Source organism: Prionailurus viverrinus, chromosome B3 (assembly GCF_022837055.1).
Source record: "Prionailurus viverrinus isolate Anna chromosome B3, UM_Priviv_1.0, whole genome shotgun sequence".
In the NCBI taxonomy this organism is placed as follows: Eukaryota; Metazoa; Chordata; class Mammalia; order Carnivora; family Felidae; genus Prionailurus; species Prionailurus viverrinus.
Window position 1 is genome coordinate 115,499,222 of NC_062566.1, and position 126,449 is coordinate 115,625,670.

The following is a 126,449-nucleotide window of genomic DNA, read 5'->3' on the forward strand; positions in this document are numbered from 1 at the left end:
GCCGAGGGAGTGACAGCTACATCTACTTTGGGTCCTAAGCACCATTCGTATCCTGATACACATTCCGATCTCTGTAAGGCCCACAGGTGCGGCCCTTCTTGTAGTGCCTAGTGGAGTTTCTGAGTTTCCATGGGGCCCAACTGTGTATCTGAGATTCTTGTTTCCGTACATGTCCTTAGAGTATATATCCAGGTTTCAGTTAGGGTGCTTTCAGTGCAAACAATAAGGAGATGCATCTTGAATAACAGGAATTTCAAAGGTAGTGCAGCTCTATGCACAGTACAATCAGATCTGAAGCTCTACATCCCTCAATTCCCAACTTTGCCTTCTGTTGGCTTTGTCATCAAAGCCCCCAGTTGGCTGTAAACAGCAATCACTTAATAAAAATCCTTTGCTTCAGTATGATTGTACCAACTTTGGGCAGATGCCAACCCTTGGGTGGCCAAAGAAATATCACGTGCTGATTAGATGCCTACAGAACCTCCCAGTAAATGCCAATGGGATGATCTAATCACAATGGACTTAAACTAATTGGGACCTACTCTTAGGGCTGGAGATGGTTGGCTTTTCTGAGTGACATGAGATACATAATGGGAGACGTGAACACCTGAACAACATTGGAATCTTATTAAGAAGAACGAAGGAAATGGATGTTCTGCAGGCAAACAGTAGTATTCACGACACCTAATTCTCAAACACTTGACTGAGGTGGGATTACACAACTTGAAGCTACGTTTTAGAGTATAGGACAAGTGTCTTAATAATTTTTTCTAATTTGTCCTCAGTTAACCCACTTTAATATTTCTCCATTCGCCTTTAATTTTTCCACATTAAAATATACAATAGATGCATTTGAAGGTATAGGTTTATGTTATATATTTAAATATATATGCCTTCAAATTATGAAATGTAATATAACATAAAATATGGCCTATATGGAGCATATTTAAGGCAAAAGATTCCTAAGATGGAACCCCTTTGCACCCCATCCCAATTTAAGAAAAAGAACATTACCCATAACTTTGAACCTTCCTTGTAATCCTGCCTGATGACATTCACTTCTCCCAACTCCCCCACCTCTGAGGTAACGGGATTTTGTGTTTGTATTTGTCATCCTCTTGATTTTCACTATAGTTTTACCCATAATACCTTGGCAATATGTTTGTAAGGTGTATGTTTGTGAGCTGCCTATAAACGAAATCATTTGTCGTTTTTTTTTAACGTGGTAAAATACACAAAATTACCACTTTAACCATTTGTAAGTATACAGTATGGCGACATGAAGTGCATCCGTGTTGTGCAACCATCACCGTCAACCAACTCCAGAATTGTTTTTCATTTTCCCAAACTGAAACTCTGTCCCCATCAAACAACTCCCCATTCTCCTCTTCCCCCAGCCCCTATCAATCATGATTCTATCTTTTGGGTCCATGAATTTTAGTACTCTAGGTACCTTATTTAAGTGGAATCATACAGTATTTGTACTTTTGTGACTGGCTTATTTCACTTGGCCTAATGTTCAAGATTCATCTATGTTGTAACGTGTCAAAAATTTCCTTATTTTAAGGTTGAATAATGTTCCCCTGTATGTATAAACCACACTTGTTTATCCATTCATCTGTCAGTGGACACTTGGGTTGCTCCCACATTTGGTTATCATGAATAATGCTGCTATGAACATGGGAATTCAAGTATCTCTTCACATCTCTGCCTTAGTTCTTTTGGGTATATTCCTATTATGTATAGTCTTTTTTTTTTCTGAATTAAGTTTGTGAGATTCATCCATGTTAATACATTTAGCTGTCCTTCATTCGCCTTAATTGCTGCATGAAATTTGTGTGAATATTAAACATTTTGTTTATCCATTCTCCTCTAGATAGTCTCCTCTAGATTTTGAGTTTCCAATTTTTGCTATTACAAACAGGGCTGCGTTTTTTTTTTTACATGCCTTCTTGTACATATGTATAAGAGTATCTCTAGTCCAAGATATATACTTAGAAGTGAAGTTGTGTCATAAGGCATTATGTGTCTTCAGTTCTGTTAGATACTGTTAAATTACTCTTTAAGTTCACATTTGTATTCCCATCAACAGTGTATGAGAGTTTCTGTTGCTCCACAGCCTTATTAGAACTTGGTGTCATCAGTGTGGCAGATACTGCCAGTTGTCCCCAGTATTCACTCTTTCATCTTCCCTTAATAATATATCTAATGAGTTTTATCTGGTTTCCAAACCTTCCTGAGGCTAAGCAGAGCCAACCAACTAAGTTATAGCCAACAGGATGTAACTGAAAGTGATATGTATCACTTCTGGGTCATGACCTTAAAAGGCATGCTCCTTAAATGTCTGCTTCCCTAATCCATCTACTTGCCTATTAGCTAGATGCAGATTTTTTTTTTTTCAACGTTTTATTTTTTTGGGACAGAGAGAGACAGAGCATGAACAGGGGAGGGGCAGAGAGAGAGGGAGACACAGAATCGGAAACAGGCTCCAGGCTCTGAGCCATCAGCCCAGAGCCCGATGCGGGGCTCGAACTCACGGACCGCGAGATCGTGACCTGGCTGAAGTCGGACGCTTAACCGACTGCGCCACCCAGGCGCCCCTAGATGCAGATTTGATAGCAGGAGCCAGAGCAGCCACTTTGAACCTAGAGGCGGAAGCTTTATGTTGAAGACTGCAACTTTGGGCTGCTTACCTCTGAACTGTTGTATAAATGAAAAATAAACTTTTATTTTGTTTAAGCCACTATATCTCAGTGTCTCGTTACAGCAGCTTAGTCTGCATCCTAATTAATACATGAGTTATTCAGTTTTAAAGTCATTCGCAATTTTACCCTTGCTCAAAGTGCCTGTATTTGTTCTTAAGATCTTCTTGGTGATGTTCTTTTTGCATTTGATCTATACTGCCTAACTCCTTTTTATGCTCCTGTCTTTAAGAATATTTGCCTGACAACAGAGGTCCAGGGTAGTGAATGCTTGTTGTTTTTGCTTGCCCACATCCACTCCTCCTTCCTAACAGCACCCAAACTTTTTTGTTTTGCTCTGTTTTTGGAGTGTTACATTTTCCCCAATTGAGTGCAGCTATGATGAGATCAAAGTACCCAGCCTTTTCACTATAGAAGATGAGGGGGGCACTGGAGGCTCTTTCTTCCAGATCTTTCCTCTTGCCATCCCACATATCTGAAAAGGCACTGAATGGCTAAAAGTGTAAAAAAAAAAAAAAAAAGAGTTGAAATTTGTTTCTTATAGAATTCAGAGCTTTGATGGTAGAATAGCTCCTGCCTTGGTTTCTTCCTACTCCTAGATCTAGTTAAATGACCTTTTGGTCTATTTTGTGACTTCCACAGTATCTTTTCAATACATTTTTTTAAGTTGCAGCTGTTGCTATGGATAACATCCAAAGAACTGTAATGGACACAACCATCCTCAAGGTCCGGGCTCGCCTAAACTGTGATCCATTGGGAATGGTTGAAAGGACTGTCTACATGGCAATTGGGATTCCATAGGAACACCTATGGGTTTCTTTAGGATAAAATGAGAACATGACTCCATGGTAATAGGGAGGGGAAGAAACACTAACGTTGCCTAGGTTACGCATGACCAGGTTACTCTAAGTCTAGACACCATCCAAAATCCTTATGAAATGCCTGCCGAAGGATGCATAGGTCCAACAGTAGATGATCTGCCTCTAGATCTTGTTGTTTAGAACAGGACATGCTGCACGAGCTAGCAGAGATTTTTATTCCTCAAAATGGCATGTAAGCCATCAGCCAATCAGAATATGACCTCAAACCACTAACCAACCAAGTGCTACCTCCCAGCCCTCACTCAAGTCCCCCTAGCAACAGCAAGAATGAAACATAAAAGAGAGAAGTATAGCTGGGTTATAAAACTACTCCAGAGAAGACTCATACAAGTTGACTATGACAGCATTGACAGTTAAGAGCTAACCCCCTCTGGAATCTCCTACACAAAACCTTCTATGTGATTTGTGCTTTAATTCATCCCTTAGTTCATTTTGAATAAGAGCGCTCTCTCTCTCTCTCTCTCTCTCTCTCTCTCTCTCTCTCTCTCAGAGAGCACAGGGATGGGGGGAGAAAAAGAGAGAGAGAGAGAATCCCAAGCAGGCTCCACACTGTCAGCACAGAGCCTGACATGGGGCTTGAACTCATGAACCCTGAGATCATGACCTGAACCAAAGTCGAGTCGGATTCTTAACCAACTGAGCCACCCAGATGCCCCAGAGCACTTTATATTTTTATTGTTATTTGCTTTTTTCATGCTAGATTAGTAAAAATTTATCTCTGAAAAATTGGCCTGGGGTTGGTCACATAATGTGAAATCAGTGTTATTAAAGTGTCACCAGGAGAGCATTACACAATGAAGCTTCTTTTACTGGTATAGATAGGGGTTCTGTATCATAAAGGCGGCTGTGATTTTTGAAAATCGTGCAGGCTTAGAAGGTTTGAGTAGCCAACTATATCTTCGTTCCCTGAGAGTAAGAATCTAGGGCATAGGATTTCTATCGCATCTCAAACAATGCCCAATTGGATCTTTATCTTGAAACAATGAGGAGAAAGAATGTGGAATGGGCTGTTTAAACAAAGGTGCTGTCTCCCGAGTAGGTGCTGAAAGACGAATGGTGGTTGAGAGATGGGATGGTGGTCACGACAGCTAGAACCTACTATCCCTGAAACCTTTCCACTTCCCTCCACCTAATCTCATCTTTCTCAGCTTTCTGCTAATATCACTTTTCTCCTTCCCACCTTTTTTTAAAAAAACCTTTTTTTAATGTTTATTTCTGAGAGAGAGACAGAGCACAGGCAGGGGAGGGCGGAGAGAGAGAGGGAGACACAGAATCTGAAGCAGGCTCCAGGCTCTGAGCTGTCAGGACAGAGCCCAACGCGAGGCTCAAACCCACGCACCGTGAGATCATGACCTGAGCCAGAGCCGGACGCTTAACTGACTGAGCCACCCAGGCACCTCTTTAACTTAAAAAAAAAAAAAAAAAAAGAAAAAAAGTGAAGTACATCATACAAACAAGAAAGCACGAAGGATAAACACACAGCTAAATAAGTTTTAACAAAGCAAATATCTGTGTAATTACTATTTGGCTCAAGAAATAGAACATTGTTAGCACTTCAGAAACCCTACTTGTACCCCCTTCCAGTCACTACCCTTTTCCTTCTCCCCAAAGGCAACCACTGGTGTCACTTTTAACATTACAATTTCATTTTGCCTATTTTTGAACTATATGTAAAGCCAATTATACGGTAAATATTCTCTTGAACTTCCATCTTTCAGGGTTTTCTTAGGTACATTCATTGAATTATACAAACAGGAAAGTGCATAAATCCTAAGTGGCACAGCTTGATGAACCTTTCACAAACTAAACATACCCATGTAACCAGCACCCAGATCAAGACACCAAACGTTACCAGAAGACGTCTTCACACCCCCCTTCAGTCACTATCTCTTCACCCCAAGGGTCTATCCTGAATTCTAACACTACATATCAATTTTGTATATTTTTCAATTTATATATGTGAACGCATACAGGACATATTCTTTTTTGCCTAGCTTCTTTTGTTCAACATTATGTTTGTGAGATTCACCTGAGTTGTCGCATGTGGTTATACTTCGTTCATTCTCACTGTTCTGTATTCCGTTGTATAAATATACCACAATTCCATTATCCATTCTCATCTAGGTGGACATTTGGGTTGCTTTCCAGTTTTCAGGCATTACAAGGAGTGCTGCTGTGAACATGCCTTCTGTATAATATCTACATGCATTATTACGGCATTATATGCCTAGTAGTGGGATTCCTGGGTCATATATGTGTCTGTTCAGCTCTAGTAGATGCTGCCAAATAGTATTTCAGAATGGTCATCCTAGTTTACACGTGCGCCGTCAGTGTCTGAGAATTCTATCTGTTCCACTTTTTGGCTTGCAGCTGCATAACTCCAATCTCTGCCTTCAGCATCACGTGGGCATATCTGTGTCTTCACATGGCCATCTTCTCATAAGGACACTAGTCATATTGGATTGACCCTACTATAGGATGATCTCATTTTAACTAATTACATCTTCAACGACTTTATTTCCAAGTAAAGTCACATTCCCAAGTCACATTTTTGGTGGGGAGAGGGTGGTACGCAATTCAGTCCATAGCAGATGTGATGGTCGTGGGCATCTGTTGTTGATCCTAGTGGGAAAACTCGCAGCGTTTCACACTTAAGCATGATGTTTGTCGTAGTGTTTAAAAATAAGTGCTCTTGGGGCACCTGGGTGGCTCAGTCCATTTGGCGTCTGGATTTGGCTCAGGTCATGATCGCACGGTTCGTGGGTTCGAGCCCTGCAGCTCTCTGCTGTCAGTGTGGAGCCTGCTTGGGTTCCTCTGTCTCTCTCTCTCTCTCTCTCTCTCTCTCTCTGCCTCTCGTACCACCCCCTCCCACCCCGCTCTCTCAAAAATAAATAAACATTAGAAAAAATACTCTTGAGGCACTGCTGAGGTCCAGCCCCAGCAGGTCCAGGGGTTCCCGAAGGATGAACGGCGTCAGCGAAACTAACAAGTGGACACAGACAACAGCAATGTGTTAGACTGGCCACTTTATTGTGGCAAATGTGGCATTATATTTGTTAGCAATTTCCCTGTAGCGTGCGTCATCTATGTTTCTCGGCTTTACCTAATTCTAAAAATGTTCCTTTGTGTAATCACCCATTAAGGAACCTCATGGTTATTTCTTTGTAACGTTCCCTCCTGCCTTTTGCTTATTGATTAATTTCTTCATATTATTTTCATTATGTATCTATGTTTGTCTATAAAGCATTTGCCCTGCTATTTTCATGAAAGGTCATCTATCTCTCAACACCTCAAGTGGAACGTTTACAGGGATATGACTTCTTTTTTTTTTTTAATGTTTTTATTTATTTTTGAGACAGAGAGAGACAGAGCATGAACGGGGGAAGGTCAGAGAGAGAGGGAGACAGAGAATCCGAAGCAGGCTCCAGGCTCTGAGCTGTCAGCACAGAGCCCGACGTGGGGCTCGAACTCACAGACCACGAGATCATGACCTGAGCCGAAGTCAGACGCTTAACCGACTGAGCCACCCAGGCGCCCTGGGATATGACTTCTTAATTGTTCCTTTGAACCATTTGCAGTACAAGGAACAAAGGTATGTGCTTTGGTCTGGGGTGCCGGGAGGGAGCCAAGAGGGCCCTGGGAACCCATGCCTTATGCGTTCCCAGAGAGACAATATATACCTAGGAACTAATGAACCATTCTGTACCTTAACCCACCAGGTCCAATCATCATCTGGAATGCCTCCTGGGGGCCACGTGGGCGTAGGGGTTGGAGTAACTTGTATCCATAGATACATTCCTTTGTTCCCAGAGTGGGGATTTTGAACCATTTGTCCCCTCCTTGGCTGGGAAATGTATGGGGCTATCCTTCCTTTAGGTAGAGGAATCTTTATAGGGGGTGGCAAGGGCTGGATGTAGGGGCACATAATTTCCCTGCGGGATCTTATTTCTTTCCCCAATGATTCTTTTCCCAGGGGGCCTGTTGTGGGCAATTCCCCAACTGACAAATCCCCAGGTACTTTCATTGGTAGGGTGGCTGCCCCGACCAATGCTAAGGCCACATTACATAAAAGCAGGAGTACAAGAAGCTTCACTTTCAGTGGGCCGCCATGCAGTCCCAATCCGTCCACTGCCCAGGCCCTGCCATCAGGCTGGTTGGATAGCTTGGCTTTCGGCAAGGCGCATGAGTGGCTCAGTTGGTTAAGCATCAGATCCTTGATTTCAGTTCAGGTCATGATCTCATGGTTTGTGAGATCAAGCCCCATGTTGGGCTCTGTGCTGACAGCTCAGAGCCTGCTTGGGATTCTCTCCCTCTCTCTCTCTCTGCCCCTCCCTCCCCCGCCCTGTGTGTGTGTGTGTGTGTGTGTGTGTGTGAGCATGTGCACTCGCGCTATCTCTGTCTCTCTCAAAATAAATAAACTTTAAAAATAAGTAAATACTCAGGGTTGCCTGGGTGGCTCAGGCAGTTGGGCATCCGACTTCGGCTCAGGTCATGATCTCGCGATTTGTGGGTTCGAGCCCCACGTCAGGCTCTATGCTGACAGCTCAGACCCTGGAGCCTGTTTTGGATTCTGTGTCTCCCCCTCTCTCTACCCCTCCCATTCTCATGCTCTGTCTGTTTCTCTAGGATAAATAAACGTTAAAAATTTTTTTTAAATAAGTAAATATTCTTCATAAGATTTGGGTGTTCCCTTTTATTTCTGGTTTGCTAAGCTTTTTAAAAATCATGAATGGCGGGGCACCTGAGTGGCTCAGTCAGTTGAGCGTCCGACTTCAGCTCAGGTCATGATCTCACAGTTCGTGGGTTCAAGCACTGCATCGGGCTCTGTGCTGACAGCTTAGAGCCTGAAGCCTGCTTTGAATTCTGTGTCTCCCTCTCTCTCTGTTCCTCCCCCGTGCATGCTTTCTCTCTCTCCTTCAAAAACAGATAAAAACATTTAAAAAAATTAAAAAAAAATCATGAATGGATGTTGAATTTTATCATATTCTTTTTCTTCATCTAATGCAATGATCATCTGATATTCTCCTTTAGGCTATTACTATGATAAATAACTTGTATTTTTATATTTTTCAAAAGAGAATTTCAATAGCAAATATTAAAATTGCAGGTAAGTGGGGTTTATGAGTTGGCTAATGTTCTGTTTCTTTCTTTCTTTCTTTCTTTTCTTCTTCTCTTTTTGAGAGATGAAGGGGCACAAGGGCAGGCATCTGACCTGGCCCTAATGTTCTGTTTCTTGATCTGGGTGCTAGTTACACAGTGTGATTGGTTTGTGAAAATTCACTAACCTGTACACTTATGATGTTTAATTTCATGTATATATGTTATACTTCAAAAAGGAAAAAGAGAATGAAAAGCTCTCCCCTCTGAAAGATCTTTGGATGCCCCACTTTCTACTCACATCCACCTCCTAAGAGAGGTGAAGATCTGGGTTTGCTAAGATGGAAGAAAGGTCAAATCTTTAAGTGGTGCACGACTGACACACTGACACACTTAGCATTCTCAGAGTTAGGTTCTTCTTTTCTTTCCAGAATTCAGGGTGTATCAGCCCAGTTTTTCAGTAATTCACTCAAGCCAAAGTTGAGTATTTTGCTGACAGATTGGATTATTTTCTAGGTCACCCTCTCTAGACAATCTTTGCATCTGGTTTTTGCTATCTTTGCTTTAGCTGAGATTCCCCAACGTGAATTTTTATGTGTTGAGTTATTCTAAGGAATTCTATTTCTCACCTTTTACAATAACTGCAGATGTTACCTTTCATGTAAGTGTGCACCATATATTGGTGTAGTCTTACGTTCTGTCTTCAGAATGTTTCTATTCTTCACAGATTCGTTCCTAATTGGAATTTTTGTTAGAACTGAACTGAATCTATTCATTGAATTTGAGAGGAACTGACATCTCTACAATTTCTCCTCTTTTCATTCAGGATCATGGTAAGCCTCTCCATTATTTCAAGTCTAACTTATCCCCGTCGGATATGATCCTGTATGGTTCTGTAGTTTTCTTCATATAAATTCTACATATTTCTTATGAGAGTTATTGCTACTTGTTTCATGGCATTTTTGTTGTTGTTGAGATTGTTGCTATTGTGAATGGAACCTTTTTTTTTTCCATTCAAAAATGAACCCGTGGAGCGATACGATCTCTACCACCCCTTTCGGCTGTGAGACTCTATGGTTCCTCGATTCTATGAGAACATTCTACTCGCGCCTACATTATCCGAGCCCGAAGGAAGATGGCAACCGAGAGTCTCCAAGCAAAGGGTCGCTCTATCTCGCCTTTGTTCTCCTCTCGGTGGCTACTGCGCAGGCGTAGTCGCCCCAGTGCCGTCCCCGCCTTCCCGGTCGCGGGCCCAGCTCGGTAGCGCCGGCGCACTGGCGCGCTCCGTTTACACGCTCCGGGGCCTGTAGGCACCGCGAGTTCCGGCTGTCGCCGTCGCCGCCGCAGCTCCTGGAGGTCGGTTGCGACGAGTAACGGCGCCGGGACGAGCCCTGCGCCGCCTTCTCCGATATGTACCCGAATTGGGGCCGGTATGGCGGGAGCAGCCACTATCCGCCGCCGCCGGTCCCGCCGCCGCCACCGCCGGTGGCGCTTCCTGAGGCCTCGCCGGGGCCCGGGTATTCGAGCTCGACGACTCCCGCGGCCCCCTCCTCCTCGGGCTTCATGAGCTTCCGCGAGCAGCACCTGGCGCAGCTCCAGCAGCTGCAGCAGATGCACCAGAAGCAAATGCAGTGCGTGCTCCAGCCCCATCACCTTCCTCCGCCCCCCCTGCCGCCCCCGCCGGTGATGCCGGGGGGCGGCTACGGGGACTGGCAGCCACCGCCGCCACCGATGCCCCCGCCACCTGGGCCGGCCCTCAGCTATCAGAAGCAGCAGCAGTACAAACACCAGATGCTCCACCACCAACGAGACGGGTCTCCTGGTTTGGTTCCCATGGAGCTGGATTCCCCCCCCGAATCTCCCCCTGTACCGCCGGGGTCATATATGCCCCCGTCTCAATCTTACATGCCCCCACCTCAGCCACCACCCTCGTACTATCCCCCGGCCTCGTCTCAGCCCTACCTGCCTCCCGCTCAGCCGTCCCCTTCTCAGTCCCCACCTTCCCAATCCTACCTGGCGCCCACCCCCTCTTATTCTTCCTCTTCCTCCTCCTCGCAATCCTATTTGAGCCATTCCCAGTCCTATTTACCCCCTTCTCAGGCATCTCCTTCCCGCCCCTCCCAGGGCCATGCTAAATCCCAACTATTAGCTCCACCTCCACCGTCCGCCCCTTCTGGGAATAAGACAACTGTCCAGCAAGAGCCTTTGGAGAGTGGGGCCAAGAACAAGAGTGCTGAACAGCAGCAAGCTGCCCCTGAGCCAGATCCCTCAACAATGACTCCACAGGTAAGAAAGCATCTGCCTGAACTGCATCTTTCACCTAGAGGGCCCTAAGTGAGCAGGCCTCAGTGCTTTAACCAGTGCTTAGGCTAATTCCAGCACAATGAGTAGCTAATTTACACTCCAAAGGATTCCTTGAGAGTCAGAAGTCTGACATCCCAGCTTTTCAAGTAGCTAAATGTGGATTATTAAAAGAACGGTTCTTGAAGATGTTCCTAAACACCATGGAGTAGTGAGGTGGGTTAAGAGTTACTTCTCAGATGTATTCTTTGGTTTCCTCTGACTGACCTCCTAGATTTTGTTGCTCTCGCAAAGCGCTTTGTTTTAAAATTGTATTTTAAACTCAAATTTCCATCTGAGAGGCAGCATAAAAAAAGAAGCTTCCCAAAGGGCTGATACCTGAAGTGCATATGAAATTTATGGCCAGTTAGCTTCTTTAAAAAGTTATTTAGGGGGCCACCGATAGCTCTCAGCTACGTGAATTACAAGGTGTTAGCAAATGAAGAATGAAGTCATGTTCTAACAGAAGCATCCTAATTATGCTTATAGATACATATGCAATCCATAGGAAGTCTCTTCACCTTTTACCCTTTTGGGAGTATCTTGGTTATTTGAGGAATGGACCCATACATCCTTTCTCACATCACTTAAAGTTGTAAGATGTAGCCAGTTTGCTGCATTGCACTGTTACCATTCACTCCAGAGTAACTGCTGTGGAATGTGGCCAAGGTGGAAAAAAGTTAGTGATATCTCTTCCTTTATGAGAGAGCTGTTCCTCTAAACTTCTTTAAGTGATTCTTCCTACAGAGCAAAGATATCTAGGATAGCAGTAATAAATGAGTTCCTCCCTTAAGAAAAAAGACAGAACTAAAGTAAATATAGATAGACAACTTGTAGATAAGAGTAGATAACTTGTTATGATAACTTGTTATAGATAAGAGTAGATAGCTTGTTTTGATTTCTTGAAATAGACACTTTTAGCAATTACTAATCCACCTTAGATTCCCTAATGAAAAAGGAGTTTTTTAATCTACAAGCTGAGATTTACATATAAAAGATTACCAAAAAATAGGGATATGGTACTCTAATTTTGTGGTGGTTTGGCATTAGAAATTAAGAACATAAGTAAGTTGTTTTAAGTTAGCAAGATGTTGTGTTTGGCACATCATCAGGAGAAAACTCTTGTAATGCTGGAGTAAAATAGAAGAAGGGATTCTGTTGGCTTATACCAAATTAGTACCATCCCACCAGGTTATTTCCCTCAGATTCCTCTATAATAGAGACAACATTTCTGTCCCCCGTTCCCAACCCATTCTGAAATTACCAGTGCTTTTGTTGTCAAACACTCTCAGAGGTAGTCCAAGCCAAAGTACGACGTCTGTATCCTCCTGTTTACTAGACAAACGAATTGTTTTTGGAGGGAAAGGAGGAGGAATCAGACCAGTCCTTAATACAAATACCATGAACACTGGTTTCCTGGTTTTGCTTTTCTGCCTTTGTACCCTTGTTTGTATTGAACTTCTTTCAATGCTTTCAGTATTCATTGCCTCCGGTTTTTTGTGGAGATCCGGGGAAAAAAAGTGGAAGATGACTTGAGAAGTGTGGGGGTCAGACCAAGAAGGACCTTGTAAGCTTGTTTAGGCTTCCTTCCCTCTGTCTAGAATTCATCCCAACTTCCTCAACCCTCTCTCCCTGCTTATATAGTTGTATTGCTTTAAAGGTACATCTCAAATGTCAGGTCTCTTTGAAGCCATCCCTGAGCTCACCCACCTGGTTTGGTTCTGTTTTTCAGATTGTAAGTCCCTTGCAGACAGGGACTATCTCACCATCTTTTAATCTTCTGTAGCACCTAGGACAGTGCTACAAAGTTATCATGTTCTAGACTTAGGATAGTTTGATTTATTAGATTATAAAGGTTTTCTTCATGCCAGTGCCAATCTCTTACAATGAACCCTTCTGCACATGTATTATTCTTTGCTTCATACTTTACTTTTGGAATATGTCATTGGAAATTTTTATGGTGAAAGATTATAAACATACACAAAAGTAGAGACAATGGCATGGTTCCCCCTATATACCCATCGTTCAGATTCACCAACTATCAAGATTTTATCATGTTTACTTCATCTATACTTTTTTATTATTATTGCTGCTGAAATATTTTAAAACAAATCTTAAATCTCATGTTGTTTCATCCCTACATTCTAAGTCATCTTTCATAAAAAAAATGGACCTTTTCTTAGGTAAATACATCATAACACCTACTAAAAGTAGCAACAGTTTCTTTGTATCATCTAATACCTGACCCATTTAGATTTCCCCTATTATCTCATCATACTAATGGAATTTAAAATAATTCTCTGATATCATCCATGTTAAAATTCCCCAGTGGACTCAGTCATGTTTTATTGGTTTGTTCAAATCAGGATCCAATATAGACACTGTGAAGCAGGATAATTCTTTGTTGTGGAGGACAGTCTGTGTGTTGTAGGATGTGTAAGCAGCTTCTCTGGCCTCTAACTACTAGATGTCGGTAGCAGCCCCCAGTGGGAAACAGAAATGTTTCCAGACATTACTAAATATCCCTTGGGGGTTAACATCACCCTCAGTTGAGAACTCCTGATCTAGACCAGTCTCTTCTATTCTCTTTTTCTATCCCATGCCATTGAATTTGAGAAATCTATCTCAGTGGTCCTGTAGAATGTCCTGCATTCTGGATTTGTCTGCTGTCTCATAGTTTTCCAATCATTTGAGTTGTTGCATTCTCTTTCACAGTTCTGGTAAACTCTGAAAACTTAGGTTTAAGTTCACCTTTCTTTTCGCAAGTGTGCTTCATAACCAGAGTGGTCCTGTGTGCTTCATTTGCATCCCATCAAGAGACACACAATGCCTGGTTGTCCCACTATTAGTGGTGCCAAGATTGATCGGGAGGAACAGTCTGGTCCCTCCATTGTAAACCTTCCCATCAGTTTTGCCTCTAATGTTTCATCCATTATAGTCTCTGCCTGAGTAAATTATTTCTCCATTAAAGATTATAACGTAATTTTTTTTTCTGTCATTTCTTCATTTTCTATATGGAATTCTGTAAAGAAAAGCTTTCATAAATTAGGACTATTTAATTAGAAATACGGTTGGTATAGGAAAGACAGGATAAGTGCTTGATATGCTTCCATTTAATTTCTAGTTTTCAACGTGTATTTATTTTTGGGACAGAGAGAGACAGAGCATGAACGGGGGAGGGGCAGAGAGAGAGGGAGACACAGAATCGGAAACAGGCTCCAGGCTCTGAGCCATCAGCCCAGAGCCTGACGCGGGGCTCGAACTCACGGACCGCGAGATCGTGACCTGGTTGAAGTCGGACGCTTAACCGACTGCGCCACCCAGGCGCCCTAATTTCTAGTTTTCAGAGTAAAGCATTGATGATTTAATGGAATGTATCTTTTTTGAAGCATTAACTTTTCTGTATGTTTAAAGGACTGGCTAGGTAAAGTGCATACTAGCCTTTATTTCATAAATTGTGACTTTATCCTTTTATTCTCAAAACTTATTTAGGTAAAGCTGTTGACTTTGATTAGAATTTTTAGTCATTTATTTAAAATTCAGCTATTTATTGAGTAGCAACTATGTGCCAAGTACCTTCCTTAGTTTAGTACCAGAGATGAAATGGTGAAGAAAATTTACATAGCACCTGCCCTCATTGACTTGTTCCAATGGGAAGAACAAGCCATTTAATAGGTAATTCTGAGCAGCACAAGGTGCTGTGGAATTGTAAAATATGCCTAAAATATCACTAGACTGTTTGATGAGGAGTGGGAAAAGGTGAGGGTTTTTTTGCTTTTTTGTTTTAAGCTCACCATTGTATTTACAGTGCCCTGCTCAGGGTCTAGCACATAGTAGGTGAAGAACAAATATTTTTGTAAATGATTGGATATAGCTGAGAGCTGTAACTGAGTTGAAGAAGTTTCCCTTTGTAAGTGATATTTAAGTGAAACCTGAAGAATGAGTGGGAATTATCCAGATAGCATTTAAAGTAAGGCTTACTGAAAGCTCAGGGTGTGAATGGTAGACACAAACCAGATCAGGGTGGGCCTATGAGGACTTTTGGGAAGTAGGACGACATTGAAGGATTTTATATAGTCAAATGTGACAGATTGGCATTTTTGAAAACTCACTGTGCTTACAGTGTGGAGAGTGGAATTGAAAAGATCAAGGGTGATTTAGAGAGAGCACTTAGAATAATCCAGGCAAGAGATAATAGTGGCTTGGACTTGGATGGTAAATAGTGGAGATAGAGACAAGTGGAAAGACTGGAGAAGTATTTGTATACTAGAATCTAATTGGAGATTGAGTAGTAGTGGAAAGGGAGGTGGCAAGGATGATTCCTGAGTTTCTGGAATAGACTGCTAGGTACATGGTAGTCCCATTTACTAATAAAATAGGAAAACCTGGAAGAGGGGGAAGAGCAGGTCTGGGGAGGAGGGGAAAACATGAGTTTGGTTTTAAACCTACTAAGTTTGAGGTCCTTGAGACACATGATTCCAAATGGAGATGTCCAATTGGAAGTTAGATACAGGTCTAGAGTCTAGAATCGAGACCTTGGAGACATGATAGACTTGTGAGTCATCAGCATAAAAATGGTATTTGGGGCACAGAAATAGCATCATTCAGACATGTCCTCAGTGACTCCAAAAGAAGGGTGTTTTTAGCTCTATTGTAGAAAGGAATGAAACCTGTCTGGACTTCCTAATGAAGCCAAAGCCAAACTAGTGGTCAGTTCTTCTGATTGTTCCATCGTATCAGACAACTCCATCTCACATGGGATGTTAGTTCCTCCTGAGGTCTCCTGAGGAGTGTGTGTAGAGTAAGGATAGAGTTTAAAGGATATTGAGCCTAGCCCCGCAGAGTCTCAGTATCTAGGGGAACCAACAGAAGAAAGACCAAGTGGATAGATGGAAAGTCAGGACAGTGCAGTCCCACGGAAGTGCGAAGAAGACTGTTTCTAGGAGGAGGGAGTGGTCAGCTGTGTCACTACCACTGAGAGGTCAAGCAAGATAAAGACCGTGAGTTATCTTTTGCATTTACTGACATGTAGATTATTGTTGACCTTGGCAGGAGCAGTTTCATAGTGACTGAAGCCATATTGCATTGATTTGAGGAGTGATGGAAGGTGAGGAAATGGGGATGGTGAGTATAGACAACTCTTTCAAGAAGTTTGACTGAAGGAGAGAGAGAGAGAGAATGAGGGCAGGAGCTGGAGGAAGAGGTGAAGTAAAGGAGCATTATTTTTTAATTTTTAATTTTTTAGATGGGACTAAGATTCCTGGAGTAGAACGTGCACTTCAAGAATACTGAAAATAAACACTTTAAATAAATCTAAAAGATGGAAAACCAATTCATTATTTTACCAGATTTCTCCCCACCCCTTGCTTTAGGATGTAAGACATAGGACATTTAGTGTTACAGACATTTATAATAACCTGGATAGGAAAGGCAACCTTCTAAAATTAATCTCTGCAACATCTCTCTCTCTCTCTTTCTCTCCCCCTTTCTCTCTCCCTCTCTGTGTCTCTCCTTCCCCTCCCCACCTCACACACTCTCTTGCTTTATACTTCCCTGCTTGGAAAATCATTTAGCACATAGTTCATTACTGTACCAGCAAGTGGTCAGTAAGTGTTGAATAAATTCGCATCTTTTTTGGTAATGATATTTGTGACAAATAGTTCTTACATCCTTTTTAATTGTCTTTGTTCAGTCTCTTCTTGAATGTGACATGTGCAATGATTTTCCTCTACCTATAAACTAACATCCCATGTGAGATGGAGTTGTCTGATACGATGGAACAACCAGAAGAACTGACCACTAGTTTGGCTTTGGCTTCATTAGGAAGTCCAGACAGGTTTTATTCCTTTCTACAATAGAGCTAAAAACACCCTTCTTTTGGAGTCACTGAGGACATGTCTGAATGATGCTCATTTGTAGAGCTTTAAAAATGTGCCAAAGCCTAGTCCTAAGATTGAATTAGATCTGGCTTCTGCTTATTGTGTTCATATGAAGTAGAAATTGAAATTGACCTACAATGCATGCTATCAGTACATCAACAACTACTCAAGGTCCAACAAGGTTCTTTTCTTTTTTTTTTTTTTTTAGGTTTATTTATATTGAGAGAGACCGTGAGTGGGGTAGGAGCAGTGAGAGAGAGAGAGAGAGAGAGAGAGAGAGAGAGAGAGAGAGAGAGAGAGAGAATCCCAAGCAGGTTCCAAACTGACAGCACAGAGCCCAGAGTGGGGCTTGATCTTGCAAACTGAGATCATAACCAGAGCCAAAATCAGGAGTCAGATGCTTAAGTGACTGAACCACCAAGGTGCCCCTCCAACAAGCTTCTTCACCCTAGACTAGGTCTAGGAAACATTGATAATAAGATGGGTATAAATTGATTTAGAATCTAGGTCTTGTACAGTCTGTAGCTGTTGGCTTCTAGTTGATGTAAGGTGGTTTGCGTCTTTGTATCTTTTAGCGATGCTTTCAAAGCAACTAAAAACTAAAGGAAACTTTTAACTTCTGCTTGAAAGAGACTGAGTTTATTAATATTTTTAAGCTGAAAGATAAGACTGTTGCTGTTTTCATCAAATAGTGGAAGAAAGTTGAAAATGTTTTAATGGTACATTATTGTCACCTGCATGGTCAGTGTCCTGTTTTTTTGTTTTGTTTTTATGTTTAATAGGAAGAGTAATTATATCCCTGGAGCTGATGATTATGTGCATGGTAATTAAAAACAGAAAGGCCCAATCATGACCCAGACTGCAAGATATAGTTAGTGAGATGGAATTTATTCTTCCCAATGGTTTGAAGCAAGGTTCAGGTCATAGAAAGGAGTGGCCTAGAAGATCAATGGTTATTGATCTTCATTTGATCAATAACCATTTATTGACATTCTCCTGTGCTCCAGCAGTATGTGTAAGCACCAGATAGGATATAAGAAAAACATGAGGCAACTCTCTCCCAAGAAAATTCTATTCTGTGAGTGAAAAAACAGATAACAAAACATTATGTTTAGTGAGAGAAGAGTATATATTTTGTGCATCTTGTTTGCATGTGGGAAATTAAAGAGGATGTACAATAAAATATTAACAATGTAGGAAATCCTGGTTATCCAAAGGTGATGAATTCCCCTGAATCTAAGGAAAATGAATCCATTTAACACAGGAACCAAAAGTTTATTGTAAAAAGTAAAAAATTTGACTTGGAACACAATCTTAAAAAACAAAGCCCAAAATCATAAGAAATAGCTGAGTCTTTTTTTTTTTTTTATTGTTTATTTATTTTGAGAGAGAGGGAGAGAGAAAGTGTGAGCAGGGGAGGGGCAGAGAAAGGGAGAGAGAGAATCCCAAGCAGGCTCCACTCTCAGTGTGGAGCCTGATGCAGGGCTCAATCTCACGAACTGAAATCAAGAGTCAGACACCCAAATGACTGAGCCACCCAGGCGCCCTAGGAATAGCTGGGTCTTAGAATGAACAAAGACTGGTGTTGATTTGGTTTCTGTACTATAATTTTTGTTGCAAAGTCGTATGGCAGTATTATATATCATCTTGTATTTTGGTTTTGGATATGTTGAAAAAAATGTAGGGGTTTATCAATTTTCCCAGGAGCTGTTTTCAACCTTTAATATTCATGTCCTTCGCTTTTGCAGTTCTTATTCTAAAAAATGTTTTGGTTGTAATTGACAGGACTTAGGCTAGATCCTCAACTATCAGTAATGAGTTCCTAAGTTCTCCAACATGACTTTCGTAAAATCCTGCACCTTTATAATTATAGTAGAAATGCATGCTGTTGTTAATTATGGAACTATAAAGGGTATTACATTAGTGAATATTTTAGTGTTATGACAACTTTTTTCCTTATGCAACCTTGTAACCATAGGGAGTTATATAATGAATACTGGGAAAATGAAGATCCTGTAGTTATGTCTGCGTGGTGAGATTCTTTATTGATTTGAATTCATCAGTTACTGCTTATTTGTACAGTTGATTCTCCTTATTTGTGTTGCCAAGAACACTGGCAAAAAAGTGACCAGGAACATTGAATTAATGAATACTAAACCACTGCTCCCAGGGGAAATACAGGGTTAGGTTCCTATGAGCTTTTGGTCTCATGTTCACCCACCAGTTAATACATAACCTTGTTTCATATGTGTTCCTGTTTAATGGCACCTTATTTAATGTATATTGTTGATTAACATTGAACTCACAGCCAATAGCACTGTAACACATGGGTGTGAATGACGTTAGTATCTACAACAGATTTTCTGTATTAAACACATCAGTCACAGCTTTCTTGCACTTAGGAACACTAGACAGCACACCACACTATACTTGGGGCCATTTTAAACAGCAAAATCACCAACAAAAAGCACAGAAATCTGAAAAATGTGGTCCTCAATAGACCATGAAAAGGACACTTATTTACAGTATGAGAGCCAAACAAAAAGGCAGAGCATGGCCTTGTTCTGTCACAGCAGGAAATGTGCAAGGCAGGCAACTCAGATTTTTCACTGCTCTGCCACGCATGTCCACAAATGACAGCCAAAGATTCCTGAGTATTGATTTTGGAGTTAGAAATAAATTTTAGCAAGTGGGCAAATTTGCAAATATGGAAGCCATGAATAATGAGGATCAGGTGTATTTTCTAATTATTTCTGCATTAAACTTGTTTTTGTTGTAACTTTTTAAAAGTGGAAGCATAAAACAAGCTTCCAGAAAATTGAATTATTGGAAGTATAATTTGGAAGACAAAGCTGAGACTTTTAAAATAAATAGCATTCTAAAACACAGTATATTCTCATTTATGTGTATATAACTGGGATATAACAGGTGTTTAAAAGACAGAAGAGCACTGGAGAGAGAGAAGGCAGAGAAGAGACAGAACTACTTGGTTATATTCATTAACTACAAGACTCCTTGATAAATCCCCACCAAGTAATGGCAGATTAAAAACAAGCAGCTGTGAATATTGAAAGCATTTATCAAAAAGACTGCTCTCACTTCCAAAAGCGTGTGTGTTGAGAGAGTAGAGAAGTATGTTGAATTAATATATTTGCTTAACTTAAATGTGTAAATCTAGAGGAGGAATGGAAAGATCTCGTGTACTTATGTGCCTTTCTCAGTCCAGCTTTGCCTTTTCTTACATATAGACCTGTGAACACAGATACCAACGCAGGTCTCTGTCAACACCGAGTTTCAGATATGTAGGATTGTTAATTACAATTCTTAAAAATGGCTTCTGTTGTAGGAACAGCAGCAGTATTGGTATCGACAGCACCTGCTTAGTTTGCAGCAGAGGACGAAAGTACATTTGCCAGGACACAAAAAAGGTCCTGTCCTAGCAAAGGATGCCCCCGAGCCAGTTAAAGAAGAAGTTACAGTACCTGCCACCAGTCAAGTACCAGAACCCCCTTCATCTGAGGAGCCCCCGTTACCACCTCCTAATGAGGAGGTACCACCTCCTCTCCCACCTGAGGAACCCCAGGTAACCATAAAATTAATTACTTGGTGTTTACTAAATTATTCAGCTTTTTTTCCTGATTCATTTATATATACCTTTGTCAAAACGGATATATGTTTTTATGTATTTTTTTTTTAAGTACATGTAGAATTCTGTTACGTAATAATCAGATGAATGCCTGATCAAATTTAGAAAAGGCATTTTTTTCATGGTTTCAGTGAATAAAGAATTAGACACTCTTCTGAACTGAGAGTCTCTAAGGACTAACGGGCTACCAGGGTGTTTTCATACTGGCAGCACAGGGCAGTGTTTAAGAGCTTCAGCTTCTGTTGTCAGACTGCCCAGCCTGTAGTCGAGGCACTGCCACTTGCTGGTGGTGACTCTGCACAAGTTAGTTAACTGTTCTGTGCTGTAATTTCCTCATCTGCAAAATGGGTGGTAGCTATCTTAAAGAGCTGTTGAAGCATGAAATGTGATAATCCTTGTCACTTAACATATTAACTGACACATGGAAAGTTTCACTTTGATCCAAAGGTACTTTTCTCCCAGAGGCCATGTGGAAACTTTATTGAGCCATAATGAGTACGTTGTCGTCTATTGGTGAAAAGTGGCTAACGTGAAAAAGGTTTCTCCTAGAGGGCAAAGGACATAGCTGTAAATTTGCTTTTTGGGGGAAATGATCGCCCTACTTAGGGACAGCGGGATGGATTATTATTCCAATGAAGACTGTGGAATTTATAAACTCCTTTGTATTAGTATTTGTAACCCGTAGTCTAAATAGAGCCAGGTCTTTTATCTAAACATAAAATAGTTTTTCTCAGTCAGCCAGGGTTGTAGGGGTTCTGGACTTTATAGTATACTACTTTGTAAAATATTCAGGTTTCTTGTTAGTTTTGTTGCTGATTTGTTACTTACATAAGAATATATTCTCTCTTAACTGTAGTCTGAAGACCCGGAAGAAGATGCCCGGTTGAAACAGTTGCAGGCCGCGGCAGCACACTGGCAGCAGCACCAACAACATCGAGTGGGCTTCCAGTATCAGGGAATAATGCAGAAGCACACTCAGTTACAGCAGATCCTGCAACAGTACCAGCAGATTATACAGCAGCCGCCGCACATGCAGGCAAGTGCTTCCTCCGCTGACACGTGGGAAGTTGCCCCAAGTCATTTAAAGGAGTTGTTATTCCTGAGAGAGATTTAAGTATGAAGAAGGAAGGATGTTAAATACTGACAAATAGATGTTTCCTAGGAGGGCCCAGGTAGTTAGCTATCTGTCACATCACCAGGGATTTGGGAAGTATGGTTTTATGGAAATGCTCTTGGGGTGGGGCAGGTATAGTGGAGTCTCCTGGTCATGTCAGCCGAGGTGGATGTTAGAGCACTGTTGCTGAGGATCTTAAGAGCCAGAGATTCTTACCAGGTAGCTTCAGGTTGCCTACAAATCACTACAGTGACAGACAAGCCAAAATCCATCAGAAAGATCAAAGCCACCACCATAAAAACCTAAGGAAATACACCATAAAAGATACTTGTTTTTCTTGTATCTTGAAGATACAAACTTGTGTCTGTGTGTCTATAATAATGGATCATTTCTCAAGTTCTTAAAATGATCCACGGTAATATTAAAAACCTGAAAAGTAATTATTGCTGAGATAGGTATTTGCTTTGGTATTTAGTTGGTTTCTCCATCTCGGTGATAACTTACAGAAACGAGTCAAAGGAAGAAAGATCATCACTGAAGAGATGTAACAAGCTTATCCTTAGTGTCCCAAAGTCTCTAGGGTTTTGATTTCCTAAGACTTCAAATGCCCTGGATTCATTAATATTTTAACTTTTGATGAATTCTCCTCTATGAATGTCTTGAATAATTGTTACCCCTTTATTCGTAGACCATGTCTGTAGACGTGCAGCTGCGGCATTATGAGATGCAGCAGCAACAGTTTCAACATCTCTACCAAGAGTGGGAGCGGGAGTTTCAGCTGTGGGAGGAGCAGCTCCATTCTTATCCTCATAAAGATCAGCTTCAGGAGTATGAGAAGCAGTGGAAAACATGGCAGGGACATATGAAAGCGACTCAGACCTATCTCCAGGAGAAAGTCAATTCATTTCAGAACATGAAGAACCAGTATATGGGGAACATGTCAATGCCACCTCCTTTTGTTCCATATTCTCAGATGCCTCCACCTCTACCAACAATGCCCCCTCCGGTATTGCCTCCATCATTGCCACCACCAGTGATGCCCCCTGCCCTGCCTGCTTCAGTGCCCCCGCCTGGCATGCCCCCACCTGTGATGCCACCTTCTCTCCCAACCTCCGTGCCCCCACCTGTGATGCCTCCATCTCTCTCTTCTGCAGGGCCCCCACCGGTTCTTCCCCCACCTTCCCTCTCTTCTGCAGGGCCCCCACCGGTTCTTCCCCCACCATCTCTCTCCTCAGCGGCACCTCCGCCTGTCCTGCCCCTCCCACCATTGTCTTTAGCCACACCTCCTCCAGGATTACCTCCCCCTGGGGTTCCACAAGGGATACCTCCTCAGTTAGCAACGGCCCCAGTTCCACCCGCCTCCAGTTCTCAGAGTTCACAGGTTCCAGAGAAACCTAGACCAGCACTGCTTCCCACTCCTGTGTCTTTTGGTTCAGCCCCACCCTCAACCTACCATCCTCCACTGCAATCAGCTATTAGCCCATCAGAACAAGTGAATTCTAAAGCCCCTCTGAGCAAGTCTACTCTGCCATATAGTTCGTTCTCATCTGAGCAAGGACTTGGGGAGTCTTCAGCTGCTCCATCTCAGCCAATCACTGCAGTCAAGGACATGCCAGTGAGGTCAGGTGGACTGCTTCCAGATCCTCCTAGAAGCAGTTACTTGGAAGGCCCAAGAGGCCCAAGGTAGGTCTGCCTTTGTTTGGATGATTGGTTGGTTTGGCTTGGCTTTTTTGTTGATTTAGGCTGGGTAGGCCTTGGTATAAAAAGCTTTTTTTATATGATTTTTATATTCTCTCTGTACTTTTATATATATTCCTGGTTTACAATTAATAATGTTAGTGTTGTTCACTTACTCGATGTGACATAATAAAATCTAGAAATAGTAACATGCCCCATTTCTTTGATGTCACTGCTTTTATTCTATATGTAAAGATTATAATTAGGGTGAACGTCATGTTTCAGAGTAATGCTTACCAATTTTTTATTGACCTTTTAGCTATAAAAGTAATATTTATTAAATTTATTTATCTTTTTTTTTTAATTTGACAAATAACTGAATTGATAACTTCTCTTTGCTAGATAATATGCTAGCTGTTGGAGATAAAAACGAATAAGCCAATATTCTAGTGAAATAAAGCAACAAAATTTAGTGTAAGGGTAAATAGGACTTTTATCCATTTGCTCAGCAAATATAGATTCCTGCTCTGTGCTTATGGCAGTGAATATAATAGAACAGACAAATCCCTGCCCCCATGGAGCTTATTTCCTGTATATTTCACTTATCTGGGAGATATTTTCCTTTTGTCTGAACCACATTTTTATTTAGAAAAGCACACAGAAAAATTAACTAGTAGTTTCTGAGTTTCTTCTTTGCTTTTTAAAAAGTGTTAAATTCATTTTTTCAAGTTTATAGAAGTGTATTCTTCTACCCAAGTTGACCTAAATGTTAATTTTCCTATAGAAAAACATTTTCAATCGTATTTTTTCCAATTGAAAATTGTGATAGAAATACATATTCCTTATACTAAATCTGGATAGTGCAGAAAAATATTTTAAAAAGTAAGTCCCCTAATTTCACCATTTAGAAACAATAATTTAAAAACATATACATCAGAAAAATTTGATCGTGCTGAGTATGTTGTCTTGTAAACGTGCTCTTTCCACTTAGTAGGTTGATTAATTTTTCACCTCAGGGTCAATGTATCTACATTATCATTTTTAATTTAAACTTAATTTCAGCCTTTGGAAACAAAATATATCATTTGTTCCCCAAATTTGGAACTCTGAAAACAACATGGTGCAAAACTCCATCCAAAGTCAAAGCTATTTAGAGGCGAGGCAACTCCACCGTATAAGGTGTTGACAGTTTTCTAGACAGTTTATTTCTTGCATTAAACCTAAATGTGTTGCTGTAACTACTACCTGTTCTAGATCTGCCACTTTGGTGCAACACATAATTAACACGAGTTCCTCTGGGTACCAGAAGCCTTGCCAGAGGCTTTACATATGTTATCTCATGGAATCTTCTCAGCAGCCTGTGAACTAGGCAGGTTCATACCCTACATTTACCCTTTACAGACTGGGACTGAGCAGTTTGAGTAATTTGTTCAATATCACGTAACTGGGAAAGTAGAGCCTGAGTCCACACCCAGTGGGAGCAGAGTCCGGAGAGTCCCCAAAGTGAAAGCACTATTAGTTAAGCATGTGTTTCGTGCCATGATTCAGTGATATTCATACTGTCAGTGATTACAAGTGCATTTTGTAGTCTTGATTTATTTGGAATGTGTAACTTTTTAATTTGTATTCTTACTTATCTCTTGGATTAAGCATTGCCTTTTAGATCTGGTGACTAATTTGCTATCAGAAAAGTACATTCTTAACACCTTGTGAAACAGATTTCCTGCTCTCTTTTTTTCTCTCATATTAATATTTTCTGCCTTGCCTACCAAATCTTGTTGTAAATTTAGCACCTATTTTAAGTTTTTTCTTGCCTTAAGCTACCTTAATAATTTCAGTGCTAGGAGGATCTTAGCAACTATCTAGTGCAGTATCTCCTCTGTAGCAACTCGTATATGTGCTGCATATGGTGCTGTCATCCTGGGTCTTGCACCTATTATTATTACTTCTTATCACCTGATTTATTCTTCTCCGTGATCTCATGAAGTAAACATAGACAGGAAGCTGAGATTTGGAGAGGTTATAAATGAATTGCCTCAGATGACGTAGCTAGTAAGTGGTTGAGATAGAATTAGAATCCAAGGCCTTCTGATCCACATTTAAGTTCATTTTACTTCCTGTGACAAGTGGTTGATGGCCTCTGATTAAACACTGGCACTGTGATCAGGCATGCCGCTATATAAGGTGTTGACAGGTTTGGGGGAAGTTTATTTATATTGAGTGAACCTGAATGTGTTGCTGTCACTTCTGCCTGTTGATTCGATCTGCCTTTGTGATGCAACACATAATGAATTACCCTGTCCCCCTACTATAGTGTGTCCCTACAGTTATTTAAACGCCACGCTCTTGTCTCCCCGATCCTGCCTTACCTGCTCTTCTCTGCCGTCACATAAACTCAGATTCTTCTTTTCTTTTCACACTAACATTGGTTCTAGCCTCCTCCTGCTACGTTGTTCATTGTCTTGTGAAGGGCCTTTGGTCAGTCTCCTTCAGAACAAACACTTCAGACGCAGGGAGCCGTAGAACCCATTACCAACTTTGCTATGAAGAACATAAATGGATAACTAAACAAATCGCTTTTGTTGGTCCTCACTCTCACAGCGTTGGCTTATGTTGAGCTTAATTAACACCCATTTGGCTTCCCTGGTCTTTTTCACATTAGCTGTTATTAAACCAGGTCTCTCTCATCCTGAACTTGTGCAGTTTTTGTTTTGTTTTGTTTTGCTTTTCTCTTTTTCTAAGACTTGGTTTTTACACGTCATCTGGTTAGGTTTGGGCCAACATTCTGGCCTGCTGAAATCTTAAGAAACATTGATTACATTGCTTTTAGATGTATGTTCCGCTCCAGCTTTTTCGCCTGCAGCTTAGATAAGGATGGCTTTTTTTGTTGTTGTTTTTGAATTGGATCCTGCTCACATCTACCCTGTTTTTAAAACCTTCCCCCAGTCTAGCTTATGTCATTTCCATTTCTATTATTCTTCTGCTTTTGCTCTCTGGGCTCATATTGAGTGTAGTTTGTGACTATTTCCCAAGCGTAGTTCTTTTTTCTCTTGTGTAACTAAGTAAAAAAAACATATATCAGTGGAAACTGGTGAATGAAAGAGAATGAGGTAGAAATAATCCACACTATTAAGGAAACTTGTGAATTTTTCTTACTAGTTGAATCCAGAGTTTGCTATAAACACATAACTGATGCGGTAAGCCACTCTGTTTTGCCTTGTTTTTTTTTTAACACAGCTGGGTAGAAAAACAAGAATGCAGAACACAGATAACTGATTTACCAATAACACACTATTGAAATAACACACGATTAAGGGGTGCCTGGGTGGCTCAGTCAGTTAAGTGTCTGGCTCTCGCTTTCAACTCAGGTCATGATCTCACGGTTTCATGGGTTCGAGTCCCGCATCGGGCTCTGTGCTGGGAATACGGACCCTGCTTGGGATTCATTCTCTCTCTGTCTCTCTCTGTCTCTCTCTCTCTCTCTCCCCCCCTCCCCCCCGTCTCTCTGTCTCTCTCTGCCCCTTCCCCACTCACACTGTCTCTGTCTCATAAATAAATACACTTAAGAGAAGTTTTAAATAACACACTGTTAAGATTGAGTTTTTGCAAAATCCAGATTTAGGCTGCTGTTTAAAAAAACTGAAGGTTTCCAAAAGGCAAGTGATAGACCTGCATCATGTGTAAATATCATACTACATTGTTGAGCATCTGGAGCAGCTATTTTGAAATTGTGTGTATGTGTGTGTATTGTTGGATTCATCAGGTCTTCTAGAAGACTGCCCTGCTCCAAGAATCTATTAGGTCAGTGGATGTTGGTTTCCTAGAACCTTTTATTTTTCAATCGTAAAACTTATTTATTGAAGAGTAACATGCAGAGATGTGCACAATCCTGGGTGTGCAGCTTAGTGAATTTTGACAAAGGAAACACACTCATGTTACAGTACTGAGATCAAAAAATAAAAATTACTGGTGTCTGAAAAGTCCTCCTCATGCCCCTTCTGATTTTCCCTTGCCCCAAAGATAATCACTATACTGATTTTTTATGCCATAGATTAGTTTTGCCTATTTTTGAAGTTTGTATAAACGGAATCATACTGTATATACTCGGTGGAGTCTAGCATCTTTCACTCGACATTATGTTATTGTGAGGTTTATCCATGTTTGTGTAGCTGTAGTTTGTTCATTCCCATTGCTTTGCAGTATTTTGTTGTATGAATTTACCACAGTCTATCTGTTTTCATAGTGATAGTCATTTAAGTTTTTTGGTTATTGTGAAGAATGCTACTTTGTGTCTTTTGGTGTTGTATGTGTCCCTTTAGGTGCGTGTGTGTGTGTGTGTGTGTGTGTGTGTGTGTGTGTGTGTATTTAATTTTGTTTAGAAATGTACAAAGGATTGGAATTACTTGATCATGGGGTATGTGCGGTCCTGCTTTGGTAGATGTTGTCAAACAGTTTTCCAAAGTGATTGTATCCATTTATATTCTCACCAGCAGGTTTTTTGTGTTTCAGTTTTTTGGGGTTTTTTGTTTGTTTGTTTTTTGCATCCTCATCAACACTTGGTATTATTAAAATTTTAAATTACAGTAATCTTGGTGGATGTCTAGTGGTATTGTACTATGGCTTTAATTTGTATTTCCCTGATGACAAATGAGGTTAACTTCTTTTTCCATTTGATTATTGTTAACTTGGATTTCTTCTTTTACGAGATGCTTATTGAAATCTTTTCCCCATTTTTCTATCGGGTTACGATTTTTTCTTACTGATTTGTAGGAGTTCCTTACGTACACGAGATAGCATCCTGTGTCTAGATTGTCTTGACTGTTTTCTCATTGTGCAGTCCTTTTTCTTTCTTATCTTCAGTTTGCCAAAAAAAGTATCACTTAGATCCAGTGGGCCATTTTTATTTTTGAAATTTTAAAGTAATTTTACAAATAATGTGCAGAAGTAACAAAGGGATAGTGAAAAACTGCTTATTCAAAATTTTAATAAAAATTTTAGAAGAGCAAAACCCTGCATCAGGTAAATTTTGGCACAAAACATAAACATAAAAGATGAAATAATCCTGTCACTTATTTTTCTGGCAAAGCAGAATGGTCCAGGTTCTTGGCACAAAATATTATGTGGTGACATCCTTGCAGTTTAATAACTAAGTAGATGATAGTACTACATTTCCTTTCTGTCCTTAGAAATATATTGTTCATTCACCGAATCTTGAATTTGAGAATATTCATCTAGGATACTGTCATCTGAGGACTTACAGTTGGAGATTTTACTTACATGATCAATGTCACATCTTTATTAGAGCTTAGAGTCCTTCTGTCTCTGTGTTTATTTTTTGATTTGGACACAGCTTTCTCTCTTCCTTTTCTCTGCTGTTATAGTCAGGAAATGAAAAATTTTTAATTCTCAATTGTACTCAGCGAAGCCTAAAAGTAGGCTGTAATATTTTGGGCAATACAAAGCGGGGTGAGGTGACAGCTTATTTCACTTTTGCCTCATCTTTAGGCAAGTCCATCATTCCTTCATTGTCTTTGTATTTTAATCTTCTTTAGCATAGATGGGGATAATTGATAAGTAATGATGAGTAATGATTTTGAGGGTAAGGAAATTGCAGAATGCTTTAAGATTCAGAGAAAAAGTCACTTAGGATCCCATAATGTGTCTTAGATTTATGAAAGGTTCTAATGGACCCATATAGTAATTGCAAGATAATGTAAGTTTCATTCTGTTTTTTAAGGAGTAAATTTTCTTTGTTCTTGGGGAGGCCTATGAGAGAAAAGTCACAAAGTTTCAATCCTTATGATGGAGCTGTTTATTTTTTATTTTTTAAAAGTTTTTATTTAAATTCTAGTTAGTTAACATGCAGTATAATATTAGTTTCAGGTGTACAATGTGGTGATTCAACACTTTCATACACCACCCAGTGCTCATCACAAGTGCACTCCTTAATCCCCATCACCTATTTAACCCATTCCGCACCCGCCTACCCTCTGGTAACCATCAGCTCGTTCTGTGTATTTGAGTCTGTTTCTTGGTTTGTCTTTCTTTTTTTCTTTTTGCTCGTCTGTTTTGTTTCTTAAGTTCCACATATGAGTGAAATCATATGGTATTTGTCTTTCTCGGGCTGACTTATTTTGCTTAGCATGGTACTCTGTAGCTCCATCCACTTCGTTGCAAATGGCAAGATTTCATTCTTTTAATAGTTGAGTGATATTCTGTTATATGGACACACACACACACTACAACTTCTTTATCCATCTATTGATGGACCTTTGGACATTTGGGCTCTCTCCATAGTTTGGCTATTATTGATAATGCTGCTATAAATATGGGGGTGCATGTACCCCTTTGAATACGTTTCAGTATTTTTGTATTCTTTGGGTAAATACCTAGTAGTGCAATTGCTGTATCACAAAGTAGTTCCATTTTTAACTTTTTGAGGACCTGCCATACACTTTTCCACAGTGGTTGCACCAGTTTGCATTCCCACCAGTAGTGTAAGAGGGTTGCCCTTTCTCTGCATCCTCACCAACACCTGTTGTTTCTTGTGTTGTTGAGTTTAGCCTCTCTGACAGGTATGAGTATAATAGAACTATTAAAAAAAAACCCAAACAGTTCTTGGGGCACCTGGGTGGCCCAGTTGGTTAAGCATCTGACTCTTGATTTTGGCTCAGGTCATGATTTCATGATTCGTGGGTTTGAGCCCAGCACTGGGCTCTGCACTGACAGTGCAGAGGCTGCTTGGGATTATCTGTCTTTTCCTCGCTCTCTGCCTTCCCCCCCACCTTGTGTACACGTGCGTGTGATCTCTCAAAACAAACGAAACCTTAAAAAAAAAAACAAAACAGTTCTAAAACTAGGATCTGAACCCAGAGGGAACCCCAAGGGTTAATGGTGTCCTTTTTTTTTTTTTTTTTTTTTTTTTTTTTTGGTGAGAGAGTGTGCACATGCAAGGTGTGTGTGTGTGCACATGCATGTGTGTGTGCACATGCAAGGTGGATGGGGGAGCAGAGTGAGAGAGAATCTTAAACAGGCTCCATGCCCAGCACCCAGCAAGGAGCCCAATGCAATGCAGGGCTCCAACTCATGACCCTGAGATCATAATTTCAGTCAGAATCAAGAGTCAGATGCTTAACGGCTTAACCAGCTGAGCACCCAGATGCCCCTGGTGTCTTTTTTATTTTTTATTTTTTTAATGTTTATTTAATTTTGAGAGACAGAGAGAGAGAGCAGGGAGAGGCAGAGAGAGAGGGAAACACAGAATCCAAAGCAGAGCTTCAGCATCCGAATCTGAGCTGTCAGCACAGAGCCCAACATGGGGCTTGAATGCATAAACTGTGCTTTCATGACCTGAGCTGAAGTCAGACGCTTAACCGAGACACCCAGCCGCCCGTGGTGTCTTTTGATTAATAGAAATAATTGATTTTAACTTAGCAATCCAATTTATCGATCCGTTTTTCTTTTATGGTTAGTACTTTTTTGTGTCCTGTTTAAGAAATCTTTGTTTACCCCAAGGCCATAAATATATTATCCTATTTTATCTTCTGTCTCGTTTTACCCTTTATTTTTAAATCAACAATCCATATAGAATTGATTTATTTGTTAATGAGGTATGAGGTAAGGATCATGGTTTATTATTTTTCATATGGCTATCTAGTTGACCCCAGCCCATCTTTTCCTTACTACTTCGTGCTATCTTCTTCATCGTGAGTCAAATGGCCACATGTATGGATTTGTTTCTAGACTCTATCATTGTACCAGTGTCATACTGTTTTAATTACTGTAGCTTTAGGGGTGCCTGGGTGGCTGTCAGTTAGGTGTCTGACTCTTGATTTTGGCTTACAGTTCATGGGATCGAGCCCTGCATCAGGCTCTGGGCTGACAGCAGGGAGCCTGCTTGGGATTCTCTCTCCTCGTCTCCCTCTGCCCCTCCCCCACTCGTGCTCCCTCTCTCTCAAAATAAACACTTTTAAAAGATTTTTAAAAAAATTACTGTAGCTTTGTAATAAATCTTGATACCTCTTAGTGTAAGCCCTCCAGTTCTGTGTTTCTAGATCAGAGGTTGGCAAACTTTTTCTGTGAATGGCCAGATGGTAAGTATTTTTAGGCTTTGCAGGCCATGTTTGGTCTCTATCACTTATTTTTCTTTCTTCCTTTTGTTTTTCACATTTAAAAATGTAAAAGATCACTCTTAACTGGATTTGGCCCTGGGGCCATGGTCTACTGACCCCTGATCTAGATTGTCTTGATTATTCTTGGTCCTCTCTGTTTCCCATGTAATGCTTAGAATCAGCTTGTCAGTTTTCAGAAACCTGCTGGAATTTTGATGAGCGTTGCATGGAATCTGTTGACCATTTTGTGGAAGAATTGACATCTTTGTAATATCTAGGCTCCTGATTGGTCATACATACTTTTTGATTGGTTTTCGGATTATAATTGTGGACCTCTTCTATTCTGTAGCTGTCTTATTTGGATTAGCAAGGGACTGTAAACAATACAATTTTACTCTGTGCTTCCATTTGCCATGGTTGTTCCTATTTATAGCAATTACTTTTTGGAGGGAGAGTTTTGACTTTAGGGTTTTAGTTATACATATTAGAAAATACTTAGAAAAATCATCTCGCATGAAAACTAAGAGGGCAGGAATTTGACTCCAGAATTTAATATTTTGTAATTCCCATGGTCAGCTGATTTGAGTATGTTTATGTAAATATTGTGATAATAAGACATTTGTATTTCTGTGCATACCTCTTAAGTTTTTATATCCACTTGGGGTCTATTTTTTATGTTAAATCGTGAAATTTTTATACATACCTCTAATGTTTTCATACCTAGCTTTAGGGTTTTTGTTTTTTAGAAGTTTATGAAATACCTAACTGTATACAAATTTTCTAAATATTTAAACACCAGATATTTGTTTTACTTTTCATCTAACCAATGGGCAATACATGTGTTTTTCTGTGATTGTATTTAGTGAATATATGCTATGTTTGTACTTTATTTCAAATGTTTTTATATGTTAAAAAGGTCATAGCATTTCATTGTATTAATGTAAACATGGCTAATTTTTGTGCATATTTTAAAATTGAGTATCTCTTAATATATTTATTCCAAAGGCTTTAAAATTCTTTTATGAATACAAAAGGTTTTGATAGTCTAACATTTTGTTACATCCTTGAACTTTGAAAATTTGAAAGTGCAGTATTGATAAATAATTGCCATTTATATGTAGTGTTGAAAGTATATTTCAGTTGGTTTTTTTCTGACCCCCCAAATAAAAATAAAATGATGACCCTTGGCTGTTGATCAGCAATTTAATCTGAAAGCAAAGTACCCTATCCTGTCATGGAAATTGCATATTATATGTGCAGGCATGAGGCTTGCAGTAGTGAGTTAATTACCTTTTACAACCTTGTCACCATGTTCTCTTTTCCTTATCTGTACGTCGTTTAGTGCCTCTTGCTTCCTTTATCTTTCCCTCTGGCCATTCTGTATATGTGCTCTTCTCTTTGTTCAGAGTTCCTTTCCTGCCAGTTTTTGCTTTACTAATTCCTAGTGCAGGGAGCACTTCAGTAATTATGTGTTGAAATCCTTTGGTGAGTCAGACAAAGGGGATACCTCTGTAAACAAGGCCCTCCATCGTGTTCCATTTTATCAAGTTATGTTCTAAGTTTTAAGTAAATCAAATTGTTGGTTTACCTGTCTCACTCTTCCCTTGGACTATGAACTCCTTAAGTATCCATTTATTTCCAGCACTAACATAGTGCCTGACAGATGTTCAGTAACTGTTACTTATGCTGGAATGTCTCAGTTATGGATGAAATTCTCAAGGCACTCACAAATTGGTTAGGAAGGCAGTTTGTTTATATTCAAAATTTGATTATAATATTAGGTAACGAGTTGACAAGGGTTCTTACTGACTCTACCTTTTGGAGAATAGTCTCCTCTTAGCACTTCCATGAACTGATCATTGCTGAATTGAATCCAAAGCAGATGGTTTTACACAACTTTAATGATCTAAGGTGTTTTTCCAGGCACTTTGAATTAATAAATGGCACTTCAAGAAATGGAACGAAACCCTCACAAGCCCTGAAACGGTATCATATATAGCTACATAAGTAAATAAGTGGTCTCCCTCTTTAGTATTGTGGTGTGTCCTCTGATAAGTCTCTAGTCAGCTCCTGTCCCTGTGCCCAACAGTAGCTGTGCCAAGCCTTCACTGCTGTGCAGAGACCATCTGCACTGTTGTCTCCACAAACATTTTTCTTTCGCTTTGTATCTTTAATTTAGATTCCTGCCTCCCAGAGGAAATCGAGACTTTCAGGCCCAGTGAAACTCACTTCCCACCCTTGTGTTTACCTTACCTTATTGTCCTCATCTTTCTTCTTCTAGTCTCAGAAGAAGCTCTTGTTTCTCCCAGTTAGGGCTAATCTCTCTGTGTCACTTAAATTCATTTTACATTTTTATCAAAGTGGTACATACATAGTTTTCAGAAATCAAGAAAAACAGCCAGCCACTGCCCCAAGCCACCCTAGATGTGTTTTCTAATGACATCTTTTCGTTCTTTAGCTGTTTCTTTTGGTAGTTACCTTCCTGTCACTAAAAAATATGCTGCTACTTTCTTGAACTTCCACATTTTAAACGTTATATATTTACTCCCAGTTCTAACAGAGATTTGCTTCTTCCACTACTCTAACCCCGTATGTCTAATACGTGTCACTGTTTTTAGATAAGTAAACAATGTCCACTGTAGAGATAAGCAGTGTGTTATAATTATACTTCCTTTAGTGTAATGACTTTTCTAGAATTTCCAATTGTCTTCTTGAAAAATCTTTAAAATAATTCTCCAACCCTAGTCCCAAAAGCACCATCTCTTTTTCTCTTGAGGTGATCTCTCTCCCATATTTATGCATCTTCTTGCTTTTCACCTGGCTGGGTTGGCTGCTTGGTTGCTTTCAAGATCTGCCATATGGCTGTTACTCCAGCATTTCCCTTGATTACCCTCCTGGATTGGATTCACTGTTTACTGAATGTCATGGCTTCCTGTTTGTGGTTTAGTGCCTCTTTTTCCCAGAGTGCATGCTCAAGTAACTCAGTAAGAAATTGTGGTTTGGAGGCAAATTGTCTGAGTCTTGTGTGTCTGAAATGTTTTTATTCTAACCTCACACTTGATTATAATTTGGGTATAGACTTTAAAGTCAAGCATTTAAAATTTTTTAATTTATTTAAACTAAAAACAAAATTAGTTCACCCATTTCTCCTATGCCCACCCCTGCCTCTGGCAACCACCAATCTGTTCTTTGTATCTATGAGTTTGGCTTTTATCTGTCTGTCTGTCTATCTATCTATCTATCTATTTATTTATTTTTAGATTCCATCTATAAGAGAAATCAGTATTTGACTTATTTCACTTAGCATAGTACCCTTGAGGTTTATCCGTATTGTCATAAGTGGCAAGATTTCATTCTTTTTTGTGGCTGAATAATATTCGTGTGTTTGTGTGTCAGTGTTACACGTACATACATTCTTCCATTGATGGACCCTTAGGTTGTTTCCATATTTTGGCTATTGTAACTCATGTGCAGTGAACATGGGATGCATATATCTCTTCAAGTTAGTTTTCTTGTTTTCTTCAGGTAAATATCCAGAAGTGTAATTGATGGATCATCTGAGGGTTCTACTTTTAATTTTTTGAGGAGCCTTCATACTGCTTTCCATGTGGCTGCACCTGTTTACATTCCCCTCAACAATATACAAGGTTTCTTTTTTCCATATCCTTGCCAACACTTACTATTTCTAACCTTTTGAAAACAGCCATTCTCACAGGTGTGGGGTGATATTGTGGTTTTGATTTGTATTTCTTGGCTGATGAGTGATGATGAGTCTCTTTCCATGTGTCTCTTGACCATTTGTACATTGTCTTTGGGAAAATGTCTATTCAGGTCCTCTGCCCATTTTAAAATCCGATTATTTGTATTTTTGCTAGAGTTATAGGAGTTCTTTGTATATTTTGATCAGTAGCCCCTTATCAGTTATAAGATTTGCAAGTATTTTCTCCCATTCGGTAGGTTGCCTTTTCGTTTTGTTGATGGTTTTCTTTGCTGTGCAGAAGCTTTATAGTTTGATGTCATCCCACCTGTTTATTTTATTTTATTTTATTTTATTTTATTTTATTTTATTTTATTTTCAATGTTTATTTATTTTTGGGACAGAGAGAGACAGAGCATGAACGGGGGAGGGGCAGAGAGAGAGGGAGACACAGAATCGGAAACAGGCTCCAGGCTCTGAGCCATCAGCCCAGAGCCCGACGCGGGGCTCGAACTCCCGGACCGCGAGATCGTGACCTGGCTGAAGTCGGACGCTTAACCGACTGCGCCACCCAGGCGCCCCCCACCTGTTTATTTTTGCTTTTATTCTCCTTGCTTTTGATATCAGATTCAAAAAACCATTGCCAAGGCCTGTGTCAAGGAGCTTACACCTATGGTGTTTTTCTAGGTTTTGTCCTAGGAGTTTCATGGTTTCAGGCCTTATGTTCAAGTCTTTAGTCCATTTCGAGTTAATTTTTGTGTACAGTGTGAGATAACGCTGTAGTTGCATTCTTTTCTACATGACTCTTCACTTTTCCGAGTATCATTTATTGAGAAAACTGTCCTTTCTCCATTTTATATTCTTGGCTCCTTTTCATAAATTAATTGACCATATACACATGGGTTTATTTGGGGGCGCTCTGTTCTGTTCCGTTGATCTGTGTGTCTGTTTGTATGCCAGTACCATACTGTTTAATACCATTTATGTACTGTATAGTAAAGTTGAACATAATTATTCCTCAAAAGTTTAGGATCACCATTCTATTTTCTTCTGCCAGTCAATATAGGTGCTATACTGTTCTGATTCTCTTCCTTTTTAGATGATGTCTCCCTATTGCTAGAAACTTTATTCCCCCCTGGTATTCTAAAATTTCATAGTGGTTTTTTTGTTTGTTTAGTTTTAATAGTTATACTTATTATTTACTAAGCTAGACCTTTTCTGTCTGAAAATTAGAGTCTTTTAACTCTTAAATCTTTCTATTTCTTCATTAATTTTATTTTTCTTGTTTTCTGTTTTTCTGGAACTCCTCATTAGTAGGTTTTTGGACCTGCAGGATTGATTATATTTGTCTCTTTTTCATTTGATTGTACTTTCTGAGATACTTCTAATCTTTTTATTGCATTTCATTTGGAGAATTTTTAAATTTTTGTGGCGTTTTCTTGGTTCTGATCAAGTTTTATTCTTGATTTATATTTACAGTATCTCATTATGAATCTTTCTGAGGATACTACTTGAGCGTTTTTTAAAAGTTATCTTCTGTTTTTTGCATTATCTCTGTTTTTTTCTCCAGATTTATGACCCATTTACCTTTGGTCTCTTCCTTCCATTTTGGAGACATTCCTCAAGTTTCTAGTGATCCTTGGTTGTCCATTTATATTTAAGAGCGGGGGACACTGACAAGCTAATTGGAAGCTCTGTGTGCATATGAGGCGCTCATCAACTGTTGATGCGCCCAGTCAGCAGATTCAGGCCTTGCTTATGTGGTAGGGCAGAGAACTGCCAATGTTAGAGGACCCTCGGATTCAAGAATATAGGGACATTCATCCCAGAGAAAGTCTAGTTGATGGTTCTGAATATAGATTTTAATTTACACATTTTTAGCCCCAAGTCTTACCCCTGTCCTTCCCCAGCACCTCTGGTATCTGAGAACTCTGACTCGCCCTGGGTTTCTGTGGGCAGACCAGCCCCGTTTTGATTGTATCTCCTTCTACCAGCATTCTAAACTCCAGCTTCTTCTTGCATATGTTACCACTCATGTTTGCCCTTTGTCTTCCAGAATTTAAAAACCATTTGCTGGCAGTCCCCTTTCTGTTTGTAGTCAATTTATGTATATTGACATTCCTTGTGATGACTCTGTGTGGTGTCAACTTGGCTAGCCTATAGTACCTTTCATAGAGTTCCCCTATGTGTTTCTGATTAGGGTGGGACACAAAGATTTTTTCATCTGATGTGAAATATTTATCCCTGAACAACTAAAAAAAAAAAAAAAAAGATTCTTACCTGTTTCCCAGAAAAGGATATATAGTCCCTTTCATCTTTTTGTCTTTGGGAAAATCTTCATTCTTCTCCTAGCTGGTTCACATTCTCTCTTTGATACTCTGTAATTGAAATTCTGAGATATAGGGGCACCTGGGTGGCTCAGTTGGTTAAGCATCCACCTTTGGCTCAAGTCATGATCTTGCAGTTTGTGAGTTCGAGCCCCTCATCAGGCTCTGTACTGACAGCTTGGAGCCTGGAGCCTGCTTCACACTGTGTCTCCCTCTCTCTCTCTCTGCCCCTCCCCTGTTTGTGCGCCGCACCTCTCTCTCTCTCTCTCTCTCTCAAAAATAAACATTAAAAAAATTAAATTCTGAGATATAAAATTAACTATTATTAATACATCTAATGTCAGAGGATGACAAAGAACGATCAACCAAGGACATTTAACTAATACATGTGTATGTATTTAAACACATAGTATCAAATTAAGGAAGAAATACTTGTAACTATTACAGTCCTGCTTTCTGCAACTGGTCATGTAACCATAGTTGGTATTTATAACTATATTCTTCCACTACACCTTTCATAGTCCCTTTGTTCTCAACATGCATTTCAGTTGGTCCTCGTTTTTTGCCTAGTGGAGTGACCCAAACCTTCATTCTTGAAAGGTCTGGGCTCTTGGCAGTCCTGCCTAGATTGAGTTATTGTAGTTTTCTGTTGACTTTGATCACAGGGCATGAAAGCGCTAAGAGGTGTTCTAGAGGTTCTCCATTCCAGACATCTTCCTCCGTACCCTCATTGTGTACTAGTGACCCAATTTCCCCTTGCAACTCAGGACCAATCACTACCAGCCAATGTAGTTACTTCTTTCTTGGCCTGTTTATTCAGAACCCAAGTAGCCAGGTGGCAGTCTCAAGTTGAATTTAATGGAGTTACTGTGGTGTTTCCTGATGGAAGCATTCTTCCTTTGAAACTAAGACTTCTAGACCAGCAGAAAGCCTAATGTCAACAGGGATAGGAAATAAATATTCTCCTGAAACTGAATTAGCATTCTTCATTGATTTCCCAAACAAATGAAAGAAAAACTCTCTGTTTCTCATTAAAAACATGAAAGGCATCATCATCCATTTAGTCACCTAAGCCAGGAAACTTGGAATTGTCCTAAATTTTTCCCTTTCTATTATCATTTTAATTTCACTGGTTAGAAAGTCCTATCCATTTTACCTTTCTTCACATCTTTCACTTTTATCTCCTCTACATCCTCATATCAGTCACTGCCTTAGAACAGGCTTCACTTTAACTTACTCAAATTGTAGAAACAACCTATGGTAAACTTCTCCTACCTATCTGCTACTTTTCTGCTAGAGGAATCTTTTAAAAATCAGACCATCTATAGTGGCTCTAAGTCTTATTAGGTAATGCCTAACTTCTTACCCAGCTGAATTAATTCATTGGTGGTAACAGAGATCTGAAGTCCTACGCTTTAATAAGTTAAAGGCTTATTCTCTTTTAGCACTTATGTGATGACTCTACAGTGTCAAGAATCCAAGTTCCTTCTGATTTGTTACTTCTCATCCCCTAGTATATTGCCCTTATCTACATGGTCCAGGATGCTTCACCACCATGTCAGAGCTAGCATGAAAAGGAGATGGTGAAGAGGAGGATGTGCCCTTCCCTTTGAGGCTATAACCCGGAAGAAGCTGTTGGTCATTTTCACTCTCAGCCCAGCCAGAACATGTCTACAAGTTTTAGCTACAGGAGAGTTTGGGAAAGAGAATCTTTAGTCTCGCCAGCTTTGTGTCCAGCTAAGAATGAAGAAGCTCAGATACTTTAGGAAAAGGGGGAATGCATATTAGAGGAGCACCAGTAGTCCCTGCCACACAGAGTGTACAAGGTCTTCTGGAGCTCGATTCTTGCCTACTCTTTACCTTATCTCTTTGTTCCCTACCTTTCTACTCCTTTCCCAGCTTTCCTACTCTCTTTGCTTGAGCCATGTTTGCACTTCCAGACTGCTTTGCTGGTGTGTGTTTCTCTGCCTTTCCTCATAATGCTTCCTTAACCTTAGATGTCCTTGCCACCCATTTCCCTTATCTCCAATACACTCTGTTAGCCTGGCCTCAGAGAATTTGTCTTTCAAGACTTAATTTAAGCATCATCTATTATATAAAGCCTCTATTGGACAGCACCCCCTCCCCCCTTACCCTGGTAGAATTGACCATCCGCTCCTCTGTTGCCCTTGTTGTATGCAGATAGACTTCTGTCATTGCACCTTTGGGCATTTATTTATACTTAGATTCTCTTTCTCCTTGATTGTAAACCCTTTGAGGCACAGATGACATTTTATTTGTATATCCCCTAGGTGTAGTATAGCTAGACAGACAAGGAATGTAAATATTTTCTGAATGGGCGAGTGGGTCCGTAGCAAATTGTCAGGGCACTGTCCAGACTTTAAAATATCAGGGCACATTCTTAAGATATAGCTGGCTACTGGCTTTTTGAATTTTTGTCCAGTAGTCCAGGTGATAATGTTAGCTCCAACAATATTTATAATCATCCTATATTATCTTGTTAGTTGTTTCCTACTTAGATTTTAGTTATATTTTAATTCTGAAAGTACTCTCAGAGTTAGCCGTGGCACTTTTTCCCCCATTTAAGATGAGTGGGCTTTTCTGTCTACTAAGTCACAATACTTATGATTGCTTTTTAACAATTTAGTGTATCAGTGACTTGCTGCAGGAGTTGTTTTGGAGTGGATGATAATAATACTGACATGATTTCCAAAGCCTGTCCTAAGACCTTCTGAGCACTGCCACTTTAGCATACCGATTCTAAGATAGATACCTCAGGATTTATTTAATGACTGAAAGAGTCATTTTTGTAAACAGATTCTAAGGCAAGATTGCCTTAAATATTCTTACATGGAGAATATTTTTTTTTTTCTGCTTTACTGTCTTGAGTAATATCTTTTGTTTTACTTGTAGATTTGATGGTCCTCGAAGATTTGAGGATTTAGGGTCAAGGTGTGAAGGACCGAGACCCAAAGGGCCTCGTTTTGAAGGAAATCGCCCCGATGGGCCAAGACCCAGATATGAAGGTCACCCAACAGAGGGCACTAAAAGCAAATGGGGAATGATTCCCCGGGGGCCAGCATCTCAGTTTTATATTACCCCCAATACATCCCTCAGTCCTCGACAGAGTGGACCACAGTGGAAAGGCCCCAAGCCAGCTTTTGGACAGCAACATCAGCAGCAACCTAAGTCACAAGCAGAACCTCTTTCAGGAAACAAAGAACCATTAGCAGACACCAATAGTAACCAGCAGAAGAATTTTAAAATGCAGTCAGCTACATTTTCCATTGCTGCAGATATAAAGGATGCCAAGGCGGCTCAGTCAAATGAGAATCTAAGCGACTCTCAACAAGAGCCACCTAAAAGCGAAGTCTCGGAAGGGCCCATAGAGCCTTCTAATTGGGACCAGAATTCTCAAAGTATGGAGACTCAAATGGACAAAGCCCAAGCTGTTACTCAGCCTGTACCCCTTGCAAATAAACCTGTACCTACTCAATCTACTTTTCCCTCAAAACCAGGGGGGATGGAGGGAGGAGCAGCAGTGACAACATCATCATCATTAACTGCAGATAATGATTTTAAGCCTTTGGGTATTGGTCTGCCCCATTCAGAAAACAACCAAGATAAAGGGCTGCCTCGGCCAGATAACAGAGATAATAGGTTAGAAGGCAATCGAGGCAGCAGCTCATCTTACAGAGGTCCTGGGCAAAGCAGAATGGAAGACACACGGGATAAAGGACTAGTAAATAGAGGTCGAGGTCAGGCAATCAGCCGTGGCCCAGGGTTGGTCAAGCAAGAAGACTTTCGTGATAAGATGATGGGTAGACGAGAAGACAGTCGAGAGAAGATGAGCAGAGGAGAAGGCAGCCGGGACAGAGGGTTGGTGAGGCCAGGAGGCAGTCGGGAGAAAATGCCAGGTGGTCTGCAAGGCAGCCAGGACCGGGGTAGAGCTGGCAGCCGAGAAAGGGGACTACCTCGGAGGGCTGGCAGTCAGGAGAGAGGACCTCCTCGAAGGGCTGGGAGTAGGGAAAGAGTACCACCACGAAGAGCTGGGAGTAGGGAGAGGGGACCACCTCGAGGGCCTGGCAGTAGGGAAAGGGGACTGGGAAGACCAGATTTTGGTCGTGACAGAGGTCCATTTAGACCAGAACCAGGAGATGGTGGGGAAAAAATGTATCCATATCACCGAGATGAGCCTCCTAGAGCTCCATGGAATCATGGAGAAGAGAGAGGGCACGAAGAGTTCCCATTAGATGGTAGAAATGCTCCAATGGAACGAGAAAGACTTGATGATTGGGATAGAGAGAGATACTGGAGAGAATGCGAACGTGACTATCAAGATGATACACTAGACCCATATAACAGAGAGGACAGGTTCTCAGCACCACCATCTCGATCTCATGATGGAGATAGACGAGGCCCTTGGTGGGATGATTGGGAGAGAGATCAGGATATGGATGAGGACTACAACAGGGAAATGGACAGGGACTTGGACAGGGATGTGGATCGGATTGGAAGACCCATGGATATGTATGATAGAAATTTGGATAATGAGTGGGACAGAGATTATGGGAGACCACTGGATGAACAAGAATCACAGTTTCGTGAACGGGATATTCCATCTCTTCCACCTTTACCACCCCTCCCACCTCTTCCACCTTTGGATAGATATCGGGATGATAGATGGAGAGAAGAAAGAAATCGAGACCATGGGTATGATCGAGATTTTCGTGATAGGGGTGAGTTGAGGATCCGAGAGTATCCAGAAAGAGGAGATACATGGCGGGAAAAGCGAGATTATATCCCTGACAGAATGGACTGGGAAAGAGAACGGTTGTCAGACAGATGGTACCCATCTGATGTGGATAGACATTCCCCCATGGCGGAACATATGCCCTCCTCACATCATTCTTCTGAAATGATGGGGTCGGATACAAACTTAGACTCTGACCAAGGCCTTGGAGGGGTAATGGTTCTCAGTCAGAGGCAGCACGAAATCATTTTGAAAGCTGCACAAGAACTGAAAATGCTTCGGTAAGTTGACTACTTAAGATTTTCTTTTAGTCAAAACCGCATTCAGACTGCTCTTTTTTAAAGTGATGCGATGTATGTGAATGGAATCGTTTTGCTTCAAGTTCTTGTAAATTTTAATTTATATTTCTGGCCATTCAGTGCTGCTTTAGGGTTAGGAAATGTATTTTGGAACTGTGTTAATTGTAAGCTTATGTCCTGAAATGTGAAAGTTTGGTAGCCATTCTTGGCTTTTATAGATGTGTTGCTGACATATCATGCCTGTACATGTTTCAGTGTCAAACTTCAACTCTCCAGTGCTCTGGATTTCACAGAGCTCATATGTAACATCCTTTTTTTTCCCCAGGAGGCATTTTGTTCTTTGGTATTAGATCTTATAGACTTCATATTCACGTATCTTTGATAAAACTTTGGAAAGTGCTGTAAGGTTTTTCCTCTGTTGAAGCTCAGAATGGTTTACCTGAAAGCGTCCTCAGATTTGGCTAACTGCTGATACTTTCTTTCTGGGGTGTTTTATCTTTTCCTTATAACTAAAAGCAGATATCTCTACTTGAGGATGTTACTTATTTCTACATAATCAAATATTTTCTTTGTGAAATGGAGAATAAAATTTGGATGTCTTGATTTAAAATCACCTCTGTATAAGTATCTATCTAATGCTTCCCAGGGAGTAACAATTAAAAAAAAAAAAAAAAAGAAGAAGAAGAAGAAGAAGAAACATTGCATGCTTACTGTGTGCCAGGAACTGTACTGAATACTGAATACTTTGTGTATGTTCATTCAATCCCTAAACCAACTATGTCCTGAGATAAGAATTTAGCAGTCATTGATAGATTGTAAGCTTTTTGAGTAAGTTCTTAGGAATGAGCAATGTTTTGAGAAAATAAATTAATGGTTAGGTTTTGACATATTCCAGTGTATTGTGTTTCCTTCATTTTGCAATTCTGGTCTATGTTTGTGGATTGTACCGATTGAAATCATAACTGAAGCTTTATGACTAGAAAAGTACAACGAGGAAAAATCCCTGTAGGTAAAGATGAAAGATCCGGTGCCTCGGGCAGCACAACAGATTTCTGTCTGTAGAAGATACGCTCTGAGAGATTTTACTTTTCCAGATTACTCGTGAAGAAGATGTGGAAAGCATGATAGAGGACGTTTAGTTACCACACCATTCACTGTTAAATTACAGACGCCTTTAACTTAACACCCACCATGTGCTGGGCACTGTGCTAATAATTTAGCCTACATTGTCTCAGTCTTCCTGTCTCAGATCCTTTTATCTCAAAGGCCTGCAATGATAAGTAGACATACCCTACTTCACAGATGACACTAAAGCTCAGAGAGGTTAAGTCCACTTGGCTAATCAGTGGCAAACCCAGAATTTGAACCCAGTCTGTCCAGCTCTAAAATCTGTTTTGTTTATGGAGAACACCAAGCTGGTTAGTGTTCCCAAACTGCCAAGTTTTCTTTCCTTTTCTTTTTAAAATTTCCTTTTCATCCGCTATTACTTGGTATAGAAAACCTTTTGATAAAAGGTGCTTCTTCTTCATCATCCTTTTTTTAAGCTCTTTCTAGGCAACATAAGCATAACTACAATATATGAAGTGATGGATAAGAATTATCATAGTTGAACACAAGTAAGCTATGTTGTATTGGTGTGAAGTCATAATACGATTTACATGAGGTAGAAAATAAACTTTTTTGACCCTTAGTTTGTGTCCATTTGGGGCACTACATCCAGTGTAGGAAGAAAATTGTAAAAAGTCTAAAGAGGTTGGAGTAGATGTACACCTGTTTATGGTGGGCATTGTAAGGAAAACTCAAAAAAAAAAAAAAAAAAAAAGGAAGGAAGGAATTGGACCAGAGAATTCAAGAAAAGCATGAAGAGTTCCATGAATCCTTTTTAGGAATATGAAGTGTTGTTTTTAAAGGTATAGACTGACATTAGCTCTCACTGGGCCATAAACTAAAGTACCCACAAGAACCAGACAGGTAACTATAATGAGTGAAAGTGGGACAGGGTGACTCTACCGAGTGTGGTGAGGACTGTAGCAACCTGCTTCATCTAAAGTGGACGGCCATCACTCCAGTCAGCTGATTGTTGGCATGTGGGGACATAGACCCATTGTTACCAAATCTCTTTACAATTGGAATTTATATGTGAAATATTTTGCTTCGTAAATAACAGCAGCTAATTCAGATTTTAAAAACTGATGGGAAAGCCAATTAAAAAAAAACAAACAAGAAACTTTGTAGGCCGTATTTGGCCACCAGTTTGCAACCTCTCATCTAGCGAGAGAGTATTGAACAAGGAAAATAGTGAGAGAACTTTTTGTTCAATGAAAGAAAAAGGTGACCAGTAGATGCTATTTTAGAATAGACTAATGAGGCAGGTTGTGGCACCTGTCCTTGAATAGGTTTAGTAATTTATAGTCATTTCTAGGTTGTAGAAGACTAGTCAGTTAGCTACATAAAGGCAAGAGAGTGTTACCCTGGAGATGCCCTGGGGGCACCATAGAGGGTTTTGGAACAGGGTTCTTAAGATCTCTTTGTCTTTGATATCAGTTGTAGTCACTGGGTCTGGAGTAAACATGCCTTAATGTACAATGGCAATTTTATTTGTTCACAGGGAACAGAAAGAACAGCTTCAGAAGATGAAAGACTTTGGGTCTGAGCCACAGATGCCTGACCATCTGCCACCCCAGGACTCGAGGTTGCAGAATGCATCTTCAAGGCCTGGAATGTACCCGGTATGGAAAAACGTGTGCTCGGGAAATGAAATGATTCCTACTTTGTATGTTTGTATGTTGTTTGATTTTTTCCCATTGTAATAGGTATAAATTTCCTCTATAAAAAATGTAAATTTGCGGTGCCTGGGTGGCTCAGTCAGTTAAGTGTCCGACTTCAGCTTGGGTCAGGATTTCATGGTCAGTGAGTTCGAGCCGCATGTCGGGCTCTGTGCTGACAGCTCAGAGCCTGGAGCCTGCTTTGGATTCTGTGTCTCCCTCTCTGCCGCCCCACCCCCACCCCCCGCCCCACTCATACTCTGTCTCTCTCTGTCGCTCAAAAATGAATAAACGTTGGGGCGCCTGGGTGGCACAGTCGGTTAAGCATCCGACTTTAGCCAGGTCACGATCTCGCGCTCCTTGAGTTCGAGCCCCGCGTCAGGCTCTGGGCTGATGGCTCGGAGCCTGGAGCCTGTTTCCGATTCTGTGTCTCCCTCTCTCTCTGCCCCTCCCCCGTTCATGCTCTGTCTCTCTCTGTCCCAAAAATAAATAAACGTTGAAAAAAAAAATTAAAAAAAAAAAAAGAATAAACGTTAAAAAAATTTTTTTTAATGTAAATTTGGGGAAAGTAAAAAGCTAATGGTAATTGGCCTTTGAAAATCTTTTAAATGTGGTCAAAAGTGTGACAGCCACTTTTTCCCCCTAGGTTTTGATAAATACACCAAGCACACCTGAGCTACATGGCTTCATGTTCACACAAGTGTAGAATTTTCCTAATAGTCTCTTTTGTTGAAATGGTCCTGTTTTTCATCTCGGCAGTGCAGAGGCCCCTTATGAGCCCACCTCCTGTGAGCCTCAGAGTCTCCCCACTGCCTTGGGCTACTGGTTCCTCAGCTAGGGAAGGGATCAAACATCATGCTCTAGTTCAGGCAGTAAAGTTCTGTGAAAGGTTTGTGTGATCAGGTTCTCCCTTTGTTTTGCGTTCATTGTTGTTGTTGTTTGTTATTTTACCTTTAAGCCAGTGATGACCTTTAAAAATGTTGTCATGCAAATAACTTTATAACAACACAATGAGAGGGAAAACCCAAATCATTTCATGAAATTAACTCTTCACTTTTTTTTCAACGTTTTTTTTTTTTTTTTTTTTTTTTTTATTTTTGGGACAGAGAGAGACAGAGCATGAACGGGGGAGGGGCAGAGAGAGAGGGAGACACAGAATCGGAAACAGGCTCCAGGCTCCGAGCCATCCGCCCAGAGCCTGACGCGGGGCTCGAACTCGCGGACCGCGAGATTGTGACCTGGCTGAAGTCGGACGCTTAACCGACTGTGCCACCCAGGCGCCCCAACTCTTCACTTTTCAGTGTGCCCTTTCATCATAACACATAGTCTAACATGAAACAGATTACATAGTTGTCACCAATGACCACCATGATGTTGCCTCCCCATATCATATCTCCTGACTTGTGTGTGCATCTGTCTGCCTCCAGCGTTTCTCTCTGGATGTGTCTCCTGTCAAACTCAGCATATTCAAAATGGACCTCAGTATCATTTTCCATTAACCTTGTTCTTTCTCCTCACCATCACCTACTCACCCAAACTGGAAACCTGAAAGTCAGCCTTAACTGTTTACTGTGTCCTGCCCTTCCGTATCCAGTCATTCTTTTGATTGATTTTACTACCTTTTTAATATTGTTCAAATATACTGTCCTCCACTTCCCCACAACCTCAGTTTTGTCCTTCATCAGTTCTTGCCTAGATTATTTCAGAAACATCCCAGTTCATCTCTCCATCTCATTCTCCTCTGATCCATTCTCCATTCTGCTAGAGTGATTATTTTATTGTATTTTTGAATCAAATTTTGAGGTATAGTTTACATATCTTAACTCACTTTAAGCCCACTCATTTTAAGCCTACAGTTTGAGTTTTGACAAATATAAAGAACAAAATTTCTATCACCCCAAAAAGTTCTCTAGTGATGGGACTTCTGGCCAAAGTGGACACTTAATTTTTTTTTTTTTAACATTTATTATTGAGAGACAGAGAGACAGAGCGTGAACATGGGAGGGGCAGAGAGAGGGAGAGACACAGAATCTGAAGCAGGCTCCAGGCTCTGAGCTGTCAGCACAGAGCCCCACGTGGGGCTCGAACTCACAAACCATGAGATCATGACCTGAGCCGAAGTCAGATGCTTAACCGACTGAGCCACCCAGGCACCCCAAAATGGACATTTAAAAACATAAATCTCACCATGTTGCATGCACCTTCGCTTTAGAATGCTGTATTCCCCGCTGCTTACGTGATAAAATCTAAAGTCTTTTGCATGACCCTTTATGTTTCTCCTGAGCTGGCTTGACCTCTGCTTACCATTACTTGCTCTTCTCCTCCCTTCCACTCTGCCTTCCTTCCACGTGGAGCTTCTTACAACTGTGCAAGTGTGCCAGACTCTTAACTTCCCCATGCCTTTGCACGTACATGTTGTTCTCTAAACCTAGAGTTTCTTTTCTTTCTCTTATCCTCTTCTCCAACTAGTTAATTCTTGTTCGTTTTTTAGAAGTCAGCTTTGTATCTTCTCTTCCCCTTGGGTAAGATGGTTGCCTTCACATGTACCCCTGTAACATCTTGTACAAGCTTCTGTCATAGCCATTATCCTATTGTATTTTGTCTGTTACCTTGTCTGTCTTTCCTTCTAAACAGAGCTCCTAATAATAGGAACTGTGTCTTTTATCTTTGTATCTCTTAGCAAATAGTTGAAACTCTAGATTATAGTTCCACATTTCTGCCTTATTCACTTAACAAATCAAAAACATTTTTCATATTCCTACATACTTTATTACTTTTGATGCATAATTTATTTAAAACTATTCCACTTCCGTTGGACATTTGCTTCTAATCCTTCAGTCTTATTATTAATATAACTTCAGTGAATGTATCAAGTTCTTACTCTAGGTAACTTATTTTAAAAAAAAAAATTTCATGTTTATTTTTGAGAGAGACAGAGCGTGAGCTAGGGAGGGGCAGAGAGAGAGAGAGAGAGAGAGAGGGAGACAGAATCTGAAGCAGGCTCTGGGCTCTGAACTGTCAACACAGAGTCTGACGCAGGGCTCAAACTTACGACCTATGAGATTATGACCTGAGCCAAAGTCAGATACTTAACCAACTGAGCCACCCCGGGTCCCATAGATAACTTCTTAAATTTTAAGATCCCCAAAATCCCAAAGTAGGATATTTCAGTTACAGAATAAGGACATTTTTAATGATTCCTGGAATATAGCTAATGGCTCTCTAAAATAGTTGTATAAAGGGGCTCCTGGATGGCTCAGTCTGTTAATCATCCAACTTTGGCTCAGGTCATGATCTTGTGGTTTGTGAGTTCGAGCCTCACGTTGGGCTCTGAGCTATCAGCACAGAGCCTGGATCCTGCTTCAGATTCTATGTGCCCCTTTCTCTCTGCCCCTCTCCTATTCACACTGTTTCTCTCTCTCTCTCTCTCTCTCTCTCTCTCTCTCTCTCTCTCTCTCAAACATAAACATAAAAAACATTTTTTTAAGGGGCGCCTGGGTGGCGCAGTCGGTTAAGCGTCCGACTTCAGCCAGGTCACGATCTCGCGGTCCGTGAGTTCGAGCCCCGCGTCGGGCTCTGGGCTGATGGCTCGGAGCCTGGAGCCTGTTTCCGATTCTGTGTCTCCCTCTCTCTCTGCCCCTCCCCCGTTCATGCTCTGTCTCTCTCTGTCCCAAAAATAAATAAAAAACGTTGAAAAAAAAAAATTAAAAAAAAAAACAAAACATTTTTTTAAAATAGTTGTATAAAATGTATGCTAGAGCCTTGCAAGCACCAGCTACTTGATATTTTTGGTCGATTTAGTAGCTTTAATAAAATGTTTTAATATGCATTTTTGATAGTGAACACGAGTATTTTTCCATATTATATTTCTTCTTGTAAAAATTCTATTTTTGTCCTTTATCCATTTGTCTGTTTGACTTGTAAGGTTTTTTTTTTCTTACCAATTTATATTACTCTTTTTCTTTTAAGTTTATTTATTTGGAGAGAGAGGGAGAGAGCACTCACATGAATGGGGGAGGGGCAGAGAAAAAGGAGAGAAAGGACCCAAGCAGGCTCTGTGCTATCAGCACAATGCTGGGCTCGACCCCAGGACTGTCAGAGCATGACCTGAGCCGAAATCAAGAGTCAGATGTCCAACGAACTGAGCCACCCAGGCGCCCCATTCTTAATATACTGTAGATAGTAATTCTCATGTAAATACTGTAGGGATTTTTTTTTTTTTTTTTTTTTTTTTTTAACAAATGTATCTATTGCTTTCACTGTGTAGTGTAAAGAAAACACTTTTATTTATAGACATAATCTGAAGAGTTCTTAAGATATTTGGAACAGGTCTGGATAGCTGTACTCCAGACACCATAGTTTTTGTCCTATATTAGCAATTTTTTAGAGTGCTACAATCAAATGTTTCCCTTAGGTAGCAACCATTTGTCTTTTACTGTGGGTTGTAGTGACCTCTAGTTAAACAGTGTTCCTTACATAATGGCCAAATCCCTTTTGTTACCCAAAGTTTGTTCTTAAAGTACAGCCCATACATGAGTAAATAGGTAAGTAACGTATGTTGTTGGGTCTCTAAGGTCTAAAATAGCTGTCAATGAAAAACAAACCAGAAACAACGAACTAAGAGAAAAGGATAATGAGTGTTCGAATCAGGCTTGCAGAGATTAAAATAAAATTTGACAGTTGGGTTTCAGCATTGAGTAGATAGGACCTATCTGTCAAGAGATTCTACTGTCTCCTTAATACACATTTCTGTTGACATTCGGTGATTGATTTGGGAAGACAAATGCAAACATTGCACACGACAGTGGCACTTCCTCTTGGAGAGGTTACTAAATGTCCCATTCAGTTTCTTTGTTTTGTTGTTTCCTGGTGCTGATGTTGTGTGTTGGTACTAGTCTTGCCACAGACTGCTGTTGTCAACCAGACAACAGAATTACTCATGGAGGTTTTGGTTTTTAATTAATGCCAGGATCTCCCCCTACAGAAATTCAGTAGATGTAGGGTGGGCCTGGGACATTTATATCTCAAGTGGCTAGCACCCTACTTTTTAAGTAAGGAGAAAAAAGAGAGGGTGATACATTGGTGGGAGGGTGATAATGTTGAGGACAATTTTTTTAAGTGGGTATTTTATTTATTTGTACTTAAACCTATAAACCAACCAGCCAAACTGATACTATTACCATGATACATTAAAATACAAAACATCTCTCTACAAATAACTAGAATAACGAAGAAATTAGGAGTTGTAGTAAAATAACACAGGGGGCAGAGGAAACCAATGAAGCACATTATAGCTTGACCCTTCATCATAACATTTGAGGTTACTAATAAGTAAAGCCTCACAAACTCAGAAAATACAAGTAATCCTTCATCATTTGTCTTTGTATTTTTACTTCCTATTCTTGAAGTTGGATTCTAGAACCTAAAGATATCCAAATTAGTGTTATATCTAGTTACTTGTAGCCAGAAGCATCTTTTATCATGCTGTCCATAGCAGCCAATGCTACTGAAACCTCTTCGATTAGATTCCAATCGTACCTTCTCAGTTGAAACAATAAGCATAATGGGATACAATATCAAGGCAGAGATACAGGACCCTAAAAGACAAATCGTAAGCGAAGTAATACAGCCACTGCCCAAACTGAGATTGAATAATATTCTCATCATGTCACACATCTTCAGGCTGTGTGTTCACAGAGTACTTTGGGAATATTCCTATTACTTGCTGGGTACTAAGATGCTTAGCACTTTAATAAAGTGCTAAATATTAAGTAACATTAATTAATATTTAATTAATTAATTAACTAATATCAAAAAATATTTATTAAAGCATTTTACACTATGGCTTTCCCCAGCAGTTTCTAAGATGGACTCCAAGTCACTGACAGAATTTTGCTGGAACTGGATCTGGGATTGCAGGGATTCCTCTCCACAGTTGTGGAGCTGACTATTCCAGGCTTGGGGGCACCAGGTCTAACTGTTCCAGAAATGGTTGCTCCAAGACTGACTGTTCCAGGTCTGGTTACTCCATATTGGAAGGTTTCCAGAAGTGGTCGTCAGGTATCCCCAGTGATAGGAAGAGAAGCCTGGGTATTCTGTAGTTGCTGAGCCATTCTGAGTCATACTGTTGCTGTTCTTTGGCCAGTTCTGCCACCTCTTACATTTCATTCTCTGGTTCTGGGACCAGGATTTAACCTGCTTATAGCTAAGGTTCGGAATGTTGGAAAGTTCTTGCATCTGCTGGAGACTGAGGTATTTCTGTCTCTGGGATCTGTCATTGAGTACATATAGCTGGGTCTGAGAGAACACGGTTCTGATCTTCTGTTTCTTGCCCTGGGCCATATCTTCCTTCATCACTGTGCTCTCCTCTACAAAATTGGGTAGTGATTTTACTCTGGGACTGGTGGAAGAAACGAAGCTGTCCTGAATAAGCAGACCATGGAGGAAGGAAGAGGAGAGACGGTCTCCGTGTAGGGTATCTCAGCAGATGACACGCAAGGATGCATAATTTTCTTCAGGCCCATAAATCTCAAGCATTGGAGAAGAGTCCCTAGAATTGGGTGCTTCAGGGCAAGGAGGGCACTGGGCCTGAACTGGATCCACATTCATGTTGCTGAACTGAAGGTAGAAGGAAAAAAAAAAAAGAGAGCAAGATTATAAGAAAGGCCCAGTTTACATATTGAGGTGGAAGAACTTAGAGAAATATGAATATCTCCAGATGTAAGAGTGTCAGAAGGATGGGAATGAAGTGGGTCACCACCGCAATGGCAGGAGCCAGCCAGTCCAATCTAGCGAAAGGTCGAGGACAATTTTTGATAACCTAATTGAGGTATAATCTACATACCATATAATTTGCCCATTTTAGGTGATTTTTAGTAAACGTACTGAGCTGTGCTACCATCATCTATTTCCCTAATGACTAATGATGTTGAGTGTCTTCTCAAGTGCTTATTGGCCGTTTGTGTATCTTCTTTGGAGAAATCTCCAAATTTTTTGCTGATTTTTTTTCTATTATTTGTCTTACTATTAAATTATACTAATTTTTCAAATTTTAAATACAGTTCCTTTATTAGATACATGATTTGCATATTTCTCTCCAATGGTGTATTTTGTTTTATTTATTATTATTTTTTTTTAATTTTTTTTTAACATTTATTTGTTTTTGAGACAGAAACAGAGCATGAACGGGGGAGAGTCAGGGAGGGGGAGACACAGAATCTGAAACAGGCTCCAGGATCTGAGCTGTCAGCACAGAGCCCGACGTGGGGCTCGAACTCACGGACCGCGAGATCATGACCTGAGCTGAAGTCGGATGCTTAACCGACTGAGCCACCCAGGCGCCCCTGATTATTATTTTTTTAAGTTTATTTATTTTGAGAGAGCTAGAAGGTGCACTAGTGGGAGAGGGGCAGAGAGAGAGGGAGAGAATCCCAAACAGGCTCAGTACTATCAGCACAGAACCCAATGTAGGGCTCGAACTCCCAAACTGCAAGATCACACCCTGAGCCAAAGTCGGACACTTAACTGACTGAGCTACCCAGGCACCCCTCCAATGGTGTATTTTAAGACACAAAAAGGTTTTAAAAAGAAAAAGAACTTTTTCTTGTATGGACGGAAAATCGGGTTTTAATTTCTACCGACGTCTGAGAACATGATGGTATGCTCCTCCACTAAACCATTTACCCTATTCTCCAGCCTCCAGGGGCCTATAGACCACCCCCTCCTATGGGTAAACCACCAGGAACAATTGTAAGACCCTCTGCTCCACCAGCAAGACCATCTGTTCCTGTGACCAGGCCGCCTATCCCAATACCACCACCACCACCGCCTCCTCCTCCACCTCCACCTCCTCCGCCAGTAATAAAGCCACAGACTTCAGCTGTGGAACAGGAGCGCTGGGATGAAGATTCTTTCTATGGCCTCTGGGATACAAATGATGAACAAGGACTGAATTCAGAATTTAAACCAGAACCTGGAACAATCCCATCTGCTCCAGTGTTACCACCCCCACATGTTCACCCTCCCATCCCCCCTCCTGGCCCAATGCCTATGGGTCTGCCACCGATGTCCAAACCACCCCCAGTGCAGCAGACTGTTGATTATGGCCATGGCCGAGGTGAGTAATGGTGGCAGCTTTGTATTTGGGATTCTCAGGAAATCGTGAGCTTCAGCTTTGTCTTCTTTAGGCTTCATTCTTACAGTGTTTTATCCCTGATTTGGTTCACCAGATATGTCCACTAATAAAGTTGAACAGATACCCTATGGAGAAAGAATAACTTTGCGCCCAGATCCACTACCTGAAAGATCAACTTTTGAGACAGGTAGGAGTCCCAGAGAGATCAGTATTTTTAAACCTTTTAGGACCTAATTATCATGTGATTTTGATAAGGTTATCTGGGCCTCCCTTTAATATAGCTGAAAGATTCATAAGTTGAATTTAGGACGATAATTTATACTAGCTCTAAAGTTAGATTTGCACCTTTCTGCTTTTATTTCAGAAAAGGGATATAGCTCTTACTTTGTACTAATTGTTTTTGTAGAACATGCAGGCCAACGTGATCGTTATGATAGAGACAGAGACCGTGAGCCTTATTTTGATCGTCAAAGTAATGTCATGGCAGATCATCGAGATTTCAAAAGGGATCGAGAGACACACAGAGACCGAGAAAGGGATCGTGGTGTTATTGACTATGACCGGGATCGATTTGATAGAGAACGCCGACCTCGAGATGATAGGTACGTGTTATGAAAAATACCTTTTTGCCAGGTGTACAAATTACCATAGACTTAAGTTCAGCAAAAGTCATTGTATCTAAGGGAAATTTGGTAAATGATGTATACTTCTCATACATGTGTGTGTAATTTGGAGAAGGAAAAGCAGTTCCAGACCAATCTGCAGGAAACGAGATGCTTGAGTTTTATGAGCTTGAATTCCAGAGAATTAAATGGGAGATGGAGATAGCCTGTAAGGAAAGGAAATAGTATTGTCAATAAAGGTACAGTCATTACTTCATTAGTAGGTCAACAACGTATTTTTGCAGTTCATGAGCCCTTTAGACGTCTGTGTGCAAGGCAGATCTAAATGGAAAAGTGGGGCACCTGGGTGGCTCAGTCGGTTAAGCATCTTGACTTCAGCCCAGGTCATGTCGTGAGATCATGGCTGAGCACAGAGCCTGCTTATGATTCTGTCTCTCCCTCTCTCTCTGCCCCTCCCCCCTCAAAAAAATAAAATAAAATAAAAGGAAAAGCAAAATAAAAATAAAAATATTGACTATGTGTAGTAGCTACCCATGGAGAAAATTGGGCAGATAGTGTATTGCATTGTAATACAGAGACCTCCTTTTTTTTTTTTTTTTTTTTTTTTTAATTTTCTAAAGTACTTCCTGTTACACCTCTAGGACTCAGTCATATCGAGACAAAAAAGACCATTCCTCATCTAGAAGAGGGGGATTTGATAGGCCATCCTATGACCGGAAGTCTGACCGACCAGCCTACGAAGGACCATCCATGTTTGGAGGTAGAACAAGTGCCTTATTAACTATGAGGATGTTGAGAATACAGACCACTGGAGATGTTTCCCCCTATAGCTGTGGATTTAAACTTTTAGAATAAAATGAATGCACTGATTTATCAGAGATGGGAGCATTATCATCAAAAATAGCAATGTAATTAATGAAAGAAAACATAAATTGTTCTTTGGTATTATTAAAGAAGTTTTGGAAAATAGAAACAAAATCAGTTATAATCCCACCTCCTACCATACCACAACAACTATAATTTTGTATGTTTCTTCTCATTCTCTTTTCACGTATGTATTAATGAAGTTGTAATCAAAGTGTAAATAGAATTTCTTTATCATGTTTATTCTCAGTGATACGTAACATTTTTCTGTATGTAAACCTATTATAATAATGGTTCTATGATATACCATTGAGTGGATAAAGTAGAAGACTCTTACTATTGGACATTTAGGTTGCTTTTTGTTTTTCACTGTTATACACCTAAACCAAAAATGCATACCTATTTGTAAGAACAAGCTTTCCTAAGCTAGTAACTCTTGTTCTTAAAACTGTAAAACCAGAAGTTATAGACAGACCGTAAGTCATACTTGGGACTATCGGCAAAGTATGTATTATTCTCCTATGTCCTGTTGCTTAACTTTTTCCCTAAATTTAATACAAACAAAGATGAAGTCAGTATTTTTCAGAACATTCTATTTGCCCAAAATCATATACCTAAATCTTTTCATTTTCTTGATTTCAAGAAATGTAAATTTACATTACTTTAAACTTTCTCTGATTAAGGTTTAGAAGTGGCCTCCAAATCATCATGAATTTTATTACCTTAGGATGACTGAAGAGAGTTAAAATTTTAAATAATTACCATATAAATAGTAATTTTGTTCAATTGCTGAAATCCTAGGAGAACGCAGAACTTATCCAGAGGAGCGAATGCCCCTGCCAGCTCCTTCACTAAGCCACCAGCCACCTCCAGCCCCACGGGTTGAGAAGAAACCCGAATCTAAGAACGTAGATGATATTTTGAAACCACCTGGCCGAGAGAGCAGACCTGAGAGAGTGAGTCCTGTGTAGTTGACTAGCTTTCTTGCAAATCAGAAGCTATCAGGAGATCTTTTTAATACCCTGAACGTAATTTCTCTACTTTTCTGTGACATGGTAATAATATCAGATTCAAGGCATTTTATCATCTACAAGTCATCATATAAATTCATAAATTGCCTACCCTATAGAATTTAAGAAATTAGAACTTAATTGCTTGGCAAAAAAAGATGTTGAAAATTTTAGAAAACAATTCATAAGAACTTCATTAATTGCATTTTGAAGAGGGGAGGAGGGGAAGTGGATTTGGTTCTATGGTATGTGGAACAAAAAAAGGGAGAATTAGGAGACTTGATTTATTTGGGCTTATTTTCCTTGTGACCCCCAAATATATATGTTCTTTATTTTGTTTTCTTTCGTTTTAATTTTAATTCCAGTTAGTTAATAGTGTTACATTAGTTTCAGATGTACAAGATAGTGATTCAACAATTCCATGCATCACCCGTCGCTCATCATAACACTTGCACTCCTTAATCCCCATCACCTATTTAACCTATCCCACCAAAGCCCCCTTCCCCTCTGGTAACTGTTAGTTTATTCTCTATACATAAGAGTCTGTTTCTTGATTTGTCTCTCTCTGTTTCTCTTTTCTTTTGCCCCTTGCTCGTTTGTTTCTTAAATTCCACATATGAGTGAAATCATAAGGTGTTAGTCTTTCTCTGACTTATTTCACTCAGCATTATACTCTCTTGCTCCATCCATGTCATTGCAAATAGCAAGGTTTTATTCTTTTTTATGGTTAAATAATATTCCGTAATTTATATATGTATATAAAAATGTATGTGTGTGTATTTATATATATATATATATATATATATATATATATATATGTATGTATGTTATATATATACCATATCTTATTTATACATTCATCTGTTGATGGACACTTGGGCTGCTTCCATATCTTGGCTATTGTAAATAATACTGCTATAAACATAGGGGTGCATGTATCCCTTTGAATTTATGTTTTTATATTCTTTGGGTAAATACCAGTAGTGTTATTGCTAGATCCTAGGGTAGTTCTATTTTTAACTTTTTGAGGAACCTGTATACTGTTGTCCACAGTGGCTGCACCAGCTTGCATTCGCACCAACCCTGCACGAGGGTTCCTTTTGCTCCACATTCTTGCCAACACCTGTTGATTCTTGTGTGGTTGATTTTAACCATTCTGACAAGTGTCACATGCATACGTTGTTAAATTTATATTGCAGAATATTTAGATTCTGTTTCAGTAAACTGATGCTAGAGATTTCCATCAAATATTTTGACTACATATGACTATATAAGTCATTGTTGTAAAGTCTATTTCATCTATTATTATTAGTATAGCTATTCCAGCTTTCCTATGGTTGTCTGTATGATTTCTTTTTTTGCACCCTTTAATTTTCAGTCTATTTGTCTTTGAATCTAAAGTATGTCTCCTTTAGGGAGGTGGTGGGGGGTGGGCTAAATAGGCGTTGGTATTAAGGAGGGCACTGGTTATGATCAGCACTGGTTATGATGAATCACTAAATTCTACTCCCGAAACCAATGTTACACTATATGTCAACTAACTAGAACTTAAGTAAAAAATTGAAAATACAAAATAAAGCATGTCTCCTTTAGAAAGCACAGCATATAGTTGGATCATGTTTTCCATTCACATTTTATTGTTATTATTGATATAGTTAGCTTAATTCCGTTTTTGTATTCAATTGTATAGAGCTAAAACTGACTTTTGTATATTGATCTTATATCCTGCAACATTGCTAAACTCTTTTCTTCTAATTAATTTTTAGTGGATTCCGTAGGATTTTTTATATATGAGGTCATGTCATCTGCCGATAGAGAAGGTTTAACTTCTTCTTTTACAATCTGAATCCTTTTTTTCTTTTTTTAACTCCCTCGTTGTCTGGCTAGAACCTCCAGTACAGTGTTGAATGGATGTGGTGAGAGTGGACATCTATGTTTATTCTTGTTTTTAGAAAACTTTCAGTATTTCACCATTAAGTATGCTGTTGCTATGGGTTTTCAGTAGATGCCCTTTATCAGGTTGAAGAGGGTTCCCTTCCCTTCCTAGTTTGTTGAATGTTTTCATCATGAAATGATGTTGAATTTTGTTGAATGCTTTCCCTGCATTAATTGAGATTTTGTTTGTTTGCTTTTTAATGTGTGTGATTTTATTCTTTTATATGTGATTTTTGTTTTCTTTATTCTGTTGATAATGATATATTAATTACAGTAATTGGCTTTTGGATGTTAATTTGCATCCCTGGGATAAATCCCATTTAGTCATGGTGTATAATTCTTTTTATATGTTGCTGGATTCCTTTTGCCAGTATTTTTTTTAGGGATTTTTGCATCCATATTCATAAGAGATATCTATAGTTTTCTTGTGATGTTTTGTCTGCTTTTGGCATCATGGTATCTGCTTGATTTGAGATGCTGGCCTCACAAAATGAGTAGGGAGTTCCTTCCTGTTCTATTTTTTGGAAGAGTTTGTAAAGAGTTCTTTAATTTTTTTTTTTTTCAACGTTTATTTATTTTTGGGACAGAGAGAGACAGAGCATGAACAGGGGAGGGGCAGAGAGAGAGGGAGACACAGAATCGGAAACAGGCTCCAGGCTCTGAGCCATCAGCCCAGAGCCCGACGCGGGGCTCGAACTCAGGGACCGCGAGATCGTGACCTGGCTGAAGTCGGACGCTTAACCGACTGCGCCACCCAGGCGCCCCTGTAAAGAGTTCTTTAAATGTTTGTTGGAATTCAGTGATGTAGCCATCTGGGCCTCTGAGCTTTTCTTTGTAGGTAGTGTTTTTTGGTTACTCAATCAGTCTCTTCACTTGTCACAGATCTATTCAGATTGTCTGTGTTTTCTGGGGTCAGTTTCAGTTGCCCTTTGTCTTTCTAGGGATTTGCCCATTTCACCTGAGGTGTCTAATATGTCACTGTACAATGGTTCCTAGTATCCCTTTATAACCATTTTTTATTTCTATAAAGTTGGTAATCATGTCACTCCTTTAATTTCTGATTCTAGTAATTTGAATATTTTCTCTTTTTTTCTTAGACTAGCTAAAGGTTTGTCAATTACGTTGATCTTTTCAAAGAACCAGCTTTTGGTTCCATTGATTTTTCTTTATTGTTTTTCAGTTCTCTATTTTATTGACTTCTGCTCTAATATTATTTCCTTCTTTCTGCTTGCTCTAGTTTATTCTTTTTCTAGTATTTGAAGGTTAGGTTATTGATTTGAGTCTTTCTTCTTATTGATATAGGCAGTTATAGCTATAAACTTCCTTATAGGCACTGCTTTGGTTGCATCCCGTAAGTTTTGGCATTTTTATTTATCTCAAAGTATTTTCTGATTTTTAAATTTCTTCTTTGACCTATTGGTTATTTAGGAGTATGGTGTTTAATTTCCACGTACTTGTGAATTTCTCAAATTTTTTCTTACTGTTCATTTCTAATTTCATTCCGTTATGTTCAGAGACATACTTTGTATTATTTCTACTCTTTCAAACTGGCTAAGGTTTGTTTCATGGTCTGTCATATGGTGTATCCGGAGAATGATAGGTCACTTAACTGTAAGACCTCATTGTAAAAAATATCTTCTCTGAGTGATTTTTTTGGTTTTTCATTGTGTTTCAGATTGTTGTTATAATGAGAGGATTGCCTGGCAGTGGAAAGACACATGTTGCAAAACTTATTCGAGTGAGTATGGGAAAGCCAGAGAATTGGTTGCTTTTGTTAGTCACTTGCCTTCATGCAAGCAGCATGGTGTCAATCCAGGTATTTCTCATTTGATCCATTCTTGTTGGCCCATGTGGGAGATGCTATCCCATAAACATTTTGTTCTGCTTAAACAGGTATTTTTGCCTCTGCTTGATTTGAATCCGCGAGATTGCATATTATTTAGCCATGAGAAGGAAATTTGTTATTAACGTTCATTAATATATTCTATAAATGCTCTTTAACTCTCTTGACTGTATGATTCTTAGGATAAAGAGGTAGAATTTGGAGGACCTGCACCCAGAGTCCTAAGCTTGGATGATTACTTCATCACTGAAGTGGAAAAAGAAGAAAAAGACCCAGATTCTGGAAAGAAAGTGAAAAAGAAGGTATGGCATATTCCTCTCAGATTACATCTTGATTCATTAATAGTATTGGAAGGAAAACATGTTCAGAGAGTAATGTGGCTTTTTTTTTTTTTTTTTAATGTTTCTTTGTTTTTGAGAGAGAGAGAGAGAGAGAGAGGGAACAAGCCTGGGAGGGGCAGAGAGAGAGACGGGGAGACAGAATCTGAAGCAGGCTCCAGGCTCCTAGCTGTCAGCACAGAGCCTGATGCGGGACTTGAACTCATGAACCGCAAGATCATGACCTGAGTTGAAGTCAGACACTCAACTGACTGAGCCACCCACTCGCCCCAGTAATGTGGCTTTTTTGAAGACAAAGAAAGACTTCTCTTTTTTGAACACAAATTTTAGTACTTAGGTGTGAAGGAAAGACTACAAAGTTATCTCTATCCTGGTGGTAACTAGGGAAGAGGTTTAGGAAGATTCTTTGTCTTTGCTAACTCCATATCTCTTCTGGGGTATCTTAGGTAATGGAATATGAATATGAAGCTGAGATGGAGGAGACCTACCGGACCAGCATGTTCAAAACTTTCAAAAAGACTCTGGATGATGGCTTTTTCCCCTTTATCATCCTGGATGCCATCAACGACAGAGTTAGACATTTTGACCAGTTTTGGAGCGCAGCAAAAACCAAGGGATTTGAGGTAAAAGAACTGTAGAGTACTTTGTGTTACCATGTAAGTGCTACATTTGTTTGCTTAATCACTGTTCATTCTTGCTTAGGTATATTTGGCTGAAATGAGTGCAGATAACCAGACTTGTGGCAAGAGAAATATTCATGGAAGAAAGCTTAAAGAAATAAATAAGGTGATTTTTGAAAACATAGGAGGTGTTGTATTCCAAACTTCATTTTGTTTGTATGATCACTGTTGTCTGGAAATAATTGTTTATCTCCTTTACTTTCAGAAAATCTTTTCTACCTTCTTTAGTAAATGTTTCTTATCCTTTGTATCTAAGTGAAAGAGGTGTGGCCTACCTCTTCCTGGAAGTAGCCTGTTAGACTTCACAGTATCAGTTAAATTTGTCTTAGGTGCTCACTTGGTCTTTCTTTGAGTAGTTTCCCGAGATAACTTGACCTCCTGAATCTCTCAACAGATGGCTGACCACTGGGAAACTGCACCTCGTCATATGATGCGTCTGGACATTCGTTCTCTGCTGCAAGATGCTGCTATTGAAGAGGTAAGTGTCCTTTGCCTTGAAAGCAGTGCAAAAGGGACCTTTTTTACACCTGCTTTATTTCAAAAAAATTTTAAATTACAGAAAAGTTGCATGAGTAATATAAGAACACCTATTCAACTTTCATTGAGATTTACTGATTGTTAATATTTTGCCACATTTTTCTCTACACAGAGAGATACGTCTTCTTACTTCTACTGTTTTCACTGTTATTGTGAAACCGTTTAAGAATTAAGTTGTAAACCTCATAACCTTTAACCCCTCACCTCTAAATACAGTATTTGAGTAGGTATCTCCCGAGAACAAGGGCATTCTCTTAACAGAACTAGAAGTCTCAATTATCAAATTCAGGAAATTTAATACTGATAAAGTACTGTATTAAGTAGTACAAATTTCCTAAATTAAATTTCTTGAATTATCTCATATATAGTCCATGTTCATATTTCACCAGATGTTCCCATAATGTGCTTTAGAGCTATTTTTAAAAATCTAGGACCTGGTCCTTTAATATAAAAAATACTTTCTCAGCCATGTCATCGTCAAGAAAAACAAAGAATTTTTGGAGAGTGTACACCATTTGTTCTGTAGAATGAGCCTCAATTGGGTTTTGTCTGGGTGTTTCCACATGATCAGTTTTAAATTAAACATTACCAGGAATGCTACATAAGTGATGCGGGGTCCTTAGTGCATCATATTAAAAGCCATGTGATGTCAGTTTATTTCATTCCTGATGATGGAAATGTTGATCACTTGGTTCAGGTGGTATCCATCGAATTTTTCTACCTTTATCCCTTTGTAATAATCTGTAATTAGATACCTTGTTAATATCCTGTTCCTCAAAAGATTTATCACTCATTGATAATTTTTGCCTACATCAGTTATATCATGGAAGAAGAGAGAGGTTTGTTTTGTTTTTTTTTAAATCAGTTGTGTACTTCTGTTTGGTTTGACAACCTGTGAATGAGGGTTTTCTATACTTAATGTTATCATTGTATTTTTATGTGTTTTTATCCCCCAAAGTCGTTCCTCAACCCATTTCCTCTGGTTTCTGCCCCAGCCATTCTCCAGAGACTTTCTCATGAAAGATTTCCATGACAGTAGATAATTCTCACTTCTGTTTCTTAATTTGGCAGCCACATATGACTTAGTTGACCCATGTCCACCTTCTTGACAACATATTTCTTTTGGCTACTGTGAGTCCACCTTCTCCCAGTTTTCCTCCTGCCTCTCTGGCCGTCCATTTCAGTCTCCTTTGCTGGCTTTTCTTGCTACTCAGCCCTTAAATGTTGGAGTTCTTTAGGGCTCTGTCTTAGGCTCTTATCATTCTGCACATTTGATATAGATAATCTTTCTGGTAGCTTCGGTTGCCACATATGTGCCCTTGATATTAAACTGTCAAGACTGGAATGAATTTTAGCAGTATTCTAACACTAATTATGTTTTGGTAGAGAGGTTGTGGGTGATTTTTATAATTCTACCATTGTTTTCCAAATTCTCTACCAAAAAACATATACTACTTTAGTGCATCTCAAATGCAGCCTATCCAGTATGTAAATCATAAAAACCTGTTCCTCTTCTGGTATTCTCTATCTCAGTAATTAGACCCACCAATCACTTGGTTGCCGAAACCTTGACTCTTAGTACCTGTGTTACCCTTTGCTCTTTATTCTCTGTCCTACCGACTTTCAACCTTATCCTTCCACCATGTAGTCAGGCTCCAAGTTTTGTCAAGTTTACCTTATAAACACTTTTCTTATCTATTTCCTCTCTGTTTGCATTGCTTCCATTCTGGGCCAGGCTACTATCATCATACTTTTCACTATGTCCTTTCTTACATTTTGAAATTTGAATCATACACATGTTTTACTTGATTGGAAAAATGCCTGCTAAAGGTTTAGAAAGAAATCTTAGTAATCCATAGGCATTCAAAACAGGTAATCATCAGCTTAGAATAGATTATTATTCTCAAATTCATAGGGAATTATAAAGATGGATAGCCCGAGAAAATGAAAAGCAGGAATATCATTCTGTCTTTTATAAGTTCTGTGTCAAAGTTTAGGATTTAAGCTTCCTTAGGGTATAACAGTGAGTCTGTGCTGCCTTGCTCTGGGCACCTGTGCTTGTTTGAGATCTCAATAAGGAACTCAACATTTTCCTAAATGTTAACTCATTGCTTTTTATTGGGATAATGTAGGTAGAGATGGAAGATTTTGATGCAAATATTGAAGAACAGAAGGAAGAAAAGAAAGATGCAGAGGAAGAGGAAAGCGAACTGGTAGGAGACAGACCAACCACTTTGAACAAAGTGTCTCTATTAAAATCCTTAAGGGTTTAATCTCAGATCTGTGATCAGATTACTGCTGCTGATATGCACCTTAATGGTCAAAGTTTCCATAATCATCTTTAAGGAGATTTTTGGATACTTTTTATTTTTCCCCTGACCAAAAGAACCTTCTACTGTACTGTTACATGAAAATTTTAGAATGCTAAGAAACATACCCTCCTAGTCACTCATCTATTATGGGTGGCTTTAGGGGAGTATACTTTTCAAGAAAATCAATTACATATGAAAGGGCATTCTCACATTCCAGCAGATATGTGGTACAACCTACCCAACATATGCATAATTGTCTCGTCTTTGCTACAAGATTTCAAAATTGAGTTTCTGTCAACTGAGGCAGAAGATCTTCTAGAATGAGGAGGCAGAGGGTTGCCACTGACTGCTGGATTTGTTCTTCTGCATTTTATCCTATTGAGTGATGGGGAAAATGATTTGACTGTGTAGGCAATGCATTTTGCTTAGGCTGATTAGAGGCTTTGTAGTGTGAGTTCAAAGTTCCCGTGTACCTACTGTAAATGCTTTTGATCACACTTCTGTAGAGATGTTTGCCTTACCCTGTCATTGAAAAATACGCGACCTGTAGAGTTATGTTACTTTTCAGTGTTTGCTAATGAGACACAGAGATTAGCAATGCCTTGAAAGAGTGTTTCTTTTTTAATTCAAAACATTATTTGTTTTATTTAATACTTCAGCCCTTGCTAAAGCTGCTTCTCATATTCTTCTGAAAATGTACAAAGCGAGAACCCTGATTCCTACCCCTAGAGAATACAGACTCTCTAAGAAGTGGTCCCATCAAACCCATGTGTGATACAGAGGACTCTGAAAAGAAACTGTGTGTACATAGAGATGGTGTCAACCTCTACATTCCTAGATTTCATATGCGGATTAAAAAATAAGCTTTAAAGATAATGGCATTTGAGTCTCAGTATGTTTTTTTGTCTTTAAACAAAATATTTTTCTTAATTAGGTTGTTTTTTGACATATATGATCTAAAATGTAGGCAGGAAGTTCATTTAAAGGTCCACGCTGTTCTGGAATATGGCTAATGACCTCGTTAGCTCCTTGCAGCGTGTGTACTAGGAAGTGATCATGTGAGAATTCTATAATGTTAGCTTTCTGAAGCTCCGTCTTCCTTTTGTGGAGATTTCAGTTCAGGACATGGTTCATAACATCTGATTTGTGTAGGTGTAGATCAAAGCTTGGAACTTTTCATTGAATGTGCTAATTATTTTGAAAAGTGAAACACGCTGTAAATACTCTATTTTTACACCAGAAACATGGCAAAGAAGCCTTAAAACTCTACCCTGCTGGACTATCTTTTATTTCCAAATGGCCTAACATTTCAAGCAGTGAGAAGATGATACAGTTGTAAGGAAGAACAGGGTGGTTCCAGCAGAAGGAAATTAATATACTCATTTTGCTTATCTTTATGTTATAAAACTTCTCTTAACCCATTCAAAAATGCAGAATCCAGATCTTCTACTATTGGGTTCTATTCCAACAGTAAAAGATTCTTGGAGAATTTTAACCAAAGGGTTAAGAGCAAGTCTCATGTCATTCAGACCATTTTCATTGAATTCTCAATAAACTTGGCATTTTCTACTCTGTGCTGATCAATGCAACTGGGTGAAATCCAAACTTTTCTTGGTTAAGAGAATCTTTTTTGGGGGTCATCGGTATGATATTTTTCCTTCTTTAGTGCTTTAGTGAATTTAGTAGATACGACTCAGAATTTATAGATATATTATTCTAGTGATGCTTAAGGTTTTCAGATGATTTTTGAGATATCACTTGTACAGATTTCATCAGTACTTTTAGCACCATCACTTCAGCATAGCTTTGTCTTGGTTTGTTCTAGAAATGTATTTGGGAAAGATGATATGACTTATAACCTGAAGTTACTACCTAATAAGTTGAAAGTGAATTCTTAGTTTGACTTAAACACTAGAAATGTACAAAACCTATAGGTTTCCTGGAAGAATTCTGATGCTCCAGTACTCTAACACAACAGTTACTGTCATGAAACGAATGTTCAACACACTTTCCACCTTACCTTTGTGGCAGTCTGTTCCATGACCTTGAATATTCCCAGTAGTAGATATATTAGTTCTTACAAGAAGATGCTGACACCTTTGATGAGTCTGTTCTGTACAGTAAGTCCTAATATTAAAGCTCTGTATGTTAGGGTTTAATTGAGAACAGGGTCCAAATGAAGGAAAAGAGGAATCATCACCATACACTTGCTAGGTGAATAAACGAAAAGGATTACTACATAATTAAATAGGTACATTGGAAAACTTGAAAATCTTATGGGACTTTGTTTGAAATAAACTACCCAGTTATTTTATTAAATAAAATATAAATTGCCTGTGGAGATTTCTGGTTTTTCGTATAATAGGAAAATATCATTTTAAAAGACATTGAAAATAATAATCTGGGTTCCAACTGACGCAGAAGAAATGCTCTCACATTGATTCAGTGAAACCAGCCTTTGTAAGATCTAACTGGTAAATGGGTTGAGTCATTTTTAAATGAAGTTGGAACTTCATAGTTGTGTTCAGTGATACCATTGTTTTCTTCTTTCTTTTGAGTAAAGTTACACTGAAATATAAAGTAGCTGTCTTGAAGAACACTCTTTGTACCTCATGGCTACTATCACTTGAGAATTGCAGTTGTATTTAGAAAATAAGCTAGCTAGTTATTAGAAGTCTTCTGCTACTCTGAATGATATTAATACTAGCACAGAAACGACCGTACGTCCTCTCCATATTTACTGTTTACCTGTTGTTCAGACTACAGCCGGGTGTCCTGAACTGTAGCTGCCTCAAAGCGCCTTCATGATACTATTCTGAAGTGACTACTCTGAAATCTGGGCAGGGAAGTTTGGTGAATTGGTAATTCAGTTTCTTCAGAGATAATGAGACTGTGTTTTCCCTAAGGATATATATATATAGACATATATATATGTAACTAGTGAGTGGAAACTGAATCCGTTCCCAGTTTTAATGCTTTTCCAGTTCAACAGTGATATGCATGTATGTGTCTCTTTCTAACCCTTCGAGCTTCTCTCTGTGTGCGATTTAGGGTTACATTCCGAAAAGCAAATGGGAGATGGACACATCTGAGGCCAAGCTAGGTGGGTATTTCCTTTTTCCTGTTTTTATATGTGATACCTGATGGTAATGGTCATAGATCTTTCTGCTGTAAGAAGAACAAATTTCTCCCTTAAGCCAAGATTCTTGGCCTACCTTACGTCCTCAGTCTGTTGTGCTAGCTACATCTTGTTTAACTAGTTACATCTTGGGACAGAGTGAAAGAAGAGTATTTTAGAGGGACTGCCTTCAGTACCACTTCAGGGTATTAGAGTAAGCGGAAGTATGATGCATTTAGCAACAAAATGCTGTCACTTGTGAAATCCGTTCTGTTATATTAATCAGAAATGTTGGTGCGATGAGATTTCTGCTTTTTTAAAAGAATATTTAACTGCAGGCCAAAGTTGAACCTGATTGTGAATACTTTGGGTAATAATAGTAGTAGGAATAATAAATATTGAAGTTTAAACATTAATGTAAAGGCAGTTATTTTCCTTGTGTAATAGACTAGAGTTTCTGGGTACGGGGAGGTAGATCTATAATTTAGGTTTTTGAGGAGCCTGCTTTGTAAGAGTCAAGTTTCCTTCAAGTTGTTTTTAGCGCCAGATTACAAGGTAAACTGGTTAAAATGATTGCCTAAATCAAAACTTGGAGTTGCTTAACGTGAGGTATCCCGTCAAGCAGAACATCCTACATGTGCAGTGGATTTTCCTCCCAATATTTCATGGTCGTAACTACAAAACTTTTTTTTTCGTTTACTTTTTTCACCTCACTTAAAGAGAATCCTTTAACACATCGATTTCAGATGTATTAATAAATAATCTAAGAAAATGAGATGAGGGCTTTCTAGAAGATTGACCTTACTAATGTATGTAGCATGACTGTCAGTCTCTGCGTTTCTCTTCCTGGTATCATGCTGTTACTCCAAAACTGAAGTAGCCTTCTAAATATCTTAAGTTCCTAGAAGAAATCTGAGTCATTTAGCTGCTTCACTGTTGGGGACACATTGTGTTTCTGATGCAAGAGGAGTGCATTTTACACACAACCGCATAAGTTTTGCCTTTTATTTTGCTCGCGTGATCACGTGGGCAATTGAGGTTCACTAGGCCCTGTGTAAAAAGCAGTTCCATAAACTTCATTGTTACTACATTATTGGGAGAGGTACTTTGTTACACAGTCTAGAATTTTTTTCTACTGTATGATATGTGAAAGTTATATGTGATTACTGACATATTCTTATGCTAGTCTTCCCTCCTTGGGAAATCCTAGTCAATGATCTCTTCCTCTAAACTTTCAAAGCATTTATAAATGTTTAAGTGCAATTACATATGTAGGAAAATAACAGGCACAAATTACTTTTTAAATAATAATGCTTAGGTCTGCTTATTTTGATATTAGATTAAGTCTGTTTGAAGGTCTGTACTTTGAGAATAACTTGTAAGACTGTAAGATCATTTCCTTCTTCTGGTTCTCTAAATAGCAGTTGTCTTTTGGGGCAAAAAGAGATCATAATAAAGAGACAACAGGATTGTAAAAGTGATAAATATTTTAGCCAAGCGTATAATGTTCGCAGGCATTACAAATACATGATCTAGGATAATACTTTTTTAAACTTGAGCTAGTCCATTTTCTATTTTCCTTTCTAATTTCTAAAGAGAAAGGAAAATGGAATTTTCTTTCCATCAAGAATATATGATATTAAACTTGGTAGTGATTTCTGGAAAAAATTCTGGCCTACCATTTGCTTCTCAGAAAATATATTTTATACAAATTCACTCCAACTTAAAGAGAGAGTGTTAGGCAGTTAATTCCAGAAATCGATTTGTTAAATCATTTTTATTTACTTATTCAGTTAAAGGCACTGAAGGTGTAGTAATGAATCTAGAAAATAAATCCTAACATGTTTGCTGCTGCTATTTTAGTAAGAGTGACAGTGATGTTTTATGTAATGACTGGCATCTTGCACCACGGTGTTATTTTGAGAGCTAATCTACCTGTGGAGGAAGGCAAATTGAGTGTGAGCATCCTTGAAAGTGCTTTTGCTTCTTTGAGATTGGTCCATGGAGCCAAATGAGAAGAAGATTCTTCTCTAAAACATGAGGCTCTTCACCCGAGAATCAGCCTATTTACAGTGCCCTTCCTTATCTTAACAAATTTAATAGATTTGATTACAGGGTACAATTTATTTTTCTAGGTACTTTACCAACATTCGTAAATTCCTTTTGGTAACATGACTATGCTGGATGGAAACATACTAAGCTTCATCAGTGTAACACACTGAGCCAGAAGTGATAAACCTGTGTAACTGAGGCGTTTTGATTTACAAATGAGTCTGCCAGTGAGAAAGTGCTCGTTTACCTTTCATGCAACTGGTTAAATCTCATTGCAGATTCTTGATCTGTGTTAATTAAGTACAGTATGCAGTTCAGCCAATGTTTGAGTGTTAAATTGGAAGTGGTGTAATTCTAGAAAGATTCAGAACTGGCCTGAAATACATCCGGCATCGGTGTCATGGAGTTGTTAAAGACCGCCTGTGGCCCACTTCACTTGCACCTGACTGGCTCCTTCTCAGCTGGGACACAGGCACCCTAATGCAAGGATGGGTGTTACATGCCACGTCGGATGCTGGGGTTCAGCACTGAAGCTACTTAAATTCCAATGATGTGATTTCGGTTTCTCAAATTGTGAGAAACTGAAAGAAGGTTTGAGACTGTTACCCTAATTTAGGTTTCTCCATACCGAGTACTTTTACTTTTCTCATCTGTCATTTGTCTCTGCTTATGAGTCATTGTGTATTGGCCTTCTACATGTCAGGCAATATCATCTCTTCACAGTTGGAATGAAATTATTACTCATATAGGCACATAACCCTTGTGTGTTTACCATGAACAGATTTTCAGAAACACCATTTATGTTTAGAAAATGCATACGTGTATGTCTACAAAATTTTTCTGTTGTGCTATAATAATATATACTGTTCTGAAGATGTGGGAAAATTCTGTGACCTGCCAAGTTGGGTATTTAAACCTTCATCTTCATCGTAAAACTTCATTTTTGAAATTGAAACCTCTGAAAATCCTTAGTATGAGTGTATGGGATACCAGCCGTCTGCTGTAATTAACACCCCAGATTCCTCTTCCCTCACCTTATGCCATACGTCTGTGTGTTTGGGTTTCCAGGATGCCATGTGGAAGAGGTATGAACCTTTCTTCAGCCCCAAGAAGGAAGCTTTAAACATGTGTGCACAATGAAATTTCAAATTAAACATTACGAACAAGGGTGTTCAGACTAGTAGTTCATGTTCTTCTGATCTTCCATGTTACACATATGGGACTCCTGGTCTGTAACTCCTGTCACATACCCAGTGTATGAGGCACAGTTCTTACAGTTTTCACACTGCCCTTCTGCAGTGCTGCCTGGCCATGCTCCATTCCAGGGGTTCAGATACGAAATTATTCCTTTGAAGTATGTTAACGTCAAAGTTGATCTTAAGTTTGGAAATCCTCTGAGGTGTATTTAATAAGTCTGTTGGAGCTTCCTACTCTTCTGGTAATACTGTAGACTGTTGAACTAGAACAGTTCTATTGTTTGTGAGACTTCATTGGGTTTATAATACCACAATCTACATCCCTGTGCAATCAAGGGGTCACTTCTTTAAGCATTTGTATATCATGGCCTGTCATATACATGAAAATGGAGCCATTTGGTACAGCATGTGATTTGCAGAGGAGATTAGGAAACTGTTTCTGTTGAACTCATCCACGTTAAAAAATTTTCTAAAGCAATATGATAAAAATTTATTGAGTTTTGTACAGTGTTGGAGTTTGCCTTGCCGATTTTTCAGTAATACTGCTTTTATCGGGGAGGGTTTTAGGAAATAAAAGCTTTGCCAAGTATGTGCAATCTTACTGGTTTTTGAAGCCTGTATGGTATGGTACAGTTAGTTGTGTGTGAATCTTTTACATTTGAAGCATAAACTCCCCCTCCCTCCTGCCACGGCTTCCATTGTGCTTTTCTTTTCATATCAAGTTCTCTCCAACTTGGTGCCCAAAAGACTTCTATTATATACACTCTGCACCCTTTTTGGAGTTTAATGAGGTGTGGTTATTGTGTATTTCTGACATTTTGTAGGTTTTCTTTTATTGACTTGCTTAATAATAGTGTGTGTGTGTAACCGCAGATGATTCCAAAGTTCAGTGCTTCAATGTAGTTAAAAATATATATAGCTCATGATATTCTACATACAGAATTCAAAATCAGTATTAATAACCAATGGAAAACACTACACATTTTCATCGCGTGTTCTTCTTGCAGACACCTAAACTCCTATCTCCTAATTTCTGAATCTGCAATCTCCGTTCATTTAAGTGGTTACAGTTTGGGCCCCTTAGGAAACCCAGCCCTCTCAGATTGAGGATTCAGAAAGAAAATTTAGATCTGGTCACTTTGGCTGACTAGTTCTTAGCCTCAGAATGGTCAACAGTATTTCATAATATAAACAAAGAAAAGGGCGATCTGTACAATCATCTTACTCAGAAACGTTAACTTAACGGCAAATCCTCGTACAACCGTTCCCAAGGAACCGTTCATCTAAAACCTTCTTTAAACGTTAGCTTGGCTCATTAAGTTGTTGGTACTACCTGCTTTTCGTATGACACAGTATCACATGTGATTACCGATCAAATGGGTGGTGTTAATATTGTGTCAAAGAGGAAATAAAAAAAAGGAGAAGAAAGAGTTTTTAGAAAAACCCGTCTTTGCATTTTCCTTCAGGACATGAGAGCTGAAGTGTGACTTGAGGGGGCGGGGGCAGGGAGGCCAGGAGACCAGTGACTTTTCTTACTCTGCCTGTATTTGTTACTTAAACCAACATCGTAACGTAATGCCTGCCAGTATGAACATCAAATAAACGATGGAAGTTGCACAGAACTTGGTGTTATCTCCGCCAAGAAGATAGTTGGATCTGCAAGTGATGCTGCCCTCAAAAATGTGGATGTGCCCTCTGACAGTGCTCCAGACTTCTTTTCCTTTAGTTGTGTGTTGTGTGCAAATTCACACTCTCCCTTAATGCTGCGGCTCTGTGTTTGTCCCTCAGACAAGTTGGATGGCTTGAGAACTGGTACTAAAAGGAAACGTGACTGGGAGGCAATTGCCAGCAGAATGGAGGATTATCTTCAGCTCCCTGATGATTATGACACTCGTGCTTCTGAGCCTGGGAAGAAGAGGGTAAGAGACTTTGTCAACAATTGCCAATAGGGGAAGGGCCCCGTTAGGCATCTGGTTTTGGAGAGTTATAGGCAGATAAGAATATGAATGCTATCTTTGGAGTGACTTAGTTTATATTCTATCATATTACAAATTTTTAAAAAATGAGTCAGACCTTGCAAGTTACCAGATTAAAAATGTATAGGTACTTTAAAAAATGAAAAACAGAATCTCACGTGGCTAGCACGTTGTCAACCTTAAAGGAGTTTGAAGGGGCCGCTTGCGCTGTTTTGTCTGGGGCAGAATAGCTAAGTGCAGAGTAAAGTGTGGAAGACGATCTGTGGAATATCTTAATGGATTAGATCTAGAGAGTCCAGGAGTGGATGGACTCAAAGGTGAATCTTCGGGGTTCTGGCCATGAGCACTCCATGTGTGTGGTGCCATTTACTGAGTCAGAGAAAACTGGGGAAGTCCAGTTAGAGAGTAAAACATGAGAAGTTCAGTGAGAGACCATTTAAGTTAGAAATGATAATAGAACTCAGGACTCCAGAATTTCGAAGTTCAGGTAGAGGTAAATGTTTCAAGAAGTAAAGAGTAGTCGATTGTTACATGATACAGAGAAGACAAGTAAATTGGGAGCAGAGAAATGGCTATTGGATTTGGCAACATGGAGATTGCTGATGATTGATCAACAATCAGGCAGGTTTTCTTAGAGAGTTGAAGGGCACAAGCCAGTTCGGAGCTGACTGAAGAAGGAATGGGAAATGAAACATAGAACAGCCAAGGTAGACAACTTCTTGAAGTTTTGCTGTGAAAAGGAGCAGAGAAATGAAACCAGGATATTGCATAGGCTTTCCACATAGACGTTTATGTATATCCTTTTAAAACAAAATAACGAAGCAAAAAATACCATATTATGTGTGATCCAGATAAGCCTTTTCTAGCTAATTTGTCTTGATTTTTGTATATAAGTGTATACAAACTACCATTCTTTTCAAATAGCTGCCCAATCTCCATTGTTTGGTTGTTGAGGTATTTATCCAGCCCTTTATTGGTAGATACTTAGGCTATTTTCATTTTATTGTTAATATAAACACTATGGTGAAAGTCATAGTGCATATGCATATTGTTTTGAAAGTATATCCCTAGGGTAGATTTTTAGTACTAAAGCTGCAGTCTTATAGAGTGTGATTTATCATTTTGACAAATACTGTGAGGTTGTTTTCTAAAAAGGTTACACCTGTTTATATACCCACTGTAAGTAAATGCCTGTTTTTCCACACTTGCACCAAAGGTGCTGTTATCAAACTTTTAAACTTTCGACATCTGATGAGTAAAACAAAAATGGTATCTCAGTTTGCATTTCCTTAATTAAGATGAGGTTGTGTATCAGGGCGCCTGAATGGCTCAGTTGGTTGAGTATCTGACTCTTCATTTTGGCTCAGGTCATGATCCCAGGGTCATGGGATCAAGCCCCATGTCATCAGGCTCCACGCCAAGTGTGGAACCTGCTTAAGATTCTCTCCTCCCCCCCCCCCCCCGCCCCATACCCCCACACTCTCTCTCTCTCTCTCTTCTCTCTCTCTACTAAACAAAAAAGAAGATGAGGTTCTGTATCATTTATCTTTACACAGCATTTCTTTTTTATGAATTTCTTCAGTACTTTTAATATTAAAAGAGTATTTGTTGTAAGAAAATAAAAATGCCAGTAACACATCATGACATTGGATAACATTACGAAGCACCTCAGTTTTCAAAAGCTCTTTTAAATACTTCATACAGTCCCTAGGCCCACCTCTGTGTATGTGGCTTGTGAGGAAGGGAAAGGGAGATTAGTGGCATTCTATATGTGCCTAGCTCCACCCAGGCGCTACTTGCATGGATTCATCCTATTCCAGTTTTAAGGTTGGAGCAACAGAAGCAGAAACAGCTGCAGGTGCCTGGGTGTCTCATTCGGTTAATCATGGTCCATCTCTTGATTTCAGCTCAGGTCATGATCTCACAGTCGTGAGATTGAACCCTGTGTCAGTTCCATGCTGGGTTTGGAACCTGCTTAAGATTCTCTCTCTCTCTCTCTCTCTCTCTCTCTCTCTCTCTCTCCCTCTCCCTCTCCCTCTCCCTCTCCCTCTCCCTCTCCCTCTCCCTCTCCCTCTCCCTCTCTCTCTCTCTCTCCCCCCTTCCCCCTGCTCGTATGCACAGGCTCTCAAAAAAAAAAAAAAAAAAAAAAAGAAATAGCTCTTCCTTGAGAATAATAATTTGGTATAGTACAGTAACAATGCATAATCTCAAATGAGAAATATTTTTCTCTAGTTTATTTTTCGTCAAATAACTATTACTCTACAGTGTATGTGATCCCACGTTGTTTACTTCATAAGCTGGGTGGACAAAGTGACATGAGCTGTGTACATCCTAGTTCTTTTTTAAGTTTTAATTTAAGTTCCAGTTAGTTAACATAACAGTATAATACTCGTTTCAGGTGTACAATATAGTGATTCAACACTTTCATACAACATCTGGTGCTCATCATGACAATTGCACTCCTTAATCCCCGTCACCTGTAATATACCCCCCCACCCCCTCCCCTCTGGTAACCATCAGTTTCTTCTCTGTACTTAAGAGTCTGTTTCTTGATTGTCTTTCTTTTTTTTCCCCTTTCATCTTTTGTTTCTTAAATTCACCACATGAGTGAAATCAGATGGTATTTGTCTTTTTCTGACTGACTTATTTCGCTTAGCATTATACTCTTTAGCTCTATCCATGTCTTTGCAAATGCAGGATTTCATTCCTTTTTATAATATTCCATTGTGTATGTTTGTGTGCATATATATATATATATATATATATATACACACACCACATCTTCTTTATCCAGTCATCAATCGCTGGACACTTGGGCTACTTCCATAATTTGGCTATTGTAAATAATGCTGCTATAAACATAGGGGTGCATGTATCCCTTTGAATTAATGTTCTTGTATTCTTTGGGTAAATACCCAGTAGTATGATTGCTAGATTGTAGGGTAATTCTATTTTTAGAATTTAGGTTTCTGAGGAACCTCCATACTATTTTCCACAGTGGCTGCACCAGCTTACATTCCCACCAACTGTACAGCTGTTCCTTTTTCTCCACATCCTTGCCAACACCTGTTGTTTCTTGTGTTACTGATTTTAGCCATTTTGCCAGGTGTGAAGCGATATCTCATTGTAGTTTTGATTTGCATTTCCCCAATGGTAAGTGATGATGAGCATCTTTTCATATGTCTGTTGGCCATCTGTATGTCTTTTTTTTTTTTTTTTTTTTTTTTTTAATTTTTTTTTTTCCAACGTTTTTATTTATTTTTGGGACAGAGAGAGACAGAGCATGAACGGGGGAGGGGCAGAGAGAGAGGGGGACACAGAATCGGAAACAGGCTCCAGGCTCCGAGCCATCAGCCCAGAGCCTGACGCGGGGCTCGAACTCACGGACCGCGAGACCATGACCTGGCTGAAGTCGGACGCTTAACCGACTGCGCCACCCAGGCGCCCCTGTATGTCTTTTGAGAAATGTCTGTTCATATCTTCTGCCCATGTTTTAATTGAATTCGTTTTTTGGGTGTCAAGTTTCTTATATATTTTGGATATTAACCCTTTACTGGATATGTCGTTCACAAATATCTTCTCCAATTTCATAGATTGCCTTATAGTTTGGTTGATTGTTTCCTTTGCTTGCAGAAGCTTTTTATTTTGATGTAGTCCCAATAGTTTATTTTTGCTTTTGTTACCCTGGCCTAAGGAGACCTATCTAGAAAGAGGTTGCTATGGCCTGTGTCAAAGCAGTTACTGCATGTGTTCTCTTTTAAGATTTTTATGGTTTCAGGTCTCACATTTAGGTCTTTAATCCCTTTTGAATTTATTTTTGTGTGTGATGTAAAGAAAGTGGTCCAGTTTCTCTGTTTTATATGTTGCTGTCCAGTTTTCCCAACACCGTTTATTGAAGAGTCCGTCTTTTTACCACTGGATATTCTTTCCTGCCCTGTCCAAGATTAATTGACCATATAGTTGTGGGTTCATTTCTGGGTTTTCTATCCTGTCCCATTGATCTGTGCCCATTCTTGTGCTGTTACCATACTGTTTTGATTACTGCAGCCTTGTAATATAACTTGAAGTCCAGGATTGTGATGCCTCCAGCTTTGGTTTTCTTTTTCAAGATTGCTTTGGCTATTTGGAGTCTTTTGTGGTTCCATACAAATTTTAGAATTGTTTGTCCTAGTTCTGTGAAAAATGCTGTTGGTATTTTGATAGGGATTACATTTAGATGTGTAAGTTACTTTGGATAATACAGACATTTTAACAATATTTTTTCTTCCAACTGATGAGAATGGAACGTCTTTCCATTTCTTTGTGTTGTCTTCAATTTCTTTCATCAGTGTTTTATTGTTTTCAGAGTACAAGTCTTTCACTGCTTTGATTAGGCTTATTCCTAGGTATCTTATTATTTTTGGTGCAGTTGTAAATGGGATTGTTTTCTTAACTTCTCTCTCTGCACCTTTATAATTAGTCTAGAGAAATGCAACAGATTTCTGTACGTTGGTTTTATATCCTGAGACTTTAACTAACTTCATTTATTAGTTTAGCAGTTTTTTGGTGGAGTCTTTCTTTTCTTTTTCCTTTATAAGTTTATTTTACTTATTTTGAGAGAGAGAGAGAATGCGTGAGTCAGGGAGGGGCAGAGAGAGAGAGAGAGGGAGAGAGAGAGAATCCCAAGCAGACTCCTCACTGTCAGCATGGAGCCCAGCACGAGGCTTGAACCCACAAACTGTGAGATTATGGCCTGAGCTGAAGTCAGATACTTAACTGACTAAGCCACCCAGGCGCCTGTGGGGGAGTCTTTCTGACTTTGGGTAGTAGCATGTTGTCTGCAAATAGTGAAAGTTTTACTGCTTCCTTACTGATTTGGATGCCCTGTATTTCTTTTTGTTGTTTGATTGCTGTGGCTAGAACTTCCAGTACTATGTTGAATAAAAGTGGTGAGAGTGTTACTGACCTTAGAGGAAAAACTCTGTTTTTCCCCATTAAGGATGATGTTAGCTGTGGGTTCTTCATGTATAGCCTTTATTATGTTGAGGTGTGTTCCCTTTAAAGCTACTTTGTTGAGTGTTTTTATCACAAATGGATGTTGTGCCTTGTCAAATGCTTTTTCTGTATCAGTTGAAATGATCATATGGCTCTTATCCTTTCACTTATTGATGTGACATTGATTGATTTGTGAATATTGAACCACCCTGACAACCCAGTAATAAATCCTACTTGATCTTGGTGAATGCATTTTTTAATGTATTGTTGGATTTGGTTTTCTAGTATTTTGTTGAGGATTTTTGCATCCGTGTTCATCAGGGATATTGGCCTGTAGTTCTTTTTTTTTTCTTTTTTTTCAGTATATGAAATTTATTGTCACATTGGTTTCCATACAACACCCAGTGCTCATCCCAAAAGGTGCCCTCCTCAATACCCATCACCCACCCTCCCCTCCCTCCCACCCCCCCATCAACCCTCAGTTTGTTCTCAGTTTTTAAGAGTCTCTTATGCTTTGGCTCTCTCCCACTCTAACCTCTTTTTTTTTTTTTCCTTCCCCTCCCCCATGGGTTTCTGTTAAGTTTCTCAGGATCCACATAAGGGTGAAAACATATGGTATCTTTCTTTCTCTGTATGGCTTATTTCACTTAGTATCACACTCTCCAGTTCCATCCACGTTGCTACAAAGGGCCATATTTCATTCTTTCTCATTGGCACGTAGTACTCCATTGTGTATATAAACCACAATTTCTTTATCCATTCATCAGTTGATGGACATTTAGGCTCTTTCCATAATTTGGCTATTGTTGAAGAGTGCTGCTATAAACATTGGGGTACAAGTGCCCCTATGCATAGTACTCCTGTATCCCTTGGGTAAATTCCTAGCAGTGCTATTGCTGGGTCATAGGGTAGGTCTATTTTTAATTTTTTGAGGAACCTCCACACTGTTTTCCAGAGCGGCTGTACCAGTTTGCATTCCCACCAACAGTGCAAGAGGGTTCCCGTTTCTCCACATCCTCTCCAGCATCTATAGTCTCCTGATTTGTTCATTTTGGCCACTCTGACTGGTGTGAGGTGATATCTGAGTGTGGTTTTGATTTGTATTTTCCTGGTGAGGAGCGACGTTGAGCATCTTTTCATGTGCCTATTGGCCATCTGGATGTCTTCTTTAGAGAAATGTCTATTCATGTTTTCTGCCCATTTCTTCACTGTAGTTCTTTTTTTTAATGGTGTCTTTATCTGGTTTTGGTATTGGGGTAATGCTGGCCTCACCGAATGAATTTAGAAAATTTCCTTTCTTTTCTATTTTTTGGAATAGTTTGAGAAGAATAGGTATTAACTCTTTAAATGAATTTGCCTGTGAAGCCATCTGGTCCTGGTCTTTTGTTCGTTGGACATTTTTTGATTACTGATTCAATTTCTTTGCTGGTTATCAATCTGTTCAAATTTTCTGTTTTTTCCTGTTTCAGTTTTGGTAGTTTATATGTTTCTAAGAATTTATCCACTTCTAGGTTGTCCAATTTGTTGGCATACAGTTTTTCATAATATCCACTTATAATTGTTTGTATTTCTGTGGTGTTGGTTGTTATTTCTTTTCTCTCATTTGTGATTTTACTTATTTGACTCATCTCTCCCTTTTTTTTTAATAAGTCTGGCTAGAGGTTTATCAATATAATTTATTGACTTTTTTTCAGAGAACCAGCTCCTGCTTTCATTGATCTGTTAGTTTCTATATCATTTATTTCTGCTCTAATCTTTACCATTTATTTTCTTCTCCTGATTTTAGGTTTTGTTTGTTGTTCTTTTTCTAGCTCCTTTGGGTGTAAGATTAGGTTGTTTATTTGAGATTTTTCTTGCTTCTTGAGGTAGGCCTGTATTGCTATATACTTCCCTCTTAGAACCACTTTTGCTGCATCCCAGAGTTTTTGGACCATTGTGTTTTCATTTTCATTTGTTTCCATTTCCTTTTTATTTCTTCTTTTTTGTCCTGTTTGACCCATTCGCTGTTTAGTAGCGTGTTATTTAACCTCCATATATTTGTGCTCTTTCCAGTTTTTTTCTTGTGGTTGACTTTTTGTTTCATAGTGTTGTGGTTAGAAAAGATGCATTATATGACTTTGATCTAATTGAATTTCCTGAGGCTTGTTTGGTGGACTAATATGTGATCTATTCTGGAGAATATTCCATATGTACTTGAAAAGAATGTGCATTCTGCTGTTTTAGGATGGAATGTTCTGAATATATCTGTTAAATCCACCTGTTCCAGTGTGTCATTCAAAGCCATTGTTTTCTTGTTGATTTTCTGTGGATGATCTGTCCAATGATATAGGTAGGCTGTTAAAGTCCCTTACTATTATTGTATTATTATCAGTTAGTTCCTTTATATTTGTTATTAACTGTTTTATGAATTTAGGTTCTTCCTTGTTGTGTACATAAATATTTACAATTGTTATATCTTCTTCTTGGATTGTCCCTCTCATTATTATATAGTGTTTTTTGTCTCTTGTTACAGTCTTTTTTAAGTCTATTTTGTCTGATGTAAGTATTGCTACTTGTGCTTTCTTTTTTTTTTTTTTTTTTTAATGCTTACTTATTTTTGAGAGAGAGAGACAGAATGTGAATGTGGGGGGAGGGGGCACAGAGAGAGAGGGAGACATGGAATCTGAAGCAGGGTTCAGGCTCTGAGCTGTCAGCACAGAGCCCAGTGCGGGGCTCAAACTCATGAATTGCAAGATCATGGCCTGAGCCGAAGTCAGATCTTAACTGACTGAGCCATCCAGGTGCCCCTACTTGGTCTTTCTTTGGACATCCATTTGCATGATAGATGTTTCTACATCCCCTCACTTTCAATCTGCAAGTGTCTACAATGAGTCTCTCGTAGGCAGCATATAGATGGGTCTCGTTTTTTTATCCATTTGGTCACCATATGTCTTTTGATTGGAACATTTAATGCATTTAAATTCAAAACAATTTTTTTGAGAGAGAGGAAGAATGTGTGCATGTGTGAGTGAGGGAGGGGCAGAAAGAGAAGGAGAGAGAATCTTAAGCAGGCTTCATGTCCAGCATGGACCCCAACATGGGACTTGATCTCACGATTGTGAGATCATGACCTGAGTTGGACACTTAACCTACTGAACCACCCAGGCACCCCCAAAGTAATTATTGATAAATATGTATTTGTCATTTTATTATTTGTTTTGTGGTTTTGTCTGGAGATTTTCTTTTATCCTTTCTTATCTTTCTCTCTTTTCTGATTTGCTGATTTTCTTTAGTGATATATTTGGATTTCTTTGTCTCTATTCTTTGCATATTTATTAATGGTTTTGATATATGGTTACCATTAGGTTTGTATATCATCTCTTTTGAATATAGCAGTCTATATTAAGTTGATGCTTATTTAAGTTTGAACCCATTCTTTTCTCCTCTCCTCCCCACATTTTTGGGATATGTTGTTATATTTTATATCCTTTTAGTTTGTGAGTTCCTTGACTGATATTTTATAGAAATTCATTGTTACTGCTTTTGTCTTTCCTACCTTTATACTGTCACTTCTGGTTTCTCCTTTCCACTCAGAGTTCCCTTTAACATTTCTTACAGGCCTCGTTTAGTGATCATGAACTCCTTTAGTTTTTTGTTTGTCTGGGAAACTGCCTTTCCTCTTGGGAATGATAGCCTTTGCTGAATAAAGTATTCTCAGCTGCAGATTTTTCCCCTTCAGCGCTTTGAATATATTATGCCATTCCCTTCTGGCTTAGAAAGTTTCTGCTGAAAAATTTCCTGCTAGCCTTACAAGTTTTCCCTTGTAAGTTACTATCTTCTTTTGTCTTGCTCCTTTTAAAACTTTGTCACTACACTTTGCCAATTTAATTGCAATATGTCTTGGTGTAGATCTGCTTTTGTTGATTTTGATGTGCTTCCTGGTTCTGGATATGTTTCCTTCCCCAGATTAGGAAATTCTTCAGCTATTATTTCTTCAGATAAGTTTTCTGCTCCCTTTTCTCTCTCTTTCTGTAGGAGTCCTATAATATGAATGTTATTACATTTGATGAAGTCACTGAGTTCCCTAAGTCTGTTCTAATTTTGCATAATTCTTTTTCTCTCTTTTGTTCAGCTTGGTTACTTTCCATTACTCTGTCTTCTAGATTGCTAATTCATTCTTCTGCTTCTTCTAGCCTGCTGTTTATTCTATTAACCATGTTTCTCATTTCATTTATTTCATATCTTTGCTATGTTATTCCTTATCTTTGTGTTAAGAGTCTCACTCATGTGTTCCACTCTTTTCTCAAGTCCAGTAAGTATCCTTATTATCATTACTTTAAATGTTCTATCAGGCATGTTACTAATATTTGTTTTACTTAGCTCTCTGGCCAAGGCCTTGTCCTGTTGTTTCATTTGCAGTAAGTTTCTGTCTTCTCATTTTAAGTCTCTGTGCTTACTTCTGTGTGTTGGGAATGTCAACTATATCTCTTATTCTTAAGAGTAATGGCCTTATGAAGAAGAGGTCCTGTAGTGCTCTGCTTTGTGGTATCCTCTGTTCCCTAGGGCCTGGTGCTTCTGGGAGTGTGTCCAGTGTGTTTTGCGTATCTTCTGCTTTTTTGTCCTGGCCATTTTATCCTTCAGGCCAGTCATCTGCAGAGGCTTTCTTTGTCTGTTGTGGGCAATGTTTGGTCCCTAGCCTAAATGTGGTGTGTTTTAACTATATAATGTGGTGCATTTTAACTATATGTGCTCTGGTCTGTCTGTGAAATGAGACCTGTCACCATCACTGCCAGAACCAAGGCTCCAGAAAGTTCCTACATGGGGAGATACAGTGTGAGCAAGGGTTTGGGCTGGTCTTCTGGAGGAGGGAGCCTACCATGCTGGGACTGAGGCAAGTGTGAGTGGGAGAGGCAGTTCTACCAGAGCACAGGGAGGTGGGGCTTGGTTTAAGCAAGTTAGGTAGCAAGTGTTGGCACTTTACACTGGTTCCCACGGGCAGTCCTATGCTTGTGCTGAAGGGCAGCGTTGAGAAATGGTGCGGGCCAGTTTCTTTGTTCCCAGAGGGGTCTCTCAGTGAACTCTGTCTTTCTGGGACATACTCTGAGATGAGCAAGTAACCTCCCCAGTGCTCTTCAGATCGCTATTTCCATGCTGTATGTTTGCCTGCCTTCTCTTTAAGAGCAAGGCAGTGCCCTAAGGGCTCTCTTCCAGCCAAGCCTGCCGACCTTTAAAACTCCACGCTGGTTGCCATAAATCATGAAATTTGGCCCCTCTTGCTCTCTTACTGTGGGAATTTGTTTTCCCCGGATGCTCCCCAGTGTGTTAGTATGTCTCTCACCCTTCTCTCCCACCACTGTTCCCTGCCTACCATAGTGGCCACCATCCATTTCTCTCCCAAACTGTTGTCTCTGCACTTTCTGCCTTCTTTGATGTGGCCTCCTTTCTACCTTTAATTGTTGCAGTTGGTTCTGCCCGTCTTCAGATCAATATCTAGGTATTTAGGATGATTTGCTAGTTATCTAGTTGTGTTCATGAGCCGAGGTGAGCCTAGAGTCCTTCTACTTTGCTGCCATCTTCTTAACCCCACATCCCAGTTCTTTAAGTGGCTTATCATTGTCTCTCCTCCCCTGCCTCACATCCTCATTTCAAATAGTTTTTAACTCTCAAACCACTCACGAAAATCAGACTACAAGGAGATCCTTTGGGTAGCAACAAATGCAGAATTCGTAATTTATTCATTTGCGGGGGTCTCTTGATTCCTTTAATTCAGCTTTTTACAAATACCAGATATGTTCCTAGGATTAATGTCCACTGTAACAAGTAGTTTATGTAGAGTTGATCATACTAGAGTTTTACCAAAATGGCTATGTTTTTTAAATACAATTTTTTAAAAATTTTGCTTGCTTAATTGGGCATAAAATGGCAGGTCAAGGCGACTTTGTGTTTCTTTGATATCTGTAGAAGGTGAACAGATCCCTTATTTGCTGGACATTTACATTTTATAGATATTTTTAGTGACAGTGGATAAAATATATGCACCTCAAACCTTTGAGTGTTAGTCAAGATTTTTCTGTATTATAACATTTTTTTAATGGCTAAGATAAGTGGCAAAAAAGATTATAAATCTCAGTAAAAGTACCTCTAGGAAGATTAGGACGGACACTGACATTTAAGAAACCATTTCTAATTGAAAGTCATTATTCTGCTTCTTATATATTTAGTGTTTTGGTGATCATTCACTCATTCTACAATGTTGAATGTCTGTCAGGTCTGTGGATGAGACCTCTTAAGGAGTGGACCTCCAGTGGAGGAGTCTACCATGTAAATAAATAATACAGCACCAGTATACATTAACAATACGAATAAAACATTTTCATTTCAACTTAAAATTGTGGGCATTTGTGCTAAAACATATTGCTTATCTAAGAAATAATTACATACTTTTTCTTTTAATCCTGTGTTCTTTATTTTATCTGGGTTTTAAAGACTTAGAATTTATACTGCAGGCTTAAAAATTAGCTCTTAGTTTGTTCAGGGTGGCACTGACCAGTGTGTTTAACTCTGTGTCAAGGATGTACTATGGACTGGTTACAACATTTCTTTGTTCACTGGCCAGTCTGTCCATCTGTCCATCCTTCATCCTCCTCAGCCATAGTCATCTTTTGCTGAACGTATCCCCCTGATCCCAAGGGCAACTGAGAGAGTGTATGAGTCCCTCAAAATAAATATAATCAGCATAAATACATAGTAGGAAGTCCAGAGACGTCTGTATAAAAAGCCCACATTAAGTAGGCTTTTTTTTTCTTTTTTACTAAAATCCATGAAGGAAATTTAGGTTTTCCACGCACTAAATCTACTTTAAAAAGAGTTGGGTGGTATCAGTTTTTCCCCACTGCTATTACTACATATCCTCTCTTTGGCCAAGTGGTTGCTGTTTGGATTCATTACCAGTCCGGTAAATAGTAATACGGAAGGTCAGTGTGCCTCTAAGAGCCCTGATGCATTTCCATGTCCAGTGTGAAGAACATGAAGTATGCATGCTCTGGTTCCCATTCCTTGTCACAGAGAATAAATCACAAGCTATATTGAAAATACAGTCTCTGCAGACTTTGGTGTTATGTCCACAGTTTCATAGTTTCTCAGGTGTTTCAACTTTTGCAGAATGTGATATATCTGCTTGTTCTTTTAATTGTTAATATAAGAATCTATATTTGATATATTATTAAAATTTAAAATGTATCTCCTTACATTTTTAAATGTCAGAATACCTGCCAATGGGAAATATCCCTGATCTATGCATTTATAGTTATAATTTTTCCACAGTTATAATATTATAACTGATATCCAAATGATATCATTTGATTGAGATTGAGTCCATCTCTTCATCTCTTTATCTCTTGGATGAAGATGATAATACTCTCTCCCTGTTTTCTAAGATTAAATTTCAAGAAATAATTATTGTGTAGAGATAAATAAAACTCAGTTGACCTAGGGTATTCACAGTCTATTAGGGAATGCAGGTCTATAAGTAGATCATTGCAAAATAGTGTGAAAGTTCAAAAGTAAACGTGTCAAAACCCAGAAGCAGCTCTAAGGAAGCAATGGTTAATTATTTGATTGGCAAAGAACAAGAGAGACAAAGAAAGGATTGATGACTAGACTCATGCCAGATGGACAGGGTTAGGGCAAAGACGTTTCAGGAAGGGAGGCTAGAATATGCAAGGTTACAGAGGTGGGAAGTGGCCCATTGTGCTCTGAGAGCCAGAAATAATTGTGTACTACTTACACAAAAGCTGTAGGCACTGCCCAGAAATGCCACTGGAGAGTAGAAGGGCCAGATCCAGAGGGACCTATTGCTTGGATTTTATTCTTCAGGCAGGGGACGGATTTAAAGCCGGTGAGAGTCATGACTGTGTGTATTTGGGGATCATTCTGGCAGGATGGATTGGAGGGAGTGAGCATGTAAGGTAGGAAGACTAAGCAGAGGAAGAAGTGAGGTCAGTGAACCAGAAAGGAGCCACAGAGGATAATGGAGGGGCCAGAACTGAGCTGAGAGCTGAACTTTCCAGGGACTGGAAGGGTTAGGACTTGGTGACTGACTAGAGAGTTTCCTTTCTGTAGCTTAAGACATGTGGCTTTCTCCACTTCTCCCCAGTTAATCTCCAATGTTTTTTTAATTCTTAGTTTCAAATTAGTTACCTACCCCTTAGACTGTCCAGAGAGGGAAGAGGCCCTTTGCTTATTTATTTTTCCTAAAGCCCAGCCTAATGCTGTGTTCTTTTTAGGTGAGATGGGCAGACCTGGAAGAAAAGAAGGACGCAGATAGGAAAAGGGCCATAGGTTTTGTGGTCGGACAGACTGATTGGGAGAAGATCACAGATGAAAGTGGTCACCTGGCTGAAAAAGCCCTCAATCGAACCAAATATATATGAGACTTAGTTTTTGAACGGAGTCATTGTTCCTCTAAGGTAAGATTGCACACTCATATGAATAGCCTCTACTGTGTGGTTGTTTTGAAGGGTTTGAGATAAAGGAGACAGCATGCTTTGCTAAAAATGCTTCTCGTATTATTTTTTGGTTTTTAAGTATGTGCTAGTTGCCAACATTTACAGTGCAAGGTACTGGAAAATGGAGCAGTTTTCTACAACTCAGCTCACTTAACGTAAGACTTGAGAAAAGCTTGGATTCTGTAGATTTGAGGAGTAGAGTGTTGAGATACTAAAGTCTACTGAACTTTTCTCCCTGCTATCTCCTGGCATGACAGCCTTTTCTTTTCTTTCCAGGTGGTTCGCTTTGAGGTGATCTGAAGCCACGGCCTCATGGAGCTTCGTTGTGTGTCACCTTGCCTTCCACGTTTCAGTTTTTGTTTTGTTTCTACCACTTTAGTTTTTTAAAGTTCTCCAGTGTCCCCAAGAGGTATTAGAATCTTGCTGTACCCAAGCAAGACATTGATTTTTCTTTTTAACGATTTTGGGGAGGGAGGGAGTGATAGCTTAACTGCTGAAGCCAGGTGGGGGTCTGCTGGAAGATTCCAACAGAAAATATTTCCTCCACTGTACAATGTCACAGACTATCTCTATCACCATTGCTTTGTGGCTGTTTTTGTTTTTTACTGTATGTAACTGGTAGCTGATTGTACTAGGATTAAAAACAATAAACTTTCACGATAAAGCCGATGAGATTCATGGGCTATACAGCATGGGCCCCTTTCTCTCGTTTTCTTAATTTTATTTTTTTTTTTTTGCTTTTTTAATATGGTGTGTTCTAATTACGTGCTAGCCGAACATCCCAAAACCTCTTTCCTATAGAATATTATATAGCTCAATATAATACATAGCACATATTGTAAACACAAGGAAGTCTCCGTAATCTTTGTTTTATAGCTTTCTTTATCTTTGCATCTTGAAGACTAGTAGAGACAACTGCAAATATTCATCAGTTCCCTGGAGCACATCAGTTCTGTAGCATGATGTTTTATTGTTTTTTATTATTATTATTACTTTGATCCTCTTGCTGTTGCCTCATGCCCCGTTACGTTTTGATTTTTCCCTCATCTGGCTTTGACTCCTGGTGGACAAAACTGATGTACTCCATAGAACTCAGGAACTTATTGCCTTATTGCTGAACTTGAATTAACTGATGTTTGCATCAAGATTTCAGGGAAGGAGTATGGAGATGCGCAGCCCTCTGGCAGGCAGCCTTTAAGCCCTTCAAGTTTTCAGGTTCTTGCCAGATTGCTCATGATTGGAAAGCATGGCCTTCTGCACAGAATTTCCCCTCTTGTGGATAGTACCAGGTGGAACCTAGAAATATATGGTGCTAAAACCCAAATATCATTCCAATTTAAAAACAGAAAAACATTCTTTTCCCTCTTCTATTCTGCAAAGCAAAAAAATATCATTTTCTAGCATGAGAGATGACCTAGAGAAGAGCCTTCCTCCTCAAACACCGTTTCCACTTTGTAATCCAACTCTGCAAGTTCTAAATGTGTTCACAAAAGGCTTGAATATTTTGAAATACTCACTTTTGGGCTACAGACAAAAACCTTTTAGTTTTATGACCTACATTAAATACCGTGTGACCAGAGATGATATTTATTAGCATTCGAATAGTACTGCTTTGGGTGTCAAGAACGTGAAATTACAGTACTGAAGACCAACTTAACGGGAATCCTCACAACTTTCTGTTCTTTTTATCTTCTCTGAAATTCTGAATGTTTACATGTAAGAGGCTTTTAACAAGTCAATATTGAACGTGTAATTTGTTTCATTAAATAACACCTACTGTTTGTAGTATTTAACAACTTGGGTTGCTTATTGGCTGACAGTAGACTTCTATGTACTGATCTTTCTCAGCTGCGTTTATGACATTGAGTGAAGGTCCATCACAAGATAGCCAATAGAATTATTGTTTGTACAGAGACTCACTTGAATCTACCAAATGCCTGTTCTTATCAAAGACAGTATTTCCAGAATGTGTTCTCTAGTTCAGAAGACAATGGAGATAATATATGTTCTTACGGAGAATGTCTTACTTTAGTTTTCTTAACCATTTTATGTTCTAACAGTATTCAGAATGCCAATGAAATAAGAAGTGGTAATCACCTGTGAATCACCATAAACCTGCCATATTTTTGCCTTGCAGCCATGGCTTTGTGTCTATGATCTTATACCAAAGGGGATAAGGGGAGAGGAAACAATCTGTAGAAGATACAGATTAACGTGACCTTAGGGGATAAACATAGAATGTTGGCTACTTTCGGAAGTTGGTCTAACAAATAACTTCAATGAAAGAAGATTAATGAAAAAAAGATGAGGCCCCAAAAAGAAAGTAATAGAGACTGTCAGTTGATATTTGATTTTGCTAGTCTAAAGGACTATTACATTCTTGAATTTGCATTATCACTGGACTCAGAATAGAACACCCAAGAATATCTTGGAGAAATTTCGTGTTGGTAGGAAATACCTTGATAACACAAATATTTTAAGTTTATTAAGAGATGTCCTTGGAATACAGGGGACCAAACTTGGATTCCATTTATGTGCTAGCATTTTACTGTTGTTTTATTTACATAGTTCTCCTTATCTCCGAAAGCTGCTTGGTATGTGTCTTAAATTTTTTATTTTAATCCTATCAAGTTGATTTAAAATCTTTTGTGGTGTCTGGTGTCTTAATAATAATCTGATATTGGGGAGAGTTCCTCATATCTTTAATGTTTCAGACCTTTTAAATTGTGAAAAATCTCATTTCAGTGATTCAGCTCTGCTTGATGAGATGCAGAAATTTTTTCTATTTAGAAATCATTTATTTAGGGTTAAGTTGGCATATTCAAAATACATTGTAATTGATTACATGGATCAGAAGCCATCAGTTGCACACTCTCTGTTGGTTGACACTGACTTGGATTCACATAATTTTTGAGAAGTTATATTTGAGTCAGATATCAGTGATTAATTCAGAAGTTTATTGACAGAGACAAAGGTCTTAAATTTTCTGGTTGGATTTACTTCCTTTGTGAAAGAATTCCAGTTGTTGATTGAGCAAACCAAGTATTAAATTCTGAGTTGGACTGACTGAAACTTTGAAACTAGGTTTTCTATTAGGTATTTTATGTTAAGGTAGGCTTTTTCGTTAAGTATTTTGTCCTGCTGACGGTGCGAGTTTCAGGTATTTTTGGTAATAGTGGTGTTTACAGCCTGTCTTACTGGTGGGACCATAAAATCAACAGGTTGTCAGCTACAAAGAGACCATATAGTTGCTTCACATACAGTTTAGAAATACCAAAACTGAGGTGAATTTTACTAAGCCATACGAGAATGATTCCTCATTCTTAGTATCGACGGACCCTGGTACAAATTCAAGTTCTTCTCTTAGAAGCCATGTGACCTTAAGCAACTCATTTAACCTATCTGAGCTTCCATTTCCTCATCCATAAAGTGACAGTAACAAAACTCACCTAGCAAAGGTTGCAGTGAGGAGTAAATGGATGATGCTTGTAAGCTGCTTGGCACAGTGCCAAGCACCTAGTAAAAGGTGAAAAAAAATTGGTAGCTGTCATCATCGTCGTTAATTCGTTTTTGACTCGTACTTATATGTGCTTTAGAAATTTGACATTTTCGCTTGGCTTGAAGGTAATTGTCATCTTTTATAGCCAGCTCTTATAGACTGAGCTATGCCATGTGAAATGGTGTGGCGTGTGTGTGTCGGGAGAGTAATACTTCGGAAGCATTTTCAGGTAAGCAGTGAAACTGATTTTCAGAACCAGTATGGAAGCTTAAGAGGTTAGGTGCAAAGGTTAGCTAATATGCACCAAGGAGGGGATAAGTAGTAACAGAAAGCAGTTACCAGACAACAGGTGTGTACAAAGGTGAAAGCGCTGAAGCATTGATTTGTCTTGATTTTCATATATTCAAAGAGAAAATGGTAGTTTTATGAATAAGTAATACATCCATGTGGCATAAAATTCAGAAGGTTCAAGGGCAAGTGAATTAAAGTCTCCCATCCCAACCCTCCTCCTCCTCCTATCCCATCTGTAGAAGCAACCAGTGTTGCCTGTTTCTTTTGTTTCGTTTCAGAAATAATTCTGTGGGCAAGCGTTGATTATTAACATTTTTGTTTTTGTTTACTCAGATGGTAGAGTGCTACACAAAGCACCTTATTTTTGTGTTTTCTTTCTAATAGTATGTCTTAGAAGTCATTCAGATCATCTGTAGAACACTCCCATTCTCAGTCTCCCTCCCCCTCTTCTCTCCCTCTCCCCCCCCCCCTTTTCTCTTCTCTCTTCTTTCTCTCTTTCCTTCTCTCGCCCACTCCTTCCCTCCTTCCCGGTCTCTTTTCCTCCCTTTCTCCCCCCTCCCTCCCTCCCTCCCTCCCTCTCTCCCTTTCTGCCTCTCTCCCTCCTTCTCGCTCTCTTTCCCTCTCTCCCCCCCTATTTAGTTTCCCAAAGTTACCTTCTTATTTTAAGGAGCTTTGCTGAAAAATGTTAGCAATTGCTTCATTTATATTTCTGTTCTTCTCATGGTATGGGATATATATTGTATAGGTATATTTCTTTACAGTTTTATCACATGGGTGGGTTTGTGTGTCCACCCCCATCTTCCTCCCACCCCCATCTCTAATCCTTGGCAGCCTTTAATCTGTTCTCCATTTTTGTAATTGTATCATTTAAAGAATGTTATGTAAATGAAATTATATAAGATGTAACCTTTTGGGATTGGATTTGTGGCCTTGGTTTACTTGACGTAATTCTTTTGGCATTCATTCCAGTTATGATGTGTATCAGTAGTTTGTTCCTTTTTATTGCTTAGTAGCGTTCCATCCCTTTTCCCTTTTACAGCTGCAGAATATCGTATGTCTTTATCGTAATTTAATATACCAAGTTTTCGTTGATGGATATCCGTGCTGTCTTTGCTCTTATAAATTTTGAATTTCGTATATCATCATCACTCTGCCACTTCCTGTACTTGCCTGATTTCTAGCAATGAAGGAATACTACCAATGGCATCCTTTACACAGACATCTTCAGAGAGTGACAGGTGCTTGAGAGCCAGCACAGCATAATGGTGACCTGTCAAGAGAAATGACAATAATGAAATGACAAAAACAGACCTTGTTTCCTGGAAAGCCCTGCATGATAGGATTCTGACAAAGCAAAGAATCATGATGCATCTTAGAGGGCCAGAGACTCTGATGATTCCCTGGGCCACACATAACTGAGAGTTAAATCCTTATGCCTCTCTCCTCTGTACCTCTGGATATTTATGCTTTTCAGTGGCTGATCTGATTCACTTCTTAGGCCCCAATGCTTTCACATTAGACCCTAGTCAACGAGCATCCCCATGGCTGGGGCTGAGCTGCAGTTAGGCACAGCCCTCTGCCCGCCAGCAGGACCTTGCATTTGTGATCCTATGAAGAGTTTGTAGATTTAATGGTTTATTATATAAGAAAGGACTTGACTTTGAGTCTTCTACTTAAGAAGCTTAAACTGCCTACCAAATATTCACATTCTTGTTTTTGACAACGTTAAGCTAGATTACAGATCCCTCTTCTGTATTTCAAGAATTGAAATAATCTCTTCCACCATAACTTGAAATCCCCCTCACACCTATTACTTCTGACAGTGAATTCTAATTCTTGACTTAAGTATGTCTAATGTTTATTTCTTTTACAGCATCTAGCTAGCTTGGTGCATGGCTCATGTATCTGTAGAGTGAACAGAGAGGCTATCTCCCGCGAGCATGGCAGTAGTCACACACTTACTCAGAGTCGGACAGGTAACTAAGGAGTGAGTCAGAGGGTGGAGACTGGCCAACTGGAGAACAAGGTAGGTCCAGTTACAGGGGAGGCAGCGCCTGCTTAACCACAGCAGATTGTGGCCATATAGGGACGTGGGCCATTGCCAGATTTTCTGGCAAGAGAAGTGAAAAATCAGGGTTTTTATGTGAAATCAGCGTTTGGGCACTAGGAACCTATTCTGGGTTTTGTTTAGTTTGGTAGGGGGTTTTTTGGCAAATGCTTTGGCCTGTGCAGTTCGCCTGCCATTTCAGACTTGAAGGCTGCCGGTTTGAAACTCTTGATGTTTAGAGAAGAGGTTGGAAAGACCTTAGGGCTCATTCCTGTCCAGTCCCTTCACTTTAGAGATGAAGTTTCTGAGGCCGAGAGAAGACCAATGACTTGGTCAAAGATGGGGAAACAAGCCTAGAACTTGGGTTTCCTCATCCCTGACTCGGCACTTTCTTTTTTCCTTACTGTGATACCTTCTTTCTGAAGGCCTTCATAAGTGCTAAGGTGGTGAATGCTCCAGTATTGTGTGTGTTGTATGCACGTGCACATGTGTGTGTTTTCTAAATTCTGTGGACCTGAAAGTGCATTCTGATGTAAACATATCTATCAGGAACAATACAATTCAGTTGGTTACCTCTAAAATCATCTTCCTTGCACTCTCACAGGTATACCTGTACACTTGGAGTCTCATTTATTATTTGTTAGATTGTTTAATGTTTTTAATCACAGAAGCTTAAAATTTTGACAAGTATTGAATTAATTATTACGTAAGAACAGAGTAGAGGAAATCATGTTTTGCTGTTCAGATGGCTCCTAGAAGTAATTTTGTGTTCTGTAATTTGTGATTTCTTATGTAATATAACTAACCTGTTTGTTCCAGCTCCAGTGACCTACTTCACTTGGAAGTTCCCTATTACCCATCTTATTAAGGACAAACTCAGCAGCTTGGCAATTAAGTCTGTCAGTAACATGATCCCAACTACTTCTCCAGCTTCTTCTTCCACCCTTCTTACCACATGCACACTACACTGTAGGCGCTGTCCCTAAAATTTCCTGTTTCCTTTAGAAATTGTATCTTAAGGCCCGGCTCACGTGCTACCCTCTACCTGAAGCTGTGTTCTTCCTGAGCTTCCTGTTTTGCTCCCTCCTTCCAGCTCTCACAGGGTTTTGTTTGATTTGTCCTATGATCTCTCTCTCTCTCTCGCTCTCTCTCGCTCTCGCTCTCGCTCTCTTTTGCATGTAGCTTTGGTATATTTAATTTTTTTAAGCAGAATTAACATACAGTGTTAATACTAGTTTCAGGTGGGTAATATAATGATTCAACAGCTCACCACAATTAGTGTGATCACCATCTGTCACTAAACAGTGTTATTACCGTCTTATTGTTGATGAGGATGCTAATTGATGGAGCCACTGTGGAAAACAGGGAAGTTCCTCAAAAAATTAAAATAGAATTATCCTATGGCCCGGTAACTCTACTACTGGGTATTTACCCAAAGAAAATGGAAAAATAGATGCACCCCTGTGTTTATTGCAACATTATTTACAATAGCCAAGGTACAGAAGCAATCTAGGTATCCATCCGTAGGTCTATGGTCTCCTCTCAATTTATCTTTCTAGTAGAGTAACTTATATACCTGTCTGTTCTTTCTTCCCCATCCCGTTCTTTCTTCCCATTCCCATATGCAAGCTCCTAGAGGGCAAGATCTATATTTTGCTCCGCTTCCATCCTTGTAACACCTAATATGCAATACCTGTCATGTGTAGTTGGTGCTCAACAAGCATATTTAGAGTTGATGTGATTAAATTTAAATATAAATTAATTCATATGTATAATTCACAGAACTCTAATTCTTGAGTTTGCTTTTTCACTGCCTCTGTATCTTCCAGTTGGTGGTATATCCATAAGTATTCTATAAACCAGGCATTAAAATTCAAATACCTGCTATGGACAGGAAGATAAGTGAGAATTGGCTAATGGTTTCATAATGGCATGTTCTGTTCTTTTGTCAGGAACATACATGTTTGGTTCTTTCATCAGGAACATACTTTGTTTACAAACCAGACATGTAGGAATATTCTTCATTCTCATGGAAAAATGTCCTCTTTCTAATTTTTCTTGAAACATTTTTCGCTGTGTATCTTTAGTTTTCCCACATTTAGTAGATGTAGAAGTACAAGTGTTCATTTTCTTTATTGTGTGAAAAACAACAATGGAAGCAGAATGATAATGGTACCTGACTCTCAGCCTGGGGAGGCAGTAGGGCATGGCAGGGACTGGGATGATGCAGGGTACTTGCCCTATCTCAGTGAGACAGTTCTTCTCCAGCCAGTGGTTGCCATGAAGCAAGGTAGACCAAATGTTACCAGATGAAGATAAAGTTGAAAGCTGGATTTTTATGTGATACAGCCTTTTCAAAATACTATGGAGACCACATATTACCAACAGGCCATCATTTTGGGACTTCTGACATACACCATAAAAGATGTCTGAAAGACAATTACTGTAAAGAAGATGTCCATAGGAGAAGAAACATCAGGTTTACTACATACATAGTATGTAAATATTTTGGCCAGTATCTTGTAACTGATATTTTGGAATGAGCAATTCTGTTTCATTGAGGCAGATAGCAATACGTACATATACATAATACACTGATGGTGAATTTGCAGTAGGTTATTTTTTGTCCACTGCTTGCTGTTACATGGATGCATGTATTTTGCCTCCCCCTGGGGCACATCCTTTCTGTGCCTCCATTTATCAAGATGGTAGGTAAGCACCGTGTGTGCACAATTAAATAGTGTGCACACACCTATCCCAGAGAAAGAAGACAGCAAGAATTCCCTTTGGTTAAGTGGAGCAGCTGAGCAGCCATACTCAGATGTGAATTTAACCAGAATGTTCTGCTCACAACTCTCCATTGCTTCCTACTATTTCTACTGGGGAAAGAGGATGAATGTCATTAAAGCTTCTTTGTTGGCACCTGTCAGTGTCAAGGTGGGTATACTTTTGCTATGTTTGATTTCTTAAAGTATGTTTTTGGGCATTATCTTTTTCAAACCCATTTCGGCCATAAAGTACGAATTCGTTCATTCTTATCATTTAAAGAAATTAAAATACTACAGATAATACTAGAATCCCTATTGAGCAACAAACCTTTTGGAGGTAATTACTGTTATCATTTTGGAGTGTGGCTTTCCAAACCTTTTTCTGTGCATTTATACACATATATATGTACCTATAAGGATATAGTTTTATTGGTTTTTTTTACATGAGTGATATTCTTTACATGTTGTCTGCAGACCCTTATGTCTGTACATATATGCACACACATACATATATATAAATATACATATGTGTATGGGTATATTCCATAATATCTGTATAACATAGATTATTTCTCTTATTTGTGACAGTTTTTCACTGTCATGACAATGTTGCCTTGAACATTTTTGTAAATGCCGTTTTGGGACATAGTTTGAAATTTTCCAGGAAAAATACAGAAGAATTTAATTATTAGGCCATAGGGAAACAATTCTTCCTTTTATGTCCTCCTAATAATTTTCTGTATGTGTGTTTTAGAAAGAGTCCTAACTAATGGCTGGGATATCAAAAGAAGTTCTTTTCTTGGTATTTTAAAACCCAGGTTTTTATGCTGCTCTCATTTGAATTCAGTCTTTTGAATAAATTTAGAATTGATAAGGATAAGCAAAATAAGTTCAAAGTAGTAGACATACATAGATCAAAACCATTAAGCTTTTGGGAATAGGTGCTGTTTCAGTGGTGGGGAAATTGTCATTTGAGAAGATTATCTCTCTTAATCATGAAGTTCTTTTTTCCAACTCTTTCTCTTCTTCCTTTGGAATTATGACAACTGGATTCACAGGTGCTATGAAAATATCTTCTCACATTACACATCTTGTTTAATACTAGTTTGAAAAATCCTGGAAAATAACAGGTTTTGATACGGTACCCTTGCTTTAAAAAAAAAGTATTGGTTTGGTGAAATCTGGAATACCCACTTCTCATGAGAGTGTCTAGTTCATTTTTTTAGGTATGAAAACTTTTATTAAAAGGACATTCTTTACATGAATAACTAATATCAGAAATGAAAGGGAGGGGCCATTGCTAAAGAGCCCATAGACTTCAGACATTAAAAGAGTAACAAAGAAATACTGTGAACAACTCTTTGCCCACAGATCTGATAACCTAGATGAAACAGACCAGTTGCTTAGAAGACATAATCTTGCAAAACTCAAAAAAAGCAAAAATAGACAATTTGAATAAGCCTGTATCTGTTAAGGAAATCAAATCAATAATTATTAACCTTCAAAAACAAAAAGCACCAGACCTAGATGGGTTCACTGTATCCCAGGATACAGGAAGAAATTATACCAATTCTCTATGATCTCTTTCAGAAGATAGAAGCAAAGGGAATACTCCCTAGCTCATACTATGAGGCCAGCATTATCCTGACATCAAAACCAAAGACATTACAAGAAAAGAAAACTGCAGGCTACAGATTTCTCATGAATATCTATGCAAAATTCCCTAACAAAATATTAGCAAATTGAATCCAACAATGTATAAAAAGAATTATGCACCATGGCCAAGTGGGAGGGTATGCAACATTCAAAAATTAGTTAATGTTGTCCTGCACATCAACAGGCTAAAGGAAAAAAAAAAAAAAAAAAACCACATCATATAAACAGATGTAGAAGAAGCATTTGACAAAATCTAATACTCATTCATGATAAAAACCCTCAGTAAACTAGGAATAGAGGGGAAACTTCCTTAACTGGATAAAGTGTAACTACAAAAAGCCTACAGCTAACATATTTCATCATGTTTAATGTTCCTACTAAGATCAGGAACAGGCAAAGATGTCCCTTCTCACCATTGCTTTTGAAAATTGTATTGGAAATCCTGGATAATGCAATAAGACAAGTAAAGGAAAGAAAAGATACACAGATTGGGTCAGAAGAAATAAAACTGTCTTTGTTTGCAGAAGACAGTACTGTTTATATAGAAAATTCAAAAGAAACTCCTGGAGCTAATAAGTATAGCAGGGTTGCAGGATACAGGGTTAATATATAAAAGTCAATTGCTTTCCTATGCACCAGCAATAAACAAGTGGAACTTAAAAACAATATCATTTATATTACCACCCCTAAAAATAAAATACGTAAGTATAAATCTAACAAAATGTGTGCAAGATCCATACGAAGAAAACTATGAAACTGTGATGAAAGAAAGAACTACATAAATGCAGAGATAGTCCATGTTCATGGATAGGAAGAGTCAATATTATCAAGATGTCAATTCTTCCCAAATTGATCTACAGATTCAATGCAATCCAAATCAAAATCTCAGCAAGTTTTCTTGTGGATATTGACAAACTGATTCTAAAGTTTATATGGAGAAGCAAGAGACCCAAGATAGCCAACACAGTACTGAAGAAGAACAAAATCGAAGGACTGATATTACCTGACTTCATGACTTACTTACAGAGCTACAATAATCAAGACAAAATAGATAACAGGGAGAAATAAATGGAACATAAATGAGATCCCAAAATAGACCCACATAAATATAATTAGCTGATCTTTGACGAAGGAGGAAAGGCAATACAGTGGAGCAAAAATGTATTTTCAACAAATGGTGTCAGAACACCTGGACATCGATATGCAAATAAGTTGAATCTAGACATAGACCTTACACCCTTTACAAAAATTAACTCAAAATGGGTCATAGAACTAAATGTAAAACATAAAACTATAAAACTCTTAGAAGATAACATAGGAGGGGTGCCTGGGTGGCTTAGTCAGCTAAGCGTCTGACTTTAGCTCAGGTCACGATCTCATGGTTCATGGGTTTGAGCCCCATCGGGCTCTGTGCAGATATCTCAGAGCTGCTTCGGATTCTGTATCTCCCTCTCTCTCCGCCCCTCCCATGCTCACACTGTCTCTTTCAGATAAACATCTAAAAAAAAAAAGAAGGAGAAGAAAGTAGAAGAAAGAAGGAGGAGGAGAAGGAGGAAGGAGTGAGGAAGCAAGAAGAAGAAGAAGAAAGGAGGAGGAGGAGAAGGAGGAAGGAAGGAGAAGGAGAAGAAGAAAACATAGGAGTAAACCTAAATGACTTTGAGTTTGGTGATGACTTTTTAGATCACCAGAGACACAACCCATGAAAGAAAGAATTGATAAGTTGGACGTCATTCAAATTAAATTTTCTGCTCTATGAGCGACACTGTCAAGAAAATTAAAAGGCATGCCACAGACTGGGAGAAAATATGTGCAAAATGCATATCTGATAAAAGACTATTCTCCAAAATACTCAAAGAACTCTTAAAATTCAAGAATAAGAAAACAACCAATTTAAAATTGGGCGAAAGACTTTACCAGGTAGGTCACCAAAAAGATATACAGTTGGAAAATAAGCATATGAAAAGATGCTTCATATCATATGTCATCAGGGCAATGCAAATGAAAACAACAAGGTATCCTCACATACCGTTAGAATGGCCAAAATCTAGATCACTGACACCACCAAATGCTGATGAGGATGTGGAGCAACAGGAACTCTTCTTTGTTGCTGGTGAGAATGCAACATGATGCAGCCACTTTGGAAACCAGTTTGGCAGTTTCTTAGAAAAGTAAACATACTCTTACCATATAACTCAGCAGTCATGCTCCTTGGTATTTACTCAAAGGACTCAAATACTATGGCCAATAATAATCTGAGCATGGATATTTATAGTAGCTCTATTCATAATTGCCAAAATTTGGAAGTAATCAAGATGTCTTTCAGTAGGTGAATGGATAAATAAACTGTGGTACATCCAAACAATGGAATATTATTCAACACTAAAAAGAAATGAGCTGTGAAGCCATCAAAAGTCATGGAGGGGGCGCCTGGGTGGCGCAGTCAGTTAAGCGTCCGACTTCAGCCAGGTCACGATCTCGTGGTCTGGGAGTTCGAGCCCCGCGTCAGGCTCTGGGCTGATGGCTCAGAGCCTGGAGCCTGTTTCCAATTCTGTGTCTCCCTCTCTCTCTGCCCCTCCCCTGTTCATACTCTGTCTCTCTCTGTCCCAAAAATAAATAAATGTTGAAAAAAAAATTAAAAAAAAATACTTTAAAAAAAGAAAAAAAGTCATGGAGGAAACATAAATGCATATTAATAAATGAAAGAAGAATCATATGCTACACACTATGTAATTCCAACTATATGATGTTCTGGAAAAGGTAACAATGTGAGGACAGTAGAGATTAATGGTTGCTAGGGTTTAGTGAGCAGAGAGGTTTTCCAGGGCAATGAAACTATTCTGTATGATACTATAATGATGGATACATGTCATTTACACCTGTCAAAACTCATAGAATGCACAACACCAAGGATGAAACCTAATGAACACTATGGATTTTAAGTGATGCTGATGTATCAATGTAGTTTTATCAGTTTGTAGCAAATGTACCACTCTGATGGGGATGTTAATAATGAGGGGGCCTGTGCTTTTATGAAGGCAAGTAATTTTATGGGAAATCTGTGTATCTTCTGCTCAGTTTTGCTATGAACCCAACATGACTAAGTCGGTTGTTAAAAAACCAAAAAAAAAAAAAAATACTTCGGGGAGGTTTTATTTTTCATAAGAGTCTTCTGCTTTCACTACATGTGAATCTGAGTGTGTCAGTAAGGCCTCTACAGGATTTTGAAAGGCATTCCTAAAAGTTTATTGTCAGGGAAGCATGCTGACATTGGAGGCCTTAAACCAATAATTGGTAAGCTTCTGGTAGATTCCATAAGCATAGGATTACTCTTTATGTGTGCATGTTTGGAAGAATTACAAAATACGAATAGTGCTCCATGTGAAGAGTCATATGCTAGAGCAGTTAGTTATAAAACTTGACATGTAAGAATTGCCTGGGGATCTGTTAAAACTCCAAAGGCTCAAGCTATATACACCTCATAACAATTAGAGTCTAGAGGTGGGACTGGGGCACCAGTAATTTTTTTAAATTTTTTAAAGTTTATTTTTTTAGTAGGCTCTACACCCAGTGTGGGACTTTGAAATCACAACTCCTAGATCAAGAGTTAGATGTTCTTCCAACTGAGCCAGCCAAGCACCCCAGCACTGGTCATTTTTAAAGCCCACCAGGGAGTTTCAGTGTGCAGCAAAGTTTGAGAACCAGAGTTCTAAAGGAACTGTTTAATTTTATTCCATCTCCATATGAAGATAAGTTCATTAATAATAATTCCCAAAGGCCCTGGTCTGTTAGTACTTTGCAGGTGTGGAAGATGTTGGAGGTGTTGGAAGGATACTTGTTAATAATAATTTTTTAATTTTTATTTTGAGAGAGAGTGCACACGTAAATGCATATACGAGCGGGGGAGGGACAGAGAGAGAATCCCAAGCAGGCTCCGTGTTGTCAGTGCAATGCCCAACGTGGGGCTCGCTCCCATGAACTGTGAGATCATGACCTGAGCCAAAATCAAGAGTCGGATACTTAACCGACTGAGCCACCCAGGTGCCCCAATAGCAATAATAATCAATAAAACTTATTAAATGCAAAATAAAATCCATAAGCCTCAAAGAGTTAATGCAGTTTCCAAAGGTGCTTGACAGAAAAGAAACAGTCTAGGCACAGGGAGAATCTGGCTTATTGGGAGCAAATAAAGCCAAGATTGTAAAATGTCTTTTAATGTGAAACACGTATGTGCCCCTGGGCCTGAAAACAAGCCACAACCTTCCCAGTTGTGGTGAAGGTTCCTAACAATAGAAATGAGTTGCGGTACACTGTTATTTAAACTGGAAAGTTCTGAGGAGAATTTTGATTTGTAGAGGAGGTCACAGATGGGAGAAGACAAGTGCAGAGGGCAGAAGGGAGAGGCTATTTTTCTATGACTCTTCTGATTACAAAGAGAGCAGATTTAGCTGCTAGTTCTCATTATCTGTGTATGCAGAAGAGAACCAAACAAGCCTAACAAAATGAAAATTGATATTTAATCACAAAGCTAGAAGGTACCTTATTAAACTGACCTGCTTTGGTATTGAGATAATTAGTTGTGGTTTTAAGTGTCCTTATGGAAGCACTCTCATTCATGGTGGTGTGGACTTCTGTTTGCTTCTTGCTTAGGGGACATCAGTTCTTCAGTAGAACTCTGTCAAACATTCTGATTCTACATGGGCTGTGTGGTTTTTGTTTTAAATTTGTATTTTAAAATAATCATAGATTCATAGGAAATGGCAAAAAAAAAAAAAAATGTGCAGGGAATTCCTTATGCATCCTTCACCAAGTCTTCCCCTATGGTAATGTCATATAGAGTTATGTCTCAAAACCGAGAAATTGACATTGGAATACTCCACAGAGCTTATTCTGATTTACAAACACTCATGTGTATGCATGTGTGTGTCTGTGCATCTGTGTGGTTCTATGCAATGTCATCCTGTATAGTTTCATGTAACACCACTGTGATCAAGATACAGTGTTCCACGTAGAGTTTGAAGAACTGTAAAGGGATTCGGAATGAGTCACTTTGCTTGTGGTCCCACCAGCTTGAGTTCAGGACTTTTTATTTGGGGGGACTGCTGCTCTGTGGGGATAGGTAGCATAGCTTTTGCAACATAAAGTGACTTTTTTTTATGTGATCATCATTAAAGGTGTGTTTCTCAAGGGCTATGTTTTGAGGAAGAAAATCATGGTCACTTTATGTGAAGGAAGTGAAATGATAAATTTATACCCCAAAACATAAAATCTGTTAGTGGTCTTTATTTTGGGGGCAAGTCCACCAATTCTGGCATAACAACAATGGACTCAATCCTAGAAAAGTTCCTCTTCTGCCAAGTTTTAGAACATTTGAGACTTGTTCGATAAATGGTGCAACTTTCTAGTTCCTGAAACAGAAGACTGTCGATCCCCCAGAGAAATGCCCTGGTATGTTTGAAGTGAATAGGTATGATTCTACAATAAAGAAATCGAAAGTCACTTAATAGCATCTTCTAAGCATTGTCAACATATTAAAATCCGCCTCACTTATGTTTTATAGGTAATTGCTGTCTCCAGAACTTAAGGATACATAATCCTATCTACTATTTACATGGCGTGAGGATTTTAATTGTCTCTGCACCTAGTATATCAAAACTAAGGTGCTTAGGAATGTAAGTTCAGTGTCATTAAACTTTTTGTTCCCAGGATTTGCTGATAAACCTATAGTCTAGCAAAACCGTTTGCACGCGTGGTTTGTTCTAACACCTGCAACCCAGTCTTTCTTGGAAACTCTTATTTCTGACATTATTTTTAGCAAGAGTTCTAGAGGAGAGAAGAGTTCTAGAGTGGGTTGGTTAGAAAACTCTGGTGGATCCAGCAAGCTCAGCTCTGATGAAGTAATGAGATATGTGATGAGAAGTGAAATGTCTAAACATCAAGATAGTAATTTGGCAAAAGCAGCTTTGGGGTGTTTATAAAAAGAATACATCCCACTAGATGTAACTGTCTTAGGGGTCTTAGGGTCTTAGGGATTTAAAAGAGTAAGACTTCAGCAAAGCATTGTCTCCTAACACTGGATTTGAAAAAGTCAATTTATTTGGGAACAGAGTAGCCAAAAAACATTAAGAGCCTTAAATATTCTGAAAAAGATAATCACAAATCCCACATTCATGAAAGAGCAGAGGAGGAAGATCATCATTAATGACGATAAAATGAAAAACAGAAAAGAGGCCAGAATACTTGCAATAAAAAAGTAAGCTTATCTTTATAGAAATGTGCTCCTGAATATAGATTTTAAATGTTAGGAGAGGAAAACCAAGGTTGTGTCAGTATGTGCTCCCCCTACACACCCATCTAATCTTCTAAGAAGTGGAATAACAAGGATGTTTTGAACAACTGTGCAGGAGTTAAGAAAATATTCAAGCCAAACAGTCTATTCAGTGGACATTGAGACATCCCCCATAAACATTTGTGAAAGATGGCAAGTTGAATAGTTTTAGAAATAATGTCTTAGTCACTAAGCTTATAGTTAGGAGGGTGTCAGACTGCAATGTATTGGCCTGTAAAAGAGAAAAGCAGGTCAATGTCTTTGGTAACCAGCTAGCAAATAGCAATAGTAGTCATGTCATGTGCCAAGTAAACGCGTCAACATAGGAGTATTGTTATAAAGAGTAAATGAGGGAATGCATAGAGACTTTATAGCACAAGGCTTTTTTTTTTTTTTTTAGCTGGACTTTCTTTACCTCTCAGAAACCATTAACATCTCAGTTTGAAGCTAAGTTCTATGTTGTCATCACAGGTATTAGTGCATTTTACTGCATGGTTATAGTAAAAACAAAATTCAGAGTATGTTTTACATCTATAATGTCACACATCCATGCCATTCTTAAGCTAAGACTTCTTTTTCAGCTGTGGAGCAGTACAAACTCATGACTTTGCTAACAGTTCATGACTGCTGTGTAATAACATGCACTAGGAATGTGCTGTATTATTTTACCTAAACATGTATTATTTTACCTAAACCTTAGAACAGTGCTGTGAGGTAGGTTACTATTTTATCTCTATTTTACAGATGGGAAAGCTGAGGCGGAGAGAGTAACTTGCGGAGGTCCATAGCTGGTAGGTGCTTGAGCCAGGATGAAACCACGCTCCAAGGCTCATGCACCTTACTGAAGTCTCTTCTTAAGGAAGCTATTGGTTAAGAGGGAAGTGAGGGTGGGAGTGGGGCAGAAGATTAGATAACTGAGGATCAGGTAGGGAAAAGGTTAGGGTACAGACAACATTCTTGCCCAAAGCTAAATTTCCAGACCAGAAGCTGTTATAAAGGAATAGGAGTCTGAGCCACAGAAATCAGTAAATGGAGGGGATGGGGTGTTCAAAGGGAAGACTAGGACCTAATGCATGTTTGAGGGGTGACTGGAGAATTTGGAAATAGCAAAACAAATCTGTGAGCATGAAGGGGTGAGATTGTAAGAAACCAAACGACCTGAAAGACTCTTGGTGAAGGAGGAGCAGATTCTTCAGTGAGTAGGTGGATGTGTGAACTGGTGAGGCTTGGGGTGGATGTTCCTCTACTGTTTTCATTGTCTCAACCTGCCCTCGACATTTCCTCAGATATTCCCGTCTTCTTCCTCTAGAGGCTAACATCTAGGAGCTTGAGGGTTTTCTTTTTAGTATGACTTAGAATTCAACTCCTGCATACTTAGGTTTGTATAGTCTGAGAGAATGACTTCAATAGGAATTGTATACCCCTGAAAAATACACTGCTCATGAATTATCTTTTTCTACAGGTGAGCACTTAATACATATTTTTCAATCTTAGGTACCGTGATCTACCTCCAAGATACAGTATGCATTATTAATACTCTCAAATAGGTGATCAGAGCTCATTCCTTACAGTGTGTGTTATATGTACTTAAATCTGGCCAAGAATGTCTTTATACTTTCATAAGAAGTGTTACATTTGTTATATTTTCACAAGCTTACGTTTTCCCTCCAGAGCCTCAAGTCCTGAAGCAATTGTTAAGAGTTGTAGAGCACTTCTCAAATTCAAGTGTGCATAATTTGATCACCAGCCTGGTAGACCTATAACTTACTTTAGCCAACGCGTTCTTCATCCCTCTCTTACCCATAACTCCCTCATTATTGTTTTTTATTTCTCAGTCCTGAGAAAATGAACTTGCATTATGTGAAATCTATGCAGATGCATAATAGAGTTTCTATAGAAAACATCAAAGGTTTCTTTAAATTTCTATTTTGTTCTGAATGCATACATCATAAAACTTGATCTACTTTACAGAGCAAAAAGTTGAAACTACAAAGAAAACAATCAGAATCAAAGATTATGAAAATTTAGATGATATCATCCAGGAAACTGCTTACCAAAATTTTAGCTACTTTTATAAGGATTTTTTAAAAAATATTTTCTAGCAGTGCCTGAGTAGCACAGTCAAGTGTCCAACTCTTGATTGCAGCTCAGGTTTGTGAGATCGAGCGCTATGTCAGGCTCCCCACTGACAGCACAGAGCCTGCTTGGGATTCTCTTTCCCTCTCTCTCTGCCCCTCCCCCCTCTCTCTCACTCTCTCTCAAAAGGAGTAAACTTAAAAAATATTTTCCAAAGGCATATGTAAAAGTTATACGATAGATGTCTTGTTTTAGATTTTTTTTCCTGATGATTCTGTATTTTGTTACTGAAAACAAAGACCTATAGATCTCCATGTAGTAATGGGGCTGAGGTGCAGAACCTTATTAAAGATTGCTTTGTTACCTCTACCCCGTATGCTTTGCTCTTCCTTGGATGCAAAGGAAACAGTTCAGGCACCATCAATATGCCTGGGTGGTGCCTTTGTCCTCCTCACTGTGCAAATCTGGTTTGGAGCTGGGTGTACCTCTTTGAAGCCATGTTTGAAATAGGGTTCCTAGTGAACCTTTTCCTGCATGCAATGCCAACTAACTGCCTACTTTTAATCATTAATAGGGCATTAACTCCCCAGTGGTGCCAAAATCATAAACCACACTCCAGGTCCTACTGTCTACCCATGAAATTAGACTAGATGATTAGACATAAAAATATGTCTACCATTGAAAGACTCTGAAAATGTCTAATTTGGGAGAGAACAGTACCCACATATACCTTAATGGAAAGAATGGCCAGATCTTTAGCAATGTTATGACAGCTAAAAGAACTTAATAACCGGCTCAGAATGTGTTCCCAACAGAGAAAGAGAGATACTTGGTAGAAACAGAAAAACATAACAAAGATAGAATTCTTATGTTGGCAGGCATGTATATTTATACATTCTTCTGTGTTTAGGTCAGTGGTTAGAGAACACTTCTGGAAGGACTGTAGTACACAAATGTTTTCAATTTGAGCATGTACATTTCATCTAATTGGTCCCTGGGACAAGGTTCACTGCCCTGGATGTGGCGTGGCTAAATCTTTAAAACACACGCTAATGAATTTCAGGTTTGGGACAGAAAATGGCAGCTCCATATCAGACAATCATGTGAACTTGGAATTGTTTCTCATGAATATCTTCAATAGTTATTGAAGTGGGTTCTTCTGCCGTCTCCAAACACAGATAACTGTTCTTGCTCAAGATACTCCATGCTTGCCTACTCTTAAAACTTAAATTTGGCAGATTCCTTCATTTTTGAAGGGAAAATTCTGGGAGAAAATACGGCAAAGATCATCTGAGTGCAACTGGATATATCAAAGGGCACTTACAAATAACCTTAGAGCAACCTGAAGATTAGTTTGGGCTGAGTACTTCTGTTTTGTTTTTCCTCTCAGCTGTTTGAAGTAAGGGAAAATTCAAAAGAAAGTTCTTTATTCGCACCTTTTTTTGTTGATACATCGAGCAATAGTTTAGGGATTTTATCTCCTCTGATCCAGCCCACCCAAAAAGTCAAGGAAGTGGGGTAGTTGAGTATAGAAACTTGTTTTATGTAGATGGGAAACAAGGAAGCTAATGAAGTCACAGACATCCCTTATTCAGAATGACAGAGCCTGAAGTCTGTAGGACACCCCACCCCAACTCACACACCTTTACAAACTCTTGGCTCTGACTAGCTCACAGGACAGATGCAGTTACTGAGCTTTGCACATGTCTCGCCTGTATACTCAGAGTGCGTCACAATTTGTATTGGGCCAGTAGGTGGGGGGGGGGGGGGGGCATTGATTTCATGAACTCCTGAGTCTGTGAAAGATTGACCATGGCCTGTACTTTCCTTAAGGAGTGGGAGAATTTCTGTTTCTGTGTGTGATGCTGTGTTTCACCCCGATTTATGCCATTCATTGTGAGACTATGCACAGGCTGTGCCAATCTCCTATCTGGACCTCAGTTCCCTCCTTCCTAATTTAAGCTGGGTGGGCCAGATACCTCCTAAGGCTGTTTCCAAGCTTCCAAGTCTGAAGTTCAGTTTCTTCTGCACGTAAGAGGCTGGGCATCCGTTGCATCAGTCAGCTAGAGACTAGTTGAGCTGTCCTGCTGATAAACTCCCAGCAGATGAATGAATGAACAGCAACACTCACGTCCTACGGAAAGTTTGGAAATCCTGGGTGATGAAGCACTCCTGAGTGCTAGGCAGGGCTTGTCAGATGACAGCGTCCCAGCAGTGCTGGATACTTCCTGGCCGTGGTAGTCTGTTTGCAATCACAGAGCAGCATGAGGTGGTCCAGCATGCAGTCTGGCTTCAGAAGGGCTTGGGTTCCTCCATACTCCTGACCGTCCCCGCCACCCCAAATGCCCTACCTTCTACTTTGGCAAGTTACCTCACAGCTCCAAAGCTTGGGTGTGGTTGTTTTTCAAATGAAGCTAATATCTACTTTTCAGGGTGAAAAGCTTAAAGCTAATGTATTTGAAAGTGTCTAGCAAACAAGTGGAGCTCAATAAATAGGTAACTAAAACCAGCAATCTGTAAAAACCCCACAAAAGGTAACTTTATCTGAAAGCCAAGTTGGGGGAAACACTAGCCTTTGTGTAGTGAGTAACATTTCACAGAGTACTTCAGGACTTACTATCTTTTAATCCTCACAATCTGGTTTTACAGACGCAGTGATCCCAGCAAGTTCCCAGGGTCACAACACCCAGAAACAGTGAAGTGGAGATTTAAGTTCTGCTTCCAAACTGTTGTGTTCCTTTTAAAGTATGCTACCAACATGCCGTTACATGTGGTTGATATATTTTATAGTTGAGATTAAACCTCTGATGATTCTGAAAAGGGAGATAAATGATCAGAAATGGTACTAGTGCCTATGTGGGGGGAGGGGGGGTTCTCCCTATGCCCTTTTTATATGACTACAGCTGTACTGACTGCCATTTAAGACAAACCCAGGAAGACCTGATCAGTTGCACCTCACTTTGTGAGATCTTAATTCCGAAACAGCTCCTGGGGGTAGCTGGAAGATTTGAATATCTCTGGGATGTCACTGTCCAGTTTCGAAATAATTTTATAAATGGGTTTCTTCCAGGAAGGATCTGAGTCTTTCCCTGTGGAGACAGCCCTGAAGAACTCCTGTAACGTCAAGCTGGCGATTTCCAAGAAGCAATCCGGGACCTGCATTCCCAAAGAGACCCACAAGAAAGAAAAGACATGAGGCTCTGAAGCACCGACACCATGCAGATCTCAGTGCTGCCTGTTCCTGGGGTGGTGGGCTGATAAGAGCATCCCTGCTCTCCCGGCCCTCGACTTCTGCAGCCCTCAGAATCCCCTGCTCTCTCATCAAATACAAACTTTAAAACGATGGTACCCATGAGACAGCCCTGGGAAAAAGTATATTAGGGACACTCCTTATGGAGGAGAAGCTGATTCTACTAATGGTGCATTTTCAGTAAATGAGAAACGGACTCTGATCGAAATTAAATCTGTGGTTCAATGCAGGTTTTTAGTATTCTCTTCCTTAGTGCCTAATGTGGAAAGGCATGCGCCCAAGTTTACAACTGTTTTCCTCATCCCACCATCCTTTGGGGTTGGATCCAAAAGACTTGGAACCATTCCTGCTTCCCAAGTCAAGCACCAGGTTGAGGGGGACTCAGTATGTTCCAGGCCCTGACACAGACTGGCATCGTAAATGACGGGGAGTCCCACAAGTCCTCCAAACCCGGTCTGGCCCAGGGCTTGCCACCACCGCATGCCAGATGGCCACCCCACACGCAAAGATGTGGCAGCACCACCCTGTCCACACACCCTGACCCCACGAGCCTCAGAAAGGAGGCTCAGGTTCTGACAGAACGTCTGGTGGATATCAGCATTCCTCCCCTTCGTTGGAAGTATCAGAGTCACATGAGAGGGGTAAGGCGAGGAAAGGGTGGTCCGTGACCTGCAGAACAGAATGGCAGCCCAGCAGAGCTGTTCGCCGCACACAAGGAAATGTGTGTCTAGATTAGGAGTACTCACCGGTGACATCTAGGCCACTTGCTCACCCTTTACACCTTACCCTCTAAGGTGCCACCAGTGTGCCTTCACAGAGGTCCCCAAAGGACCCAGAAGCTGGAGTACTGCTTATTCATTATTTCCAGAGAGAGAGAGAATCTGAGGTGACTTGTCGTGAAAGGCCCACAAATAAAACTGATCAAGTGAGAATAAAGAACGAAATGATGAAATGAACAAAAATTGTTGTAAAGACAACGGAGGCCAAGTCTGGGGGCGGCAACAGCGTAGCATGTAGTCGGATGCCTCCTGACACTGCGGGGAGAAGTTCCGCAAGTTACGGCCAGTTGTAATTACAGAGTATTAACTCTCAAATGGCACAACACCCGGCTGGCTTCTGCTTCCGTTTCAGATGAAAACTGGCTGTACATTCAGCTTGTGATATCTACCTGTTGCCTAAAAGATGTTGAATCTCGTCTGTGTGGGTGATACAGAGATTGGCCCTAGGCTGCCCTGGCTCTCGGTGATTTGCGGACAGACACGGAAGGAGGTCTTCTCGAAAACTCAATCACAAAGGGAAGGCACTCATCAGACCTCAGGGGACCCATAGTCTGGTTCCAACTGTCAGAGCTTGATTTTCCTTACCTCAAAGTCATTTCCTTTGTTATAGTGCATATTGAGAGCTCGAAAAAGTTCTGAGTCTCGGAGTACCACCAGCGTTTTGGGATTTGTGACACCATCTGAAATCGCTTGCCGGGCAAATTTTTCCATTTGGATGTAATAAAACTCACGAAAGTTGCTGAACCACTTGATCATCTGGGAGGTAATGCAGCGGTTGAACTGTACAAACAACAGGGCCCATCAGGTCGGATGTTTGCCATGAGGCGCTCAGAGCCAGAACTCTCAGCCTACATTTCAACATAGGGCTTAATAAGGATGGCTTCAGCCACCATGAGAAAGGGCTTTCTTTAAAAAAAGAAGTCACAGCCGTTTTCCTAGCCTTTTCACTTGTACACAGAAAAATGCGAATTAGCTATAATGCCGATTAGAAAATACTGTTTTGATGTACTATATTTATGACTTTTTTACCCATGAAAAGATTTCCATGGTGTCTGCTGTGACTTTGGGAGGGTTTCGGGTCAAAGCCAGTGTGGTACCAGCTTCTGCTGCACCTGGGCAGATGGCACAGCAGCCCCAGAGCTCTCTGCCGAGTCAAGGGCAAAAGGAAGGGATAAGGGTATAGAGCAGAGAGCAGGCCATTGCAACCTTGGAGTTGCAGAATGAATCGAAATCAGAGCTTGGTGCAGGAGTCAACCAAGCAACCGAATATGAGGGAAAGATCTGGAAAACACAAAGAAGTAGATTCAAAGTATTAGCTGCCCTCTCCCAACACCCAGGGTAAGGGAACAGGCATAGTCTGGTTCCAGCTGTCAGAGCTTGATTTTCCTTATCATCATGCTTGATGTCTACATACCTTCATTCAGTGTTGAAATACAGCAATTTGAATATAAATGTGACAATGTCCAACCCTTTACGTATTCTATCTTTTTCATAGTCTTCCCCAGCAGAGATAAAACACTAGGCCAAAAAAGCCATTTACTAATGTTTCTCTCTCCCCTCCACCCTTCCTCCCCATGGGTTTGTATATCTACAGGTCAAAAGCTTAAAATTCAGATACCCAATCTTTGTGGCCCAAAGTTATTCATACAGAGTCTCAGCCCAGAACTGGAAATTGTACCGATCCCATCAGCAACATGAAGGGGACCTGAGGTGCACATAAGATGACCTAGGACTTGCCTCCCACTGGGCAAAACCATTTCCTCTTGGGAGTTTTTCAGAGGCTTTCAGAGGTGAAGAATGACTTTACCTGGACATCAGGGAAATAAGCCTTCAGCAGGTTGGAGCTGGGGTAGCGTGTGAAGAAAAACATGAGTTTGGCCTTCTTCAAGTGACCAGGATTTAGGCCCTCCTGGATTTAGCTCAGCGTCAAGGAAAACTAACACCACTTTATCACGTGATTTTTATCAGTTAATCCAAATAATGACTTGTCCTGTTCCTGACGGTTTCTTTTTTTCTTTTGTTTCATTTTTTCTGGGCGAATGGTGTATTAGTTCCATTCTTCTGTCTGATCAGATAAGCTCTTTCTTAGGGCGCCTGGCTGGATCAGTCGGTAAAACCAGTGACTCTTGATCTTGGGGTTGTGAATTCAAGTCCCACACTGGACCTAGAGCTTACTTAAAAACTAAGAAAAAAGCTTTTGCTTTCCAGATGCTCAATACCATATATGTACCGTAAATTTGCAGAATTCAAAAAACATTTTGATGTGTGAAAGTTCTACAGCCTTTATGATATCAAATACAGTTTGTTGTACTTTGTGTGTGTGCTTTCAGAACAGGATGGGGAAAGATGGCAGGTCTGTCCCAGATTTCAGAGCCCCACATAGAGATTTCATTCCCCTTCTGGGCCTCAGTTTCTTCATCTGTAAAATGAGACAAGCCCACTAGATGGTCCCCATTCTATTCTCAGAGCTCCCTTTGCGGTGTTTAAGCCAATGAACACCTAACCTGCCTGAGTACAAGAGCACAGTTGGCTCCAGCTCAGGAAGCTTGAACTTCTCGGCTGTGTCTGCTCCTCATTTGCCTGGCAGAGCTTCCCTCACCCTTCCCAGTTCAGCCCAGACACCCTTCCTCTGTGAAATATTTCCTTGCTGAATGAGGCCTTCCTTACCCTGGGCTCTCAAGGCTTTTTGTACAAACCTCTGTTGTAGCAATGACCTCCCTGGAATTTTTACTGCATGTTTGTCTCCCCATTTAGACTGTGAGCTCCTTGAGGGCAAGGACCTTATCTTTTCATCTTTGTATTCCACATGCCTAGCCCGGTGCTAGGAACATAGTAGGTGCTCAATAAATGTTGGTCGGATGAAGGAATGAATGAGTGATTATATGGTCAGCCTTAATCCGTACAGAAATATGGAAATGATATTCCAACCCATACGTCACTCTGAGAACAGATTGCTTCCCCTCTAATAAGAGAAGGGAGCTGTGTTGTGACTGCCTGGCACCAGCATGGGAAGGAGATAAAGGTTCTTGCACGAGAACACATAGCATTCCCAGGGACAGTCCTGGGGCTGGGTGAGAAGCATTATACAGAGTAACCTTGGCGCTCAGGTCGGAGACCTGTACCTTTAGGACGATTAAGGCTTCTCAGTAGGACATGCCAGTTTAGCCAAAGGAGACTGAACCAACTGATTTTCAGTTACAACTGGCATCCAGGCTGCTGCCCAGAAGACCCCTGCCCTTGCCTCACTGGACCAACTTCTTATCCTTCTTAAAGGCTTATAAATGCTGTGGAAAGAATCCTGGATTTAAGAGTCCAAAGACCCAGTTTCAGATACTGATTTCGCCACCTATTAGCTGTGTGATCTTGAGCAAGCCACTTATCTTCTCCGGGCCTCATTTCTAAAATGTGAGTATAGTAGTTAAAACTTGTGCTTGGGTTTGAATCCCGGCTCTGCATGTGTCTGTCTTGTGACCTTGGGCAAGTTAGTTTGCTTCTCTGTCCCCGCCTCCCAGATTACCTGATCTAGAGTGGCCGCTTGAGGATTGTGACGTAACACAGGCCCACAACCTCTTATCCAAAACGCGGGGCCAAATGGGGTTCGGATTTCAGAAGTTATTATTTTACAACGGTAATATGGTGCATAGACCATACGTCAGTTAACGGCCAGAGCAGGGGCTGTGGCAGCAGTCTGCAATCCAATACGTTAACATTGCCACGGCAAATTGGAGGACTATTTACACTAAGGGGGATAGTCTATAAATAGCCTCCAACCAGTGCAGGTCGGGTTTTGCCACCAAACATGTTCCCATCCACCTTAGGGGAGAGAAATCACAGGGATGTTCAGAGCTCCGAGTTTCAGAATGGTGGCTAAGTGCCGGTGGACCCTCACGTGTGAACTGTTGGCCGACCTCAGGGAACGGGCGCAGCAAACGCTGCCCCCTACCGTCTCACCACTCCCGCTCTACCTGTCTCGTGGGGCGTTGTGGGAATAGGAATGGGTGCTGGCGCTCGGTGGCTTTCCCGGCCGACGGGAACACATCTCTAATGCTGGAACATAGGCAACAGGGACGAGGGGACAGTTGGGGAACCAGGAGGCTGCCTGGGAGCCCCAAATCTTTCCATGCAGCCAGGCCCGGTCGATGGCCTCCCCAGCCTCCCCAGACTCTGAGTCCACTCCTCATTTTACAGAGCGGGGCTAGGCACGCAGTAGGTGCCCCCAGAAATACCAGCATGCCCCTGCCAAGGGAAGTACAGCAGAGAATCTTTGGGCTCTGAGTCCTTCAGGCTCTTCCGCCACCGCCTGACTTTAACAGGGAGTCTTAACCAGTGGCCTCTTACCAAAGGCCCAGACAGGTAGCCTTTGTCAGCCAGGGCGATTTCCTGGCAATCTCTACACCTCCAAGAAGATTTCCCGCTGCCTGAAGAGGCAGCAGTGGCCGGTGAGGCGTTCTTAGCCTTGGTTTTATAGTCGGTCTGGCCTGCCTGGGAAGCACGCAGCGTTGCCCAAGCATTAGGGGTGTTTCCAACACCCGTGACAGGCAGAGGGCGCTCGTGGCATTTAGGACACAAGAGCCCACCCTCTTGTGGCAGTGAGCTGGTCCCACCCCATCCTGCGGCCATTAACACAATCCACCTTCCCCCCCCCCTCCCCCCCCCCCCCCCCCCCCCCGCCACTCCATCGCCCTCTGCCAAGAGGACAACCGTTCATGCCTGGATATGCAGCTCCACAGATGCGTTGACCTCTGGAGGCCGAATTACAGTCCGCTTATGAGAAGCAGCGGTGTTGAGCTCAGCTCGCTAAAAATGCAACATCCAAAATAATGTCGTCAGGAACTTCACTCCCACGAGATGCTTGCTGGAAGAGGATCTTTGGTCATGTGAGTCTGAGGCTGCATACATTCTCCTCTTAGAGCTTCACATAGGACATCAGCATGTTAAAGCCTCTAAGAAGTCCCACGAACTACCCAGTAGTAGAAATAACCAGTGTTTAATAACCAGTATTTAAGTAACCGGTAGAAATAACCTACTATTTACCCAAGCTGCTTTCTTCCTAATTTAACAACTATTAATATCCTGAGGGAGGGTTACTCTGGGCAACACTATTTGAAAGAGTGGAGTCTGCCTAAGGGTTGCAAAGTTTTTGCAATAAGATCCAGACCCCTACAGCCCAGCCTGGGCCCCCCAGTCCTCCCCTCAGGGCCCCCCCTTCCCTCTACATACCCAGCCCCCAAGCTCTGGTTCTCTCAGCTACAGCTTAGAAGCTGTTCCTTAAACTAAAGGCTTCTTACCCCTTCCAGCTGCCTCTTGAGTCTAGTCCCTCAGGAAAGCATCCCCTTTTCCATCTGCCTCAGAAGTTTCTAGTCGCTCTTAGCTTCCCTGTGAATTACCTAGACAATGCAGGCTTTTCTGCCTGTGCAGCCAAGGGATTGGGGGAGCCATGCTTCAGATGAGGTCATTCCCTCTCTCTGTTTAGCTGTACAGGCCGCTGACAACCGAATTATGGGGGTTTTCCTTCCATAGAAAGAAGCCCATATTTTGGAAGCCCATTTGAGTTTAAAAACAAAACTCTTTTAGACCCAAAGGAAAGAGTCAGTAGTGGTAGGATCCAATGTGTCCCAGAAGAAAGTAAATGAATCTTCCCAGCATCCTTAAATCCCAAAATGTGGCTGCCACTTTCTCAGAACCTAAAAACTATGAGCCCCAGGGAAGGAAGGCCTGGAAGCTACAGTAAGAAGGCCGCCAGGGAGGCAAAGCTATTTAAACGCCATGGAGTTATTTGTCCCCACCTCCCTTCATCTTCCAGATTTCCCATTTCTCTGAGCTGTGGCACTGAGAACCTCAGTTACTAGTAAAGGATATGTGGACTGAAGAAAATGGAAGCACATCCGGGGCACACTGCAGGCCGCCCTGTTCCACCTTCACCGAGGGAAGAAGGGGCAGTCTTTCCAAACGGGGGGAAGTGAAGGGCAAGGGGTACTGCTGTTGGCTCAGAACCGACGGTCGCAATTTGACTGCTCCCCAAGGTCGCAGGGCAGACTCTGGGGAGGAGTGACTTTGGGAAGATGAATCTTGGGGAAGACTGCTATCCCAGTGGTCACTGGGTCCATGACTCAGTAGCTGGCTAAGAATCTGATTTTCCTGGATGTGGGAAGGCACAGTCAGAGGACAGTTTGCTGGCCGACCCTGATAGGGTCTGGGGATCATTCTTGAAGAGACAGGGTACCTGGGAGGATCTAGAGGGGTGGCCAGTGATAAGTTTCGCAACAGGACCCCAGTCTGTGGCTGGGCCCTCCTGGGCAAGGTGGCAAAAGGAAACAGATCTTTACAGATACCTCTCTCAGGAGGCGAGGGCTCACTGCTACCCTCTGGCACAAGCCCCCGGAAGCTTCTACCCAGCTGGGTCAGGTGGCCCGGTGGATCCAAGAGTACCTTTTGTAGTACTGAGTCCACAGCTTGGGACACGGCCCCGGTCAATTCTTTCCTCAGAGTCTCCAGCAAATCCTGTGCTCCACAAGGAAGGAACCTGGGCTCCTCAGACTGGTATTCGACTTCAGACGCTCTGTGTTTTTCTTTCCGGGAGAGGTCCCCACGGGACCCCTGATGGTGGTGATCACTGTCCATAGCCCAGGGCCTAGATCCATAGCCCTTCCTCTGCTTTACGCTTAGAGGGCCCTTGTCCATCTCAGAGCCTCCTGGGTCCTGAGCTGCGTCCCTGGGCTCAGCAGCCTGCAAGATGTGCTTTTGCAAATGCCTTAGCTGTTGCTTCAGCTGATAGAGCTGTTCTCTTACCCGAGGGCCCCCTTTCCTGCTGCCATGGTCTCCGACAGGGCCCGGCTTCAGAGGGCCTTTCTGCGTGGGAAGGCTCTGCTTCCTCTTCCGCTCCTGGGCCTTCTCTGGGCAATACGGACTGTCCCTGGCTTGGGCATTGCCTGGCACCAGAGCATTAAGAGAGAGGCACATGCCTTGGACAATGGTCTCCACTCTGGCCCTCTTTGCTTGGATGTTCTCATCGCAAAACCAGTCAGGGTCAGCAAAGCTAGAGCTGGGGACAGGGCTCCAGGGAAAGTGGGGGTCTCCGCCTTGCTCTCGGGGGGCTGGGCTTCTTTCACCTTCCATACAGGGTTCTGCCAGGTGGGAACAGGCCCGGGACAGGGGAGAAAGCAGGCCAGAGTTTGGATCCATCCCCTGGCTCACAAGGCTCTGGCTCAGAAGGTCGGTTGTGGCTCTGTAAGGGAATTCTTTCTCCCGATGTCCTCAACGAGAGGGGTACCTCGAGGGAGCTGGGGGTTCCTCCTCCACACTCAGAAGGATGAGAAGCAGCTGTCAAGGATTCAGACTCTGATATGCCAGAACTCACAAACCTGAGTAGACTCTGAATTAGAGACAGGGAGAAAACAGCATATGTGATTTTGAGCAGTGCTCTTCAAACTTGCGTGCGCAAATAACCCAGGGATCTTGTTAAAATGAAGATCCAGATTTAGCAGGTCGGGGCCGGGGCAGAGATTCTGGATCTCTCACCAGCTCCCATGAGATACCACCGTGCTGCTGGGTGGGACCCTACTCTGAGGAGATTCCCAAGAGGGATCCTTCAGGGAGGAATTGTCTTGCTAGGGCATAATTATGATAGAATTATAATAAAGGTAATAGCAGCAGCTAACTGCACGACTGGAATTATGCCAAGAACTTTACGTCTATGACCTAATTTAATTCTCGTCACAAATCCCTGAGAATGTTGTCATTCTCGCTTACGGAAATAGGCCCAGAGAGGTTGAGTTACCTCCGGAAGGTCACACAACTAGTCAGTGGCAGGCTGGAGTCAAAACAAGGTCTGTCTGATTCAGAGTAACCTTCTTAGTGCCTGCCACAACAGAATCACCCAGGGCACTTGTTAAAAGTAGCAAATTCAGTAGCCCTCACCAGCCCTGCAAAATCAGAATCCCTCCATCCTGGGGGGCAGGGGAGGACCTGCATTTGAAACAAGCAAACCGAAGTTTGAGAACCAGCTGTTTGACCACTACACTGTCCTGTTCCTGGAAGAATCAGATCAGGTATTCATTGCTCACATTCAACAACTATTTCCTTAGCTCCTACTGTGCATCAGGCCGTCTTCTGAGCCCTTGGAGCGACGGTGGAGGACAAGACCAGCAGAATCCCGCTCTCATGGAGCTGGCTGTCTCCCCCGGGGAGAGAGAACGAACAAGTATATTTTCAGGTCGTCGTGATATCTGCTAGGAAGAAAAAGCACAATAAGGGGTTGTAAATTGGGATGAGGGTGTGGGAAGAAGGAGGCAGCTAGTTTAGAAAAGGCTGCCTAAAGCTATTTTTCCCCCACAAAGTATCAAAATACACTGTACTTTAGGAGGCCTCAGATGGCAAGTTTAAGGCCCTTCAAGTTTACAAAACATTCACACGTTACCTCATTGCACCTCACACCAAACTGGAGAATCAGTGTAATTCTTCCATTTTACAGATGAGGAAACCAAGGGTCAGCGAGGCCGCAGAGTGGCTCTCAGTTACTGAGATTCCAAATCCTTTGACGCAACCACACTTCAGCTGCCTCCCTGCGGATGGAAAGACCCGTATAAGAGACTGACTCCTCTGTCTGCCAAGGGGATGCTTCCTTTCCTCAAAGAGGTACATTCATGTTTCTCCTCTACAAATTCCCACTATCCTTTTGCTTCTCTCTCTCTCTTTTTTTAATGTTTATTTATTTTTGAGACAGAGAGAGACAGAGCATGAGCAGGGAAGGGGCAGAGAGAGAGGGAGACACAGAACGTGAAGCAGGCTCCAGGCTCTGAGCTGTCAGCACAGAGCCCGACGCGGGGCTCGAACCCACGAACTGCGAGATCGTGACCTGAGCCGAAGTCGGACGCTCAACCGACGGAGCCGCCCAGGCACCCCGTCCTTTTGCTTCTCTTGCGCAAGTCCTTTCAGGAAAGGGTCCACTAGCTTCGTCCTACTTTGGATCTAAAATTTACCTGGAATTCTCTACCTGGGGCGAAACGTGGCTCTTCTGTAGCCGCTGGATGTGGATGTGGACACAGCCTCCACCCGGAGCTGCCAGACCGCCAGCAGACACAGCTGGCACAAGCCCGCCCTGTGCAATGTCCCTCCTGGTGCCTGGGGCCGAGGGTGGGAGGTGGCGGTGGCTCCAGTCCGTCACAAGGAAAATGCCACTGGAAGAAAGCCGGGTTCGTGGGTCGGAGTACATAGAAGGATTTTGCCTTGAGTAAGACACTTACAAATTACTAAAACAAAACAGATAACTTGCCTAATTCACGTTAACTTTAAAAATGTATCCCAACCGTTTGGATGGTTTACCACCTCTTGGAGAGAGAAACATTTTTTAACTTCCTGTGATCATTTGACGAGGAACATATATTATTTGTATAATAGGAAAAGTTATTTTTACATTAGCTCTTACCATCTGCTAGGCATAACTGGATCACTCATTAAGCTTCCGTTGACTGTTTTCTAACTTATGATGACCACTGAACTGGCAGAATTGATATTTGAACCACAGAAACTCACCATAATACAAACTGTGTATTTTTTCAGTTAAGTACCTTCCAAAAAGAAGAGGGGATTGGTTATGGTTATCCTAATTGCTGAGTGAACATCTCCTGCTTAAAGTCGACATTTTCTTTTTTTTTTTTTTAACGTTTATTTATTTTTGAGAGAGAGAGAAAGAGTGTGAGCGGGAGGGGCAGAGAGAGAAGGAGACACGGAATCTGAAGCAGGTTCCAGGCTCTGAGCTGTGTCAGCACAGAGCCCGACGCGGGGCTCGAACTCACAAACCGCGAGATCATGACCTGAGCTGAAGTTAGACCCTTAACTGACTGAGCCAGCCAGGTGCCCCAATTCAACATTTTCAAACACAAACTCTGTAACTGCCCCTCTGCTTCAACTCTCACACTACCTATCTTGTTTAAGCTGGAAGCTGGGAGTCTCTCTGACTCCTCCCCAGACCACTGACTTGGTCTGGTCACTTATGGTCAAAAAATGGCTCTGAACCACAGTCCACTGCTTTCCCATTACCGTTTCTGGATTCAGGGTTTCAACTTTTTACCTAGACAATTCCAATACCTCACGACTGGTCCCCCAGCTTCTAGCCTTTCCTCACTCTGGTCCTTCTTACACTCATTCATTCATTCATTCATTCAACAAACGTGGCTCAAATGCTGGCAACAGACAAAATCCTCTGCCCACATGGAGCTCACATTCATGCAGAGGGAGCCAGATGGCATAACATACGAAGTTAGTAATGGAAGGCCACTGTGAAAACATTAGCCCTTACTCTGAGATAAATGAGGAGCCACTGGAAGGTTCTAAGCAGTATGACCTGACTTAGTTTTAAAAGGATCATTCTTTACTAGATGGAGAATAGGCCGGGGGTGGGGGAGCAAGGGTTGAAACAGCCCTAGGAGGCTCTAGGCATCTAGGCCTCCAGGCAGTGACCTAGATGGTAATCACAGAGATGAGGTGTCTTGGACCAGGACAGTAGCAAAGCATCAGATCCTGTATAGATGTTGAATGTGGAGCCAGTGGAATTTGCTAACAGACTGGATATGGAGCGCAAAGAGAAATAAAGTGTCACTGATGATGACTCCAACGTGTTTGGCCTGAGTGAGTTGAAGGATGAAATGGCACGAGCTGAGTCAGAAGGACCATAGAGGAACGGGTTTGGTGAGAGATATCAGGAGCTCGGTTTTGCATGTTAAATCTGAGACAATTATGAGACAACTAAATGAAGATATTGACAAAGCCGTGGGGTAAATAAGCCTGGGGCCTCAGTGGAGAGAGATCTGGACTAGAAATAGAAAGTTGATGGCTGTCAGTATGTAGATGGATGAGCTCCGAGGAGTGAGTGTAGACAGAGAGGAGGAGGGGGCCAAGATCCGAGTCCTGGGACATAGCAGCATGAAGAGCCTGGGGTAAGAGGCGAATCAATAAAGGGAGCAAAAGGAGAGGCACCTGGGTGGCTTAGTTGGTTAAGCGACCGACTTCGGCTCAGGTCGTGATCTCGCAGTTTGTGAGTTCGAGCCCCGCGTCGGGCTCTGTGCTGACAGCTCAGCCTGCTTTGGATTCTGTGTCGCCCCCTCCCCTGCGCACACTCTGTGTCTCTCTGTCTCTTAATAATAAATAAACGTTAAAATTTTTTTTGAATAAATAAAGGGCGCAAAAGGAGCAAGCAGTGAGATAGGAAGAAATCTAGGGGTGTGTGAGTTCCTGGGAGCCAAGGGAAGAAAGTGTTTCTAGGAGCCGGGAGAGGTCAGGTCACACAGCAATTATTAGTAACACAGAGGCTTTCAAGATCTTGATCAGAGCCGTTTCGGTGGAGCCCAGGGAGAAAAAGCCTGTTTGGAGTGGATTTACGGCAGAGGACAAGAGGAGGAATTGGTGACATTAACACCTCTTTCAAGGAGTTTTGCAGAGAGGAGAGAAATAGGACAGTGGCTGGAAGGAGAGATGGGGTCAAGAGAGGGTTTCTCAAGATAGAAAGAATAACAGCATATCTATAGTTAATGGCAATGATGCCGTATAAAGATAAAGTTTGTTGGGGCGCCTGGGTGGCTCAGTGAGTTAAGCGCCAACTTCGGCTCAGCTCATGATCTCATGGCTCGTGAGTCTGAGTCCCACATCGGGCTCTGTGCTGACAGCTCAGAGCCTGGAGCCTGTTCGGATTCTGTGTCTCCCTCTCTCTCTGCCCCTCCCCTGCTTGCACACTCTCTCTCTCTCTCTCAAAACTAAAATAAACATTTTTAAGAAAAGATAAAGTTTGTTAATGTAGGCCACAGGGGGAGAATTTCTGGAGCTGGTCCTTAGGTAGGAAGGTGGGGGCAAGATTTCATACATGGGAAGGGATCGATTTTAGAGACGAGAACCCTTGGTTCATCCATGGTGGTGGAGGAAGGCAGTGTCCGTGGACAGGTGCTGGCAGGTGGGTGCCCCAGTGACGAGAGTGAGTGCAAGTTCCCTTTTGATTGTCTCCATTTCCTCAGTGACATTGGCATCGGCATTAATTTTCCAAAACATGTGTCTGCTTATGCCCCTCCGTGGAATCAGTCTTTGCTAGCTGCCTGTTGAATATAAGGTGCAGCAGCCTCCCCTCCTCTGGAGCCACTGTCCTCAATACTCACCATTGCCACTGAGCTGTCCTGGGCGCTGTGTCAGGTCTCTGCCCTTACTCCTTACTCTTCCCTCTCCCCGGAAAGCCCTGCCCTCCTTTTTCTACCCGACACACCCCTATTCCTTTTCCAAAATCCAACTGAAATGTCACCCCCTCTCTGAAGTAATCAATCTTCCCCTTTAGACTGTGAGCTCCCTCCTTGTGTCTCCAAGTAGTGCCTGATTGCCAATTGTCACCAAATAGATGTTTGCTGACTCGGTTGAATAAATTGTTCTGTATGCACTTCATTTAGACTGATTTTCATCTCTTCATTAGAGGTACATTATTTCAGATCTTTCTAGGATCTAAATGGAACAAAATCAATACAGATAGATGATAGATAGATAGATAGATAGGGCATAGAACCATCAACGTCACCAAATCTCCCTTGTGGGTTATTTAAGGCATTGTTTCTGAGGTTCCATGTAGTCCGTATGCTCCAGAAGGCAGAACTACTAGGGTAAGATATGGAGTCTGTGTGCTTAATGAGGCAACAATCAGCGGGAATGTCTTGAGGCCAGAAACTAGAAATCTAGCCAAACGCCACTGCGGTTGGACACCCAGAGATGTTTACGCCCATCTCTGTAGGACAATCATGGAAACTCTGCATCTGGGCAGCTGAGAAACAGGAAACCTCTGTGCTGGGCCAGCAAGCCACTCGGAGCCCTTCACCGGGGTGTGGCATATGAAGCAGCAACACTTTCTGTTTAAAAATCAACTGGCAGCGCACTCACATTTACAGACAGAGTAGCGATTGCCACAGCCCTTTAAAAATAGCTTTACTGCTTTTCGTAGATGATGAAAGCAATAAAGAGTCGTTTTACTTCCCAAATATAGAAATGTATTGAGAGGAAAAGAAAGAAAGAAAGAAAAAGAAAGAAAGAAAGAAAGAAAGAAAGAAAGAAAGAAAAGAAAGAAAAAGAAAGAAAGAAAAAGAAAGAAAGAGAAAGAAAGAAAAAAAGAAAGAAAGAAAGAAAAGAAAAGAAAGAAAGAAAGAAAGAGAAAGAAAGAAAGAAAGAAAGAAAAAGAAAGAAAGAAAGAAAGAAAGAAAGAAAGAAAGAAAGAAAAGGAAATTCACGGTTAACATTTTGGTGCTTGTCATTTTTTACACACTTTTTTCTCTGTGTACAGAAAACTTACATGATTTCCCTTAATTATATCAGTTTTTGAAATGGAATTATAAATACATAGTCCTATAACTTCCTTTTTTTTTTTTTTTGGTCTCTCATGTTAATGAATACCCATCTGTAACAACATTGTAAAAGCTGATGATATTCCACTGTATGTATATATCATAATTTATTTAACAAATTCCTTTTTGATTAGACAGATTTTTTTCTTATGTTGTCACTGGTGTAGCAATATAGACCAGATAGTATGGAGGTGGAGAGTGCGGACTGCAGAGCCGGACTGCCTCGATTTGAATCCCTAGGGCCACTTACTTAGCTTTGTGACCTCTCTGTACCTCCGCTTTCTCATCAATAACAGGGAAATAACCACAATACCTGCTGTTATTATAAGGTTGTTGTAAGGATCCAATGAGTTAACCCATTTTTAGACCAGTTCCTGCCATATCATAAATTACTGGTAAGTGTTAGCTATTGTTATTATGAATAATATTGGGATGAACAGTCTTGTCTGTATCTCTTAGAACTTACACTATTTTTTCCTTAGAATGCATTTCTAGAAGTAGAAATTCTGGATCAAAGACTGGGCATGTGTTAAACTTAAAAAAAATTTTTTTTTAATGTTTATTTATTTTTGAGAGAGAGAGAGAGACAGAGACAGAGCGCAAGAGGGGACAGACACAGAATCTGAGGCAGGCTCCAGGCTCTGAGCTGACATACAGAGCCCAACGCAAGCCTCAGAACGAACCGTGAGATCATGACCTGAGCGAAAGTCAGACACTTAACCGTCTGAGCCACCCAGGTGCCCCAAACTTTTATACTCATTTCTCAACTGCCCTCCAGAAATGTACCAACTGATTGGTAGTGGAGTTGAGAGACTGAAGGAGAACTTTTGATTTTTACTCTGTATATTTCTGTATTAACTGAAATTGTATAAGGATATATTCATGCGTTGTTTGTATATATACTTCTAAATAGCCAATTTTCTTTCTTACCAATATATCTATAAAAGAACACATATGCCCTCATCCTCACCAACACTGGGCATTGCCAGCCTTTTAAATCTTTGCCAATATGGTGGGTGAAAATATTATCTCCACATTTGAACCTCTGATTCTCAGCAATCTGGCGTATTTTTCTCATCTATTGGAGGAAATACTTATGTGCTATGTATTACGAAACTTAAACATGTTTATACCATTTGAGTTAATGATTTTATGTCTAAAAGTGAAATCAAGAAAATGATGCCATACCCACAGATTTATGTCAAAAATGATCATCCCAGCATTAGAGTAGAAACTGATTAAATATAAAGTATGGTATTATCTATGTGATGCTATATTATGTAATCATTTTTCAAAAAATCATGTTTAGGAAGAATTTATAGAACATTATTTTATAGTATATAGTAAGTAGGGAGAGAGAAAAATACTTTTGAAAATACAAAGGAAAAAAGATGCAAAAGGAATATATTAAAATGTTAGCAATAATTGTTTACAGATGATGGAACTGTAATTTTTTAATGGGTAATTTTTTTCTCTATTTTTTTCTTTTTACTTTTCGGTATTTTCCGTATTTTCAATGGGTATGTTTTCACTTTGTAATTTAAAAAAAGCAATCTTTGCCCTTGCTAATTTAATTTTTTAATTTTTTTAAATGTTTATTTATTTTTGAGAGAGAAACAGAGCATGAGTAGGGGAGGGGCAGAGAGAGGAGACACAGAATTCAAAGTAGGCTCCAGGCTCCGAGCTGTCAGAACAGAGCCCGATGCCAGGCTCAAACCCATGAGCCCCACAAGCCATGAGATCATGACCTGAGCCGAAATCGGTTGCTTAACCGACTGAGCCACCCAGGCACCCTGCCCTTGGTAATTTAAAACTTGCCTTTATGGGAAAGGCTATGCATGTGTGGGGACAGGGGATGCATGGGAAATTTCTGTACTGCCTGCTCAGTTTGGCTGTAAACCTAAAACTGCTCTAAAAATTAACAAAATTAACAAAACTATTAAATTAACTAAATTAACAAAACAAACGAACAAAGCCTGGATTTTCTCTCATTGACTCTTTCTTGGGTATACATTCCTGGACACCAGACATACAAAACTCCACTAGAGAAGCAAATTGAGCTACAAACGAGCACAGACCACAGGGCTCGTGAGATAACTATAAAGTTATGTAGGATTTTACAGCTAGGAAGCGTAAAACAAGAGTTAAGTGGAATTTCAAGTAAATAATAGGCCTAAGAAAGAAACTGTGTGTCTGAAGTGGTAAGAGGCTGGGGTGGAGGTGGGGGGGAGGGGGTACTGGCTGAAAAGACAGCCAACGTCCGTGGAATTTTCAGCCGCACAGATCGCTTCGTAGCAGGGAAGCCTTTCTCCCTGAGAGTCCATACCCTTCCAAGAAACCTTCCTTGAGATCTCCCAAAGTTCTGCCCAAGGAGGCAGAGGGAAAGGGCAGCCCACAGAGCCCTAGCTAAAGTAAGACCAGCAGTGTGCAGGCTGTATCTTTCCTTCTGTGCTGTGCCCACGTTTAGGGAACAGCGAACGCCTCTGATACACTCCAGCAGGGGCACCAGAGAACCAATCAGTAAAGCAAGGCAGACTATGAGGGCCTTAGATAAAACGCACCACGCAAAGTCCAAGAGATGCCAGTTCATTCTCATGGCTGCCACTGACGCTAAATCCAGATTTGTGAAAGAAGGTTTATTGTTATTTCCTTGTTAAAGTTTCTGCCAGGTTTTTGTTGAGAACACTTAGCATTTCTCTTCGCAGAATTTCTTTCGTTCGTTTCCTAGACCCCGCTGGATCCCAATGGGACCAGCCTTGTGCCTAGCAGATAACCACCAATAAGATGATTGGAGAAACATGGAGGAAAAGCCTTATCCTGAAACAGCCTCTCCCATGCAGACGTCACAGGGTCTCGGGGTCCACCACCGGGATTCATGCTGTGATCACACATTATATATGATACAGTATTCCTGAACAGCCTCTCATCCAGGTACTTACCAGGCCTAGCAAACTTTAGCTGTCAACGTAAACTTGTTCGGGGGTGGGGGTGGGGGCACATTTCAAGGTCATATAGCATTTTCACACTTTACTGAGGTGTTTTCATGTCCAACCTCATCTCTGTTTCATTCTCTGGGAGCCCCCTGAATCATCCCCATGCGGGTATGGGTTGGGAATGACCCTGTCCGTCTCTGGTCCAGCCCTGAGCAGTTCTCCCTGCATTGGCTGATGGTGGAAATGGGTAGAGGAGGTCATTGTGACAGCCCAGTCCACACAACCCCGTCATAGACAGGCATCAATACAACCAAGTCGGAACCCTGTGGGTCTGCGTCATTGGTGGCTGTGAGGATGATCCACGGGGCGCCAGACCTGGATCAGACTCACTAGCTCTTACCTGAGTTAGCTTTGCCTCTTTCTCCTCTCAGTTTCTTCATCTGTAAAAGGGAATTGACCACAGTGCGGTCTCCCAGATCATCGTGCCTGCCGTCTCCAGCACTGACAATAGGCACTCCTTAATTCCTCTAGGACGGGTCTGGGAGGCCCCACAGCCCTGGAACTTTATTTAGCCCTGCAGGGGACTCGGGGATCATCTGGCACAGTGCACGCTTTCCAGACTTTTAGATGTCAACCATTAATAAAAAGGAAAACAAACAAAAAATTGGACCAGCCAGAGAGGTCTTACATTTTACTTGCAGGTAAGAGCCCCCCAAAATAAGTGTATAAGACTACAATCCACTATCATTTTTATTTCATAAAAGAATCTTAACCATCCTGTTTTTTTTTTTAAGAAAAAAAGGAGGAAGGGCATAATACCCAAATAAGTTTAGCTTTGTAAAAAAAACTCTTCACAATGTCTTTTCTTTTTTTTTTTTTAATTTTTTTAAAATTTATTTTTGCGCGCGAGAGAGAGCGAGAGAGTGAGGGAGGGGCAGAAAGAGAGAGGGGGACAGAGGATCTGAAGCAGGCTCTAGGCTGACAGCAGAGAAAACCAATGAAAACATCACAGACCAGTACTAGGGAACCTCAGATCTTCATGTGTTGGATGAGGCAACCGAAGTGTAGCAAGGTGAAGTGACATGCCCAAGGTCACAAAGTGGCTGCAATGTCTCATTCTATCTAGCGAAACACTTGTGGACGTGAGATCCCCTCCTGTGGCCCAGACAGGTGCCCTGGGCTGGGAGTTAGGAGGTCTGGGCTCTTCTACAGCCATTTGTCCTCAAGCCACACTTTCTGCCTTTTCCACTTGTCTAAAATGGGGATGAAATCATCCCGTCACTCAAGACTGGTGTGAGAACCTGATGAAAGAAGCGTTTTAAAAGTGCTCTGGAGATGTGTATCAGGGTATGAGAGTGAGGTACTAGGAGCGAAAAGTCCTGCCGTCCTGCCTGTGACTTGCTCGAAAATACTTCAGTCAACAAAAACAGGTGGAGCAAATATGGCACCATATTAACCATGATTAAATCTACGTGGTGGGTATTGCCAGGCTAGCCTCCCCACTTTTCTACATACTTGAAAATTTTCTTAAGAAGCATTCCATCATTTTTTTTTTTTTTAAGTGCTCTGGCAAGGTAAATGGAAGGGGATGGTATTACTCACAGAGAAGACGCCCTCAGGGAGATCCAAGTCCTGGGCTCTGCGGCCAGGTGGGGTCTACCACCCCAGGAGATGGAGCAGCCCACTCTTCACCAGCCCGGGGCACAAAGAGCCATGGTCAGGAAGTGATTGGCTTCCTCCCCCAGGCAGGCCTGGTGCCTGTGGCCGGGTGAGGGAAGCCTCCCGCCCACCCCTTCTCAGTGCAAGGCACCATCTGACAGACCCAGCCCTGCAGCGGCCACCGGCAGTGGGGACCTTGGGGGCTGCCTAGCGCAGCCAACCGCTGTGGGGGGCTTATGAATATGCAGATAGAGGCCAGAGCTGGTTGGCTGCCACCCCCCCATGCCATCTCCTACCCCCGCCCCAACTTAGATGCCCAGAAAAGCCAGCCGAGAGAAGACCTTCCTGAAATGCCATCTCTTCTGCCTTTTCTTAAAAATTGGGGGACTTAATTACCCAGCTTCTCCCATTGCACTCACTGGCCTTCGGGGAGCTCCTG

At 40.4% G+C, this 126,449-nt stretch overlaps 2 protein-coding genes and 1 pseudogene across 5 annotated transcripts; 1 reads left to right on the forward strand and 2 right to left on the reverse strand.

Annotated features, from left to right (window-relative positions):
- Positions 1-9,725: 9,725 nt before the first annotated feature.
- YLPM1 (YLP motif containing 1) lies at positions 9,726-86,058 on the forward strand. Of its 3 annotated transcripts, XM_047861253.1 has the most exons (21): positions 9,736-10,966; positions 20,246-20,482; positions 21,402-21,581; positions 22,348-23,342; positions 40,385-42,505; positions 45,132-45,252; positions 52,984-53,404; positions 53,517-53,609; positions 53,829-54,024; positions 54,687-54,805; positions 55,711-55,865; positions 59,530-59,592; positions 59,880-59,999; positions 60,482-60,658; positions 60,738-60,821; positions 61,110-61,193; positions 63,385-63,465; positions 66,616-66,667; positions 71,719-71,849; positions 85,145-85,327; positions 85,643-86,058. In XM_047861253.1, exons 1-20 carry the CDS (start codon positions 10,091-10,093, stop codon positions 85,289-85,291), a joined length of 6,453 nt encoding a protein of 2,150 aa, XP_047717209.1. In that variant the 5' UTR covers positions 9,736-10,090; the 3' UTR covers positions 85,292-85,327; positions 85,643-86,058. The 3 variants fall into 3 exon arrangements, 2 of the variants coding, with proteins under 2 accessions (XP_047717211.1, XP_047717209.1); XR_007152755.1 differs by lacking the exons at positions 66,616-66,667; positions 85,643-86,058 and having other exon boundaries at positions 9,727-10,966; positions 85,145-85,285; XM_047861255.1 differs by lacking the exons at positions 66,616-66,667; positions 71,719-71,849; positions 85,145-85,327; positions 85,643-86,058 and adding an exon at positions 64,224-64,440 and having other exon boundaries at positions 9,726-10,966.
- Positions 50,957-51,897, reverse strand: LOC125167312 (homeobox protein NANOG-like; annotated as a pseudogene).
- A 20,868-nt stretch (positions 86,059-106,926) lies between the features above and the next one.
- Positions 106,927-115,341, reverse strand: PROX2 (prospero homeobox 2). 2 transcript variants are annotated; one of them, XM_047861256.1, is made up of 4 exons: positions 113,917-115,341; positions 109,865-109,972; positions 108,643-108,837; positions 106,927-107,184 (listed from the first exon to the last, which is right to left on the reverse strand). In XM_047861256.1, exons 1-4 carry the CDS (start codon positions 115,237-115,239, stop codon positions 106,999-107,001), a joined length of 1,812 nt encoding a protein of 603 aa, XP_047717212.1. In that variant the 5' UTR covers positions 115,240-115,341; the 3' UTR covers positions 106,927-106,998. The 2 variants fall into 2 exon arrangements, with proteins under 2 accessions (XP_047717212.1, XP_047717213.1); XM_047861257.1 differs by lacking the exon at positions 109,865-109,972 and having other exon boundaries at positions 114,487-115,341.
- Positions 115,342-126,449: the final 11,108 nt, after the last annotated feature.

Bases quoted from the DNA above. Each gene is read 5' to 3' on its own strand.
- YLPM1 (XM_047861253.1), top strand. From the start codon at position 10,091: ATGTACCCGAATTGGGGCCGGTATGGCGGGAGCAGCCACTATCCGCCG. The intron at 10,967-20,245 runs GTAAGAAAGCAT...CTTCTGTTGTAG, and splicing joins CCTCAACAATGACTCCACAG to GAACAGCAGCAGTATTGGTA. The intron at 60,822-61,109 runs GTGATTTTTGAA...ATCTCTCAACAG, and splicing joins AGCTTAAAGAAATAAATAAG to ATGGCTGACCACTGGGAAAC.
- PROX2 (XM_047861256.1), bottom strand. From the start codon at position 115,239: ATGGATCCAAACTCTGGCCTGCTTTCTCCCCTGTCCCGGGCCTGTTCC. The intron at 109,973-113,916 runs ATATCCTTTACT...ACGCTGAGCTAA, and splicing joins TTCCATTTTCTTCAGTCCAC to ATCCAGGAGGGCCTAAATCC. The intron at 107,185-108,642 runs GTAAGGAAAATC...TTGGGAATGCAG, and splicing joins ACAAAGGAAATGACTTTGAG to GTCCCGGATTGCTTCTTGGA.